Source organism: Pogoniulus pusillus, chromosome 14, assembly GCF_015220805.1.
Source record: "Pogoniulus pusillus isolate bPogPus1 chromosome 14, bPogPus1.pri, whole genome shotgun sequence".
Taxonomy (NCBI): domain Eukaryota; kingdom Metazoa; phylum Chordata; class Aves; order Piciformes; family Lybiidae; genus Pogoniulus; species Pogoniulus pusillus.
In genome coordinates, this window is record NC_087277.1 from 20,877,833 (window position 1) to 21,017,230 (window position 139,398).

The 139,398-nt window shown below is 51.6% G+C and overlaps 1 protein-coding gene and 1 long non-coding RNA gene across 16 annotated transcripts; both read left to right on the top strand.

Moving 5' to 3' along the window:
* The first annotated feature begins 6,002 nt into the window (after positions 1–6,002).
* Positions 6,003–94,974, top strand: SCRIB (scribble planar cell polarity protein). Of its 14 annotated transcripts, XM_064154528.1 has the most exons (46): positions 6,003–6,199; positions 24,370–24,487; positions 24,703–24,781; positions 26,268–26,357; positions 27,035–27,091; positions 29,350–29,413; positions 30,268–30,342; positions 30,420–30,564; positions 31,230–31,348; positions 31,868–32,067; positions 32,788–32,954; positions 33,538–33,662; positions 34,722–34,859; positions 35,361–35,585; positions 35,971–36,288; positions 38,323–38,385; positions 51,317–51,406; positions 51,888–51,965; positions 53,671–53,985; positions 54,600–54,680; positions 59,667–59,921; positions 60,164–60,274; positions 60,612–60,788; positions 61,211–61,327; positions 61,947–62,135; positions 62,625–62,744; positions 62,966–63,022; positions 64,898–64,954; positions 65,626–65,709; positions 69,905–70,309; positions 71,753–71,821; positions 73,949–73,999; positions 75,226–75,267; positions 76,037–76,162; positions 78,225–78,332; positions 79,370–79,417; positions 79,619–79,781; positions 81,149–81,317; positions 82,776–82,865; positions 83,128–83,316; positions 87,070–87,219; positions 87,882–88,021; positions 88,773–88,810; positions 89,582–89,656; positions 90,575–90,626; positions 92,738–94,974. In XM_064154528.1, the coding sequence occupies exons 1-46, from the start codon at positions 6,038–6,040 to the stop codon at positions 92,896–92,898; spliced, it is 5,952 nt and encodes a 1,983-aa protein (XP_064010598.1). In that variant the 5' UTR covers positions 6,003–6,037; the 3' UTR covers positions 92,899–94,974. The 14 variants fall into 14 exon arrangements, 13 of the variants coding, with proteins under 13 accessions (XP_064010598.1, XP_064010585.1, XP_064010592.1 ...); XM_064154515.1 differs by lacking the exon at positions 69,905–70,309; XM_064154522.1 differs by lacking the exons at positions 69,905–70,309; positions 89,582–89,656.
* A 34,733-nt stretch (positions 94,975–129,707) lies between these two features.
* On the top strand, positions 129,708–130,771 carry LOC135181081 (uncharacterized). Of its 2 annotated transcripts, none has more exons than XR_010304705.1 (2): positions 129,708–129,803; positions 129,942–130,771. It is a non-coding gene; the product is annotated as an uncharacterized LOC135181081 (long non-coding RNA). The 2 variants fall into 2 exon arrangements; XR_010304704.1 differs by having other exon boundaries at positions 130,054–130,771.
* The last annotated feature ends 8,627 nt before the right edge of the window (positions 130,772–139,398 follow it).

Here is a 139,398-nt window from a genome sequence, read left to right on the forward strand (position 1 = left end):
TTTTTGCACTCCTGCTGCCTGCCAGCTTGGATAACCTGCTTCCCACCTATTCCAAGCTAACACCAAACCTGGCCTTGGCTTGTTTTGATGGCCCCTCCTCTTCTCTGGTATCCATCAGGCGCCAGTTCTTGGCCTGGTCACTGCCCTGGCAGCCTTTCTTAGCATGTGTTATCTTGACTTTCCTTCTCTTGAATGCAGGTGACAAGACCTGCTGAACGTGCAGTGGCGTTTGTCCTGTGACCCCCCTGGCCTCCCACAGCTCAGCGTGCTGGTGACTTGTTGCCCCAGGTTCTGCTGCTTCGCTGCTCTTCATGGTGCAGGAGGACATTCCCTGTTTTCAGTCATTCCAGGGGTTTATTACTCCTAAAGAAACCCAAAACACTTCTCTCCATGGCATAGCTGGTGGGTCCCACTTCCACTTTCTGCTTTTTGCACAGATCCCTTGAGGAAACAGCACTGATGGGAAGCAGGCCCAAAGGTGCTGATTTAGAGGGTGCAGCTTCAATGGGGTGAGAAGAAAAACAATAGCACAACAGCCTGGTCCCAGCTGTGGTGGCAACCAGAACCTGGTGGGTTCTCAGGTCTTAATGGAGTCATTTTGCAGTAACAGGGAAAAGAGCTTGGGAGCTCCTGCAGCTCTGCTCTCTGCTGAGACCTCTCATGCCTGTGGCAGGGTTGTTGCAGGAGGGTTTGGCTAGATGACCTTTGAAGGTTCCTTCTGGTGGTTTTGTGATTGCATCCCTGGAAAATGAGCTTGAGATTTCACCCCAATGGACACAGCTTGAGTAAACTCAGCCAGGAGACTTCTATTTGAATTCATCTTGAACTGGTTCCAGTCCATTCCTGTATCCATGGCTCCTGTTTCTCCACACCCCAGCTCTGAAATGCATTTTCCTGAGTCCTTTGCTCAACTCCTGGGCAAAAGGGAAACCAATCTGCAGCCCAAATCCTGCAGGATCCAGCTCAGAGCTGCCTTCTGCTGCTGTCTTTCTTGGACAGGATCTCTCATTCCAGGAGCTTAAGCCACGGAGTGATGCTCTGGGTCCAGTTCTTGCTGCTGGCATAGGCTTGGGTTTAAACTGGAAATCCCATGGGCAAGGAGATACTTGGTGGGTTGGGAAGCAGCAGTCAAGAGTAAAATAGCTGCCCAGAGCCGTTGTGTGCTCTGGTGCTTGGACACGCTACTTCTCCACTCTTCACCCTGTGTTCAGCTTCCAGTGTGGATCAGGTACGGTCCTGATTTGTCAGCGTTTTCCTGTCTGTGCTTCTCGTGCTGATCTTCATCTCATGGCTGCTGGGCTCTCGGAGGTGTCTGGAGTGACAAGACCCTGTGTTGGTGGCACGGGCAGGAGATGTCTCTCAGTGTGGCTGAGAAGAGGGACCTGATAGGGACACTGAAGAGCAGCTTCAGACATCATCCTTCAGCTGAAGTAGGGGGCGCTGAAGTAACCTGGATGTACAGCTAGCGGGGGTGGTGGCTTTGCTGAGCTGGTGACCCAGACCTTCACTGGCAAGTCTGGGGAGTCCCTGCCACAGCAGCCTGTCCCTGTGTGCTTGCCTGGATCTCCTACAGGTCCTGCAGCAGAGCTTCAGTGGTACCCGTCCTGTTCCTAAGCACCTTTCGGTGGTGACACTTGCCTGCAGGGCCCTGGTGCAGCTGCTGCTGGAGAAGATGAGTCCCTGTCTCTGGTATCTGCTTTGAGCTGGAGGGGGCGCTGTCTCCACTTGGACCTCATCTAGAGTTCTGGATATTGATGCAGAAGAGCCTTCAGCTGTGGTTCTTCCCACTTTGCCCAAGCCTGCCCCATCTCAGCAGAGGTTGTGACACCCACTGTTCAGGAGCTGCCTGGAAATGGGATTTCCATAACCGGGACCCATCAGAATCCAGGTGAGTTCCACTGGAGCAGTCAAGAGGGCCTTGGTCAGAGCCCACTGCCCGCAGCTCTGCTTCTGCTGTATTTGACCCTGTTCAGCTGAAATACCCAAGAACTTCTAGAAAAGACCTTTTTCCTCTAGGCCTGTTTCAGTGAACCACTGGAGCTGCTCAAGGTGCCTCCATGGATGATGGATCTGGCCGTATTCTAAGGCTGAAGGGAGAGAACCAGCAGAAGCAGCTGCTCCAGGGCAGGAGACTGCACACAGGAAGCTTTTGGCTCAGGACATGCTCCAAGTCTGAGCTTCCCAGTGGGAGCAGCAAACAGAGTGGCTGGAGCTTCTCCAGCACAGGGCAGAGGAATGATGTTCTGCAGATGGCACCTGTTTGGCAGCAGGTGGGAGTTCAGATGTAAAGTCACTCAAACCTGCTTGTTTCAGAAGCTTAGTCCTGCGAATTGAAGCAGCATCACATGGGGAGGGGACCAAGGCTACGGTGGGACATTTCTAGTAATCTTTGGCAGTCTCCTCAGCCTGGTTTATCAGTAGTGGGATGTGTGAGTGTCAGAGCCGCCTGTGCTGGGGTGGTGATGCCTCAGCAGAGGCAGAGCTGTCTCAGTGCTGCAGCCACTGCGGAGAGCAAGAGAAGCCCAAACAGAAAATACAGCTTGCTTCTTCACCAGCTTCAGAGGAAAGGACCTCACACCCCTGAGCTGCTGTCAGGTCCATCTCTTGTTGGTTTGCCAGATGAGTGATGGTATTTGGTATTTTGGTAGTACAGGAACCAGCCTGCTGGGGTGGCTGCTCTTAAGTGGCCTCCACTGCTCACAGATGTTTTGGTTGTCACTTCACAAAGATCTGAACTTTTCAGTAGAGCCATTTTCTTCCCCTCTGGCAGAGCCCTTGAGAATGTCCATGCTGGGCAGACATGGCAGAGCTCATGGCTTTGAATGGTGAGGTTTACAGGTAGATTTTTGGCAGCTCACTGAAGATGGAAACTTGAAGTCAGCAGCTTTAGCTTTTTTGCTAACACCTTCATTTACTTTCAGTGCTTCAGCGAGTCTTTGCCCTGACCCTTGCCCCTATCCTTCCATGGAGCACATTCGTTGCCATCATCTTTGGTTTAGGTGAAGTATTTATGTGATCTCCTTCTTTGAGAGTTTTCCATCAATCTGCTGCTTCCAGTAGCTGGACAGGGACACAATTTGTCAGCTTATTTTTTTCTTGAGCTGGCTGTAAGTGACCAGCACTGGGGCATTTCAGTGTCCACCAGTACCTGGGTTACCTGGCTACAAAAATCAGTGGACACATCCAAACCCATTGTGTCCTTTCAGCTTCCTCAGAGGCACCTTTTGGGTTGCTTTCTATTCTGGGTGAACTGTTTCTATTTCTCCCACATCATCTCCAACCCATGAGCATTGTGCATAACTGAAATTCTTGTTCTTCACCTCTGACATGACCCTGCCCTGAAACCATCTTCAAAATGACCTCATTTCTGCTTCATTGTGCCACCCCTTCATTTCTGGGATGCACAGCTGGGACATTCCTCAGAGCTGGCTTTAAATATCCTCCTTCCTGATGGCTGAGTCGTCACCAGTATTGCAGTTCCTGCAGTCCCTCCTGTTTTTTGTAGGCATCTGCCCACCTTGGTGACTTCTGATGGGCTCTGCACCACAGAAATCCAAGAGAGATGCTGAGGTACTGGAATGCATCCAAAGAAGGGTGACAAAGCTGGTGAGGGGGCTGGAACACAAACCCTATGAGGAGAGGCTAAGTGCTGGGGTTTAGCCTGGAGAAGAGGAGGCTCAGGGATGACCTCATTGCTCTTTACACCTACCTGAAGGGAGGTTGTAGCCAGGTGGAGTTGGTCTCTTCTCCCAGGCAACAAGCAACAGAACAAGGGGACACAGTCTCAAGTTGTGCCAGGGGAAGTCTAGGCTGCGTGTTAGGAGGAAGTTCTTGCCAGAGAGAGTGATTGGCATTGGAATGGGCTGCTCAGGGAGGTGGTGGAGTTGCTGTTCCTGGAGGTGTTGAGGAAAACCCTGGATGAGGCACTCAGTGCCATGGTCTGGTTGATTGGACAGGGCTGGGTGCTAGGTTGGACTGGCTGAGCTTAGAGGTCCCTTCCAACCTGGTTGATTCTATGAAAAACAGCTGAAGTCACAGGGTGAGGTGGGGTGATGCCTGTTACAGAATCACACTGCAGCTGAAGTCAATGGAACAGTAACACACCCAAAGGTTTCAAAGTTCCTGCCTTCATATCTCACAACCACTGCCCTGTCCAGAGAAGAGAACAAAGCTGGGGAAGGGTATGGAGAACTTGTGAGGATCAACTGAGAGACCTGGAATTTTTCAGCTTGGAGAAAAGGAGGCTGAGAGGAGACCTTCTGTCTCTCTGCAACAACCTGAGGGGAAATTTGAGCCAGGTGTGCCTTGAGATCTCTTGGGACAAGAGATCTCAAGATCTCAGATGAGAGGAACTGGGGTCAAGTTTCCCCAAGGGAGGTTCAGGTTGGACAGGAACAATTTCTTGCCCTTGGACATTCTCCAGGCCTGGCCTAGGCTGCTTAGGGCAGTGATGGAGTCTCCATCCCTGGAGGATTTCAAAGCTGTGGAGATGTGAGGCTAAGTACCATGGTTTCTTTCCACGATCCTATGGTTCCTCACAGGGAAGCTGGAAGCAGAAGGAGGGTGGAGGCTGTGGAAGCAGCCTGGGTAGACTCTGGTGTGGGTTGGTGTCTGAGGCTCTGTCCCATGTCACAACAGTGTGCATGAAGATGCCACATTTGAACCCTAAGGGATGAACAGTTCCAAGTCTGAGAACTGGTGAGGAGGGAGAGCACAAAGGACTGGTACATAGCATCTGTCTGGAGAGGAGGTGAGCGTGATGAGACCAGGCTTTTTTCAGTGGTGCCCAGTGACAGGACAAAGGGCAATGGGTATGAACTTGAACGTAGCAAGTTTGACCTAAACATGAGAGGGAATTGACCACTGAACAGGTAGCCCATTGAGGTCATGGAGTCATTCCAAACCCACCTGAGTATGCTCCTGTGTGACCTTCTTTGAGTGAATCTCTCTTGGCAGGATGCTTGAACTCAGTGACCTAGAGGTCACTTTCACCTCCTACCATTTTGTGATGGCTGGGTGGAAAAGCAGGGCGGTGGTGAGCTGAGATAGGCAGAAATAACTGGGCAAGAAAGACACAGTGGTGAGGAGACCAGCAATGGTGAAGGCAACACAAGAGAAGAACAGGTAGGGCCTGCATTGTTTTGTGGACATCTTAGAGATCCTGAGTCTTTGGTTTTACACTTTTGTCACAAAGCATCCTAGTTGCTGCAGCCTAGGCTGTGAGGGTCATACTTTGCTCTGTGTGAGCGAGAGGGCAGCTGCTGTCTCTTTGGGTCTCCTTTCACAGCTCTCGATTGAGCTGCTGCCGTGTGTCCTCCTGCTGTGGGGCCGTGAGCTCCCGTGGAGAGCCTACTCCTGGGTGTTCTCAGCTCCTGCCCCATGCTCGGCAGGCGCCTGCAGCAGGGACCTTGGGCTCCTCCCGAGCACTGGTGGTGGCTGCAGCTGCTGTCCGTGCCCGAGCCGCTCGGGAACCACCGAGCTCCAGTGGGTCGATCTCGGGCTCGTTCTTTCCTCGGCTGTTTCCTCTGCGGGCAGAGCGGGAGCGTTCGGGGCTGGGAGTCTGTGCTCGAACGCCGCTGCAGCCGGGCTGACTTCGGAGTCGCCGCTGTCTCCGGCGCCGGACGCTGCTCCCGAGCCCCAGCTCCCTCTCAGCCCCGCCGTGGGCGTTCCGCGGGCTGCGGGCGGGGCCGGGGCGGGCGCAGGGCAGGGCGGGAGCGGACTCGGTTTCCCAGGGAGAGCTGCGGGGGGCGGTGCGGTCCTAAGCGCTGACCGGGAGCGGCGGGGCCGGGACCGGAGCACGGCGGGCAGGCCCCGGGGGCGGATACGGAAACGGCACGGAGCTGACACAGGGCGGCTCGGCTCAGGCCAGCCCTGCCCTGCCCGGCTCGGCTCAGCCCAGCCCAGCCCGTCTCGGCCCGGCCCCCGCACATCCGGGCCCTCCCTCGGGCAGGCCCTTCCCGGCGCGGCGGCGCCCGGCCGGGCCCGCCCCTGCGCGGCCGGAGCCGATCGCGGCCGAGCGCTGGCGCGGCCGGGCGCGATGCTGCGCTGCATGCCGCCGCTCTGGCGCTGCAACCGGCACGTGGAGGCGCTGGACCGGCGGCACTGCTCGCTGCAGGCCGTGCCCGAGGAGATTTACCGCTACAGCCGCTCGCTGGAGGAGCTGCTGCTGGACGCCAACCAGCTCCGGGAGCTGCCCAAGGTGAGGCCGCGCCCCGGCCCGCCCGCCCCCCGGCGCAGGCCTCGCTGTGCCGTGGCCCGGCCGGCGCGGCCCCGACCCTGGCGGCCGGCGGGCTCCTGCCTGGCTGCGCGGGAGGCCGCCCGCAGCAGCCCCGCGGCTGCCCGGGAGCGGAGCCGGCGGGCACTGCCCCGGCCTGCCCGGCCCCGCTGCGGGGAGCGGCCTCCAGCTGCCGGCCGCGGCGCCTTCCATCCCCCGTGTGCCGGTGGGGAGTGGGGCTCTGGGCGGCCCGGGCCCGGCCGCTTCCCCGTGCCGACTCGGGCTGAACAGGGGCGCGGCGGGACCGAGCGGGGCCGGCCCAGGCTGTGGGAGCGGAGCGGGTCTGCCGGGGGGGTTCCGCGTTCCCCGCGACACCGGCGGCCAGAGGAAAGACTCGTGGACAGGGGAGCCCCCGGGAGGGTCGCGGGGTGCTAGGGCTTTGCCGTCTGCCCGCTGAGAGGCCTCGGTAAGAGGGCAGCGCTTTGCTGCTGGCAGCGGCGCCCAGAGCTGCGCTCGTTGCTGAGCGAAGCGCAGCGGGGTTTGACCGCCGCTTCAGCCTGTGAAGCCTCGAACGAGTTCCCGGAGCGGTACCGGGGCTCTGCCCTTTGGCCACCCGGGTCCGCGGCCTGCGCCGGCAGCGGCTCCCGCAGCTCCGTTCAGCCGCAGAGCTCCGAGCTTGGGTACCGCGGGAGTGAGCTCCCAGCGAGCTGCCCCGCACCGCACGGAGGTGTCCCTGCTGCAGCAGAGGGGAGCTCTGCTGCGGGACTCCGGGCACCCGCACACTCCGGCCCCCGGGAGGTCGCCGGCGAACGCTTGAGCTCCAGTGCTGGGCCCTGGGCAGGAGCTGAGCCGTGGTGGTCCCGGTCTGCTGGGCAGTCTGGAGCACGGGGCACCACAGGCAGCAGCTGGAATCTAAACCTGGCTCCGGGAAAGGAGGCCCTGGGGTGGCACTGGGCATGGAATCTGCTGGAGAAAGTTCTACCACACACCTTGTGGAAATTGAAGCCTTTGTAAAGAGCGCTGGAGAGAAGTGTGGGGCTGTGGCTTGTTTGGACAGAGGCTCCTCAGTGGATGTGCATTCAGTCACCTCTTTATTAAAGACATTGAGAAATATGTAATTATGTTTTGGTTTAAAATTACTTGTTGGGTTACTGATGTGTTAGGAGGTTATGCCATGAAATCTGGAGAGAAACCCCCCATGCAAACCAAAAATTGCGTTTGAGTCAGGACAGACTGAACTGGTTCAGTGCTGTCAGGCTGTACAATTCGTCCTTCTCTACCTGAACTCATTCTGTTGTCTGGAATGGACAACTTCTTTCTCCCCTGGTGTCTCCGATGTTTTGTGTTCTCTCTTACCTGCTTGCTTGCCTCCAAACTGCCACGAGCCAGGTGGTTTAGATGTGAGACACCGCAGCAACATCTCCTCAGCTCTCTGTCCCTGCACCTCAGGATCTTGCACTCCAGGCAGGGCTGTTGGGAGGTGTGTTACAAGCGGGTCAGGATGTGTGGCGAGCATTGGTCTCCTGCAGAGGAGACTAATTGTAACCCAGCTGCAGGGAACCTGCTGGTCCTTGCTCCTGCTGCATGTTCCCTATCCTGTGCTGTGTTTGCAGTGACCCACTCGAGCTGAATAACTGCTGGGGTCTGGGTAGCTGGCAAAGAGCATCCCTGGGATGACAAACACACATTTTGCATTGGTATTTGGGTTAGTCTGTGATGAGAGAGAGTTAGTCCTGCCCACAAGAGCAGGTGCTGGGTCTCCTGAGCACCACATCTCCTCCCTCCTGTCATCCAAAGGCTTTGCGTTCGTGAGTGCTGCTGTTGAGCCTGGGCTGTTGTGTTAGTGTGGCTTGGGAGCTCTTGCCAGGACTTCACCTGTGATCATAGTTCCTCTCTGGTGTTTGAGTTCCCACACGTTGTTAGGAAAACAACAGAGAGCAAGTAGGGGAGAGTCTGGTCCTCTCCTCCTAGAAGAGATGTGGTCAAGTCAGAGGAATGGAATGATCAGACCCAATGGACAATCTTTTTTGGTTTGAAAGTAGAGCAGGGTGGATTTAGATTGGACATTAGGAAGAAGTTCTTTGCTATGAGGGTGGTGAGATGCTAGAGCAGGTTTCCCAGAGAAGTTGTGGGCAACTTCATCCCTGGAAGTGTTTCAGACCGTGCTGGATGTGGGCTTTGAGTAGGCTGGTCCAGCAGGAGGTATCCCTGCCCATGGCATTTGGGCTGGGACTAGCTGGTCTTTAGGGTCCCTTCCAACTGAAGCTATTCTATGATTTATGAGATCCCTTCTGAAAACCTTGGTGCTGTTTCCCCATCAGATGAGAGCTCTGGAGTATCACAGATGGCCTGGAGGGAATGGACAGGAGCCACTGACTGTTGCTGCTGCTTCCTGCTGAAGGACTGGGGGAGACTGAAACCAAAAAGGGCTCAGTTCCCAATAAATGAAATAATTTGTTATCCAAAATGTAGTTAAAATGGAGTGGAGGTCAGCCAGATAGGTGCTCAAAGTTGACATCCTCTCAGGAGAGAAGTAGATCAGGTCATAGAAGAGAAAGCAGCTAAAAAAGAGTGTATGTGAGGATATTATCTTCCAGCATACCCCAGGAGAGATGTGGGTAGTGTCTGGGACTTGCTGTACCCACACTGTTCCTGCCCAGTGCCTTCTGCAGCTGTCCTGGGCTTTCTTTGGTCATGACGGGTATCAGCCCTCCTCCAGCAACACCTAAGTGCCCTCTCCCTTAAGGCAAGGTGAGCATCAAAGATGTGGAACTGGGGAACGGGAGGGGATCCAGGCAGAGCACATCGAGTGTGAACTGCTCCTGGAACACACCGAGGAGCTGGTGGGTGCTGCCTCAAGGTGGTGTGCACCAGATGCACGTCAGGAAGCGGGAGCAGAAGCAGGACCCACAGTCTTTCCAGCTCCACCTAGGTTTCCTTCCGCTGGTGGCATGGATGGTGTAGAGGCAGTTGGTGAGGAGGCTGGCAGCCTGCTGAAATGAGGACACGAGGTTAGACCCACCTGGGGCTTCACCCGCTGCGTGTCCTAACAGTTTGTGCTTGTGGAACTTACCTGGCAGTGACCAGGTGGACTCGATGGTCCTGGGCATGCAGATCACATGCAGGAAGGGCATTGTTTGTGGGTGCTGCCACTGGGGGCTGTGTGGGCATCCATGAGGAGGTGAGCAGTGGAAGGCTGGCTGGCTTTTGGAAGGGCCACCTCATCCTACAGTTTGCAAGTGGCTTCCTTTGGTGATGTTGGAATTGATCTGTCTCCTCTCCTAGGCTTCTCCTGCCTGGTGCCTGCTGCCAGGACACCTCTGCTTCATGTACCCATCTGTCTGTGCCCGGCTTGTTCCAGGCATATGGGCAACCTCTGACTCTTTCTGCAGCACCATCTCCCTCCCTGCCAGAGCCTCACCTTCATGCTGCCTTGCTCTTGATCTGATTAGATGATCTGCTGGTCTCCTGGCTTTCCTGAGCACATCCCTCAGCTCCTTCTCCAAGCCTGTCGCTGTTCTGTGGTGCCAAACGCTCTCTGCCTTGCTCCTTTTGCTTTGTCCCAGGTGGAGTCTTGCCTGTTTTGATCCCAGATTCTCCATTTTGGAGGCTCTGCTGTGGCGGTTTGCAGTGATGGATGGGATCTGTGTCAGGAGCATCTGCTGCCTCGGTGTGGGGATTTGCTGCCAGGGTGACAGAGATGATTTAATGGAAAATGATCAATTCCATTTGAAAGATCCCCATGCTCTTCACTGGGGTGCTCAGCTCTGAATTCAGAGGAGGACAGCCTGACTCCTGTCCTCCCTGGTCTGGCACAAAATGACTTCTGCAGCACTCTGAGAGCAGGTCAATAGCAGGTGCTTCAGCTGAGGTGGACGTTTCAAGGGTGCAGCCTTTCACTTCAGGAGGGCTACAAGAACCACTGACTCATTTAGTCCCCTCTCAGGAGCACTTCAGAGGCACAAGTCTCACCAGAGAGGAATGAGCACAGTCTGGAATTCAGAGGAGGAATTTGGAGGTGGTGGATGGAGCCGGCCACAGGCCAGGAGCAGATCCAGAGGCTCTTGGTGTACTCTCAGGAGTGCTCAAGTTTGGAGTATGGGAAAGCAGAAGGGAGACGTTGGACGAAACTTGGGTGGAGCAGAGCTCCCAGGACCTGGTGTAGGAGGAGAGGGTGGAGCTGAGCGGGGATGAAAGTCGAGAACAAGTCATTGCGGAGGGAGGAAACCTCTCCTGTGTCAGCAGGAGTGGTGGCTGCTGAAGACCTGCTGGAAGGATCATAGAATCATAGAATCAACCAGGTTGGAAGAGACCTCCAAGATCATCCAGTCCAACCTATCACCCAGACCCATCCAGTCCTTGGGCAGGAGATATCTTGACGTTGCGGCCATGCAGGGAGGGAGAAAGGAGGAAGCTGTAGAGCTGGCTTTGATACCATGGGTTTGAGCAGCAGTGGTGCTGGAGAGGCAAGCCCTGGGGATGCCCATGGAGATGTATTTCTCTGCTGTTTCCTTACTCAGGTTGCCGTGACAGACTGGGTCCAGTGCAGAGCAGCTTTTGTCCTGCCCAGTGAGCTGTTCCTGGTTTGCATTGAGAACTGAGAGGTGGACATCTGGTTTGAGCATGAGAGGGAGTGGGCTTGTGTGCCCAGCGTGGACCCTTTTGCCCAGGCCTGTTGTTTGCCCCTTGGCCAGGCCATTTTGGCCAGCAGAAGCAGTCCAGGTTCCAGTCATTCCTCCTGTTTGGCTGCTGTGGGCTGGGGTGACAGCATCCAGTGTCCTTGTCTGCAGCCTGTATCCAGCTGCTGGAGCTGGGTGAAACCCCAGAGCAGTTTGTCACTTTCCCAAGACAAGGTGGGGCCTTGCAAAGCTAATTAAGAGCAGCTTTTAATTTCCTGGCATCTGGGGCCTGCCAGGAGCATCCTGGGCTTTAGTCACTTCATGGAGGAGCAAAGCTGTTGCTTGTAAATCTCTCCATGTGCCTGAGAGCCAGGGAGCCAGGAATCGGTGACTGGACTTCTCCAGCGTTCACCAGACTGAGCCAGCTTTGCTTCCCATGAGCTCCTGGGCGTGTGGCGGGCACCTCCTGGGCACCTTCTGCGTTCTGCCAGTGAATTCTTTGCATCGTGGGCCACGTCCAACCTGCCAGCTGCATTTGCTTAACAAAACCAGTCAGGGAACTGGTTTCACTTGCTCGCTATGGGATCTGTGTGCAGAGTTGGCAAACCTCTCCTCTCCCTCCAGGAGCTCCAGAGCAGCAGGAGTTGATGGGTACAAATGGACGTAGCTTTGCTCCTCCACAGCCAGGTGTTCTGGACGTGGTGCTGCCCACAAGATAAGTGCAGGTCATTTCACCACCTCTTTTCCTCTCTGCGTGCAGTCACCATCTGTCATCCAAACCCTGGGAGGTGGCCAGGGGTTTGTGCTGGCATGGTAGCAGCTCAGTTGTGGAGATGAGCTGCTAAAGCTTTTCTGGGCTCAAAATTCTTTGGCATGTGCCCATGAGGGTGATGAGGCACTGCAACAGCTTACCCAGAGAAGCTGTGGAGGCTGCGAGCCTGGAAGCGTTCAGAGCCAGGCTGGATGGGACCTTGAGCAACCTGGGCTAGTAGGAGGTGTCCCTGACCCTTGTAGGGGGCTTGAAACGGAATGATCTCTAAGATTCCTTCCAGCTCAAACTATTCTGTGATACAAAGATGGGAACAGGAAAGAGGAGCAGAGAAATGATTTTGTCCTTCAAGGTTTGCAAAGGAGCTGACTGTGGCTGTTCTCCCCTCTGAGCTCCAGGGCGTGCAGCCACCTTGGGTGTGGGTGTGCTGCCCTGTGTGGATCTCAGAAGGACCTCGGGTCTTGGAGAAGGTTCAAGGGAGTGTGACAGTGAGATAAAAAGACCTGCTGGGTGGTGAAGAGGTTCGTGAAGATGTGGGTGACTGTGGCCTGCATGCTGCTGCCTCTCACCTTCCGTTGTGCTGGGTTTGTGTGATGTGGGGAGGTTGCCACCTCCTCAGTCTGTCCCCTGAGTTCAGCTGACCTCGTTATGGTGACCTCTAGGTCCATCTCTGTCGTGTGGTTAGTGACATCCTCTGTGTCTTTGGGTGCACTGACTGCTGAGCTGCCTGCCTGGGAGTCAGTTGCACCTCTGGGGTTCCTCCTGTTCCTTGGTGGCAGTTTCTGTCATAGGTTCACATCCCCTCATTTGTGTTCCAGGACACTACCTAAAGCACGGTGGCCCCACACCTGACCTGCTCTGAGACCTCTCCGTATTCCCTCTGGCTACTGCCTGAGCGTCTGCCAGCAGAGACTGAGACCGTGTTTGGTTGGTGGTTAAAGGCAGGGCTAGGTGAACCTCTTTAGATCTCCTCTGCCTTTTTGTGTATGTTCCTGGGTTCCATACCCTTGTTTCACTGGCAGAAGCTGGGATGAGGTGGGGAATGGTGGTGGAGGAGTGTGGTGGATGTTGAAACAGGCTGCAGGCTGTGATGCCTGCAGAGCTCTCTCATACTACGAGGTTCTCTGTGGTTTCTGACTCCTCCTCTTTCCATTTCAGGGTGTTTAATGGTGGATGTCTGAAGGGCTCCCCTGAGAGCTGCCTTGGCACCTGCCTGCTCTTTGTGCTCTTCCTGTTCAGAGGAGTTGTTTGTCTCCTTTGTGTCTGAGAATCTCCTGCCCTCTCCTTCCACTCAGGGACACTTAACTCTTCTGGAAGAGTTTCTTCTCCCAGTTCCCAAGATGTGTTTCTGTGAGCTCCAAGTGTCCAGGCTGCTGCAGTCTGATTCACTCTCTTCCAGTTAATCAGTTTGAGCTCCTTGGTGAGTTTCAGAGCTGGAGCTCATTTGTTGGGGTTGGTTGGTTTGATGTCCCTTGGTGCTGGGGATAGAGCTGTTTGCCCACCGCTCATGGGGTCATGAGACTTCTGCCTCATGAAAACACCTGAGACAGCTGGACAAGGTTCTTGTGGAACTCGTAGTGTTTCTCCTTGCAGTTCAGATCTGTGGCATTACAGAGAAGTGAGTTCTGCTCTCTGCAATTACTGGGTGACCCTGCTTTGGTCAGAGGAAAGTCAGGCCCCTTTGTTACACTGGCAGAGGCCATTCCTGAGGTGCTGGTGTGTCAGGGCTGGGTGGGATGAGATAAATGGTGGAGTAGATAAGAGGAAAAGTCCTTGGCTAGTGCTTGGGGTGTGTTAGGTTTTGCTTCTTCACTTGTAGCCAGAACACTGTCCCATGGAATGATCTCAGCAGGCCTCCAGGTCAATGCTTTTGCAGTATTCTGATGAAAATGCTGGATGCTTCCTGACTGTGCAGGACTTGCTGATGTGTTGGTGGCACTGGATGTTGGGCTGCCCCTGCCTGCTGTGCAGGTCTGGGGTGGAGGTCCTGGTGCTCTGGCTTCAGGGAGGAGTCCCTCTGGTGCTGCCTTCATGCCTGAGATGGTGAATTGCTCCTGTCAGTAAAGGTCCCACAGCTCTTCTCTAGAGCAAGGTGTTAACTGTGCTGGTCTGCTTCTAGGGCGTTTGGACCAGAAACTCTATGCCTGCATCCCTCCTGGTCCTGGGTGTACAGCACGGTCCCGATCAGTGAGCTGTGTGCAGAGCAGCAGGTCCTGGTCCTGGTCAGTGAGCTGTGTGCAGGGCAGCAGGTCCTGGTCCTGGTCAGCGAGCTGTGTGCAGGGCAGCAGGTCTTGGTCCTGGTCAGTGAGCTGTGTGCAGGGCAGCAGGTCCTGGTCCTGGTCAGTGAGCTGTGTGCAGGGCAGCAGGTCCTGGTCCTGATCAGTGAGCTGTGTGCAGGGCAGCAGGTCATGGTCCTGGTCAGTGAGCTGTGTGCAGGGCAGCAGGTCTTGGTCCTGATCAGTGAGCTGTGTGCAGGGCAGCAGGCCCTGGTCCTGGTCAGTGAGCTGTGTGCAGGGCAGCAGGTCCTGGTCCTGGTCAGTGAGCTGTGTGCAGGGCAGCAGGTCCTGGTCCTGGTCAGTGAGCTGTGTGCAGGGCAGCAGGTCCTGGTCAGTGAGCTGTGTGCAGGGCAGCAGGTCCTGGTCAGTGAGCTGTGTGCAGTGGCTGGTTGGCCCCAAGAGGTTCTGCATTCCTCAGGCCCCACTCAGTGCCCAGGAAGAAGCAGCTGGGCAGCTGTGGTGTGGAGAGGACCTTGTCTTGGCTGGAATGTCCTCTGACCAAGTGCTCTTGCATGTCTGAGCTGCATTCCACAGGGCCTGAGACTGGGGTTAAATGGTCGGAAATCCGCAGCCTGCGTTCCAGGGCCGTGTCACAGTGCTTGCTGCCTGTGGGTCATCTCCTCCTGGCTCTGGTGTGTGTGTGGACACGTGGGGCTGTTCCTGTGTCCCCTCCTTGTCCTGGGTCTGCCTGGGGAGCCTTCTTTCTTCCTGAGGGCACTCTGCCACGGCCCAGCTGCAAGCCCCAGCTCAGCTGAAGGCTGCTGCAAACCGTCAGCTCTTGTGGTCTTCTTCCAGGTGTTGGTGGTTGTGTGCTGGTGGCCAGAAGAGCCTGGAGCCAGTTTAGTGTCTGTGGTGAGCTCTGGGAGGAGTGTGGAATGGGAGCTGCTGTGACTGGGGTCCCCTCACTTGGGATGACAGCTGCTTTGTGTCTGCTGCTCGTGGTTTTGTCCCATGCTGCCCAGGAGGGGCAGGCCGAGTCTCCAGGTGCTAGCACCAGGTGCCCAGGGGTGAGGGTCTGCTTTGGTACTGGTGCCCTTCCCATGGCATCAGGGCTGCCCCATGGAGACTTCTCTGCTGGAGCCCCAAACTGGTGTTCTCCTCTCAGCAATCAGTTCTTTGGCCTCTGCAGCCCACCTGGATGTGGTGATTCTGGGCAACCTGCTCTGGGTGACCCTGCCACAGAAGGGGGGTTGGACTGGATGACCTCCAGAGGTCCCTTCCAGCCCCCCACCATGCTGGCATTGGGTGACCACTGGCACCCTACCTGACTGGATCGTGGGGGGAGTGATTCCTCTGGAACCTGGCTGTGGTAGGAGGGCACTTGGCCTTGGTTGCTCCTGTCGGTGCAGGGAGAGGAGTGTCCTGGGTTCACTGCCAGGTGACGCAGCCTGGCTCTGCTTGAAGGTGGCTCCTGCTGCTGGCGTCCTGCCCGAGCTGCCCTGCTGCAGAGGACAGGTCTGGCTGGTTCTGTGGCCTCACCTGTGAGGTGTTGGCTTTGAGCAGAGCGACTCGGAAGAACTGAATGTAACCTCAGACCTGAGCAGTTCCCAAGTGCTCTGCTTTGCTGGTTTTGCTTCCAGCTTCTCCTGAGCCTCTCCTATGCGGGAGGACAAGGAGGGACCCCAGTGGCATTCACTCCTCTTCAGCCTGTAGGTCCCTAGGGTTGGAAGGGCCAACATGTGTTGTATGCAGGGAGCCTTGGTTGTGGAGCACACAGCAGAGCCTCTGCTTGCTCCGTGGGCAGCTCCTAGGAGGCCAAGCCCAGCTTTACCCAGGGAGCTGTGAAGGGAATGCGGCTCAGATGCGTGGTCTGGATTTGCTGTGAGCACCTGGAGCTGCTCCGACGCTGCTGATGGACACCTCCTGCCCCTGGTGGCAGAGCCCTGGGCATTCACTTTGCATGGGGACAGCCATGGAGCTCTGCAGTGTGCTGCTGGGAGCCCAGACCTTGGTGGCATGGGAAAGCAGGCCCTCCTCTTGGTCCTGAGTCACCAGGAGAGTTGTAATTATCTTCCTGCCTTTAATTAAATGTGTGCTGTCCTGCTGGAGGCAGTGCAGGGTTTGACAGCTGGACCTGAAATTCTCTTGAGTCATGAGATGTAAGGAGGATCTGTCCTCATCAGGGGCACCTCCAGGGCTGGAAAGGTTAACAGAGCCTCTGCCTTGCATCCCCTTAGCCTGTGTTGGAGCAGGAACTCTGTGGCTGTTGGTGTGCTCAGTCCTGCAGCAGAACCGCCAGGTCTGAGCACCCCTGGCTCTGGGCTGTCATCATGGAGGCAGCCTGGGTTGTTTCTGAGGAAGGGAGGTGTCTGAGACCTACTGTTGCCCAGCAGAGCTTGGGTCCTGGCTGCAGAAGCCAGAAGGTTTTGTGAGGTTCCAGAATGAGGACCATGGTCCAGGTTCAGACTCAGTTCCTGCTCTCTAGATGTGTAAATTGTCACCACCTTACTTTGGAGACGCTGCCCTGCCCCGTGAGTATCGTAGCCCTAGAGTGTGACTTGGGCTGCAGCTGTTTCACCTTGAGTAGTGCCCCATCTTGGGGGTGTTTGGTTGAAGCCTGCCGAGATCTTTTTTGCCAGAGGGGAGGAATGTCCTTACAGCCTGATGGCACTTGACAGCTGCTCTGTCTTGTCTGCTGTTTGCAGTAGGTTCCTGGTACTGGGGCAGCCCTTTGAGCTGTCTATGCTGCACAAGAGCATGGCTCCTTCTCTGGAGACTGATAGAGGAGGCTGGGCCTCTACTTGCCCTCCTGCCTCTCTCTTGGCCACTGTGGAGATGGTTCTTCTCCAGGTAGAGCAGAAGCGTGCTGGTTGGCTGTCAGAGGAGAGCAGTGAGTCAGTGCTGTGGCAAAGACCCTGATGTCCTGGTCCCCCTCTTCTGGGATGAGGCATGGTGCCTTTGGCGGGACCAAAGCTTGAAGGGAGAGATTGGACAGATACCTCTGCCAGGACATGTGGATGGCTTCACCTGTGTGTCAGTGCTGAGTTAGTGCAAGGAGCATGGAGAGCATCTCTGTGCCTAAGCACCGCCAGGTGAGGAGAGAGCTGGAGCCGAGCCTTGGGTAGGCCAGAAGGTCTTTGCTGTAGCTGCAAGAAAAGACAGGTTCAGAAGAGTCATGAAACCACCCTGGAGTTGAGCTAGAGGCAAGGAGCAGCCCGTGGGCAGGAGCGGGTGGTGTGCGAGTGCCAGGCCGCAGCACCTTTCCCTGCTCCTGCCTGAAGAGGTGGTTCTGCGCTGGGGCAGGACACCTGGGCTTGTCCTGCATCCTCCTGTGCATTGTCCATGGGCACAGGGCTCTGGCCTTTCTCAAGGATTCTGTGGCATGGTGGGTATAGGCTGGGTGCCAGCATCTGCACAGGAAGCTTGCTGGGCCTGTTCAGGCTGTGTCCCTGACCCTGCTGTGTCACCAGCTTGCCAGGGTCCTTCAGGGACAGGATCCCTTCCCTCTCTCCCAGCACGGCCACGGGCCAGTGGTCCTGGTCTCTTATGAGGAGCAGGGGATGGCTGGGGACAAGGCTTTCCTGGGGACAGGGCTTTCCTGAGGGGGATGGCTGGGGACAGGGCTTTCCTGGGGACAGGGCTTTCCTGAGGGGGATGGCTGGGGACGGGGCTTTCCTGGGGAGGGATGGCTGGGGACAGGGCTTTCCTGGGGACAGGGCTTTCCCGGGGGGGATGGCTGGGGACAGGGCTTTCCTGGGGACAGGGCTTTCCCGGGGGGGATGGCTGGGGACGGGGCTTTCCTGGGGTGGCTGGGGTGGATGCCTAGGGCCGGGCAGCTTTCCCAGGGGAGGCTGGGGACAGGGCTTTCCCGGCCTGCCCTCGGGTTCTGTTCCTGGGAAGGGGCACATCCGAGGGTAGCTCAGCAGGGCTGTGCTGATCCTTTCATCCATTGTCCCTTCTCCTCCTTTCATTTTCCATCTCTTGGTCCGCCTGAAAGAGCGAGCAGGGGGTGGAGGCCGAGGCTGGGCTCTGAGCGGAGAAAGCCAGCTCCTGGGGTGGTGGCCAGGCTGGTGGCATGGCCATCTGAGCGCAGAGCTTCTCCAGGCCAACCTCAGAGCTCCAGGAGCTGCTTTTTTGTGTCCTGGGGCGTTGCTGCAGCCCCACCGGCGCTGCTTGGAGCTTCTCAGAGGTGAGCATGGATGGTTGGAGGCAGGACTCTGGGGGATGCTGTCTCAGTTGGCATGCTGAAGGAACACAGTTTAGCTGGAGGCACACTGATTGCAGAGAGGAGGATGAAACCTCCTCCAGAGGTTTTCTGGGGCCTCTCACAGACAAGAGACCGGGCTTACAAGGGCCCTTTGTGACTTGGCTGCCTATGAATGTGCTGTGTGTGACCTTCCTGTGCCAGGTCTTTCTGCTGCTGCTCAGAGGGACCTCAGCAACTGGGAAAATTGGCCAGCAGAAGGCTGCTGCTGCCAGCTGTGCACCTGAGGAGGAACAGCCTCATCCAGCAGGACAAGCAGGGCACTGAGCGCCCCACAGGCAGCTCTGCAGGAACGCTGGGGGCCCTGGGGCCCTCAGGCTGATGAGCAGTTGGGAAGAGCATTGCCACAGAGGTCAAGGGAGGTGATCCTTCCCCTCTGTTCTGCTCTGGAGGAGCGTGTCCTGTGCAGGAGGGTGTCCAGGGAAGGGCTACAGAAATGCGTAAGAGACTGGGGCATGTGTGGTGTGGGGTGAGGCTGAGAGAGCTGGGAGCATTCAGCCTGGGGAAGAGAAGTCTTGGGGGTGGTGGTGTTCTTTGATGTGTAGCTGGTGTCAGGGAGCAAAGGAGATGGAGCTGGACCCTTCTCAGTGGTGTCCACAGGCGGGATGAGAGGTAACTGGCACAAAGTGACTCCCGGGAAATTCTGGGGTTTCTTTTCCTGGAGGGGTGGTCAGACACTGGAACATGTTGCCCAGTGAGGTTGCAGAATGTCCATCCTTGGAAGTACTCAAAACCTGAGTGGACACAGCTCTGGATAACCTGCCGTGGCTGACCCTGCTTGGAGCAGAGGCTGGACTAGCTGATGTCAAGAGGTCCCTTGCAGCCTCAGCCATTCTGTGGTTCTGCTGGGCCTGCCTCTGCGGTGCAGGTTGCCTTTTTGAGTCCACTGCTGCATGTGGGACCCTGCACCCCTCCCTTGCTCTCCTGCTGCAGTCCTTTGCTCTTTGGCTGATATTGGCTTCCTTCAGCTGGAGGTTCTGTGCTGGAGTCCACAGGCAGCGAGGTCCCTTGTGCTGAAGGAGGCTGGGGATGGAGACACTGGAAGCTGGCTCCATTCTTGCAGAAGAGGAGGTGGATGGTGAAGTCTGTTTCAGAGGTGGACACTTGGAGTTCCTAATGTAAGGAATGAGGAGATAGGGTACAGGGGACTGTTAGGCTTCTGTCTCTACTCAAGAGTCAGACAGTCCCCCCTCTTAATTTTGGGCAGTGCCACATTTAGTGGCACCCACCTACTTTGCTGGGGAACAGTTGTCCATGGTGAGAACATGAGGCCAGAGGCTCTCTCTGAAATGGGTGGGTGTTGCCTCTGCTTTTCCATATGGCATTCACCACTGACCAGAGCTGGAGCCATGAGTGGCTCTGTCTTGGACATGAACTCCATGGCCTTGTGTGCTTCCTTGTCTCACTGGGTGGGTTTCAGACCTCCTTCTGTTACCAGTAAGAAATGTGTCCGAGGTCAGGCAGGATGTGAGGCTCAGAACCTTCTCACTACTCAGGTATTTTGGTTCCTCGGCAGGAGCCAAAGGTGAACCTGCCCAGTGGAGCCCTACCAGTGTTTCTTGTTCTCATCAACTGGCTGAGCCTGCTGTTGCTGCTGTGCATAGCCTCAAATCAAACCAGCATGCTGCTGGGAGATGTTCCTTGGGTAGAACTGACCATCCTGCTGGAGATGAGAGCTGTAGGGTCAGGATGGGCAGGGTATTTCCATCAGAAGCTCACATTCCTGTCCCTTTGCAGTGAGATTTTTGACCATCATAGCAGTGATTCTGCTCTCTTAGCCTAATACTTTTTTTTTTCCTGTGAGGTGACTCCAGAAGCAGTGGTCTGAGTGCAGAGGTTCACTGATGGTTGCACTGGGGCTTCATCCTTTCTCATTTCTCCATGTATCATGGTGTGGGTGTTGAAGTGGGACTTGCAGAGCTGCTGAGCCATTGGTCATTGTTAAGACAGAAGCAAAGTCATTCCAGCCTAGCTGTGGTTAGCTGGAGCTAGCTGACTGGTGAGCATCGTGTCTTCTAACAGGAGCAGAGCAGTTCAGAGTGGTCCATGGGCTCGCTGGAGTTACTTGAGAGCTCAGCCTCTCATTGATGGCAGGTAGCTGTACCTTGTGTATGTGTAGCTTCCAAGTGACTGGTGGGGTTTACCTTGAAAGGTTTGTCATAATCAGGAGGCTCCTGAAATTCTGCTGGTCCTGTTCCATTGTTTATGTTGGTTGCACACTTCAGTGTTTGCCTGGCAGCAGCAAAAAGGGACATTTGAGGCTTTTTGTTTGGTTATGCAAATGGCCCTGAGAGCCTGACTTCATGTGGCAGGTGCTGCAGTTGGCAGTGCCCTCTGTGTGTTGTTGATGGCCTGCTCCTCTCCACTCTTCCCGTTGGATGTGGTGCTCAACTTTCATCCTTGGGTCCATGTGTTCAGAGTTCAGCTTCTCTCAGGGTCTCACCCACAGCAGGTTGTTCAGGATCTGAGTGCCCAGGTGGCTTTGGAAGCTCTCCAGAGTAGGAGACTTCACAACCTCCCTGGGCCTGCTTCAGGGCTCACAACCCTCCAAGCCAAGAGGCTGCTCCTGAAGGAACCTCCTGGGTTCCAATTTCTGACCCTTGTCCTATCTCTGGGCACCACTGTGAAGAGATTGGCTCCATCCTCTTGCCCCTCACCCTTTAGCTGAACACTGAGCAGATCCCCTCTCAGGCTTCTCTTCTCCAGGCTCAACAGCCCCAGCCTTTCCTCCTCACAGCAGTGCTCCAGGCCTCTCAGCAGCTTCCCAGCCTCCACTAGACTCTCTCCAGTAAGTAGTTCCTTGTCTCTCTTGGACTGGGAAGACCAGAACTGGATTACTGGATTCCAGATGTGGCTTCCCTTGGGCTGGGTAGATGGTGAGAACCTCCCTCAGCCTGCTGACCACGCTGCATGCATCCAAATGTTTCATCTGAACAGAGACCTTCAGTGCAGCGCTGAATTGGTGCCTTCTCTCCTGCCAGCCATGTGAAGCTGGGTTAATGATGGTTAGGGAATAATTGCTGACCTCCACAGGGACAGGGATGGAGCTTTCACTCTCACTTCCAGCAGCAGTTTGGAGATGACTTTGTTCTCTGTTTCCAGTGCCGCAGCTGAGTCTTTGGTGCAGATTTTGTTTGCCCATTGGCTGTTGGGCTTCATGAGTTGAAGTGCCCAGAGCTGAGAAGTAGAGGTTGGCTGTGGTGTTTGGAGCCCATCAGGCCTTGGCGAGGTCATGTTGCTGTGTTTTACAGATTCACAGCTTGCATGGGGTTGGAAGGGACACTCACAGGTCATCGTGTCCAGCCCTGCTGCAGTCAGCAGGGACACCTCCAACTCGATCAGGCTGCGCAGAGCCACATTGAGTAATCTTGAATGTCCCCAGAGATGAGACCTCAACTGCATCCCCGGGCAGCCTCTTTCAGTTTTTCACCACTCTCCTTGTAAACAGCTTCTTCCTTATGTCCAAGCTAAGGCTACCCTGCCCCAATTTCAGTCCACTGCCCCCCATCCTGTTGCCACAAGCCCTTCTAAACAGTCCTTCCCCAGTATTCCTGTAGGTCCCCTTCAGATAGTGAAATGTGGCTACAAGGTCTCCCTGGAGCTTTCTCTTCTCCAGGCTGAACAGGCCAAGTTCTTTCAGCCTGTCTCCATAGAAGAGGTGCTCCAGCCCTCTGATCATCTTGGTGCCCCTCCTCTAGACCCACTCCAGCAGGCTCGTGTTGAGGGGCTCAGGGTTGGGCACAGTACTCCAGATGAGGTCTCGCCAGAGCAAAGTGTCAGAGTCACTGCTCTTCACCTGCTGGCAGCACTGCTTTTGATGTAGCCCAGGATGTGCCTGGCCTTCTGGGCAGCAGGTGCAGACTGCTGGCTCACATCCAGCTTCTCATCCACTAGCACCCTCAAGTACATCATATTGACTTCAGTCCCAGTAGATGGAAGAGCAAACTTCCACTGCTTGCTGGGGTTTGAGAAGAGCTTTGCCGGTGAGAGCTGGGCTTTGGGTGCTCACACAACAAGCACTCGCAGCCCTGACCCAGCTGTGTCCTGGGCTGATCCCCAGCAGCGTGGGCAGCAGGTGCAGGGGAGGGATTCTCCCTCTCTGCTCCATGCTGCCGAGACCCCACCTGCAGTGCTGGGGCCAGCTCTCGAGTCCTCAGTACAGGAGAGATGTGGGCCTGTTGGAGCAGGGCTGGGGGAGGCCTTGCTAGGGGAGTCCAAATGCCCTGTCGATAAGGCTCCAGCTGACGTTCAGGGCAACCTGGTGGTTGCCCCACAGACTGGCAGTCATCTCCATTGTGTCACTGACCACTTCCCATGCACACTGCAGGGCAACCTGCAGCAGGAATTGACCCAGTTTGTTCTGAGTTGATTTTTTTAAGGAAGGGTCAGCACCGCTGCTGTGAGACCCTGCAGGCAGCAGTGCTGGAGGTCTGGCTGTGCGTGTTCTGTTCCCCTTGTTGTTTCCCAGCCTGCAGCCTCCAGCAGGTCAGCACAATGTCTTGCCTGGAATTTCCTTGCATTCTAAAATTAGGAGAAGGATCTAGGAAACAATAGCAGATCAACCTCCTGCTCTGGCCTGAACCTTTGTTGTCATTGAGACTTTCACCCACTTCCCTTCTTGTTAAACTGATCAGCGTTAGATAAACTGAACCCGAAGGACCGAACCTGTGCAGTGTCAAGAGGGCTCCTTCTCTGCCCCTCATTCCTTCCTCCCCTCTCTGCCTGCTTTTCCTTCCATCCTTCCTTCCTTCCTTCCATCCTTCCTTCCTTCTTCCCTCCCGTCTCCTTCCTTCCTTTTTCCTGTGCCAGCTGTTCATCTTGGTGCACTGCTCTGGAAGGACCATCTCAGCCTAGCTGGGCAGGTTTTTTTCGGTCCCTCAAACATTCCCTTGCACCCAGCAATGCTTCCAGACTGACACATCTCTGGAAGGTGGCAGAGAAATGTCTGGAGTTGTATGATTAGCCCTGCTATGAGTGACAGCTGTGGGTGTCCCACCGGCCCAACCCCCCACAGCTGTACTCCTGGGGAGGTCTGTTTTGGCAGCCTGGATTACTCTGAAAGGCAACTGAGAAAGCAGATTCAGGCCTCCAGTCCTGGTTGGATCTCCCTCATTGTGGTCGATGTGAGCAGCCCTGGCTCTCTGGAAGTGCTTCCTGATCTGTAAGCTGGGATTGTATCCTCAGCTGCTCTGTGTGACCCTCTCATGGGACAGGCAGGATGGTCACGTGGATTGGAAGTGGCTTCTGCCTGTCTCTTCATGAGCCTGAGCTCCATCGCTGTGGGCTTTTGCATCCCAGTTTGAGTTTGTTAAGGCTTGGCCAAGACTCGGGGACAGTGAGAGGAGCCTGAGGGGACCCAAACTCCTTGGCACAGGCAGCTGGCTGTACCCAGCGGCTTCTCTCTGCCTCTCTCTGCTGCCTTCTGCAAGCTGCAGGTTTTCTGCAGTGCCCACTCTTGGTTGGGTGCCATTCCCAGCTGCTCTGAAATGATGCATGGCCTCGGGTTCTATTCTGCCCAGGGGGTTAGAAGCAGCTACAGGATTTGCTTGGTGGATGATTGCAGTGGTGGTGGTCAGTAAGCTCCTTAGAGGCTGTTTGGGGTCTAGAAAGTATGAGTGGTGATAGAGGTGACTTCTGAGAAGAGTCAGGTGTGAAGGAGCTGGGTGCTGCTGGATTGGGATGTCCCTGGAGGTCCAGCCAGCATTTCAGTGACTGGGGTGGGGGGGCGTTTGGGAAGGATAAGTGGCACAAACTCATTTCCTCTTGGTGCTGGGACCTGTCACTGGTGTCCTGGCCGGAGAGGGTCTTCCAGGCATCCTGACAAAGTCAACTGTACAGCAGATGTGTGTGGTGGCAGGGACAGGCTTTCAGCCTGGAGGTCCTCTCATTTCTCCTTTGTTGGCTTCTCTGGGCCAGACACAGACACAGCAATGTCTGCTGCTCTTGTGGGTCATAGTGACCTCCTCATGGAGCTTGTGTCTGAATGCCTAAGGTGAGCTTATCTTGGGAAGCAAGGACCATCCGTTCTGTGTCCTAGCAGGGAGGCAGAGGAGCAGTGGGATGACAGAGGTGGTAAAGGAATCTTTAAGCTCATTAAATGCTTTCCTTCTTTCACCCTCATGTCTCACTGACCCTAATCAGGGTTCTCATCTCTGCAGCAACTGCACGTTGAGGCCCTCAGCAGATCAGAGGTTATGCAGGCAGGCAGTTGTCTCCATGGATGGATGCCTTGAGGTGAGAAGATGGATTTCCCACAGAGCTGACCCAGTTTTGTTCTTCTCTCATAGCCTTTCTTCAGGCTCCTGAACCTGCGCAGGCTGGGTCTGAGTGACAATGAAATCCAGAGGCTGCCCCCCGAGGTTGCCAACTTCATGCAGCTGGTGGAGCTGGACATCTCCCGTAACGGTAAGGTCAAAGCCCAGCGGGTTCCCCGCGGCCCTGCGCTGCTCTGGCCACACCTGTCCCGCACTGACTCCTGCACTGGCCTCTTGTGGGTCCAGACCCGTGAAAATATGGTGGATTTACTCTGCCAGGCTGTCACCAGTACCTGGTCTCCCATTTCCCACCTTGTAGGCTCATCTCAAGCCTCTTTTTTTTTTCTTTTCATGTATTTTTTCCAGACATTCCAGAGATTCCTGAAAGCATCAAATTCTGCAAGTCCCTGGAGATCGCAGACTTCAGTGGGAATCCTCTCTCCAGGTAGGAGGCTAGATGCAACCCTTTCGTCCAGCTGTGAGCAAAGTTCCTCATTCTCCCTGTCTTTCTCTGGTCTTCTCCTGAAGTCCAGGCCTAGAATTGCCCTCCTGCCTGCCTGTGCCAAGATCTGCAGGTGTCTGTTCTCCAAGCAGGTGGAACACTCATCCCAGGGAAGAGCTGGTGTGTCTGCTCCATTTTCTGGTGGGGCTTCTGGCTTGGAGTGATGACTTTAAGTCATATGGGTGCCACTGGTGTGAGTGGTCCTCTTGGGAGAGGCTTATTACTGCTCCCAGACCCTTCCCCTGGTGCACAAACTAGAAGGCATTTGGGCTTGTTCTACTACAGGGGAGCAGGGAAAGGCCCTCGTGATGTCCTCTGCCCACTCTGCCTTTTCTACTCTCCCTTCTTAGAGTGGCCGTCCTTTGACCTCTGTTGGGTTGACTTCCCAGATACTCTAGTGCCCAGAGCTGTGTCCAGGAACAGGGATCTCTGCTTTGTCCCTTCAGTCTCCTCTCTGCATCTCTAAATCCACAGTGTTTTGGGCATGTGGCTCCCTTGCCTTGGTGGACCAGGATTTCAGGCACTGTTGTCTTGATGTGCTGTCTACAGGTTCCCTATAGGTGCCAGTCTGGCTCCAGATGTCTCCTGCCCTTCGTGTTCCTGGGCAAGCACTACACAAGCCACAGTCTAACCAGCTTCATTCTCTGCTTCCCTCTTGTGGTGCCAGAGTCACAGAGTCGGAGTCGGCTGGGTTGGGAGGGGCCTTTAAGGTCCTCAAGTCCAACTGTTAACCCAGCACTGCCAGGGCACCACCAACCCATGGCCCTCAGCACCACAGCTCCACGGCTTTGAAACCCCTCCATGGATGGGGACTCCACTACTGTCCTGGGCAGCCCAAGCTAAACCTGGACAACTTAAAGGGCAGAAATTGTTCCTCATGTCCAACCTAAACCTTCCTCATGGCATCTTGGGGCTGTTTTCTCTTGTGCCATGAGCAAACCTTTCAGTCTGTGATTCAGATATGTCAAGAGCAGTGGGACAGGGAAGCTCCAGGAACAGCCTGTGAACAGGAAAGGATTTCTGCTCCTTTTTTTGGGTTATGTTGCACCTCGGAGCTCTTCGGATGCTACTCCTTGGCCCTAGGGAATGTTGCAGTGTCATCTGCAGAAGCACCCAGAGACAAGCATTTGGATGACTGTAGCTCTCCCTACTTCCAAATTTGAAGGATCCCATGGCATCATCTAGTCCGAGATTCGTTCCTGGGTGCTGCATATTTGAGTGTGCACACCTGGACTTGCAATGGCTTTGGTGCATCTTGGAAATGGGCATCTGCTGGGCCAGGAGCTGAGGGCCGAGTTGGTTCCTGCTCTTCCCCTTTTCTCACGTGGGCACTGATTGTGACAGGATTGGTTCTGGGGGATCTAAGGGAGGAGCTGAGGGCTTGCTCTGTGCACAGCGTTGATGGTGGTTTGTTCTGACATGCTTGCAGGCTTCCAGAGGGGTTCACGCAGCTTCGGAGCCTGGGCCATTTGGCCTTGAATGATGTGTCTCTGCAGAGCCTCCCCAATGACATTGGGAAGTGAGTATGCCATGGTTCCTTGGGGTGGGGGAGGAGGGCTGTGGTGAGAACACCAGCAGGATGTGGAGGGGCAGAGCCATCCCAGTGCAGCTTGCCACTCTGCTGAGCATGCTGCGGAGCACCTCCAAGCATTACCCTTGTGCAGGGACTTGTTTAAAAAAGTTCCTTTCCAGGTCAGCAGCTGCTGCTGCTCCTCGGATCTGTGGTGCAGGCAAGGAGTGCACCCAGGGTCCTCAAAGTCTCTTTCCTTACTTTGAGTCCCTGTTTGCCCCTTCCCAGCCAGGTGTGGCCTGCCCCATCGTGTGGGGATGGTTTGTGCTGTTAGGTGGCCAAGGCAGAGCCCCTGGGGCTTGCCTGTGGGGTGCAGGGCCTCTCCCATGGGATTTGGCTTTCTGAGGGCACTGATCACTTGGGGCAGACAGTCCTGTGTGTGATGCCACAGTCCTTGTCTTGGGCACGGTGTTGTGTCCCCATCACTGTGCCATAAGCAGTCACCTCCATCAGAAGCCATTGCAGCCCCTCCTGTGCTATGTCCTCCCCTCATCTCCATCCGTGTACCCATGCTCGCGCGCTCCTGCAGGTACCAGAGTGGTCCCAGGGGAAGGACATGAGCTCTCCTCCTATCCTTGAAGCCCTGGTCAGTGAACCTGGCTTTCTCCATCCCTTTTCTCTTGCAGTTTGGCAAACCTGGTGACTTTGGAGCTACGTGAGAACCTGCTAAAGACTCTCCCCACGTGAGTGTCTGTCTGGTGGCTTCAGGAGTCTCCTGCTGAGTGTTCTTACTGATCCTTCAGGGACTTGCTCTTTCTGTAGCACAGACTCCAGGCTTTACACAAGTTAGCTACATCTTGCTGGACTTGTGTAAATTGGGGTGAGGAGGGAGAGCGGTGGCACAGGGCTGAATGGCAGGGAAGGGTGGTCAGGGTCCTCAGCCTCTGTGTCAGGGCTGGTTTGGAATAGACAGGGTTCTCCAGGAGAGCTGCTGGAAATGGTGATAACTGCTCTTCTAGAGAGGTGGAGCAGATGAAGGATTCTTATAGAAACAGAGAAGTGTCCTGATGAGGGTATAGGAAGATCTCTGTGCAGTGCAGTTGACTGAAGAGCAGCAGAGGGTGGCTGAAGATCTTCATTGCTTCTGACATCTCTGGTTTTTGGAGTATCCCTTCTGGTTGCTCTGGCTGAGGGAATGGGTGGGATAATAGGCTTTCCTGCAGCAGACACACAATCAGACAGCCAGGGAAGGGAGAAGAGGTAAGTCTTGTTAAGTGTTCCAGAGCTCAGGGGCAGAGAGGAGTTCCTGCTGAAGGGCCTGATTGGCACAGCTGATGCTATGGTGGGGTAGATACAAGAGTGCCTTAGTCCTGGTGCCCATGGGAGCTGCCCACTGAGGTTTCTAATCCATGTCAGCTGTCAGTCAGGTTTCAGCCTGCTGCTTATTCATCCAGACTTCCTTGGATGGGTGTTGGAGTGGATTCTACTTGACTCCTCCTTGAGTGGCAGTGTTCTGGGGCCACACAAACTCCTCAGTGAACTTGTGAAGCATGCAGCTGTGGTCACCTCAGTGCCTTCTTGCTGTCCATGGAAGGTTTTCAGTTCGGCTGCCTACATTTTCCCCTGCTCTATTCAAGAGAGGGAGCAGAGAAGGCATCTGATGGTTGTGTTCAGGCAGGGTCTGAGTCTCTGAGCAGCCAGGGCTTTAATCTTTCGTCTGTGGTGGACACATCTCCTCACTGTGAGGTGTTGCTTTGACTCGGGCACATGCTCTTCCTGATGGTTATTGTCCTCTGGGACCTGCAGGTGCCTGCCAGGCTTTGTCTCTCATCACTTGTATCTGCTTGTAGAACTTCTGTGCCACTTTTGGCACAGAGGACAAGATGCTTCCACAAAGGAGCTGAAAGAGGCTGCAGAGGTCATCTCCCAGGCTTGATGTCTGGCCATGACATGATGTAGAAGCACAGGTCAGATTAGCACTGTCGCCCTGCCTCTGGTGCCAAAGATCTTCCCTGCTCAGAAGCTGGCAGTGTGAACAGCCTCTGAGAACCTGCTTTTCCTGTGCCCCCCAAGTGTTGTTCTAGCCTGGGATGGGCCTTTCAGCACTGTCTAACAGCGTCCTTGATCTGGATGGTGCTGAGATGTACGGCTCCAGCTCCGTGGAATTGGAGTCACTTCTGTGCTGGGACAGTTCCTTGTGGAGAGGCACTGCTGATGCCTCTCCCTCCCAGGGCTGAGATGGCAGTGCAGAGCGAGAAGCATCTGCCCCTGATTGGAGCGGAAGCAATTGGCGTTGGTGGGGTAGGACAGAGAGGTGAGGACATGTGAATGCCTGAGCCATGTAAGAAGAGCTGGATGCTGATGCTCTGGGGCTGCAGCCTTTTGTACCACCAGGTCATGATGCATCTGGATCCTCAGGGCACATCCTTGGACCACCAGTGTGGACAGGCTTTGGCTCCCCTGAAGGCTTCTTGCAATGTCTTGTGAGCTTCTTGTCTGTGCGTCTTGACGTCCTCTGAGACATCATGGCAGTGTTGTCTTTCCCTTTCTTCTGAGTGGGGAACCTGAGGCTGCTGAGTTTGTCCTTCCTGCCTCTCCTTGCAGCTGTGCTTCCCCTGCTCCCCCAGATGTTGTCCTCTGCTGCCCCACTCCTGTTGTCAGTCTGTGCCCATGGCCTGATCCCTGCAGGGTTCAGGTGTGGCTTGTCGTCTGTCCTGGTTTTGCTCAGGGTGTTTTATGGTGGGAGAGGGAGAAGGCAAATTGATGGGAATGGAATCTGGGGCTGCTGGTGCTACTGGACCAGATCCCCTGGCCTGGGGAAGGTAGCACTCTCCCAAACTGCTTGGCTCGGAGGGGCTGTGGGTGAAGGTCAGGATTGCCCCATCAGCTTGAGGAGTTACTAGAAATGGTTTGATTTGTGAGGTGAATGTCCCAGGTGCTAACTTTTTGTTCTTCTCTTGTTTTTCCCTCTCTTCCCCTCTCTGCTCCCTGTCTCTTGCAGCTCACTCTCCTTCCTTGTCAAGTTAGAGCAGTTGGATCTTGGTGGCAATGACCTGGAAGTACTGGTAGGTGAGGGATGGTGGGGGAGGGCCTGTGGGTGGTTGGAGGGGCAGAGCCCTGGAGCTTTGTGGAAACAAGTAGGCTTTTCACCTCAAATGCAAGGAAATGGTCCCACAGGGTGTTTGGGGAGGTTCTGATCTGCCACCACGGCTTAGTCATTGTTCCCAGCTTAATGTTCTCTCCATGTGTTGGCTCTTGTGTCTCGCTCCCTGCTGTCCTCAGGCACACCTTGCACTGCTCTGTCCGAGTGCTTTTGCTCTGGGGTGTCCACTGCTGTCAGGCTGACTCAGGACCTTCCTTTGCAGTAATTCTGGAGCATCCTTTCTCTTCTGTGCTGCTCTGCCCCGAGCTGCTGTTCCTCACTCCTGGGCCAGCTTTCTGCCTTTCTCTTTCCCATGTGCTTTCTCTGCTGCAGTGTGGGACCTTTCCATGTTCTTCTGCTCATGTGGTCACCCAGTGTGTGGTGTGTGTCCTGGCACTGGGGTGTTCCCATGGAGGCGTTGCCAATGCCAGCCTTGAGGTCCAGTTCCCCAGATGTTTCTGCTCATGTCTGAGGAGGAGGGCAACATCTCATTCCTTCAGTTTAGTTCTTGTCCTGCCAGCTCCCTGCTGCTGTTTCCCACATCCCCTGTTGGACTTTCTGCAGCCATCGAGCCAGCCCAGACACCTCCAAACGTGTGTTGCTGGATTGTGGCACACCAAGAGTTGAGCTTCCTGAACCATTTGGTGCATGGCTGCAGGAGGTGTGGGAGCAGCACCAGGGGCTGACTTTGCAGAGCCAAGGTGTGACTCATGGCCTCCTAGAGCAGCTTCTTGCCATGGCAGGGCCTGACTCTGTCCCTGTCCTCTTGTGTTGCAGCCAGACACCCTGGGAGCACTGCCCAACCTGCGTGAGCTCTGGCTGGACCGGAACCAGCTCTCGGTCCTGCCTCTGGTGAGTGCCCCTGCAAGGGCTCTGGCTTCTCCTTTGCTTCCTCTTCAGCTACTGCAATGTCTCCTCTCTGACCCTAGGAGCTGGGCAACCTCCGCCGCCTGGTCTGCCTGGATGTGTCGGAGAACAAGCTGGAGCAGCTGCCCAACGAGATCAGTGGGCTGGTGGCACTGACGGACCTGCTGCTGTCCCAGAACCTGCTGGAGTGCATTCCAGATGGGATTGGTGAGTGCTGTGGGATAGGAGAGCAGTGCAGGACTTCAGAGCAGTGCTCCTGGAAGGGGGGCTTCAGGCAGGAGGGTATGTGCCAGGGATCTAGGGCTTGTCAATACACAGTAGCTGAGTGGAGAAGCAGTAGGTGATACTGGAGAGCAGAGCTGTACAGGGCAAGTTCAGGTTCTTGATCTGCACTGTGCATGAGTGAAACCTGTGGACAAGCCTGGTGGAAACAAAGGCAGTGTCTGTATCATAGAATGTTAGGGGTTGGAAGGGACTTCCAGAGACTGCTGAGTCAAACCTCCTTGCCAAAGCAGGATCACTGAGGGCAGGCTGCACAGGAACGTGTCCAGATGGTGGTTGAAAGTCTCCAGAGAAGGAGACTCCACAACCTCTCTGGGCAGCCTTGTTCCAGTGCTCCGTCACCCTCCCCATAAATAAGTGTCTCCTCATGTTGAGGTGGATCCTCCTGTGTTCCATCTGGTACCTGTTCCTTGTCCCATCACTGGGCACTACCAAAACCAGCCTGGCATCTTCAGCTTGGCATCCATCCCTCAGATATTTACAGATGTTGATAAGATCCCTTCTTGGCCTTCTCTTCTTGGCTAGATAAACATAAAGCAGCATCATTATCTTGGTGGCACAGTTCACACCTCTCTTCTTGTCCTGGCCAGGTCAGCTGAAGCAGCTCTCCATCCTCAAGGTGGATCAGAACCGGCTGACAGAGGTGACAGAGTCAATTGGGGACTGTGAGAACCTGTCAGAGCTCATCCTGACAGAGAACATGCTGACGGTAGGTGCTCTAGCAGCCGCCAGCCTCTCCTCTGCTGTGCTTAGCCACATGCCAGGGACTTCTTTCCACCTTCTGGCCTCAGAGCCAGATATCTGAATGTGCTTGGGCTGCTCTGATCACAGTTCCACCGAGCTCACAGGCTCTGGAGAAGACCCTGCGAGACCCAGGCCTGGGGTGCAGGGCTCCATCAGAAGCTGCATTTGGCAGGTGGCCATGAGTATTTGCTCTGAAATGGCTGCTGCAGACTGCACATGATTTGATTGTCAAAACACAAGTGCTGGGAACAGGCATATGAACAGGAGAAGAATCTTGGCCAGTGTGTTCTGAATGCTGGGCTGAGGTGAGGAGTTGGCACCTCACAGCCTGTGAACCTGGGGAGAATCTGTCCCAGGGCTGTGGTGAGAACTTCAGGAGAGTGTAAGGCTGGGAAGCAGCTCTCTCCAGGCAGAGCTTTTTGCCTCTTTACCTTTATTCTGCTGCTCTTGTCCTATGCCAACCCTTGCATCCCCTCCTCCCCAGGCCCTGCCGAAGTCCCTGGGCAAGCTGGCCAAGCTAACCAACCTCAACGTGGACCGCAACCGGCTGACGTCGCTGCCGGCCGAGATCGGCGGCTGCGCCAACCTGAACGTGCTGTCCCTGCGCGACAACCGCCTGGCCCTGCTGCCGCCAGAGCTGGCCAACACCACCGAGCTCCACGTCCTGGATGTGGCTGGGAACAGGTCAGCAGGACAAGGGCCTGCTCTGAGGAGGAGTGGGCTGAGCCCTGCTGTGCTCTGGGAGATGCTGGCTCTGTGCTGCTGCCAGGTCTGGAGGAGCCCAGCCTGGCTCTGATTGCTCAGGGCTCTCTCTCAGGCATTGCTGGCAAAGCCCTTTATTTATGGTGCCCACGCACAGGGCAGAGCTGACACAGGAGTGTGGGGGTGCTTTGCCATGTGGGAAGTAAAGACCAAGACAAATCCTGGTCCACTCTTTGCCTTGCTGTAGATTTTGTAGTTTTGTGCCATCAGTCTCGTGGTGGCTCGTGGCAAAATCATGCTCGTGGCAAAATCATGCTCATGGTGTGCACGGCCCCATGGTGTGAAGGATCTGTGGTCTCAGAGACTGCAGAATTTAGCTGCAGGATTTTGGTAGCAGTTGGAAGCTGTCTGGAGCTGTTGTCTGGAACAGTCTCTGTGTACTGATCTGTGAAGGACTCATTTTTCTGTCTTTAGACCCCTCTTCAAAGCTCTCCTTTTTCCCGTGGCTGATAGGAGTTGTCCTCTGCTGAAGGGTGCTGGGGCTGAGGGTGGGTTACTGGAGTCCCCGCTGTGACAGGACCCTATGCATGCAGCACGGGTGAGAGGGGTCTGTCTTTCTGCAGTGAGTTGAAGCATCCTGGCGCTGAACTGAAGTCCTCCCATTGTCAGGTGAGTTTCATCACCAGATCTTTGCTTTTGCAGGCTGCAGAACCTGCCCTTTGCTTTGACAAACCTGAACCTGAAGGCCCTGTGGCTGGCAGAAAACCAGTCCCAGCCCATGCTGAAATTCCAGACTGAGGATGATGAGAAGACTGGAGAAAAAGTTCTGACTTGTTACCTGCTCCCTCAGCAGCCTTCTCCCAGCCTAGGTAAGAGCCTGCACTGGGAGTGCTGGGCAGTGCTGTGTCCTCTACAGAGTGCTGCAGGACAGGGCCTTGATCCTTCCCCTGCCCTTGGCTGGACTCGTGGTGGTCACTGTGACGCCCTGTGCAGACCCCAGCTCTGGAGTGGCTGGGGGCAGCTTGCCAAGGCTGAAACTGCAGTTGCTTCTCTGCCAAGTGGTAGAGAAGCTGCAGCCCAGTCCTCAGTCTTTTGCTTTGCTCCGTTGGCTGAGTAGTTCATTGTCTGCAAGGTTTGCTAACTATCTTGATGATGCTCTGGTGCCAATGCTTCAAATCAGTGCCTTCGTTCCACCTTTATCCTTAGTTCTTGGGTAAGGAGTGCTAGAGCTGAGCCCTTCGGGTCCTCCTGTAGAGGCTGCTATAGATCTCATGGGAGATGTCTCAGAGGTGGCAAGATCTGCTGACTGCATCCTTTGTCCTCAAGGCCTCTGTGGTTTGATGCCATGGGCAGACACAACAGAAGTGCCCTAGTTGAGAGCTTTCTGTCACCCAAGCATTACAGCCCTGCTTCTTCAGAAAGCAGCTCCCACTGTGTTGCTTTTCTCCCCAGAGAACCTTCTGCAGAACAGTGTGGATGAGAGCTGGACGGACACCAACTTAAACAGAGTTAGTGTCATTCAGTTCCTGGATGAGCCCAAGGGAGATGATGAAGAGGAGTCTGGAGCTGAGAGAAGGGTAAGAAGAGTAGTTCCAGGAGGCTTGCTTGCTTCCTTTGGAAACAGCAAAAACCTTCAGGTGGTGCCTTAGGTGGGGAGCTGTTGTGGTGTCCATGCTCTGCCCTGTCACACCACTGCAGACCCATGCTGGACTTCTGCAGCCTGAAGAGCATTCAGTGCCCTCAGGAAACAAGCAAGTCTGGGAGGTTTCCCATGGGAGCTTGGCTGTGACTGCTGAGCTGTCATTTGAGGAGTCCAGAGATCCCAACAGTTGGATCACCTTCGGGACTGGACTTAGGGTGAGAAAGAGCTACCCAGCCAAGCTGGAACCAGTCATTCCCCAGCTCCCCCAGCTTGGAGCCAGCTACCAGCCATGCTGTTACTGGAGCAGCTGAGTACCGTGGACAGCCTCGAACCCTGTGGAGGGTCATTTTTGGTTTGGCAGATCCAAGGGCAGGGTAAAAGTTTGTTTGCAGTGAGTACTCTTGGTGTCAGTTTCCTGCAGGTTTTGTTTGTTTTTTATTCTCTTGTGGAGAGAGACTCCTGAGGCCTGAATCCTCTGAAACCTGTCTCTGCAGTGTAGGTGTCCCTGCTGCTGGAGGTGCTGGTTGTGTGGAGTAGTTTTAACCTTGTTAGTAACTTTAGAAGGGTTTTGACTGACTCTTAGCTGGGATGGAGCTTCACAAATTTATGTGGCACAGGAGCTTGTCGGGCGTGTTCAGCAGTGCTGGAGGGATGAGAAGATACTCACCTGTATGGCCTTCAGGAGTTTCTGTGCTGACAGCTCCATGTTTCCTAAACCTGAAGCACAACTGGAAATTTCCTATCCCTAGAGTTTCTCCCAGTCCCTCTGTCAGATGCAGAGAGCAGAATAATGGCTGAGAGAGCTCCGAGAAGGGATCTCTGTCTCCATTTTCTTGCCTCAGCTGCAGGCTGCAGTGGAAAGACTGAGGTCAGGTCCTTCAGCCTGACATTTGGGTCATACCCAGCCGGGGCTCTGGCACTCCAATACAAAAGGTGTCATTTGAAGTGGTTCCATCCTGGGAGGTCTGACTGCTGCATCTCCTGCTCTCTGCAGGGCTTGCAGCGCAGGGCAACCCCTCACCCCAGTGAGCTGAAGGTGATGAAGAAGGTGATTGAAGTTCGGCGCAGCGAGGCGCACGCTGCCAAGGCTGACCCCAACCTGGCCCTTCCTAACTCGGACCTGAGAAATGGGGTAACCACAGACAACATGGGGAGGGGCTGGGGGAGGCTGGCAGAAAGAACTGACTTTTGGGAGGGATTGGAAGTTGCTGAGCCTGGATCGGCTGGATTCTAGGGGCTGGAATCTGCCTTGTAATGTCAGCTGGGGTTACTGAGGTGGAGCAAGAGATGCAAGCAGGAGACAGCACGAGGGGAATTGTGTGCACTGGCTCCGCTTCGTCACAAGACACGGAGAGGAGAAGGCTCTGTACTGGTGTTCCCAGTACAGGCTGATGGGAGCAGAGTGCTCAGGGAAGGAGTCTTGCTGCCCGAGTGTGATGGCAACAAACACAGGCGGTGGGACAGGGGTGACACACAGGCGGTGGGACAGGGGTGACCCATCGTGAGGTGCAGCAGGCTTGACAGGGAAAGCTGCTTCTGTTGGTACTGCATCGTAGCCCAGCTTGTGCCAGGCACTCAGTGTTGCTCTGCTTGCTGCTTTGGTTTGTGTCTTGACCTGAAATCCTTTCCTCAGGAGAAGAGGCTGAGCGCCACCTCGCAGCGCAGCGAGGACTCCCACTTGTCCAACAGCACAGCCTCCGCCGACCACAGGGGCGAAGAGCAGGCAGAGAGGGGCTGGCCCAACGGGCAGCTGCCCGAGGTGCACGAGCTGGAGAAGGAGGTGAAGCCCAAAGCTGAAGAGGAACATAAGGAAGCTGCTGATCAAGAGGAGGATGATGTGGAAGTGGAATACAACGAGGTAGGAGCCTAACAACGGCAGTGAGTTTGGGATAAACAGTGGAAGGAGTTGAAATTGTCCAAGAAGATGGATGTGCAGAGAGCGGTTTGGGCAGCACTGGTGGCAGGCACAGGCTCTGGAGGCTGCCTGTGGAGCGGAGTCCGTGGGAGGCCAGGGAGGGCAATGTGGAAGCCAGGTGGGGTCCACATGTCAGAGTGCTCTCAGTCCCTGGAGCTGCTGGAAGATGTCAGGGTGAAGGCATGGGGAAAGGCAGGTGTGGTGACACTTGGTCTTTTGTCTTGCACAAAAGCAGCAGTGCTGGCTCTGCCCGTGTGGGTGGGGGGACAGCAGGTGTCTGCACTGCTGCTGCCTGAGGGTCACAGCTCTCTGGGGCTCGCCCCTGCAGCCCACTGTGCACTTCGCTGAGGACACACTGATACGGAGTGAGGATGAAGATGAGGATGAAGAGCGGCCGTTCCCGGTGGAGAAACAGAGGCTGATCCGCAAGGACACTCCCCACTACAAGAAGCACTTCAAGATCACCAAGCTGCCCAAACCAGAGGCAGTGGTGGCACTTCTACAGGGGTTGAACAGTGATGGTGTCCCCAAAGAGGAAGAGGAACTGGGAGGCTGTAATAACAACACAGAGACTGAGGATCAGGAGGAAGCATGGGATGAGGATGACAGAAAGAACGGAGCTCTGTCTGCTCAGCCGTCGGTGAAGGTAAGGTCTTGTGGGGAGGGGGCACAGTCAAGGGTGCCAGACTTCCCTTCTGCTGCTTTGAGCTACCAACCAGCTTGATGTGGTACCCATGGAAACGTTGGCAGGAGGCTCCAGCACTTCAGGAGAGATGTGCTGAGGGTGGGAGAGCTGCAGTTGTTTCCGGGGCTCATGTGGCTGTCCAAGAGCTGTGCCATGCTGCCTGTGTCTTGACTCCTTGTGCTGTACCTGAGTTCCTGCACTCTCCCCACTGTGTGTGATGTGTCCTGTGCTGCAGGAGCAGCTCCTTTGTCCCACCACCGACAGGTTCTTGCATTCCTTTCAGTCACCTCTGTGCTTGCTGATCCTTGCACCTCCTTTGCACAGGGTGGGCTTTGTCCCTGGATGGATCTCACCTCAGGCTCACCGTCAGGCTGCTCAAGTTGATCTTTCTGCTTCTGGAGAGGAGTGGGCAGTGAGAGCTGACAGGAGAGAGCCTTTCCCCTTGCTCCCATCCACCCTGCTCCGGATGTACTCCCATTTAGGGAACCTGTGCTCTGGAGCTTTGCCATCCCCCTGAGGGCACTGTGGACCTTTCTGCTTATGTTGGGAGCTAGTGAAATAGGAGGTCCTGGGCTCTACTCAGCTAAAGCACCACGTTTTGCTGGGGACATGTAGAGATTCTTGCTTGAGGAAGATCCTCACGGTGGGGTAGTAAACTGCTAGTGAGAGAAAGACTGTTGACCTGTTGGTAGTGCAGTTGTGTGATGGCTCTGGGAAGTATCTTTGGCAGGCAGGGCTTAGGATGGGGCTGAATCTCCACCATGGTCTGATACCAGCAAACCTCGTGGGTGAGATGTGGATCTCTAAACTGGTGGAAGATGCTGGAGTAAAATCTGCTCCTGTTATTAGTGCATGTGCTCCAGACTGCTGGGGTCATTTCCAGCCCACACTGGAAACATGGAGATGGCTCAGGGGCAGGTTCTTGCCCCCGTATCTGCTTTGGGGCCCTGTACTGAGTGGATGCTGATGGAGCTTGTCTCTGCTCTCTGGAGATGAGGCGAGTAGTTTCCTCACTGTGAAGTTCTTCAGAGTGAAAAGGAGTTGCTGCTGCTTGTAAAGATGTGTGAAGCCATCCTGAGGCCCCTTCACCCAAGCCCTGCCATGCTTGGGAAGTGCCCTCACCCATGAAGCTCTATTTTAGTCAGGAGCTTGGAGCTCAGGACCTGTTGGCAAACCCTGTGAAGTCTGCACAGGTCTTGACACCACAGGCTTGTTGCTGTCTGAGCCTTCTGCTTGGAAATGGCAGTTTCCTCCTCCTGGGCTGGCTGGATGCCTGCTCCATGAAGGAAGCTTCACTGGCTTGCCTCCTGAGCTGCCCTTAGTAAGAAGTGGAACGTGGGGAGCAGCGGCCCAGTGCAGTGGAGCTTCCAGGAAGGTGCTGCCCACACGCTGAAGGAGGCGGCAGTACAGGGTGTGCAGGAGCCCTGCTCCTTAAGCCAGGAGGTTTTGCAGGGACATTTTGTTTTCAGGAAAAATTCCAAAGGTGCCTGCGTTTGGAAACAGGGTCCCCAGGTCCCTGGGAGGATGTCCTGTTCCAGCGGAGGCACTTCCCTTGGCAGGAGGGACCAGTGCAGTTGGATCTGGGACCGCTCCACTCCTGTGCAGCAGCTGGGTGGCACCAGCGACCCTCTGGTCTCTCCTCCTCTGTTTTCAATCCTTCCTTCTTCACTGAGGGACTCGGTGCAGAGGGGTGACCTCAGCTAATTGTGTCCAGCTCGTGAGCCTGGTGGCCACAGCCTCACAGTGCCAGCGCAGGCCAAAGGTGGCCCTGAGGTTGGGCTGCAGCTCGCCAGGCACTGGCACCCTGTCGGCTGTGCCCCGGCAGCCGCCCTGTCGCTGGCCCTGGGGAAGGTGGTGGCCAGGAGTGGTGTGAGGGGGTCTGCTCTGGTGCTGTGCCCTGTCAGTGGTGTGTGTTGGGTGGTGGTGGTCGTGGTGGCGGGTTTGGTTTATGCTCCACTAATCCGCATGCCTCTTTGCTGGTTCCTGTCCTAACAGGGGGTGTCGTTTGATCAAGCCAATAATCTGCTGATTGAACCTGCTCGCATTGAGGAGGAAGAGGTCTGTACCACTCCTGTTCTCTGCCAAAATCATGCCCTCTGCTTGATTTGCTTCCCAGGCTCGCCCCTCATTGTAGGGGAAACTGATCTCTCTGGGTCAAGTGGCTTCTGGACCTGACTGATCACAGACACCCAGTGATTGTTTCCTCCCCTGCTTTTACCTCTTTTCCCTCCTCTCCCATCTCTGAGGTGAGAATGGCTGCTGCAGACCAGGAGTGTGAGAGCCCAAAGGGGCTGAGGTGGAAAGGTCAGGTTCTGTTTGCTGTGCACTGAGAAAAGTGAGGCTGAAGGAAAATAAATGCCCACTTCTGGGAGTGGTGGGCAACTCTGAAGGAGCAGAGGCTTCAGGAACCTGCTAGGTGCTGTGTATGACCTTTTGGGAGAGAGAGGAGGATCCAGCTCAGGACACGGTGCCATAGCATGAGAAGGGTGAGATGGAGGTAATCAGTGGTGCCTTTCTTGCAGCCCACCCTCCATAGACTCTCCTCAAGTCTTCACATCCAGCACTTTGTGATGACAGAAGAGGTCAGGTGGCACTGGAGGTGGTGTCAGAAGGGGGCAGGTGGTGGCAGAGGATGTGTAATGCTCCAGGACACGTGTGGGGTTTGATGCCCAGGTGTATGATCCTGCGTCTCTCTGCTTTGACTCATCCTGTGGCTGTGATCCCCTTCTCGAGGACTGGTCCTGAGCAGGGTGGTGCTGCACTGAGGCAGGAGCTCTTGTCAGCACTGATGGCTTTCAGGAGGCTTTCTCCTGCAGGACACAGAGTGGTACCAGTCCCATGTACAACATGAGTGGCAGCTTGCTGGTCTCCGGTGAGCTGGACTCTTGCTGCTTCCTCAACAGGGCTTCTTTCTTGGGTTTGGAATAAGATTCTGGAAGGGAGGTGACATCCTTTCCACACCAGGAGAAACGTGAGCTGGCTCAGATGTGGTCCACTGTTAGCTTTGACCATCCTAGCTTTAGATCACTGACAAGTATCTCTTGCTTTTCTCTTTTGCCTTTCTTCTTCCATCACTCCAAGGCAAAGCTGTAGCCAGGGACTTCCAGATCCCACACTTGGGAAGTGGCTGCTCTCAGTCCCTCTCTCCAGGTCCTTCTCTCCTTGCTTCCCTAAATGCAGTGGCTCAGGAAATCTCAGCCCTGTGTTAAGAAACTGCTTTCCTCTTCCATAGCTCCTGTCTGAGCTCCTCCTGCATCTGGTGGAAGTGTGTGGAGCTTCTCTGTGGCAGCTGCAGAGGGAGGCAGGTTAGAGGCCCCACTCTGCTCTGATGTCCCTGCCGTGCAGATCTGTCCCTCCGTGTGAGGAGCAGTGTGGTAGTGCAGCTCCTGGTGACAAGCATAGGAGAGGTACATCAGAGCACACCAGCTTTGGGAAGCAGTGGATAGTCCTACAGCTCTGGGGGAGTGCTCAGCTCAGTGGGTGGTTGCTGGGTTCTCCAGTCAGTTGATACTGGGCTGTGCTGGTGGAATCGTGCTGGACATCTACCAGGGCTGCCGCTCCTCTGGAAGATTGGCTCCACAAGTACCGGTGGAACCAAACGGTGGTGCTGGGGCTGAGTGTGCCATCAGTGGGGTGCTGGGCAGCTGGGACACCTCGCTCGTGCTGGAGCCATGTCCTTTCCTAGCACATGGACTGTGGAAAGCAGCTGCCTCAGTGTACAGGTGGAGGACAACGGCAGAACTATTCAGGGCCTTAGAGACTTCTTAGCATCGAAGCAGAGAATTAGCTCAGGAAGTGACACCTCCCAGAAAGGACATCTGCCTGCTGTTCCAGGGTGACTTCAGGTCCTTGAGAAGAGCCTGTGACAGCTGGAGCAATGGGCTGATGGAACTGAACAAGGTCATTGTGGTGTGGAGAGCCCAGAGCCCCTTGTGCAAGCCTAGTTTAAGTTCCTTATGCTGCTGTCACATTCCTTGTGTAACTTCATGTAGTTCTTGGAGGGAAGGAGCTGCTGACTGTGCATTCCTCAAGCCTAAAGAAGAGCCTTGCCAGATGGAGACATCTGCCTAGCTTCTGCCAGCACCTCGGGGTGTGGGGAGTCTGGTACTGGTACTGCCAAGGCTCCTTCAGCTGCTGGTACCAGTGGGATTCAGCTGTAGTGTAAGATACCATGTGTTGGAGTGCACGATATCTGGTTGTGGAGACCTGGCTTCCACTGCTGGCTGTCCCATGTTCTGTCTCCCACCTCCCTGCCGAAGTGGCTGTGTCTGGGTGGTAGGGAGGCCTTTGGAGGAGAGGAGAAGCACGTTGAGCTGCTCTTTGAAGGCACACGGTTGCACCTGAGGTATTTTTTCAGGTAATTTTGGAAGAAATAGTCCAGAAAGAATTGCTTAGCAGATTGAAGGTCACCATGAAAGGAGGAGTATGTGACCAGTGCTGCTTTGTCTGCAGGAGGCTGAAGTCCTCCTTCTGTGTGTGCCCAGGATTCACCCATCCTCTGCACCTGCAGGTGTTAGAGTCGTGAGGGGCTCTGCGCTGGCAAAGCCTGTGTGGGCTGAAGAGCATCAGAGGCTTCTGCCATGGTGCTTCCTCCCAGCTGCACTGGGTGTGCTGCTGATTCTTCTCCCTAGGAGGAAGCAAGGCTGAGCTTGGATGGATGTTCAAAGCTTCTTGACTTCCATGCCCGAAGTGGAAAAGATACTGCCAGCTGCTTCTGCTCAGATGCTTGTCCTCTGGAGTCAGAGCCAGTCACATCCTCTCCATAAAGGAGCCTTGTCCTGTGGAAGCTGCTCAGGAACAGAACCATGCATGTTTGAAAGCCTCATGCATGGCACCACCCTTACTGTTGGTCGGAGACAGCTGGGTCCTGAAGGACCTCCTGTTAAGGGGTTCATCTTTGGAAGGCTTCTGCTGACTGGGTTCCGTGGGAATGTGTCACCAGCAGTCCTGCTCATCTCTGTGAGGCTGCCATAGCACTGCCTTCACATGTGGACCTCTGTGCTGTGGTGTTCTCTGGGTGAGGCCATAAACCTGGCAGTACCTTCTCAGGCTTAGAATTCTTACCTAGCAAATTGGATTGTCCCACAGGGTGACCTGAACATTCTAAACCCTGCAGAGATGAATGAACCTCTCCTGTGTAATGTCATCTGTGTGTGCTCAGCTGCCCTGGCTGACAGAGGAGGGTCCTCCCCATGTTAGCAAACACACTGCTGGGACTTCTCTCTTTACATGGTGGAAGTTCCCCTGAGCAAGACAGAAGGTGCCATGATTGCTCCTTTCTGTTCGCTGCCACAGGAATGTCTTTATGACCTCTTCCCACTGGGTTGAAGGGCGCTTGGGTGTCATAGTGCTCTGACCCTCCAACAGCTGGGAGGCAGGGGCTGGAGTCTCTCCCCTTGTACAGCTTCAGGTCTGCAGGGTGTAGTTTGAGTTCCATTCACTTACAGAGTGAGGAGATGGCTGTATGGCTGCTGCTGGTTCCTCTTCATTCATCACTGTGGGAGCTGCAGATGTGGTCTGAACTGGAGCTCTCTGGAGGAACAGGGAGTGAACTGTGGAGTGACTCCTGACACAAAAGCAGAACTGTCTGCAGAGTTTCCTTCTGCTCTAATCACAGAATCACTTGGGCTGGAAAAGACCTTTCAGATCTGAGAGTCCAACCATTGACACTCCCAAGTCCATCACCAAACCATGTGTGTCAACACATCTCCAGAGCTTTTAAACCCTTCCAGGGATGGGGACTCCATCACTGCTCTGGGCAGCCTTCTTTCAGGGCCTGACAACCCTTTCAAGGAAGAAATATTTCCACATGGCCAACCTAAACCTGCTCTGTGGCATCTTGAGGCTGTGTCCTCTTGTTCCATGGGAAAAGAGACTAACCCCCACCTGGCTCCAACCTCCTTTCAGGGAGCTGTAGCAAGCCAGAAGGTCTCCCCTTGGCCTCCTTTTCTTCAAGATTAGCAACCCCAGATCCTTGAGCTGCTTCTCACAGGATTCCTCCTGCTCTGCACCCTTCTTCAGCTTTGAGAGCCTTCTGCTCTCAGAGTAGGTCACAGTCACCTGCTTTGTAGATAGAGCAAACAGCAGCAGAGGAGAAGGCTTAACAGGCAGAGGAGATGCCATATTTGAACAAAACACTCCACTGCCATCCTGATTTTCAGTCTGATCCAAGCTCCAGCTTGGATCTGGGAAGTGAGATAAGGCATGACTGGGAAAGGTTGGCATTTCTGGAGCAGGCTTTAGTTAGTGCTCTGCTCAGTTCAGGAGCCACCAGCTCCATTCACAGGAGAGATAGCAGATCATTTGGAATGAATCCTGGAGTCAAGTCTCCTACCACCAGTGGCACCCAGATGCTCCCCAAGTCAAAGGTTTTATGAAAGTCAGGTGGTGTCCTGCTTTACTCAGTCTGTGTACTTGGATTCCTCCTGCTTGGAAAAGACAAAGGCTTCTCCAAGATTCTACTTCCTGAATGGTTAAAAAAAGTGACTTTCAAGCAGAAGTTGTGTTTAATTCAATGTTTTCATTGTGTTTTGTCTTGAAAATGTCTGCCCTTCTGCCTGACCCTCTGCTTGTCCTTGCCGTGTGGTATGGACATCAATCACAACTCCTTCCAGCCTGTGTTTTGCCAGGTTAAAGGAAGAAAAGTCTTCTGGCACCCTCTTGTGAGACAGATTTGTCCCTGCCTTTCTTGATGCCTCTTCACTCCCCTCTTCTACCTGACCTTGGTTTTGACTGCATAAAAGGAAAGTTTGTTCAGACTTTAGATCACGAAACCCTTTCACTTTAGCTGTCGTAGTTTCTCTTCATGGATGGAATTCCCCTTGGCCACTTAACTTCTGCTCTTGCATCATTGAGGACCTCGGTGTGTTTTGTCCTCCAGACTGTGGTGTGCATAAAGATGTCTGCTTGTGTGTTTTCAAATGGGTAATGCCAGGTTTGGCACGAGTATGTTCCACTGTCACCATGGACAAATCCTGCCTACAGCAGCACAAAGCTGGAACAGGTTTTAGAAGTGAAGATTTTTCCAGGCCCTTCAGTCTTGTCTTTGTGTATTAAATCATAGAATGGTCTGGGTTGGAAGGAGCATCCAAAGGTCATAGTCCCACCTCATTGCAGTCCACAGGGACATCCTCCACTAGATTGGGTTGCCCACGGCCACATCGTACCTGACCTTGAATATCTCAACTGCTTCCCTGGGCAGTGTGTTCCAGTGGTCCACCACCCTCATGGTAAAGAGCTTGTCCCTGACATCAAATTTAAATCTCCTCTAATTTCAGACCATTGTCCCTTATCCTATCCCTGCAGGCCTTTATAAACACTTCTCTGCAGTCTTCTTGTAGGCTCCCTTCAGGTAGTGGCAGCCTCCTATGTAGGTCTGCCCAGAGCCTTCTCTTCTCCAGGCTGAACAACCCCAGCTCCTTCAGCCTGTCCTTGTAGCAGCAGTGCTGCAGCCCCCTGATCATTTTCATGGCCCTCCTCTGGACCCTCTCCATCAGGTCCATGTCCTTCCTGTGTGGAGGGCTTCAGAGCTGGATGCAGTACTCTAGATGAGGTCTCACCAGAGCAAAGTGGCAGAATCATCTCTCTCCATCTGCTGGCTACGCTGCTTTTGATGCAGCCCTGGACGCGCCTGGCCTTGTGGCCTGCAAGTGCACAGTGTTGAAGTGAATCTTCAGGGCAGTAAGAAAAGATTGGGTGGAGAGGAGCCTCTGGGTGAGATTTTGTAGTGAGAAGGATGCAAAATGAGTACTTGTAGCAGTGATTTTATCACCCAGAATCAACAGGAAGACAAATTCTTTGCTGTTGGATGAAGAAAGAAGTGCAGTGTATTTGTGCTACTAATTCCAGCTGAACCCACAGGACTTCCACTTCCAGGATTTTGTCCCATTTCCAGCTCTGGCAGTAGTTTGAGTCTCTGTAGCTTTCTCCAAAGCTCATTTTGTTTATCTAAGAGGAATGTTTTCTTTTCCAGAGAGACTCTGTCCTGAGCTGTGGTGTTGACATTTTCATGCCTGTGGCACACCTGGGCACTGTCTTCTTACATCCCTGTTCCTGGAATTCTTCAATGACAGAGCTAGTCATGGAGTCATAGATTCATGGAATGGTTTGGGATGGAAGGGACTTCAGTGATCATCCAGCTCCAACCCACTAGACCAAGCTGCTCAAGGTCTCATCCAGCCTATCCCTGAACACCTCCACAGAAGGGGCATCCATGACCTCCTTGGGCAGCCTGTTCCAGTGTCTCACCACCCTTGGTGGAAAGAATTTCTTCCTAATCTCCAGTCTAAAATCTGCCTTCCTCAAGCTTCAATCCATTCCCTCTCATCCTATCCTTAGAGGTCCTTGTAAATAGTCCCTTCCTGGCTTTCTTGTAGCCCCCTTCAGGTACTATCAGGCTGTTCTGAGATCTCTCCAGAGCCTTCTCTTCTCCAGGCTGAACAGCGCCAACTCTCTCAGCCTGTCTCCATCGGGAAGGTTCTCCAGCCCTCTGCTCATCTTCCTGGCCCTGCTCCAGCAGCTCCATATACCTTTTAGGCTGGGGGCACCAGAGCTAGATGCAGTAGTGCAGGTAGGGTCTCACAAAACAGCCCAGGTTGGCAGTGAGCTCTGGAGGCCCAGCTGCTTGTGGGAGAGGAGCAGCCTGGCCAACCTCCACTGATGAGACTCCATCACATCCCCAGGGAGGTTGTTCCAGTGGATGATTGTTCTCACTGTAAACACTTTTTGCTAATACCAAGCTGAAATCAAATCTGCCAACACCCCCACATGCATATGGATGCTCAGCTATAGCTTGAGCTGTGACTCATGTCTGTGTGGTGGCTGTGTGCTCACATCTCTGATGTTCACACCGAGATGGTTTGTGTCTCAGTGAACCCAGGTTTTCAGTCATGGTTCACAAGTCACCATGTTGCATAGTTCTGCGAGTGCTTTCTTTCCTCATCCTCACATGGTGAGATGTTCACTGCTCTGGAATCTCTGGGGGAGGATCTGCAAGCCTCCACTAGTGTGTTTACCTTGTGGGTCCCTGTCCTGTCTGCTCTGGCCACTGCTGTCAGCCCTAAGTGCTTCAGGCTGCTCATGTTGGGGTCTTTGGTTGGCACTGAGCTGGGTAGGAGGTGGTCAGTAAGGAGGCAGCGAGGGGCTTGGCTCTTCCTGTCTCTTCCCTGCCACCTCTGCTCTGCAGTGTCCATTCCCTTGGTGACTCCAGTCCCACCAGACCCCAACACCCAGCAGCCTGCTCCCCTGCCAGGCCAGGACCTCTTCTCCATCTTCCCTTCTCCATAGTTGGTTTAATTTAGCTCTCACCAACTCCTGCAGGAATCTCCCACCTCATGTTGGGTCATGGATATTTTCAGCCTGTCCCCCTGTCCTCATGAGTTGCTGCTTGCTGCAGCCAGGCAGATTTAGCTCTTCTCATCTTCCCTGGTGAGTCAGTGCTTTGCTCCCCAGCTCCTATGTCTCTCTTGGATTGATGTGCTGTGGAAGTACCCCCTTCGGCTGAGACATTCCTGGGACCAGGGGCAGTCAGAGCTGGGGGTGATGTCTGTGCAAAGGTGTCTCTAATGGTGGCTGTCAGGGGCTTTCTTCAGCACTAGCAAGTATTGACTACAGCGAGATGTGGTGATCCTTTCTCTGGTACTTAGAATCATAGAAGAGACCAGGTTGGAAGACACCTCCAGTATCATCGAGACTAACCTATCACCCAGCCTTATCCAATCATCCAGGCCATGGCACTAAGTGCCTCATCCAGGCTGTTCTTGAACACCTCCAGGGACAGTGACTCCACCACCTCTCTGGGCAGCCCATTCCAATGCCAATCACTGTCTCTGGCAATAACTTCCTCCTAACATCCAGCCTAGCCCTCTCCTGGCACAACTTGAGACTCTGTTCCCTTGTTCTGTTTCTGCTTGCCTGGGAGAAGAGACCAACCCCCACCTGGCTACAACCTCCCTTCAGGTCCTTGCAGTCTGTAGTTGAGGGTTTCTGGACTGAGGTAGAAATGGAGCTGCTTTCCATGGAATTATCAGATCTCTCCAGTCCCTTTTGCACATTTTTAACTCCACAGTGTTTAGTGGTTAAGAACTCTGTCATTTACTTGAGCACTTGAGCTTTCTAGCAAAAAGCATCGTTTCAAGCCTTCTGCTGACACTTCGTTGTGTGCATCCCCAATTCCTTTGCTGTTACAAAACCATTTCCTACGGAGTTACTAATGGCATGGAAAGATGGAAGGTGTCTGTCCCTCCCCGCTCCATTTGAAGGCTCTTGGCCTCTCCTTGTGTGAACATGTGAACATTAAAACTCCAATCTGGGGTGAGATCAGGCCTGGTGCAGTCTTGGCAGGACCACGTTCTTGATTCTCCACTGTTGGCCTGTACTCGGCCTCTGCTAGGTCTTGGTTTGTAAATACCCACTTAAGCCAGCATCATCCATGCCAGTAAGGATGTCTTGTCAGAACAGATGGCATGTTTTACAAAAACATGTGTGCTGAAGCTCTACTATGACTTTGTCAGCCTCTTGTCCTCCCCTTGAGAGTTGTCCAGGCCTGGCCCAGGCTGCCCAGGGCAGTAGTGGAGTTCCCATCCCTGGAGGGGTTTCAAAGCCATGGAGATGTGATGCTGAGGGCTGTGGTTTGGTGGTGCCCTAGCAGTGGTGGGTAACAGTTGGACTCCATGAGCTCAAAAGTCTCTCCCAACCCAATCTATGATTCTGAGCGGAGTCTTATAAAGAATAAACCAGAGGTGTGTTTGGATTTTTGAGAGACCTGATGTTCATAAAAAGCACTTGCTTGGCATGAGTGCTGGTCCTCTGTGTGCCTGCTGAGAGAGGCATTCCTGCCCTTCAGTTGCTCCTGTGGTGTCAGTGTGGTGGGTTGACAAACTTCTCCCCCACACCCCTGGAATTTACCAGACCAGCTCAGAGGGCTTGGAAGTAAGATGAAGCTATATTTGCAAGCATTTAAACACAATCAATTTACCAGCACTTGCAATGATGTACAAATAAGAAATAATACAGAAATCCAAACTCCCTCCCAGACAAACAAAAGAAGCCCAGAAGAGCTCAAAGCTTCTCTCCCATACAGCAAAACTTGTCTGTGGGCCAAGGTTAGTGGAGAGGTTAGAGAGCAGTGAATAGATCCAATACTTAGGAGTGAAGAAGGCAAGAAAGGGACAAATTGTTTACATTTTGGCTTTTTATCCCTTTTAGCAAACCAATGAATGAGACAGTCTTCATCATTGTTTTCTTTTACAACCAATGATCTCCTTTCTCCCATTAGAATATTCCAGTTAGCCTCAAACCAGCAGAGTCAGTGTTGGCACCATGGGCTGATAGTTCCAGGCACCATCCTGCGTGATCTCTCGGTTGAAGTGTGCTTTTTCAGGGCATCAAGATGCCAGAATTTCATACATTGCTTGATGAGCATCATGGAGATCTCAGTCAGTTGTTAGGACTCTCCAGGCCTCTTGACTTTTGAAAGGCTTTTTCCTTATTGGTGATAAGCAGTGGACCCTTCAGCTGCTCTTGGAGTGAAGTGTGGCTCCTCGCCTCCATGAGATGTGTTTACATTGTCGTGCTTCTGTCCACAGGTCAGGAGCATGTTTGTGTCTCCTGTGTCTTTGTCTGTCCAGGTGGTATAAATTCAAGGGCTGGACAGTTGGGTGCCCCTGCATGTACAGCAAGCCATAAAAAGGTTCCTGTGCCTCCAGGCACTTGCTGCCTTCTGGAAATAAAGCCCTGAAGCCCATACTCCCCTGGGCATTCCTGTCTGGAGGAACAACTTGGTCTTTCAGCAGGTTCTGAAGTATATCAGCTCCATGCTTGAGCAGCTTGACTCCCTGCCCCTGGGTTTGCTGTGCCCCTGCCAAGAGCAGGCTGCAGAAACTCTTTGCTGGTGGGAGCAGGGGACAGCACCAAGTGCTCTTCAGGTCTGCTGGATGATGCTGAGCTAGGAAGTTGCCCTGTCTGTGTGCGCCACACCTCTGGCTTCTCCAGAGCCAGGTATGTTCACGTGGCTGTGTCACAGGGTTGATTTAATGTATTAAAAATATTGATGGGGTGGGATGAGATGGGACCAGGCCCTGCTTGAGAGCTTTCCGTGGAGACAAACAGGCAGGAACACAGCAGATGAGCGAAACAGGAGAGGAGAGGATCTTCAGCGCTTCCTTGGCTTGTGCTGTGGTGCCATTGATCACAGATGGGTTTCCCCAGGTCTCCAGTTGCAGTTCAGGGAGGTGACAGCTTTAGGCTGGAGTGACAGCTGCTTCCATTCTTTCACTTTTCTGCTTCCTCAGTGGCACTCATCTGTGAAGGACATGGATGCTTGCCTGCTTGGGAGGAGCTAAGAAGGAACTCTGAGCATGCTGACAACATCATAAATGTTTGTCCTTTTTGCAGAGGAAGGAGCCAGGATCAGGTGGGATCAGGTCACAGATCAGTTGTCACCTCTGAGCTGAGCTGCTTGTGGACCCCCAAGAAAGTCAGTGGTGGTTGCAGGGTGGGAGTTGTGCTGCACCTGTGGACAGGGCAGTCACTGTCTGTCAGTCTAGGGTGTCAAACACTGCTTTATGGTGAAGGTGACAGCGCACTGGCACAGCTGCCTGGAGAGGTTGTGGAGTCTCCTTCTCTGGAGCCATTCAGAACCCACCTGTTCCTGTGTGATCTGCTGTAGGTGATCCTGCTCCGGCAGGGGAGTTGGTCTGGATAATTTTTTGAGGTCCCTTCCAACCCCTAACGTTCTGGGAAAGAACAATCCCATGTATCAGTATAGGCTGGGGGCTGACCTGCTGGAAAGCAGTGAAGGGGAGAGGGACTTGGGAGTCCTGATGGATGGAAGGATGGTCATGAGCCAGCAGTGTGCTCTTGTGGCAAGGAAGGCCAGTGCCATTCTAGGGTGTATTAGAAGGGCTGTGGTTACTTGAAGGAGGTTCTTCTTCCTCTCTACTCTGCCCTGGTCAGGCCTCATATGAAGTACTGTGTCCCGTTCTGGGCCCCCCAGCTCAGGAAGGATAGGGAGCTGCTTGAGAGAGTCCAGTGCAGAGCCACAAAAATGATGAAGGAAGTTGGACATCTTCCTTATGAGGAGAGCCTGAGGGAGCTGGGGCTGTGCTGCTTGGAGAGGAGGAGACCAAGGGGTTACCTCATTCATGTTTACAAATAACTGCAGGGTGAGTGCCAGGAGGCTGGATCCAGCCTCTGCTTAGTGATGCCCTATGACAGGACAAGGGGCAGTGGCTGGACAGGGGCAGAAGGTGAGGCAGAGGAGCTTCCATGTGAGCCTGAGGAAGAATTTTTTCCCTGTGAGGGTGACAGAGCAAAGGAACAGGCTGCCCAGGGAGGTTGTGGAGTCTTCCTCTCTGGAGGTATTCAAGAACTGTCTGAATGCATTCCAGTGTGATCTGCTCCAGGTGATCCTGCTCTGGCAGGGGGGGCTGCACCAGCTGATCTTTCAAGGTCCCTTCCACATTCTATGATGCTGTGAATACAGAATCCTGCTGGATTACTGGATCCTGCTGGTGGAATACTCCTTCCTGGTTCCTGTTGGTGTACGACTCTCTGTTGCTGATCTGCAGGCCTAGTTTTCATTGTCTTGTGTTGAATATATCTGAAAGTCTTCAGGACATGACTGCAGTGCAGTGGGACTGGAAGCAAGCAGTAGTGTTTCTATTTAGATCCACAGCCTTCTGCTTGCAGGAGCCCACTCCTGGTGAGCTGCTGGTGGCACACGGTGCTTGCCCGGGCCTGCCAAGTTTCTGTCACCTGAACAATCTTTGTCTTTCAGTGTTTGGGTTGTACTCTGCCTCTGGTGAGCGCTAGAGGTGATGGACTTACAGTCTACCTGAGATCAGGAATTCTCTTTGAGGATCTCAGCAGCTTTCTGCCATGCTGCAGACTGCAGAGGAGATGGCCAGGACCATCACTTCAGTCCTGCATTTCCTGGAGTGTTTGGGTTTGGTTTAAACTCAGCAGATCGTGAAGGCCCTCAGCCTGTTACTCCCGTCCTTGTAAAAGAGAAAAGGAGTTTGAAAGGAGGACCCCCTGCTCCCTCTGCTGCCCACACTGGGGTCCTGCCCAGGCCAGGCAAGACCCCATGCTGAAGTCAGACACCTCTGCAGCAGCCTCTCTCTGCTCTGCATGTTGCTTCCAGAGAAGTGACATCTGGAGAACAGCAAATCTGGGTCTCTCCAGGACTCTTTATACATTTCTGTCACCTGCCTCACCAGCTGCTTGGTCCTTGGCCTTGACAGATCCCTGAGAGAGCCCTGTCTATCCCATTCCTTTCCCTGTGTCTTCCCACATGCTCCCTGTCTTCCTTCTCATGACTGGGGTGAGTGACTGGTTTGTGCTGGTGTCCTGAGTATGAGCAGTTTCAATTGAAGCCTAAGGAGATTTTGCTATTGGAAGGGGTGTGATTTGGTGTAGAGGTGGGGCCAGGAAGGAGAGGGGACTTGTGGACTGCACAGCAACAGCAGCCCTGAGCGTGCCTGTGCAGGCTAATGGCTAAAGCCTGTGCAGAGGTGAGATGAGGAAGGGGCCAGCTGGACAAAGCTTTTCTGGAGTCACACACTGATTTCCAGCAGAGCAAAGCCAAGTGCCTGTCTAGGGTGTGCTGGGGGAGTTGCCATTCCTCTTATGGACACTGCTGGGGTGCCTCTCAATCTCCGAGCATGGACTTACACCCCAAAGGGAGCCACGTGGCAGAGCTGGGCTGTGGTGTGAGCACTGTCCCTGCTCCTTCCTCCCGTCCTGTGCCACTGCTGCTCACTTCTGTGGTGGACACCTCATCACCCTGATGTGTTCCTGACAGGCAAACTGAGTCTTGGTCTCAGGCTGCGGCTCAGGACTCAGCCGTGGGAGGGGTTGGTTTGTTGTGCCTCTGTGGCTCAGCGTGGACACCACAGCTGCGGGCAGCTCCAGCCCACGCTCTCAGTTAAGTGGCCATGCCTGGCGCTCTCCTGGTCTGCGCTGACCTGTCCTCTGTGTTTGCTTCCAGCTGACACTGACAATCGTGCGGCAGACAGGGGGGCTGGGCATCAGCATCGCGGGGGGCAAGGGCTCCACCCCCTATAAGGGCGACGATGAGGTAAGACCCTGGGCTGTGCGGTTCCGAAGCCCCCTCTTGGAGGGCCTGCTTCTGTGCAGCTGCAGCTCGGGTGGCTGCAGAGATCAGCCGTGTGGCCGGGCTGGGCTCTCACAGCAAGGGGGGGCAGCCACAGTTCAGAACGGCTGCTCCTGTCCCTGCTGTCTCCTAAGAACAGGACCACAAGGCACAGACTATGAACTTGTCCCCTGCACGTGGTGACATCAACTGTGTCACATTCTCGTCCCACTGGAAAAGGCCTCCAGTGTCATTCCCTTTTCCCTTGTGCCACCACTGGGCTGGCTCTGTGGTGAACTTGATCCCCTTCCCACTTTTCATGTCATGGAGGAGTGCTGTGGCTGCTCTGCCCTCAGACCCAGGGGGTGCCACTGGTGAGGGATTTCCTCTCGGATGGGGTGAGGTGGCATCTCTGGGGGGCTGAGGAATGGGCTCCACTTCTTCCAACGAGCACTTCTGTTCCCAGGGTATCTTCATCTCCCGTGTGTCAGAAGAGGGCCCCGCAGCACGTGCAGGGGTTCGTGTTGGGGACAAGCTTCTGGAGGTAAGAACCTCGCTGCCATGAAGGAGTCCCCAGAGAAAGTAGGGAGGAGAAGCATGGTTTGGGTTGTCTGCTTTGTGCTGAAAGCAAAATGAAGCATCAGGAGCTGGGCAAGAGCAAAACAACCTCCCCCTGGCTCAAAGTTACTGTCCCACAGCCCCCCTGGCTCAGAGTTAATGTCCCTGTGAATCTGCTGCTGCTTCCATAGAACAGGGGTGGCTCCTGCGTGCACCCTGAGGTATGGTGTGACCCACGTGGGAGGAAACCCTCACCAGAGTGTGCCCACATCCCCAGTGGGGCCACCAGCAGCCTCTGCACATTTGCTTTGCTGTGTGGGGCAGAAGGTGACCTCTTAAGAAGACTTCATAACAGGGAGCCAGACATGTGCTATACTTGTCCATCTTCAAGTTATATCCAAAGTGGTTAATTGTGAAGGTGGAGATGAGCTTGAGGAAGGACTGGGTGCAGTGTGGAGGGAGTAGGTGTTGCCACAGTGCTGGTCAGAGACCTAAGTGGTTTCATTTGGGCCACTGGCCACTGTGTCTGTGTGATCATTGTGGTGTTTCTGGTATCTCTGTGTAGTGATGGAGGCCTGGGAGTTTCCCTCAGCAGATGTTGCAGTTGTTCTCACCCCTCTCCTGGTGCTGACCCTGGTAGAAGTCAGATAAAGTGCTGCATGATTCTGTAATTAGAAGTTTTTCTATGGCCTTGTGAGGGAAACACTGATTCTGGAGTTCAGGAAGTTGCCTTGTTCCCTTCTGTAGTTATCACACGGTTGCCTTCATCATTCCATGAAGTTTAAGTCCCAGAAGCAATATGCCCACTTATCTGTGCCTGCTACAGAAGTGGACATGCCCTCGTGACATACTGTCCTGTGCCTTCTAACAGGCTCTCTTATGCCCATGAGTGAGAGGTGGCTGAGGCACATCAGACCTGGGTGTCTTTGTCATTGTCTCTGAATCCTGAGGGATATCTGTACCCCTTGAGCAGGGATATGGAGCCTTGCTCAGTAGTGAAGGCCATGAAGGTTTCAGGCTGAGCACCAGACTCTTTGCTGTGTGAAAGCATGAAATGAGGTAGCTGCTGTGAAAATAAAGTTCTTCAGCTTTGTGGGCCCTTACTCTGCAGTTCCTCAGCCCTCTGAAACTGGTGAGCAAAAGTGGAGGGGGTCCTGTTGCTGTCCTGAGAGCTACAGGACCTGGTGTACTCCCTGCAAGTTCCTCACTTAGGTCTGCATGGAGGGGAAGGGAATGGATGGTTCAGGCTAGGAGGAGGTAGATGTTCTCCTTGAAGGTGTGGTGGTGTAGGGGGTGACCCAGGTTCCCTTAAGAAGACCACAGAGACAGAGTCCTCCAAAAGGATAGAGAGAGTGCAGAAGAGGTTGTGTCAGCCTGCGTCCTAACGAAGTGTGATAGGGGAGATGGTTCTGGGTGAGTGGTTGTCTGGTGGCCTGCAGGAATGACACAAGTGACAGTGGTGTTGAAGCTCCCTGTGTGGGTGCTTGGCAGGGGCAGCCTTAGCTTGGGACAGGTGGCTCGGTGGTGGGAGCCTGCTGAGCTGGGCAAATGAAGGAAGATCCCCTGTGGGCAGCCTGCAGGAGCCAGGCGTGGGGCCGAGCCGAGCCCCGCGGGCAGCGGCTGGCGCTGCGGGTGCGGCGCTGGAGGAAGCGCCGGGGGTAAGGGTCGCGGCCGGCTCCGTCTGCCCGCAGGTGAACGGCGTCGCCCTGCACTGCGCCGAGCACCACGTGGCGGTGGAAGCGCTGCGCGGCTCGGGCAGCTCGGTGTCCATGACGGTGCTGCGGGAGCGGATGGTGGAGCCGGAGAACGCCATCACCGTCACCCCGCTGCGCCCCGAGGACGACTACAGCCCCCGCGAGAGGAGAGGAGGCCTGCGCTTCCCGGAGCGGCCCGAGGGGGCGCCGCCCGCCGAGAGGTTCTCCACCTGCCTCATGCGCAACGAGAAGGGCCTGGGCTTCAGCATCGCTGGTGGCAAGGGCTCCACGCCCTACCGGGCGGGGGACACGGTCAGTAGCCATGGCCTCCGTACCCTGCTCTTGGCACTGCGGTGGGAGCAGGGTGGGGGCTTCCCAAGTGTGGGAAGTTGTGGACGCCCCTTCTCTGGAGGTGTTCAGGGTCAGGTTGGATGGGGCTCTGAGCAACCTGGTCTAGTGGAAGGTGTCCCTGCCTGTGGCAGGGGGGTTGGAACTGGGTAATCTTTAAGGTCCCCATTCAATGATTGCTCAGCCATGGGCACACCACAGTGCAGCATGGCCTGGGGCTGGTGGCCAGGAGGGCTCTGGGAGTCAGAATCTTCTCTCCAGTCAGGGAAGGGGAGAAGTTCAAAGGAGGTGGGGCTGGGACTCAGGAGCCCTGCCAGTGACATTTGATCTTGCTGCTGTCCTGACATCTGTTCTGGGCACTTGGCCACATGAGGGCTTTACTGCAGCTGGAGGCTTGCAGGTGGCTCTAGAAGCCGAAGAGGGCTTGCGTGGAGTGAGGAACAAATGGGCAGTGCCAGGGGAGGGGTCTGCAAAGGGGAGAGGTCTGAGATCTGCCTGGTGTCCAGGAGTGGCTGTGGGACGCCCAGGCCTGGTGAGGGGGAGCCTGGGTTACCCTGACCCCTCTGCCTGTGTTCCAGGGGATCTTCATCTCGCGGATCGCGGAGGGTGGTGCGGCACACCGGGACGGCATCCTGCGCGTGGGGGATCGGGTCATCTCGGTGAGTCTGGGCTCAGCGTGGGGGATCGGGTCATCTCGGTGAGTCTGGGCTCAGGGTCCGGCCTCTCCTCACACGGGGGCTCCTCAGACACTGGAGGTGCATTCTGGGGGTCCTTGGCTCAGCTCCTGAGACCCCAGGGAGAGCACTCGCTCAGGTGATTGTGCCACCACCCTGGCTGGTGGTGAGTGCAGGCAGTGCCTCCCATTTCTCCCAGCACTGCCCATGAGCAGTGTCTGCAGCTGGGCTGCACTGGGAGCAGGTGACGTGGGAGCCCTGCCCTGCTGTCTCCCAGCCATGTGGGACAGCGCTGGGGGCTCTGCTGTGGGTCAGCATGTGGACAGGGCATGCCCTTTGGGTCTCAGTGGCCCTGGCAGGGGTTGGTATGGGGGGCAGTGGAGGGAGGCAAGGAGCTGGGCAGGTGTCACCACTGTGCTTCTGCTGCTTCCACTGAGAACTCCAGCCCCACTTCCCCTCCTGTTGGTGCCACTTGTGTGGATATCTGCTGCCTCTAACCTGAGTCTCTGTGCCTAATGTGTTGCTTGCTCCCCATCTCGGGAGCCTCCTGAGCCTCTCCCTGAGCTCGCATGCTGCCTCCGAGGAAAAGCTCCTGCATCTGGTGCTGGTGGTGGGGTTCTGGTCCAGCCGCTGTGGTGAGAGCATGTGTGCCCACAGGGCTGCGTGAGTAAGCACTGATACAGCCTCGTCAGTGCTGGCTTCTGTCTGCTCTATCCCGGGCTGGGGGCTGTGCTGTATTTGCTCTGGCCCAGGGCTGACATTCGCATCTGGGCAGGAGACCTGAGCAGGGACAAGCATCTCCCCCTCCTTACTAGTGCTTTTTCCTCCTCCCCATGTCAAGCCCTGACTCAGATTGTTGCCAGATTGTCCTAATTACTTTAGTTTTGCTCATCTTTTGGTGCTCCCGGTACTGAGGCATGACTGAGAGGTGTGAGTGCAGACACACAGTCCATCTCATGTTGTACCTGTGGCAAGAAGGAGACACAAAATCCCAGAGTAGAGTCACAAGTCAGAGCTGCTCCACCCCCACTAGCAGCTCTATTTATATCTGTGGGCAGCTTGATAGGAACAGTAGATCCAGTTCCCTGGTAAGAGCTCCTGGTGCGTGGGCTCAGGCCCTGCAGAACTCTTGGCCTTTGTTGGACCTCCACCTGGGTGGAGGTCTCTGACACCCTGCTGTGATGATGAGGGTGGTGCTGCTGCACAGGCAGGACACCTGCCCATGTGTGAGCCTGGTCCTCTGCTCTCCAGGATGGCACCTGTTCTGAGGTGTGTGCAGACATAAATCGTTTGGTGCCAGGCATCAGCTGCGCCTCCACTCTTGTGCTTAGTCATGATGGAGGCAGGAACAAATCCCTGTCCTGCAGGAGAAGGCTGACCTGGGCTGGATTGTGCACAGAACCCCTTTTTGTGCCTTGCAGCAAGTGTGAGGCTGCTCCTACCCCGGCCGCTGTGCCTCCCCGGCTGGTCATACCTCTGTTCACTTTGCCACTGAGCTTCAGTTCTTTGGGACAGGGAATACAGCACAGCTGCATGCTCGTCCCCTGTGCTCGAAACCCTCCTGGCCTTCTCTGCACGGGAAGCACTGGGACAGCTCCTTTGACTTTCCTAAGGGAGCTTTGAGCACATGGATTGAGAAGCCCAGCTCAGATCTCTCTTCAGAGTTAACACCCCTCAAAACTCACTGGTGACTGACTACTAACCCTCCAGCTTTACCCATGTTCCGGTGTGCTTTGGGAGTCAGCTCAGGTGTCCTGGAAGTCATTTTGGTGCCAGAGGACATGAGGCATGGAGTTGTGAGGGGAGAATGTTGGAGAGTTTGCCTCATGGGATGGGAATCTAGCAGGGAGGGTGCAGGGCTGGAACAGTGACTGAGTGCAACTGGTTTTTGAGATAGAGCTGAGAGCAGACTGGAAAAGCTGACTCTGGGGACAGTGTGGGACAGTAGGAGCAGGCAGTGACATGTGGGGGTCCACAGTGATTGGATTCACTGATGTGCAGAAAAATGTGTGGAGCTGGGGAAGGACAGGTGAGACTTGTCCTTCCTCTGGCCACTTGGAGAACTGCACTGCTGGGGTTGGGCTGCTTCTCTTGCTGAGCAGGCACACAGCAACGGAAGCCCCTGAAAAGCAGCTGCCACAAGCTGGGGGGGCATTGTGGCTGCCAGGCAGTGAGAAGTGAGCAGGGGCTGGTACAGCTGGTACCCCTAGGACTGCAGGCTCACTGGTTTGGGGAAGTATCACTGCGTACTTCTTGTCTGACCAAGCCTGAGCATTCTTGTCAGTGGCAGAGAAATCAGAGGGGAGTGCAGGAAGCCATGAGCATGTGCAGCTGCTGCAGGGCTGTCTGTGCAGCGTGTTGGGTCTTGATCTGGTGGAAAGGACCTGAGGGTCTTGTTCTAAGGGCCATGTTTTCCAGCTAGAAATTGGTGTCTGGCAGACAGGAGGACCTGAGGGGATCCTCCCTTCCCAGTCCACCGGGTACAAGGCTGCTGCCCTTCCTCATTCCCAGGTCAGACCATTAGGAAGGCTAAGTGCAGGTTCCAAACACCACAGACATGGATGGCCACAGGTCTACACGAGTAGAAAGGGGGACAGTGCCTTGAGAGGTACAAACACACACAGCTTTGCCCTCTTCCTACCCTCTGGTTTGAGGTTTGCTGGTGGAACACACCAACTTAGCTCACACCAGTGTTCATGTTTGCAGGGTCTTCAGCCTGCAGCCCAGGGCTCATATTCTTAAGGATTTTTGGTCAGGCCATGAACCTTTTCTCCAGTTCCTGGGCCAGCTGTTAGGTCTTTCCAAGTTTGGGATTCCTACCTGCTGGCTAGTCCCACTTGAATTTTGCCAGTAGATGTTGGAGACAACTCAGGATGGAGAGCCAGCTCACACAGGAATACAACCAGAGCTTGAGGGGCAGAGCAGAGCCTGGTGGTCATCAGGCACAGGGCTTGGCTGGACAGGCGTGCTGCACACACTGCCTGTACTCAGCCTCTTGTTCTCCAGTGTCTCCCCATCTCCAGTTTCCCATGCTTGTTCTTCCCCTTTTCTCCCTGGCCACTTTCCTTTCCCACCTCTGATCCTTCTGCTCATTCCCACAATCTCCCTTCAGACTCCCTGCTGAGGCTTGTTCTTCCCTACCAGAGCTATACTGCGAGCCCATAACAATCCTGGCTCTCAGGATTGGTGACCAAAGTCTTGGTCACACTTCTTCAGCATTGCCATGAGTCTGTAATGGTCCATCCATGAGGAACCTGAGTCTTGTCTCTGTTACCTGCCTTTTGTTAAGGTTTCTGCGCTCATGGCTAATTAATGAACTTACTGCTGTGTCTCAGCAGCCATTGCTGCATATCCTCAGCTATTTCTCTTCCCTGCTTGCCCCCACCTCCTTGTGGTGTCCCTGTGGGTGGTGCCAAAGGTGTCCCTTTGGGGTCAGCCCTCTGAATTGAGGTGGTGCTGTGGGGCTGAGAGCTTCCTGGCTTGCGCAGCATTGGGCTGCTTTGCCTGTCTTCTGCCAGCACACTTGATGGGGTGAGGCAGGTGGGGTGAGGTTTGTGGAGGGTCTGGACAGAGCTTCATCGGACTGCGTGCAGTCAGCTTTGCCTAGGAGCAGCTTTTCTTGGAAGAAGCTGGGGACTGGCTGGAGTATTTCTAGGAATCACATAGGGAGGAGTCAGGCTACAGAACCCAGCTGCTGTGACTGTTCAAGTCACCTTGTAGCTGTGTAAGCTGCTCAAGCTCCACCTCAGCAGCTGCTGTGTCCTCATTCTTCACTTAGGAAAGTTTCTGCAGAAGGCAGGGATAGAGACTTCTTAGTTTGCAGCTTTAGCTCTTTCACAGCAAGTTTTGTTCCTTTGGCAGTGTCCCGACTCAGCTCTCCTTGATGTTCTGTCCCTCATATTTCCAAGGAGAGCAGTCACAACCTTTCTGGTTCTTTGAGTTTCTAGGCAAGCTGTTTGAAACCTTGGGTTCATAGGCAGGACTCTGTGTGATGCCTGTGGGAGCAGCACATCTTAAACTACACTGGCTAAGTTCTGTGTGTGTGAAGGGTAAGGACACAGCTTTTCAGATGGGTTCTCTTCAGTGCTTTGCAGGAATGACATCACTGCTTCCCTGCATGTGCTGGAAGTGCCTCCTTGAAGCGTTTTGTCTTTCACTGAGATCACAAAATGACTGCAGCAGGATTCTTGAAGTGACTCTGCAGAGCATGTTGGCTAATGTTTCCTTGTCCAAAAGAGTTCTGGTTTTCCTTTTTTGTCAGCCAGTTGGCCCCTGTGGCACAGCAGGGTCCCTTTCTTAGTCTTTTTTAGCTGGCTCAAAGAGACATTTTCCCCAGACTGCTGTGACTTTGGTCAGCGTGAGTGAATGGCATCCTGGTGGGCAGTGGCAGGTCCTGTCACACATCAGATCATGCTCCTCAGTGCCTGTGTCTGGGCTTTGAGAGCCATTGATGAGGACAAAGGCAGTTGATGCTGTGGCACATCACTGACCTGTGGCATCACCTCTGGGAACTGCTGTTCTGACTTTTTCCCAGTTTGAGGTCTTTAGAGCTTTCCTCTTGGGCTGATTTGTTATGACCTACTGGAAAGCTGGAACATAAAGTCAAGCAGGAGTGACAGGGACCCTTCTAGTAAAGAGCGAGCCACAGCTCAGCCCAGGCAGTAGCCAGTTTTATAGTGCTCCAGGAGCATCATACTTGGTCTTCCTGGGCCCCTGCAGCATCCCTGATGCTGTCAGGGCTTGGAGATGTGCAGGGAAGGTGGGGAAGGGGCTGGTGAGCTATCTAGAAGAAGGATCCTGGTCAGGTAGGAACGAGCAAGGCCTGCATCCCTTTGCCAGATAGGAAGGAGTGGGTTAAGTGCCAATGTGCTGTGAGACAGGGGCTTTTGAGAAGGGACAGAGCAGACTGGGGCCCCAGGGGTGCTGGGCTGCGTGCTGGAGCAGGGTCTGACGCTGAGTTGGTCGTTCTAGATCAATGGGGTAGACATGACAGAAGCCAGGCATGATCAGGCCGTAGCGCTGCTTACCGCGGCCTCCCCCACCATCGTGCTGCTGGTAGAGCGAGAGGGTGCAGAGCCGCCCAGCGAGGGAGACGCAGCAGGCACCCCGCGGGCACGCATGCACTCCCCGCCGCCCCCCGCCCACGGGGACAGCCCACCCGAGGAGACACCCTCACTGCAAAGGAACCACCTCCCCAAGGGCCTGGAGGACCAGTACCCCATTGAGGTGAGTCTGCTGGGCTGTGGGCTCGTGCCAGCCTGGGCATTCTTCGTCTGGAATGTCAGCAGTGCTGTGGGGGGCTGGGCTGCTGTCACTGAGGCCTTGAGAAGTAATGAGGAACCCCCTTGTCCCCTCAGCACTTGCCTCGTGCTCACTCACCCAGAACCCCCTGCCTCCATGTTTTCCAGTGTTTGTGGTCCTCACGTTAGCCCTGTCTTCCCTCTGACTCTGCTTCTTGTTCCCTCCAGGAAATTCACCTTGTCAAAGCAGGTGGTCCCCTGGGACTCAGCATCGTAGGAGGCAGTGACCATTCAAGCCATCCATTTGGCATTCACGAACCAGGTGTCTTCATTTCCAAGGTAGAGTCTTGCAGGGCAACATCTGCGTTCCTCCAGAGCTCTTGTGAGAAAGCTCTCCTGTGGTCACAGTCGTGGGCAGAGCGATGGAAAAGCTGACCCAGGTTTGGTTCAGATGGGTGTGAGAGTTTGAGAACACTTCAGATGACACTTTAGAGCAGATCTTCCTTCATTCTCTGCCGGTGTTCACTGATGCCTTACCTCCTGGGGAGCTTTGATGCAGAAGGAGATGTCAAGACAGGCCTCAGAGGCTGTGGGAGAACAGCCTGTGCAGATGAGCAGTGTCTGCAAGGGGAGGTGACATTTCCTTCTCCAGCGTAACATCAGCGGTTCTTTGTAGGTCATTCCCCGTGGGCTGGCGTCGCGCAGCGGGCTCCGCGTAGGGGACAGGATCCTGGAGGTGAACAGCATTGACCTGCGCCATGCTACCCACCAGGAAGCAGTGAATGCCCTGCTCTCCAACACCCAGGAGCTGACCATGCTGGTGAGGAGAGATCCTCCACCACCTGGCATGCAGGTAGGCTCTGAGCACGAGACGTGGGGAGTGGTGCTCTCCTTTGTGGAGGAGTCACTTCTGAAGGCAGTTTGTATCTGGCTGGAAGTCTGGGGCTAGGACACAACCAAAGCCCTGGTTGGAATTCCATTCTTGTTGGTAGAATCCAGTCTGGTTTAAGTGTGCATTCATTTGAGGGCTGTGGAGGGTCTTTGGCTGTGCTCATGGTGATGCTGTGATCAGATCAGAATGAAGACCAGATCCGAAGGGCAGAGAGAGAGGGACAGAGTCTCATTAAAAGGAATAAACTGTGCTGCATGAGTGAAGGAAGGTTCCTTGGGTCCTTTTCAGAGTATGTAGAGTCTGGCCAGTTACTAGGAGTGTTTCCTTAACAGTTCCAGTCTCATCTTGACCCAGAGACAATGAGACCTTTTCTGTGTTTCCAGGAAATATGCATTGAGAAAGCTCCAGGGGAAAAACTGGGCATCAGCATCCGGGGTGGAGCAAAAGGTCACGCTGGAAATCCGTTTGATCCTACTGATGAAGGCATCTTCATTTCTAAGGTACCAGAGACGTAGCTGTAGCTTGGTCGCATGTGAGGCCTACCAGGGGCTCCTCTGGTCCCTATGTGGTTTGTTCATTGCACTCTCTCTGCTTTTCACTGTGTGCATCAGTTCTGGAGTGTTCTCCATCCCCTGGAGGAGGCCCATCTGTTTCCTTTCATATTTCCTCCTCTACAGCATCTACAAAATTTCTCCTTTGTGACTCCAGTCTCTGCCAGACAGACAGTGAAGAGCCTTTGTGCCTCCTTCACCAATATCCACAAAAAAACATCCCTGTGCTTGCATTTCCTGAATCCTAGAGGGGAGAGCTTGCTTACTTAACCTGCCTCCCTGACAAAGCAGGGGCAGTTTCTTTTCCGTGGGACAACACTTCTCAGCTACAGACTTTTTATCTGCTTTAAGACATTTCCTGTTTTCTCTTCCACACCCTCCCTGCTCTCCCTTTTCCACCCTCTCCATAAGCACCTGCAGGTACTTTTAGATGCTCTCCCTGATGCCTCAGCTTTTTTCCCTCTTCCGTTGGTATGCTGCTCTCTCACTCCTTCCTGCTGGTCCCCGTGCTCTCTGATCCGCTCCTGCCTCTCGAGGTGGCATCTCAATTGCTCCTGCTTTGTTCTAGGTGAGCTCCTCGGGGGCTGCAGCCCGGGATGGCCGCCTGAAGGTGGGCATGAGGATCCTAGAGGTAAACCACCAGAGCCTGCTGGGAATGACCCACACGGAAGCTGTGCAGATCCTGCGCAGCGTGGGCGATGCGCTGCTTGTGCTGGTCTGTGACGGCTTCGACCCCAAGGCTGCAGCTGCCATCGAGGTGAGAGCTCGTGTGTCAGGTGCCCTCATGGTGACCAGCACCTTGAGGAGTTCACCTCTCTTTTCACAGGAGATTGCTGGATCTTTACAGCCTTTATTTTTGGGGGATTGGTTGGAGTTTTATTTGAGGTCTCAGATTCCAAAGTCTGGTTTCTCACTCTATGAACTGGAGGTGGTTGCCAGTTCTTAGAAGCAATTTTATGTCTTCTCAGCTTTCTTCTTTCAAGGCTAGACAGCTAAACTTTTTTCTACTAGCATGAGTTTCCTGTCCCTTCTTATCTTACCCCCTTTCTGTACCTGTTTCCATGTAAATTCATCTTCCTTAGACTTCAAGTTCCTTGAGTAACTGACAGCTGAAATCAGGTTTCAAGTTGTGAAAGAGTTGACTTGCCCAGGGTCATTCTGTGTGTCTGGGAGGCCAGGCTGTGGAGTTCTTTCTGTGACACACAGTAGGTGTCCTCCACATTTTGTGACTTTCTTTGTTTTGTAGATGTCCCCAGGAATTATTGCAAACCCTTTTGCTGCTGGTATTGGGCGCAAGAACAGTCTGGAAAGCATCTCTTCTATTGACCGGGATTTAAGCCCTGAAGAACTGGAGATCCTGCAGAAGGTGGGTGCTGTGGCCAGGAGGATGTTACAGAGTGGAGACACCAAGTGTCTCCCTTGGTGCATCGACTCTGCAGCATAATGGGCAGTGGACTTCCTTTCCATGGGATCAGCAGGTCCCAGCACTTTCATCAGGACAAGACTCTGAAGTCCTCAGGAGGTTATAGGTGCTCCCAGCAGAGAGAGAGCATTGGGTGAAGTGGCTCTAACTTTGATCTCTCCTAGGAGATGGAAATGGTGAGAGAAGCAACTCAGTGGGAGAGAGAAGAAATGGAGAAAGTGGTGAGAGCATTTTCGTGTAGCAGAATCTGTCCTTGGCAGAGCCCTGAGGAAAATGCCACAGATTGTCCCTGCCCAGTCAGTTCTGGGGGCTTTGGACCTTCCTTCTCCCTAGCACCGCTCGGTTGCTCCAGCTGCTCTTTGGCTTTGCGCTGCCTTCTCAGGGCCTTCTCTGGTGGTCCTCCTCTGCTGGTCACAGCTTGGTTACCTCCTGGTTCTTTCTGGCCAAGTTGCAGCTCTGAGAGTTAGCTTGGACATCCCACGCTGAATCTGCTCTGTCAAGAGCCAGGATGAGAACACAGAGGTGCCCTGAGCTGAAGAAGTGGCTCTGTTGACATCCTTCACAGTGGACATCCACATTTTTCTGATGTGTTAGAAGAATTCTTTTTGGGCACTATTTCAGCCTTTCACTGAGTCAAGCCCCTTGAGGACTTGTGTGTTCTTCTTCTCCCTCTTAAAGCTGTAGTTTAGTCAATCAGCTTCTTTCAGAAGATGAGAGCCATGAAAGTCTCCAGTGCTGTCAGCTGGGAGCCTGCCCTGGCAGACAGAAATGGGTCCCTTTTGCAGTGTTCCTCCAGGCTTCCAGCTGAGGGGCACCCAGTGTTTCTCTGAGTTCTTTTTCATTTGCCACCTCACCTGAGTGTAGTTACCCTGGGAATTCTGGACAGAGGTGATCTCTAGAATTCAGTTACCACTTCAGGTTTTGCCTGGTTTTGACCAGACAGTGGCACAGGCTGTGAGGGGACAGAGTGGTGGGCAGGAGCCTGGCCATGTGATCTGCCATGCACCTGGAGTGTCATTAAATAACCTCTGTTTGTATTTCACATTTACGTTGCCCTGCCTCTGTCAGGGCCTACAGTGTGCTCTGCAGGGCATAAATTCACAGATAACTGAGGCAGAGGGACAAAAGGGTTCAGGGTGCTGCAGCTTCCCTTTGGAAGCTTTGCTAGCCCACGGCTTCTGCTGACATCAGCACTCTCAGGAGGAAGGCAAGGGCTTTCTGTCCCAAGTGTCTGCAGGGTGCTCTGATGGTGTTTGGGATCTATGCTTACGTGGGAGTTCTTCCAGTGGAATGACTTTACAGTCATCTCCAGCCTGATGTAGCTGAAGATGTCTTTGCTCGTTGCAGGGAGGTTGGACAAGATGACTTTAAAGGTCCCTTCCAGCCTACAGAAGCTATGAAGTATAAATGCACAGAAGTAATTCTTTAGGACAAGTGGCACCTTAATACCTTTGTCCTGCAGCAGGGGAGCAGGCCTATAGCTGGGGCTGCTCACTTTAGTCACTTGGTCACTCTCACAACGTTCCTGTGACGTCTGAGAGCTGACCAGCTGGTGGAAGCCCTGAGTCTTTTGGCTGCAGTACTCCTAACAAGCATGTGATATTTTTAGGTCATTTTCCTTGGTGACAACCAGGCCCATGCTCTGTAGATCTCCTCTTCCATTCCTTTCCAGCCTCTCCAGTCTGTGCTCTCAAAATATCTCTTCCAGCAGTAAGCCATCTTCTCCTTTCCTGTCGTGGTGATGTAGCTTATGCTTGGGTGAAGCTTGAACTCCCTTGGCTTTTCCCCAGGATGGACCCTGCTGATGAGGATCTTAAGAGACTTCTCTTTTCACCTCATCTGGTGATACCCTGGCTTGTGTTGGGCAGGGTGTCTGTTCCTGTCCTGCTGATGCTCAAACTCATGTAGAGTTCAAGCTCCTTCTTCCCCAGATCCAAGCTAGATGCTGGGTTTCTGCTCACCCTCTCCTGTTGCCAGTGCTGTTCATGCTCCTCTGTCCCCTCTGGGGTTACTCCCAGCATGGTCCTGACCTCTTTCCCTCTCTCTTTGCCTGTGCTACTTGGATGCTGCTCTGACTCTGTCCTGTCTCGTGGAAGGAGTGGATGCGTAGGGAGCGGGAGGCAGCCACACAGCAGCTTGAGGAGGAGGCAGAGGTGAGGAGCATGATGGGAGGGTTGGAGAGTCGCAGAAAAGGGACACAACTGTATCTGAAGGCTGGAGAAATGTCCCCATAACTTCTGGTTTTCACTGTCCCTACCCTCTAGAAGACTTGGCATTTAGGTGTAAGAGGAGATACCAGAAATGGAGAAGCCTATGATGTGGTTGAGGAAGGGCTGGTGAAAGAGCCATGGCTAGAGTTAGAAACACAGACAAGTGCAGATGGGAAGCGAAATCAGATGTAATTAGACCCTGTGAGTCAAGACTGAGAGCAGACAGTGGAGAGGATCCACTCTCAAATGTCTCCAGGTCCAGGCTAGAAATCTTTCTGGGCGCTATTTGGAGAAGACTGGCATGTACCTCATGTTCTCCTCTGCTCCTCTCTGGAGTGAGTGTGTGCACATAGGGCAGGAGGAGTGGTGGGGGTCTGTGCACTGGTAGGTGACTGAGGGCCCACTGACGTGTTCTCTGCTCAAGCCTGGCTGCCTCATGGCTCCTCATGGTTGCTCGTTTCCAGGCTGTGGGTGCTTTCTGCGTAGTTTGGAGATGAGGACTTGGTTACTGTTGGGGATGGTTTCCTTTTAATTGCTCTTTCTGATGTAGTTGACTTCTGTGCTGATCTTTCCTGCTGTTTGTGTCTTTTTGCTCCCCACCTGGCCCTCTGCAGAACATGACCAGTGAACCTCTGAGGCTGGACTATCGGACCCTGGCTGCTTTGCCCAGCAGTGGCCTGCAGAGAGTCAATCGCAGCGTAAGTGAGGGGCTGTGCAGGTGGGGCTCACTGCCTGGGGGGGATGTGGGTGTGCTGGGATCTGCCCTCTCCTGGGCCCTGTGGTGGACTTGAACACTGTAACAGGAGATGGCCACAAAACGATTAACGAAAATGAGGAGAGCAGAGAGCCAGGCCACTTCCATTTTGGAGAGGGAAGTAACCTGTGGCTCCAGGGAGACCTTATTGTGGCCTGTCAGTACTTAGAAAGGTCTGTAAGAGTCATAAAACTGTTTTAGCTGGGAAAGACCTCTGAGATCAAGTCCAGCTGTCAACCCAACACCACTGTGGCCTTTAAACCACATCCTGAAGTACCATGTGGAGGCAGCGAAGTGGGAGATGCTCTGTCCCTGGAAGCATTCCAGGTTAAGTTGGATGGGACCCTAAGCAGTCTGTTCTAGTTGGAAGTGTCCCTGCTCAGTTCAAGCGGTTGGGCTGGATGAGCTTTAAGGGTTCCCCCTCATCCTGGTGCATGAACAGGAGCGGGCAGGGGACTTAACATGGGAGGAAGATTCCTCCTGACCTAGGGGGTGACAGCTCTGTGTGCACAGGTTAGCTGTGAACTCCTTGTGGGGTGGTGTTTAGGAAGGGGGGAGTGATGCAGAGTGCTGACACTGGAAGTATTAAAGTCGAGATGCACCCGGGACTGTAGAAGGTGTCAGTGACTGTGCCTTAGCCTGGATACAGCTCTGGCTGCTCCTGTCCCTGTGACTCTGATGTGCAGTGGTAACTCAGCCCAGAGAAAATCCAGATTTCACAAACCTGTTGGGTGTCAAAGTCCTCTGTCTCCCCTCTGGTGTCTGAAATTGCACTTCACCCCTCCATCTGTGCTTCCTTTGGTCACCTTTTATCTCCTTGCCTTGTACATGCCTATTCCAGTAGGTTTCTGCCTGTTCCTCACACATCCTCAGTCTTTCTGTCCATTCCTTTCCCCTTCTTGCAGCAAGGGCACCCTGGGCACCCTTTGCTGCCATCTTCAGCTCCTGTGTTCCCATCCTCTTGTTCCAGGGACATCTTTTTACCTGTACTATCTCCATTTTATTCCTCCTAGCCAGGTCTCCCCTCCTACTCACCTGTCCTCTCGTTGCCTTCAGGCCATCTTTTTGGGAGCCCTGCTCTGGCTTGTTTAGTTCTTCCCCATGCTCCCCAGCTTTGGGGATTTCTCTGCTGGCTCTTGCCCCGGAGGAGTCTTCTCAGGGAAAGACTGGACCTATTTTTAGGATCTCTTGGTGTAAGCTGGCAGCTGGAGGGGCAGAGAGGCCAGCCCCGTGCCGGCAGCTGTCCCTCTGCTGTTCAGCCCTGATGTGGTGGGAGCAGAGCAGTGCTGGGGCCCTCTGCAGCCCCTCTCTGGCTGGGAGTGCCTGGCGCTGGAACGCGGGGCGGGCAGGCTGGAATGCCGCCGGGATCTGCGGCTATAAATGGCCCCTTCCGGGGAAGGGCTGCTTGGTGCCCACGTTTAGCCTGTTCCAGCTGTCATTTGCCCAGCCCTGTCTCTGCTCTGGTCGAAAGGCCATCTCTGCCTGGCTGGGCAGTGCAGGAGGTGTGGGCTTCGGGGGCAGTCAGGTTCTGCTTGCCTTTAGGAGCTGCACCAGCCTGGTGGTGACAGCCTGGCAGCCCTGGGCCAGCCCAGCCAGCAGGAGAGCAGTCCCACGGTGTTCTTCTCCTTCTTCCTGACTCTACGCCTCACCACATGAGAACTTTCTCACTGGGCACATCCTGTTCTCTGCAGTGTCCAGGTATCTTTTGTTGTGGTGTAGGTCCCTGCAGGGGAGCCACAAGACCTGCTGCTCTCCACACCACTTGACCGGGAGGTTTAGTTAATTAGGAGGTATTAGGTTGGACTCGATCTCAGAGGTCTTTTCCATCCTGGTTAATTCTGTGATTCTGTAGTGCTGTGAGGTGCAAACCTCCCTCCTAGATTGCTGGTGGAATTTGTCATGAGGACGCCGAGAACTGCCCCTAAAGGAGGGGTCTGGGCTTGATCTGCACTGCTGTGTGTCTTGTGGCAGCAAGATCTAACAGAGGCTGAGGTGCCAGCCCCGTCTGAGTGTTTGCTTTTAAAACCCCAACTGAAAATTCCAGTTGAGAGCTGCACTAGAACACTGATCTTGGTGATGTCCTCCAGCTGTGCCAGCCTCTTGGCACCTTGATGTCTGCTGAGTCCCAGCAGGCTGCAGGCTTTGGACACTGCTGTCACTGTGGTCGAGCTGCTGCTCAGGGCTGTGTCCTCTGCAGAGCACAGACTTGAAGCCTGTGAATGGCTGCCTCCGGCCACAGCAAAACACTGAGGATCCAGTTTTGCTTTCTGGGCTGTGAGATGTGGAGGAGACCTGGCAGCTTTCAGTAGCTGTCACCAGGATTACTGTGCACATTCCAGTCTGCGTCTGTTTTCTCCAGTTTCTGGCCTTTGGTTCTTGCTCTGGGCTCGTTCGTTAGCTTGAGACTTAGATTTGTTTTGGTCTTGAGGGCAAAGCAATGGATTGTTTCCTCTACACTTGCCTTGGAGCATGAAGAATGAGACATGATTGTCCTGCCTACTGGAACAGGGAGTGACAGGGCAGGGCTGTGAAAGGCCAAGATCTTTGCCTGCCCAAAATAGAAGTTGCTGCTTGTCTGGTAAAAATAGCTGAGTGTGGGGCAGGGGAGCGAGGTGTCCTGCGCTGGGACGTGCCACTGCGCAGGGGCTGATGGAGCTCAGTGCCAGTCATGTCCGTGGGAGCTCAGTGCTAGTCCCCAGGGATGGTTTGGCTTTATGCAGTCTTAGTGAGATGCCGTCTCCACGGTGCCCTGAGAGCGTTGATTACTTTTGCCCTTTGTGCCAAGCAAAGCAGGCCTCAGTGGTGGGATCCACCTGGAGCCAGGGTTGGTTGGTGTTGGTGCTGCTCTGTGTGGCATGGGAAGGTGGCAGTGGTGTTGGAGAAGCTGGCTGCAGGATCCCCAAGCCCAGTTCGTGGTGTTGGGTTGCTGGCAGTGTTTTCATTGTAGCATCCCCAGAGAGCAAGTGCTGCTCCTGGAGGAATGTTCTGCCTGCCGTGACTTTGTGTCAGTGTAGCTCTTGCTGACATAGTTGGTGGCACTGGGAAGAGAGGGTTGGAATGTGGGGGTCTTTGTTGGGATTTTTTTACATTGGGAAGTCACATTCCTACAACAGCAGAATTCCTAAGGGCTCCACTGTCTGAAGAAATACGATCCAAGGCAGGGCTCTACCAACCGCTGCTTTAGGTTTGGTTGGGGTTGAGGGGTTAGGGGAGGGCCTCAGGAATTCCTGAGCCTCTCAGCTGCCTACCCAGCCCTAAGAGCTATTTTGGTGAGTGCTGCCATGACACAGGAGCTGGAGAATGTGCTCTGAGCAAAGAGGTCTTTCTGCTCCCCAGCAGGCTCTTGGATAGGAGGAGGTTTGACCATTGCTGTCTGGTTATCTCTCTTTCCCTGGAGAAGGCTTTGGCTGGGATTACAAACTCTCTTTCGCAGCATTAGAAGAGGAAGGTCAGTGGATGGGTGCAGCTGAGCCGAGGCAGAAATGGGGCTCTGCTTTAGCCCACCTTTGGCTGGAGTGCTCCAGGGGTCTGTGCTCTGTTGGCTGATGTTTGGCTGTTACTGATGGGGTGATGTGATGAGGTGGGGCCACAGGGGTATATCTGCACTTGCAAGAGTGATGGGGTTGCCTGGAGTGGGTGCTGTGGTGACAACTGGGCCTGCAAGCTGCTGCCTGGAGGGAAGGTGGGAGGTGTTCCTCTGCTGGAGCTACTTGAGAGGGTGCTGGGGTGAGAGGTGATGCTTGGCCAGGTGCTGGTGGAGCTGAATTGAGAATGTGCTGCAATGAGATGGGGGAGGACATGTGCTGGACAGTCAGTTTGCAAGAGAGCAGCAGTGTGCTGGTGAGCTCCTGGAGTGCAGCCTGGGACTTGTGTGAGAGCTGGAGAAGTGCAGGGAGTGTGCTTGTGCCTGTCAGCTGCTCTTGGATGGACTGCTTGTGGACAGCAAGGTCTTCCCTTGGAAGCAGCATTTGGGACCAGGAGAGATTGGTGGTGGAGCAGAGGGAAGGGATGGTGTTGTGGGCACTGGTTAGGGGATTTCTTCTCTGTCCTTCAGCATCAGCATCTTCTCTGTGTTTTCTCCCTCCTCTCCTCTGCTGTCTTCTCCTGATTGCTCTCTGATCCTTTTCTCTTCCTCTCAGCTTGCTCAGTGTGATAAGGTCAGCTCCAGCATGGAGGGGGACTGCACTCTGCTGGCTCTGCCCGTGGCACAGGACAGCCGGGAGCCGTGCCCAGATCCAGCCGTGGGCCCAGCCGTCAGGAACGTGCCCGGGCTGCCTCAGGACCCTACCCAGCTTGGCACCAGCAGGGCAGAAAAGCCCCAGCTGGACAAAGAGGATCCCACAGGTTGCCCCTTGCCCCAGCACCAGCTGCCAGAGACGCCTGAGCAGGAGGAGTGTTTGGTGGACTCTCAGCCCATCCTCTTCAGTGAGAACCCCTTTGTGGTGGCCAACCGCAGGGGCAAGGCAGCAGGCAAGGCGTGCCTGGGGGGCCCGCCCCTGGGCTATGGCAGGGGGGGAGTGCTGAAGACCAACCTTTACTCCAAGGCAAGCTCCCAGCATGTGTGTGTGGCATGCAGGCACCAGCTACAGCCTCCTGCCCGCTACTAACCCCTGGTCTGCTTGTAGGGCTTGTAGGGTGAGAGGGAAGGGACTGAAGCTTGAGGAGGGCATATTTAGACTGGAGACTATTAAGAAATTCTTTACAGTGGGTGATGAGCCCCTGGAACAGGTTGGCCAGGGAGGTTGTGGCTGCTCCCATATTGCAAGTCAAAGGTGTGGTTTGGACTATTATAGATGCCCAGGCTTAGAGTTCAGAAGATCAGATCAGCACTGATCACACAGCACCAACCCTTTCTGAGATGAGCTTTCATGCCAGGTCAACTACTGTGTCAGTCTGGAGGTGGGTGTCACAGGTAGCTGGAGCTAATCTTGCTCTATGTCACTGTCAGAATGGATCAGTTCTGCTGCATACATGTTCTCCCCAAAGGGAGCAGCTCTGTGTCAAGAGCAGGCATGGAGCTGAGTGAAGTCCACCAAAAGTAGTGCTGTAGAGCAGCACTCCTTGGTTGGTAAATCTGCATGTGCTGGCACAGGGGAGACTTGGGTAGCTGTAGCCAGAAGCAGAGTGGGCAGGAAGGGTGGCAGTAAGTCAGTTGGCAGTGACATGTTTTCTATCCTGGAGTGCTGGGAGAGATCAGATGTTTTCTGTGCTCCAGGGTAAGGTTTGGATCACAGCTGCTGGCTTGGTCAGTAGAGATGCAATTGCCCATGGCTGACTTGAATCCAGTTAACCAGGTTCACAAGTGCATGGGCATGGTGTTGGTAATTGTGGAACCCTGCAGTTGCTTAAACAGTTCTCTGAATCCCAAATGATTTCTCTTCATCTTTAGGCATCTAAAGTATGTTTTATATTGTGCTCCTTAATCCTCTCAAGAGGCTGCAGGTGGTGACTGAGACTCTGCTGCTGGGGCTGGCTGGTGATCTTGGGTTCCTCTGGAAGTAATGAGAGCCAGGCCTTTCCTATGCTGTGGGCCACTCCTGGAGGTCTTGCCAGAAGACCAGCTCCTGTGGGTGTGGCTAGGGATGCATCTTGTGTCCCTTGGGGGAGGCTTTTTTTCCCAGGAGGTTTGTCCAAACTGGCTCAGTCCACTGAAGACAAAAGAGACGTTGGGGAGAGGGTTCCTGGGGATGTCACACAAGGCAGAAGGCTCTAACCCAGCTGTGTTGGTCTGGCAGGACACCTGGATGTGACCTCTGTTCCAGGGTTTAATGTCCCCCTCTTGCTGTTTCCAGCACATCTGGCAAGTTTCTGCCATGGCACAGCTGCTGTTGGGCCCAGTGCTGACTGCTCCCCTGCAGTGAGGTGGCCCTTGGCTGGCTCCAGGCTGGATGTCCCTGGTGTCCTTGCCTCGTGGTGTCACTGTTAAGGGAGAGGCAGGGAAGCTGTTGCTGTGCAGTAACTGTCAAGCTTTGTCTGCTCTCTTTCAGGCTCTTGTGGGCGAGGCTGGCACAGGAAGTTCCAGGCGTGAAACCCCCTTTTCTCCTGGCACCCAGCAGGTGAGACTGGCTCCAGCATAGGCAGTGTGGGGAGAGGGAGTGTGGCATGGTGCCAGGACAGGGAGAGGAGGCTAAGAGTGAGTCCCACCTTTGAAAGAGGGTGGGCTGTCCATCACAGGGGGCAGTGTGAGAGCTGGGTGGCAGAGCTCTGCTCCTCCGAATGTCTTGGAGACACCGGAGCAGAGAGCTGGTCACAGACTGGAGGTCACTGCTCTGAGGGGTGGCTTCATCTGGAGAATGATGAGCAGCCACTGTGGAGTGGCAGTGGTCTGGCTTCCCTGAGCATGGTGTCACCAGTGCCTCATACAGAGACTCCTTCACTCTGGTCGCTCACAAGAGATGGGAAAGTCAGGACTTGGGAGCCATTTGGGGCACCTTTGCTGCTTGATTCCCCTCATTTTGCCTGAGACGTGCATCAGCTCTTCTGAAGAGAGCTGAAGTATCCTACAGCAGACAACTGTAGGTTCACCCACCCTTAGGGAATGGTTTTCTCAAAACTGGTTGGTTAGAGGCCAGCCCTCACTCTGGTGAGAAGTTCTTTATGTCTTACAGCTTTTGATTGTTCTAGCATTACCTGTTGTCACCAACTGTTTACAGCATCACCTGTTCTCATACCAGCTCTGAGCTTTTCTCTCTTGCCAGCTCTTTGGTTTCACTCTCATCCCATGGCAGTCACAAGTTAGTTGAGGCTTTTAAGGGCAAATGCTCCCAATTTTTTTTTCCAGTTGGGGAAGAGGAGATTTAGATGGGATGTTAGGAACAAGTTCTTTACCGTGAGGGTGGTGGAACACTGGGCCAGGTTGCCCAGGGAGTGAGTTGAGGCCTCATCTCTGAAGATATTCAAGGTTGGGCTTAACAAGGCTCTGAGCAACCTGATGCAGTGGAGGATGTCCCTGCTGACTGCAGGGGTTTGGACAAGATGGCCTTTGGAAGTGCCTTTCAACCCAGTCTGTGATTCTCTGTTACTGTTTTTTATATCAGGGGGCTGGAATGGCTTGCCAGTGGGACTTGTCCTCTCTCTTTAGTCACTTTGAGCCTCTTGTGTTCCTTTGAAGTGCAACATCTCCACAGCATTTCTCTTGGGTTTTCTCTCTGTTCAGAGCTGTACTAAGAGAGATTCTATCAATTCCTCAGAGATTCACAGCCCATTTCGTTACTTTATTTTAGCCTTTTAAGGTCTTCAGCAGGTTTGTTCACTGCGTTCCTTTGAGACTAGGGTCTGTAGAACCATAGAATGACTGGGGCTGGAAGGGACCACCAAAGGCCATCTAGTCCAACCCTCCTGCAGTCAGCAGGGACAGCCTCCACTAGATCAGGTTATTCAGAGTGTTATTGAGCCTGACCTTGAATATCTCCAGGGATGGGGCCTCAACTACCTCCCTGGGCAACCTGTTCCAGTGTTCCACCACCTTCATATGTTATTTTGATGGCTTTTCTTCCTTACTTGTTCCGTGGCTGTTACCAGTTAGTGACAGTGGCAGAGCTGCCCTAGAAGGTGCCTTGGTGTCTTGCTGGTGGCAAGGGTTTTCAGCCCTGCTCTCTGTACCTGAGCTTTCTATCACACTTAGATAATCTAACTCTTTTTGAAGCAGAACCTTCCACAGCTGTCTGTATCTGGCAGATTTCATTCTCTCTGGACAGCGTGACACGAAGTGAAGCAGGTCCAACAGGTCATGCTGAAGGCCACAGAGCACTCAACCAGGTGGTTACTCCAGAGTAGAGATTCCCAGGAGCTGCATTTCCTATTCTCTGCCATCTGTTTTTAGTGTAGACTCTTTGGCTTTACAGCCCAGCCAGAGTTCGTGGGCTTGTTCCAGAGAATTCCTGAGGGAAGATGGATCCTTTGTGCCGAGGCTGCTGTCAGGATAGGTCTTGCCTGACCTCGGGTTCTTCAAGCTTCTGGTGGGGGAGGAGGAAGAAGCAGGGAGGAAGGAGGTGCTCATGGAGGGTCTGTGTATGTGCCGCTGAGGGCAGAGTGGCTTCCTTCGTGGGGACAGCAGCAGCTCTGGGTGACTGCAGCCCCTGTGCTGGGAAAGGTACTTGTCTCAGCCTCTCCACGGCAAACACAGTCTCTTCCTTTTCTCTCCCACTCTCTGCACGGTCCTCCCTGGCACTGCCCCTCTCCAGATGCCGGCAGCCCCTCGGCCAGCCCCCATTCCAGGCAGGGAGACCCGCTTTGTAAGTGCCCACTGGTGTGCAGTGTGCCAGCCCCTGCTAGGCAGGGAGACCTGCTTTGGAAGTGCCCGCTGGTGTGCAGTGTGCCAGCCCCTGCCAGGCAGGGAGACCTGCTTTGGAAGTGCTCGCTGGTGTGCAGTGTGCCAGCCCCTGCCAGGCAGGGAGACCTGCTTTGGAAGTGCCCGCTGGTGTGCGGTGTGCCAGCCGCTGCCAGGCAGGGAGATCCACTTTGGAAGTGCCTGCTGCTATGTGGTGTACCAGCCCTTGCCTGGCAGGGAGACCTGCTTTAGAAGTGCCCACTGACGTGCAGTGTGCCAGCCCCTGCTGCGCATGGAGACCTGCTTTGGAAGTGCCCACTGATATATGGTGTGCCAGCCCCTGCCTGGCAGGGAGACCTGCTTTAGAAGTGCCCACTGATATATGGTGTGCCAGCCCCTGCCTGGCAGGGAGACCTGCTTTGGAAGTGCGCACTGGTGTGCAGTGTGCCAGCCCCTGCCAGGCAGGGAGACCTTGCTTTGGAAGTGTGCACTGGTGTGCAGTGTGCCAGCCCCTGCCAGGCAGGGAGACCTTCCTTTGGAAGTGCGCACTGGTGTGCAGTGTGCCAGCCCCTGCCAGGCAGGGAGACCTTCCTTTGGAAGTGCCCGCTGGTGTGCGGTGTGCCAGCCGCTGCCAGGCAGGGAAATCCACTTTGGAAGTGCCTGCTGGTGTGTGCTGCTGCTCTGCCTGCTCCTGCCTGGCACTGCTGCCTCTTGCCTCCAGCTCAGTATTCCCAGCTCTGGGGTTTGCTGGGCACCCAGGGCTTCTGCCTGGCATGGCAGGCCAGGCTCCAGAGGCTGTTCCCTGCTGAGCTGGCATCTGTGGGTGCTTCCTGGCAGAGGAGCTGTGGTGCTAATGGCTTTGCTGAAGCTCAGCAGCAAGCACAGAGGGCAGGGGAAGTGAACAAGGGCCAGGACTGGCTGAGGGGGTGCAGAGATGGGGGTGTGGGGGTCAGTGCCTGGAGATGTGCAGAGCTGTGAGTGCCTCCTCGTGTGGTTGAGGAACTGGGAGAAGCTTTCACAGGTGGGCTCTGGTCTGCTTCCCGCAGCAGAAGTTTTGGTGGGGGTCATTATGGACTGGGGGCTTCTCCCTGCACAGGACAGGGGAAGGGTTGTGAGATTTGGGCGGAGCAGGCTAAGCTGAAGGCCTCCTACTCTACAGGCTCCAGATTTCCTCTGTGTTTGTATTCTCAGGCTTCCATTAACTTCATCACATCTCAGGATGACAGTAAATCAGTGAGTACATCCACCATGCACCTCCTCATGCTGTCACTGTGCTGTCTCCAGCCTGTGTGTGCCCTCTGGGTGTGCTGACTCCCAGCCCTGCAAGTCTCCCTCTTAGCTCTGGCTCTGTCTTCTTCAGTGCCTCACTTCAGCTGACGTTCTCACAAGCACAGGGTCCTGAGTGTTGTCCATCTGAGGACCTGGTGCAAGTGTTTTGGCAGCTTCTGTTCCTCTTTATCCTTGCAGCTTTCTCTCATGTGGCTTTTGCTGACCTGCTCAGTGCCTGCTTCTGCTCTCTTTTGTGTTAGGTGTTTCATCCACTCCCACACAGCATCCAGCAGTGAGGACAGGAGCTAGATTGGATCTCAGGCTCCTTTGTCTGCTCTTCTAATTGGGCCCTGCCTGGGTCTCAGTTGATTTTTGTCCCCTGGTTTTGGCCCGTACCCTCTGTTGGATGATGTTCCCCCACTGCACCCTCCATTCCTGACTCCTTGACATGCTTGTGCCATGCTCCTGTGATGTGTTCTGGTCTCATCTGTGACCCGCTGATCCTGTCTTGAGTCATGCTTGCCTGAATCTTTGCCTGTCCAAAGTGCTTACACCAGAAGCATTGTTTGGTGTCTGCTTTGGTAGCTCTCCCTCCCTGGCTAGTAGCTGGAGTCAGCTGCTGAGGTGCATGGATTGGTCTTGTTGCATGGCAGAGCCTGCTCCTGCCCTAACTGCTGGTTTCTCTCTCCTTTCTTCTCTGCCTGTCCTCCTCTTGTGGTGCTGGCATGAGCAGACCAAGCCTGGCGTCATTCAGCCGCTCTCCCGAGTGCGACCAAATGCTGCCTCACATAGCCCGGAGGACGGGGACAGCCCCAACCCCTTCCAGCAGCCTGAGCTGTGCCTCACCAACCAGAACACTGTAAGTGGCCTACAGTTGCACCTAGCTAAGCTGTGTCTGTCTGCCCTGGGTCACCCTGGTGTCACTTTCTCTGTTGGGTAGGCTATGGAGATCCTGTAAAGATCATGTGCCTTAGCTGGGGCTGGTCTTGTTCAAGCACCAGGCTGGATAAGATGGGTAAGGGCATGAGTCATATGTTCACAGAATGGTTTAGGTTGAAAGAGACCGTGAAGACCATCTAGTTTCAACCTCCCTGCCATAAGCAGGGACACCTTCTACTAGATTAAGTTGCTCAAGGCCCCATCCAACCTGGCCATGAGTACCTGCAGGGAGGGGACATCCATGACCAACCTGGGCAGCCTGTTCCAGTGTCTCATCACCCTCACTGTAAAGAATTTCTTGCTAATCTCTGGTCTAAATCTGCCCTTCTCAAGCTTCAGCCCTTTGCCTGTCATTGAGTCACTCTTCACAAGTAGAGTCATGAGCAGCACATCCCATTCATTTTTCCAGCAGAGATGTGCCTCAGCAGCCTGCTTTGGGCCTTCACTTGCCCACTGGAGAAGTTTCTGCTGTTGGGACTGTATTGTGGCTGAAACCTCCAGAGTTGCAGTTTTGGGTCCTTATTTCTGAGTGCTGTCTCCTGCTGAGGCACAAACCTTTCATAACCTTTGTCTGTCTAGTCCTGTGTCTGGGAGCAGGAGCCAAGACCAGCTTGCCAATAAGTTTTGTGATTTGCCAAAGGATTGTTTCTGAAAGATTTCTGTGGTGCTGGTGGAGAAAGGTTCAGGTCTTCGGTGTTTGTCATGGCAGAAACAGAGCCCTTCCTTCTCTTGTCAAAGCGATGCATGAGATGGTACCACGTTAGACACAGCTGTAGACACTCCATGTCATAGAATCATAGAATGGTCTGGGTTGGAAGGGACCTCTGAAGGTCATTTAGTCCAACTCCTCCTGCAGTCAGCAGGCACATCCTCAAATAGATCAGGTTGTCCTGTCAAGCCTCACCTTGAATACCTCCAGGGGTGGGGCCCTAACGTCATGTCATTGGCCAAGATTCATGTATTAGACAATCTCTTCAGCTGGTCTTTAGCCTGGGCAGAAGAAAACCACCCCAACAGCATAATTTAGCCTCATTCCAGGACAAAGGGAAAACAACACTTGGAACTGGAGTGCAGCTGAAGAGGTTGAGGGTATGAAGCCACCAAAGGGGATTTTCCTTGTAGGAGAAAGTAAGGTGGTGGTGTACTTTCTTCCCTACTTCATTTCTGTGATAGTTTGAGCAGGGACCTTCTTCCTCCCTGAATGTGATGGAAAAGATCATGGGGAAGATAAATGAAGATGAGCAAAGACAAGTGGCAAGCAGTAGGAGGGTCCTTTTGGACCTTCTCAGGTGTTTCTGAGTAGGTGTAATTCTCTGAAGGGCAAATTTGAGTTCAAAGTCAGGTCTTCTCCCTGAACAGGTTAGCACTTTGGTTCAGGAGACTGTGACCATTAGCCTTGAAGTAGATAGGAGTCCAAAGCAGTCGTTTTATAAACAAGAGTATAGCAGCAACTGTAAATTCCAGAGGAAAGGAATAAATCCCCTGCTATGAGGAAGAACCTTTCAGTCAGAAGTGCCAGATGTGGCCAGAGCTTCAGTTTTCTAATAAGCTAAGTGTGGCTTGTTCAGCCCTAGGGAGAGGACAGAGTCAGCTGCACAGCTGTCCTGTGCTAGCACCCAGAGCCCTCTGGTTCAAGCAGGCACATGCCAGTTGAATTGGGTGGAAATCCTTAGGGAGTGGGGCAATAACGTGGCCAAAAGTTCAGTTACCAAATTGTGGTCAAGTCAGTGAGGATCTGACTGCCACTTCCAGCACCTGAAGCACCATTCCTCCACCACCTGAGAAGCTTAGTAAGGCTGTGATGTGAGTTCTGCTGCAGGTAGCACATCCACACAAGGCCCTGCTCCTGCTCATGCTGCAGGAGTTCCCTTCACATCTTCCAGCCTTCAGGCTTTACAGGCTGAGGGTCGTGCAGGGCTTCCCCCATGTTCTGGGTTTATGACATCTGTGATTATCTTCACCTTCTGCTTTTGTGCATGCAGCAAAAGCCACCTTCACCACCCTCCCCTGACGAGATCCCCATCAACGTCAAGCAAGCCTACAAGACCTTTGCAGCAGTGCCCTTGTCACAGCCTCTGCTTGGGACACAGGTAACTGCTGCTGGGGAGACGTTGAACAGACAGGGGCAGCACCACTGCAGCTGAGAGAGTGGGTGCAGGGAGGCTGCATGGTTCCTGTCCTCCGGAGGAGGCTGTCCTCAGGAAACTGCACTTCCATGATGTGTGTTCTGCTCCTTGCCACTCACAAATCACCTTCTGGTGTCAGAGTCACATGTGGCAGTGAAAATGTTAAGCAGGATTGGTCCCAAAACTGAGCTTTGAGGTCTCATGCACATCTGTGCAGTTGACAGATACACAGATTGCACTGGGTTGGAAGGGACCCTGAGAGGGTATCTTGTTCAACCCTCTGCAGTCAGCAGGGACACCTCCAGCTGGATCAGGCTGCCCAGGGCCACGTCCAGTCTGATCTTGAATGTCTCCAGCAATGGAGCTTTAACCACATCCCTGGGCAGCCTATTCCAGTGTTTCACCACTCTTATTGTAAAGAACTCCTTTCCAGTGTCCAATCTAAACCTGCCCTGCTCCAGTTTCAAACCATCCCACTTGCAACCCCCCTGACATGGGCAGGGACACCTTCCACCAGCCCAGATTGTTCAAGGCCTTATTAAACCAGGCCTTGAACACCTTCAGGAAGAGGATATTTAATATTCTGCTCTTTCTTTCTTTTTTTTTTTCCCTGGATAAGACAGATTGTTTTCTTTCCTGATGGTGTTTCCACTTCCTTAGAAGTAAATTTTGATGGTTACATCTTTGATTTAAATATGGCTTCAGTCTCCTGGATCTCATGCTGAGCCTGTGCTCCTGCTCTGCTCCTACTTCCCCATGCTCTTGAATTTCTGCCCTTGCCAAAGTTGTCACCATCATTTTTTTCAGCCCTGATTTTAATGTCAGTCCCTGTCACTCAGGATTGCCAAGCCAAATGAATTCTGGGACTGCTTTGGGAGCCAGCTCACTAGCTGATGTCCAGCATTGCTGCTCTTCCTGTGGCCTTGGTGTCACTTGGCTGGATGGCAGGAGCACTGGGAGAAAACTTGCTTTTGAATGTGCCCCTTTCTCTGTGTTCTTAGGAGCTGCCTGGCCAGACCAGCATGGAAAGTCCCAAAGCTGCCCCAGAGGTGAGTTCTGGTGGCTGAAGCTGGCAGGAGAGCCAGGACCTGCAGGCTTTTGGGGCTGTGGAGATGGGATCAAAGCATGGTGGGGCTGAGGAGCAAGAGGAGGGTGTGGAGCACATCTGGGACAGGCTGGCCAGGGGACACGTGGGGCTGGTGGGGAAAAGTTGGCTCGGTCACCTGGACAGTGACCTGTGGCTCTTGCAGGTGGCCGAGCAGAGTCCCAGTGGGCACAGCCCTGAGCAGAGGTCCTTCCGCGAGAGGCAGAAGTACTTTGAGATCGAGGTGAAGCAGCAGCAGGTGGATAAGCCTCCCAAGCGTGTGTCCTTGGTAGGAGAGGATGACTTGAAGAAGATGAAAGAAGAGGAAGGTATGTGGGGATCTGTGCCAAGACATGTGTGACCTGTGGAGTGAACCCTTTTGGCACGGTGGGCACGAGAGGGCACTGAGCAGAAATCCAGCACTTCCCAGAGCCCTGGGCCCTTGCTCCTGAAGGCTGGAAATAGCTGAAAGCAAGTGGGTGTGAAGGAATTCTGTGGATGCTCCCCTGTCCCGGTGTGCACTGGGGGAGTGCTACGGTGTCAGGGTTTCCTGCAACTGGTGAATTCAATAACTCAGCAGTGAGTGTGCAGATTCTGAGGGCTGCCCCTCTGGGGAAGGGGGCAGAAGAGTCTGCACACAACTTCAGTTTGAGGATGGAATCATGGAATCATCATAGAGTGGTTTGGGTTGGAAGTGACTTCCCAAGGTCATCTAGTCCAACCCCCCTGCAGTCAGCAGGGACATCCTCTACTACATCAGGCTGCTCAGAGCCTTGTTGAGCCTGGCCTTGAATATCTCCGGGGATGGGGACTCAACTCACTCCCTGGGCAACCTGTTGCAGTGTTCCACCACCCTTATGGTAAAGAACTTGTTCCTGACACTCAATCTAAATGTCCTCTAATTTCAGACCATTGTCCCTCATCCTATTCCTACAGGCCTCTGTAAACAGTCCCTCTGTAGCCTCCTTGTAGGCTCCCTTCAGGTACTGGCAGGCTGCTGTCAGGTGTCCCTGGAGCCTTCTCTTCTCCAGGCTGAACAACCCCAGCTCCCTCAGCCTGTCCTTGTAGCAGCAGTGCTCCAGCCCCTTGATCATCTTCATGGCCCTCCTCTGGACCCTCTCCATCAGGTCCATGTCCTTTCTGTGTTGAGGGCACCAGAGCTGGATGCAATATTCCAGGTGAGGTCTCACCAGAGCAAAGTGTCAGGATTGCCTCTCTCCATCTGCTGGCTACGCTGCTTTTGATGCAGCTCAGGATGCCATTTGCCTTCCAGGCTGCAAGTGCACACTGCTGACTCATGTTTGCTTTCTTATCCACCAGCACCCACAACTCCTTTTCTGCAGGGCTGCTCTTGAATTGTTTCATTTGGAAGAGACCTTTAAAATAACCAGGTCCAACTTTCAACCACCATGGCCATTAAGCCATGTCCTGAGTGCCAGCAGGATGAGCTGCTGGAGATCTGTTCTCTAGAGCATCCAGGAATGGAAGTTTAGTGAATAAAGGAGGGGGGACTGAGGGAAGGGTGCAGCATTTGTTGCATCTGAAGTATTAGTAGAGTGGGGGAGAAACAAAAGGTCCTTGAAGGGGGTATGGACTTGAACAATGCAGACTTGCTGGGGATGGTGAGCCTGAGGACCTGCTAGAGTGGTTTAATGAGTGGTTGGTGGTGTAAGATGAGTCTCTCTTATTTTGGCAGCTCGAAAACTGCAGCAGAAACGTACTCTGCTGTTGGAGGAAGAGGCAGAAGAGGATGAGATGGTGAAGCAGGTGCCTGAAATGAGTGCGCAGTCCAGCGTCATCATTGAAGGAGTCGAGTACAAGATTGAGAGGCTAAATGGAAGGAGCATCCAAGCTCCAGCAACTCGGTAAGAGAAGACTGGTGGCTCAATGCCATCCATGTGTTCCAGAGGCAGAGGGCTGGGAAGTATTTCTTCTTCAGCACAGAAATGGGTGGGGGTTTCCAGCCATTTCTATTCAGAAGAGTGGCTCCTTCAGCTCTGCCTTGGGTACCTAGAGATAGAGATTTTTAGAGACAACTAACTCAAAATAGAGTTAGAGCTCAAAATGGAGCTGAACCTAGGCTTGGGTTTTTTAGGCTTTTGTTTCCTGCTTCTCCTGGTCTTGTCTATGTTGTTGTCCTGGTTCTTGGGCATAGATCTAGGGAGGGATGAAAAGACTTATGAGAGTTGAGCTGAAAAGAGGGTTGCACTAGAATAGAAGCTGTCGTCATCTGACTGACTATTCTGAGTCTTTGGTACAAACATTATTCTCTTCACAGACACTTCCACTGTCAGTCTTACAGTGGCTTAAAATCCTTTTCCTGTCAGTTTTCAATCTGATTTCTCTTTGGTTTTGCTCTCTGGTCTCTGTTGAGGAGCTTCTCACATAAGGAATGCACTGAGACCTTCCTATGCTGCCAGGGCGCAGGAAGAGGAGGACAGCAGCCAAATGCAGACCAGCTTCTTGGTTTGACATGAAGGCCAGCTTATCACGAGTGGTGTCCCTGAAACGTGGGGGCTTAGAGAACGGCAGGGCTGGGCCCACGGGTCCATCAGCTGACTTCCAGTTACTCACCATTTATGCTTGAGCAAAGGCGAGGCAGTGGAACAGACTGTGTTTCTTTTTGTCACAGCAGCACAGGAACTGAAACGTAATCAAAATGAACTTGAGCAGCAGAAAGAAGAGCTCAGAGTCATGATGAACTTTCTGCCTGGGCCACAGTAACAGTTTCTAGCCTGTGAGAAACAGGCTGGTGTGACCTTCAATTGCTGACCAAACCGAGGGCATGTGTACATCTTCAGAGTGAGGAGCTAGGCTGATCTGCAGGCTGCAGGGATTTAGTTAAGGGCATAAATCTTCAGTGGGTCAGGTGCTGTGCACAGAGTGGCCATGCTGAGAACCTCTGCTCCGAGAGCACTCAAGATTTGTCCCTGGCCTGGGCATTCCTTCACCTGCAGCCTAGGAGGCTCCTCTTGTGCTAACATCTGACATCAGCAAAGAAAGAGTCTGGAAGCAGCTAGGCAGCTCCTCAGGTGCTGGCAGCTGGAAGGAGCCTGCCTAGAATTGTGTAGAACTTGTCTGCAGACATGGTGCTGTGCATTTGGAAAGTGTGTGTGTGTTAGTGAGTCATTGACCTCCACAGGAGAAAGTGAGTTCTGATGTTGGGGAGTGTGAATGACTATAAAAATCAGCAAGCAAGCAATGGAGAAGGAGCTGTCAGGGTCATATCTTCAGAATGAAGCGATTGGTGTTTCTGGGGCTTGGATCTGCTCTGGACCTTTTGTTGGTGTGTCAACATGTGGGACCTGCTTCTTTTGCTCCAGGCCCTCTGAGATCAATGAGAACAACAGCTCACAGAGGAATTCACTGGAAGAAGGCCTCAAGCCTGAACAAAGAACCAATTCTGTGTCTGGGTAAGTGGATCAGGAATGTCCTTTGCCTAGAAGCTGCCTGATGATGGAGCAGATGGCTCCTCCTCTTTAGCAGACTTAGGGCTTAAAAGGAAGGATTTTGTGGGGAAGGGGACACTGACCTGCACCAACCTCTTTCCATCTCCCATGTCCCCTGAATGGTTAACTGGAGGTGCTGGTCATCACCTTTTCTCTTGAAAATAGGCAGATAAGAGTCATGGTGGAGCAGGCCAGGCAACCTCTCACTGCTTCTCTCTCTGCCCAGGCTGAGCCCGTTGTACCTGGGAGCAGGGGATGCAGCGGCGCCCGTGCGGACGGCCAAGGCTGAGCGGCGGCAGCAGGAGCGGCTGCGCATGCAGAGTCCTGAGCTGCTGAGCGGGCAGGAGAAGGAGCTTTCTCCAGCAGAGCGTCGGGCCCTGGAGGCAGAGAAACGAGCAATGTGGAGGGCAGCACGGTGAGACAGAGGAACCTTCACTGTTCTCTAGGCTAGCTCATGAAAAGGAGACCCCCTGCATGACTGTGGGATTGTTCCGTGGTATTAAAGGCAGGAAATAAGGAAGCCCTCTTGAGCTGGGTGTCAAGGGAGTGTCTGTTCAGACAGGGCAAGGCAGCTGGCACCTGGCTGAACTCATCTGCTTCTGACAGTCACAGGAGTGAGATGTCTCTTAGTTTACACAGCCATGAAGTCAGGGGAGTTCTGTCAGAATCATAAATTCAGCACCTTTAGGTGATGGCGAATGCATTGCTTCCCCTCAGCACACAGCCTCCCCCCACCTCCTTTCTTACACATGTAGAGCTCTTTTGGAGCTGCCAGGTGACATACTCAGAATGGAAACTGGAAAGAGCACCTCACCTATCTGGTGCTGCCAGGCTGGGAAGCTTGCTGAAGCCAAGAAATGAGCAAAACAAGGGCATTCTTACCCACGCAGCTATGGAACAGTGATGCAGCATTGCTCTGGGAAGGAAAGAATCTCCTAGGTCAGAACTCAAGACCTAAAGCTGCCCCAGGCATTTGTTGTGCCGTGTAATTCCTTCAAAAATCAGTCAGGCTGCTCCCATTATTGTTGGTGGTTTCCTTACCATAACGTTCCTGTAGGAGGCATTCAAAGGGCATCTTGAAACAGCCTCTTTTGGGGGCTGAATGAGAGCTTTTAGAGGAGCAAAGCTGCTAGTGCCTCATCTTTGCCAGCCTGCTTGATCCCATCGCAGGGATGACCATGAGTTGGCAGTCCCAGTGGTTTTGTTGAGGCTTAGGGAGGCTGTAGGGATGAAGAACCACAGTGTGGAATCCTCAGTGAGAGCAGGCAAATTCTGTAGGGCTTTGAGGGTACAAAGCTTCCCATTGGTACCTGGTCAAATAACATCTTGTGGTGTATTCAGAGCTGGACTCATATTCCTAGTGCCAGGGCTTCTGCTCTTCAAGAACTTTCTTGGCAGTCTCCTGCCGTGTGCCGTGGACGAGTTCTTTGCCGGCTCTGCCTCGGCTGAGGACAGATGTGCTGCTTTAGTTTCACAGCACTGCCCTGTCGTGTCTGGAAGCTGAGCAGGCCAGTGGAAGGCCTGCTTGTTTTATGGAACATAGACTTGGAAGAGAATGTTCTGTCATCCTGTGGCAAGTTTGTTAGGCCTTTGAAGCTGGTCCTGCTTTGTGCAGCTTTGGATCAGATGACCTCCAGGGGTCCCTTCCAACCTGAGTTACTCTGAGTCTATACTTGGTAATCTCTCCTTCCTTGCTTGTGCCTGTCTGCTGGGACATGGCTGAGCCAGGATGCCACAGGGTGCTGTGACAGGATTGTTTCCACCCTGTGTTGTTGTTCCATGCCCCCACTGTGGTGGGATTCCATCTGCTGCTGATTCACTGCTGTCTGGCATCTCACACCTGTTCTGGTTGATGCTGTTCCCATGGTTTCTGTGACACAACCTTTCAGTGGCATCACATGCAGATGGGAGTTCTGTACTTTCATACTCAGCCAGGAGCAAACCTTTTGCAGAAATAGCAGTGGAGGAGGGTTTCTAAACAGCTGCCAGGAGAGACACAGCACCCTGCTGTCACAGGGCTGAGCTGTGGGGGGGTGTGCTGAGATGACCAGGACCAAATTTCTGCTCTGATGGGTGCTGCCTCATGGCGCTGGGCAGATCAGCAGGTCCCTGTGTGCTGCAGCAGCACGGGGAGAGCCTGCCAGCACTACTCTGCCTTCTAGAGAGACTCGTAGCCTTCAGTGCCTCACAAATGCTGCCAGGGTGATGCCATGGCAGCACCACAGTGTTGTCAAGAGCAGACAGAGCTGCTGCTCAGTCCTTGCACCTAAAAAAAACCCTGTAGCCTCACTGCTGTATTTGATCTAGCGAAACAAGCTGTCTGTCAGGCTTCTCCTACAATTCATCCTGACTGTGCTGGAGAGGCAGCAGAGCCTGGGCTCTCGTCCCATCCCTCCTGCCTCCACTGCCCGTGCAAGTTTCCTCACACAGGGGGGCAGGCCTTATGAGGGGGGTGCCAGCTCTGGCTCCTCCAAAGCCTAAGAGTTAGCACAGCCAGGGAGTGCTGTAACAAAAGCTTTAGGATTGGTGCAAGAAAGAGAAGCACAACCTCTGAAAACAAAGCCATTGCAAGGACCTTGCACCACGTACCTCAGGATCTGTTCTTCCATCACCTTGCTGCTGCTGCTGCTGCTGCCAGCAGGTAAATCTGAAAAACACAGGGCAGGTTGTTATTTTTCCTTCGGGGGATGCCATGGTTTGCTCCTGTAACATTTCTGTACATCTGACCACGCCTTTGAGTTAGGCAGGATTTCTCTGCGTTCCACTTTACACTGTGGAAGTGTCAGTGAATGTGGAGTGCAGGGGTTCTGTCCAGCATGGGCAGGAGGTTGACCTTCAGTTTCTTTTGAGCACGTTTTGTTCTTAGGAGATAAACTAGTGAAGAGAGACCCTCTAGAGGTGAGAATAGCTGACAGGAAGCTACTCGCAGACATCTTGTTTTCCAGTTATTGGATCCATTGTTGCTGGTTTCAAGTTCTGCAGACCAAGTCCTTGGCTCCACTGCTGCAGCTCCTGCTAGGCCTTGCTTATTTTAGCACTGTCAGGAATCAGTCACCTCAGTGTGCTTCTTTTGGTAAGACAAAGTGACTGCTCCCTGACACCACAGATCTCTTCTTAGTCTCCCCCTTCTCTCGCAGCCACAACAGGCACAGTGAGGTGATGGCAGCCAGGGCTCAGGCCTTCTTTCAGAGGCCCCCAGTCAGTACTGTGTGCTGGAGGGAGGGCTATGTGGCCCTGCAGAAGGTGCTGCAGCTGCACTAAGCTGTATGTTCTGTAAGTGCATGTCACTGGGTTTGTTACTTTCTTTCTAATCTTCTACCTTCTGCTTCTTTCCAGTTCTCTGGTCTGTGTGCTGTCACTCGTGACTCCATCAGTTTGCACCTTCTTGGGCTTTCCTTTTTCTCCCCCTGTCATCAGTGCTTTGCCAGGATGTGTGGTGTGTCCCCTTTGCCCCCACCCCAGCACGCACCCCTGTGCTCTCTTGGGACAAACACACTGGGACCTGTACTCCAAATGTGTTCTGGGCACAGCCAGCCCTGGCACTCGTGCTGTAGGAAGGGGGTGATTCAGAAAGTACAGACACATTCTGAGGGGCAGGCACCCAGACCGTGCCGGATGCCCCTCAGCAACGTTCCCACCATGCACCCACCTCAGCTGCAGGTGTGCCAGGGCTTGGGGCACACAGACCCATTTGGCTTGCCTCTCTTGTGGCCAGACAGGGGTGCCTGTGAGCAGTGGCCAGACAGATGCACACAGAAGCATAGCAAGAGACGTATGCTGGTGCCCTGCACTCCCTCAGGCTGCCCACACACACCTGCCCAGGGAGTCACCTCCTGGCCCTTCTGTTTGGCCTGCAGGGTGTGTCCACTGGATGCTGAGGTTCATGCTTCTGGGCATGCCATTCCAGCAGGCTCTCTGGAGGTTCCTGCTTCTGCAGCAGCAGTTGGTGTGGAACAGGATCTAGGAGAGGAGCCTGTTCTAATCAAGGCTGCCCCCAGATCAGACCCCTGCTACTCCTTGCCAGGGTGTGTTCCTGTATCTGTTTCTTTCTTTCTCTGTGCTTGTCTGCTGCAATGCTCATCACCATCATCTCCTCTTCCTCCTCTTTTTCCTTCTCCTCCTCCTTTTTTTTCCTTCTCCTCCTCCTCTTCCTCCTCCTCCTCCTCAGATCCTCAGCTCTTGAAGACAGTATTAAACAGTACGAGCAGGATCTGGCCAGGAAGCTGTACCAGTCCCGGCAGTGGGCACCTACTCCCGGGGCCAGGCCAGCTCAGATGTCTAGTCCAAGGCAGAGCCACGGCTCAGGAAGCCAATCCAGGTGTGCACAGCCTCCCCAACCCCACCAGCTGCATGCTCCACAGCCCCAGCTGTGTCCCTCCCTCCTCCCGCAGAGCTCCAGGTGTGGCCTGCCAGGGACAGGGAGGGGGTGGCAGTGGTGGCTGGCGTTCACTTCTCTGAGGTCCTGCTGGCCATGGTGGTTGTCTCAGTGAGAATGGGGGGAGTGCTGGGTCTGTTTGACTGGGAGAAGGGAACAGACATTTCTGAGGACCTAGGCCACATTTTCTTGGCTATGTCATCATCTGATGGCCAAAGAAGGCTAAGATGCAACACACTGAGAGCACAGAGGAGACTCAAGCTCCAAGAACTGACCCAATTCATAAAAGTCCCTGCAGTTCCCCTCCCAACCTGGGCTGCTCCCAGCATGTGTGGCACCTCTGGAAAGCCCTACAGCTCCTCAGTGTGTTGGTGCTCAGCTCCAGGCTCTGTCTGTCCAGCACATGTGCTGTTCTGTGTGTGGGGGACAGCAAACCAGCTGCTCTCCTCTGCTTTCAGTCTGTCTGTCCCTGAGCACCAAGGGTGCTCAAGCCCACCGCTGTGCCTAGCCAGCTAGGGCTGCCCTGGCTGCTGGGCACAGAAGGTGGCTTTGTTCCCCACTTGAGAGTCAAGGTCTGATGTTTTTCTTCCTCATTTCTGAGGCAGGATGAAATCACTTGAACAGGATGCTCTTAAAGCCCAAATGGTTATTGCCAAGTCCAAGGAGGGGAAGAAGCGCAGCACCCTGGAGCAGCTGGCAGAGTCACCCTCACCTGTTCCTACTCCATCACCAACACCACTGGAAGGTAATGTGCAGCTCTCTGAGGAAGAGAGTTCATCTGCTCTAGCTAAACCTGCTGCAAAGCAGAGCTGCTGAAAGCACTTGTCTCCTTCAGCCTGGACTAGAAGGTCCTTTGGGACTTAGGGCATCTGTCAGCACTGGGGATAGGCCTGATCTGGGGAAAGCTGAGAGAGCTCTGGGGCTGTTGAGCCTGGAGAAGAGCAGCTTGAGAGGGAATCTGCTCAATGGTCAGCAAGAGCTAAAGGGTGGGGGGCAAGACGATGAGGCCAGACTCTTCCCAGTGGTGCTCAGTGACAGGACAAGGGGCAAAGGGTACAAACTGGAACCCAGGAGGTTCCATCTGAACATGAAGAAAAACCTCTTTGCTGTGAGGGTGCTGGAGCTCTGGAGCAGGCTGTCTAGAGAGGCTGTGGAATCTCCTTCTCTGGAGAGCTTCTAAACCCTCCTGGACATTGGGATCCTGGGCAACCTGCTGTGGGTGATCCTGCTTTAGCAGAGGTGTTGGACTAGATGATCTCCAGAGGTCACTTCCAACTCCCACCATGCTGGGATTCTGTGAAAACATGAGAGAATGTCTGAGGGATGGTTCCAGGGATCCAGAGCAGAAAAAGAGCCAGCATCATGACTCTAGAAAAACAAGAGAGGCACTGTCCCGAGAGGGCAGTGTCCTTCTGCACACAGGCTGCCTCACTGGAAGAGGGGCCCAGGGGAGTCTCACATGGTCACTAATGGTGCTGTTCTGTCATCTTTTGCAGACTGCAGTCCCAGAAACGTCACTTCTCCAGGAAGGCTGGTAGGACATGACCTCTGCTTGCTTTTGTCATCTCCCTGTAGCCCTGGGCTCTCTCGGGTGTGGGCTGTGCACACCCATGGGCAGTGGGATCCCTGTGTCTGGCTGCGTGACACAGACCTGTGAGGGCACAATGGATGGAGCTCTGCCATACCCACTGCCAGAGGCACCCCCTTCTTCTGCCACTGTGACTAACCTCTGCTTTCTGTTTTTCTGTTTCGTTGTTTCATCCTTTTCTTGGTTCTTCACCTCCATGTTCAGAAAGCCTTGCACACCACAGGCTTTTGCCCTCTGTCTCTGCAACAGCATCAAGCTGGGATTTTAGCTGAAATCAGCATTCTTTTTCTGAGCACTGTACAAAAACAGGGGGACATTGTTAGTGAGACAAAGGCAAGGGTGGGAGCAGCTGTATAAGAGGGGTCCTGTTTGGCCCAGAGTCACACAGTACAGCCAGTTCTGCACTGAGCTTCTCACAGTGCTGCTGCCATCAGGAGTCTTGCCACCAATTTTCCCAAGCAAACCAGGTTTTCTGCCTGACTTGATGTGTGTGTGCCTCTTGGTGCAGCACGTTGTGTGCTCTCTGGAGCTTGAAACCCCTGGCTAAAAGTCCAGAGTCCCAGAGATGCCTTGTTTTCAGGCCATCTGAGCTCTGAGGATGATGCTTTGCCTTTGCTTTGTCTCTGCACAGGCCGCTCAGCTTGCTGCTGGTTCTCCATCCATTTCTCTCCCCTTACTCTCTCTTCTCTCTTTCTCCTCTTTTGCTGTCCCTTCTAGTCCCTGTCTGAAAAGAAGTTTGACTACCGGGAATTCGCTGCTATTCCTTCCTCCAAACCTGTTTACGAGATCCAGGTACAACCTGCATGCTGCGCCGCTGCTGGGGCTCGGTGTGCTGGAGGTGCCTGCATGGGAAGCCATGGCCTTCAGAGCAGGGGCTGAACCAGTTAAGGAAGTCATAGACTGCTCTGGGTTGGAAGGGACCTTGAAGATTATCTAGTTCCAGACCCCCTCTCATGGGCAGGGACACCTTCCACTAGAGAAGGTTGCTCAAGGCCTCCTCCAGCCTGGCCCTGAACACCTCTACGGAGGGGGCATCTACCACTCCATGGGCAACCTGTTCCAGTGTCTCACCACCCTAATCACATGGTAGGAGAGCACTAGGTCTTGAGGGTGGGCACCATGGTTTGAAGAGCTCCAGACAACTCTGGGCATTGGAATGGCCTTCATTTTGGAGGGCTTTAAAATCAGTAGGGACTACTGAAGTTTGGTGACAGTCACTTAGCTGTCTCTGCTGTCTGTTGGGCTGCAACTGCTTCCTACCCACCTCATTTCTCCGTACACACCCTAACTTAAAGGAGGTTGCTTTTGTGTAGAGACCTAGGCCTGAGGACAGTGCAGATGCAGAGCTAGGATCCAGGACTTCCAAAGAAATGTAGCTTCTGTCTTTGCTCTCCTTCCACATGTCTGCTTGTTTGCTACAGTCTTTATGCTTCCTGCCTTTCATGTTCCTGTCTTCTGCTCCATGCATACAAAGCCAAAGGAGAACCCTGATGGGCAGACACTTCTCATCCTGCAGTTCAGGCCATGGACTGCTTGACTTCAGCACAGAGGGTTAATGCTGTGACCACTGAGGGTCCTGCCCCAGCTGCTGTATCACCAGTACCTTTGAGGGGCCAAGGGTTCTGTGTGGTGTATTGGAAGGCTGGAGGTGGGGGATTAACTGGTGCCAGTGCTACAGATGTGGGCCTCATGTCTTCTGTTCTCTTCCAGTCACCTGATGCAGCTGATGACCTCAGATACGTAGATGACAGAAATAACTCAGGTAAGATCATGGCCAAAGGAATCCTCTTTGTACTGCTTGAGTCCCACAATGGTTCTAGAGGGTTCCCTTCTTGTGGAGTCAACCCTGAGGACCTGAACTTCTTGCCACATGAAGCAATGCCTTCTTTTGTCCATTCTAGAATGAAACCTCCAACTCTCCACTTTCAGATTTGGGTAGGACACTTGCATTGTGCTTTGGTGGTGACTAATTTGCTGACAGTCTGTAACAAGCATGCCTGGTTCTCTTCTGCTTTTGTCTTCTGGAGTAACAAGTGGTAGCAGAACATGGGTGGGAAGTTTTGGCCTCTGCCACCAGCCGTAGGTGGGTAATGTCCACTGTTCAGGGTCTACTTTGTGCCACTTTGCTAGAGCAAAAACTCTTGCTGCTTGCAGCAACAGACAAATTCATCCTGGTTTAAGACTTGAGAGCTTTAGGGTGCTCAAGGACCCAGGTGACTCTCCAAGTCTGCACTTCTGGATCTGTGTGCACAGTCGCCTAAATAACCAGCAGCTCAAGCTGTGACTGCTGTCTCCTTCAGGCTATTCCACCTGTGCTGTGTCTTTCTGTCCCCAGCTCTAAACTTGGTAAATCAGCACTGGCTGCTCCACTGCTATGTTGGATGTAAGCTGCTGGGAACACCAAGAAAAGAGCATGAAAGAAGAAATGCACAAAGTGATTTCTTCCAGAATACTGTTCTAGGCTACAGCACTCTGTGGTTGAGCACCTCCCAGGCCAGAGGACTTGATTTAGAGTCATTTCTGTCTTTCTTGAACCTGTTCACCTTTACAGCACTGTTGGGGCAATGATGTGGAGGGTGAAATTTACTGCTAAGTCCTACTTCTGTTGTTGAGTTTCATTTGACTGTCCTGGTCCACAGTGTGGTGCCACTAGCAGTTTCTCTCAGTGATGTCTTCACCAGTTCTGAACCTTCTCACTGGTTACCAAATCCTGACCCTAGCACAGGCAGCTGCTCCACGTGTGATGGCAGGCAGCACCTCCCTGCACTTCTGTGTCTTAACCACTTATTTACCCACTTAAGGGCTTCGTGTCCCTGGGCAGCTCATCTTCATTAAGAGCTTTGCTGAGGAACAACCAAACTAGTTCAGAATGCTCTGTTGAAATCAATTAACTTGCATGTTTGATGGCTCCTGTAGCAGATCTGGGTCTAAGACTTCCCTCCAGGCCACATTATTTTCCTCCCTCACCCTGCTCTCATCTGGGTGTTTGTCTGCATGTGCCCCTGCCTAGTTTGGGATTCACTCATCTGCTTATGAGTCCCAATGTCCCTTCCAGGTGTGACTTACATTCCTCTGGGTCTGAGGCCTTTTTGGACAGCAGTGGGGAATGGTTCAGGAAGGAAGGATTCTAGATCCTAACATGGGTGCTGTACCGGGGGGGACATTCCCTCAGGACATGACATCTTGGAGTGTCTCTAGATGAGCCACTGGGTACAGCTTGGCAGGCTGTGCACCTCTGACACTTCTTCACAGGGTTCTGTGGTTGAGATTCTGTGCTTTGTTCGGAGACTTCAGAGAGGCTTGCCAGGAGCCAGGTCCCACTGGAAGGGAAGAATCTGTGGCTTTGAGGAGCTTTTTGATTTTTACACCAGTATCTCACAGTACTTGCTCAAGCCAAACCAGCAAAGTGCAGGTGTCCTGGCTCTGTGTCAAAGCACAGTAGATAAGCTCTACCAGCTCCTTTGAGGAGGGTGAGGAGCCATGGTAGCAGCAGTCCTTGAGATGTAGAGCACATCCTGGAAAGCCTGAGACCAAGTTGACAGAGAGCCTGCCCTGCCGGAGGATCTTCTCTGTGGAGCTGCTTTGGTGAGGGCCCCAGTCAGTCTGTCTGAAGGGCCTTAGCATTGAGCTCTCTCACCAGCTGCCCCAGGCCATGCTTCTGTGTGGGAACAGGTGAAGCGCTTGGAACCCCTCAGCCCTTGATTTAGGGGCAGGCATCTTCTCACACGTGTGACAGTGGTCAGGACGCAGCCACAGGCCACTGACAGATTCTGGGCAGGGGTCACTGCCGCAGGCCCAGCCTGGCTGTCCCCTCAGTTGGCTCTAGCGCTGTCAGCCTCACTCCTTAACCCTGTGCTTTCCTTGTCTGCACAGCTCCCCAGGAGCAGGATGGGCAGCCAGAGGAAGAGGACATGCTACTACCACGGGATCCACCGACACCTACTTCATCAGCACTTGAAGAAATGGCCCTGTACAGCAGCAAACGCAAGCTCCGACACGGCCGCCGCAGTTTGGAGGCTGCTGTCCCTACATAGAAGATCTGCCGCACCTGGGCGATGGCGTGGCCCAGCACAGGGCTGCTGAGCTCCTGTGCTCCAGGGGCAGCGCTGGACTGCCCACACTGCTGCCTCCTGTGTGGCACCTGAGCACCCCGGGGAGCATTGTGCTCAACAGACTTCCTTTAAGGCTGTGAACTGCCCTCTTTTCTCTCCCAGCAATGCACTGGGGCACGTCCTGAAGGAGAAGGGACAACACCAGACTTATGGATGGCAAATGGAGAAGGGGTGTGAGCAGGACAGTGGGCAGCTTGTTAGCCTGTAAATATTGTGTGTGGGGAAGGGTAGGACAGGGAGAACGTGTGAGTGTGAGAGTGTGCTGGGCTCCGGCTGTTACTGCCTCAGCTTGAATTTGTTAGTGGTGGTTACTGGAGCTTCTGCTCTGGTATGAATCAGAAGGAAGGCCCCAGCCTGCCTTGGCTCCTGTTTAATTTCCAGTCTTATGCCAAAAAGCTTCTCCTTCCACCTCCCACGCCGTCACCTCACCGTCTTTTGGGAGTGTGTGGAAATAGGCAGCTTGGAGGCAAAAGCAAAACACACACAAAAAAGGAGTTTCAGCAAAGTGCCTCCCTCTGACACCGACACCTGTGTGCTCAAAGACATCTGACCATGCAGGAGCCTGTGCCAGCTGTGTGCCACCTGCCTCTGTGAGCGCAGCGAGCTCTCGGTGGGGGACGCTGCTCCTGCCGGAGCCTTGTGCTGTCCGGGAGCCAGGGCTCTGCCGGCCGCAGTGACCGCGGCGGTCTCCTGGAGCACTCCACGGCACACCCTGCTGGGTGTCAGAGGCCAGGTCGCTGCTTCTGTCGGCAGCAGGCTGGGGAGTGAGCTGGGACAGGAGGGAGCCGAGCAGCTGTAGCAGGTGTAGCCGTGTGCGTGCGGGACAGCGCTAGAGAGCAGAGTAGCCGGGGTAGGTACGGGCAGAGTAGGAGGGGGACACAGCAGATACCATAGTGGGTAGGATTCAGGAGGCGGGGAAGGGTAGGAAGTGGCAGTGCTGGGGTCAGGTTAGGAGTGCTGGGGTCTTACAGGTGGGGAGGGTCCTGGTGGGGAGCCTGCGGCGTTACGTGCTGGCTGCGAAGTGAACTGTGGCAGCAGGTGTCCAGAGGGGGGCGCTCTGGCGGAGCAGCTGCCAGGCAGCGAGCACGCTAAAGCCGGCTGGGCGCAGCCTGTGCCTTGCCATAGCTGCACAGGTCTGCTCTTCGCCAAGTGGTTGGCTCCAGGCCCCTCTCCAGGCAGAAAGGGAAAATGCAAGAGGGAAAAAAAGAGAAACTGAAAAAGGAACAGGGGAGTGGCTCCTGGTGTCCGCAAGTGGAACAAGGGCTGTGGACAGATTCAAGTGAGCTCTGCAGGTGTGGCGGAGACAGATGCTGCCCATAGCTCTGAAATCGGTCCCTGCTGCAAGTTCGGACGTGGGGGTTTTAAATGCTTCTGACAAGGAAGGGAGCAAGGTGCCACAGCTCGGCCGGGGTCTGAATCTGTCTGCCCCGATACATTGGTGCTCTCTGCCGAACCCCTCTAGCAGTAAGACCAGAGTTGGACCTTAAGCCTTTCAGTGACTCAGAGTGGCTCTGGAGTGACAGGCACTTCTGCTTGTACATTTGCTGAACGGGAGAACTGGATGCAGTTTCCTTTAGCTGAGAGCCTCCCTTCATGCCAAAATCCAGTGGATCCTTTTAACTGACTTGGTAATGTTTTAATTTTACAGAGCTTTGAAGGGAGAACTCTGAATCGGTCTCAAACTGCAGCTGTGGCTGCTTCCATCATCAGCAATTTGAGCTTTTCCTTTTTAAATCTAATTTTAGCATTTGCTTTTTAACAACAGCAATTTTGGAAACAATCCTGGATTGGTTTTGGTGACTAACTTGTGATTCTTTTTGGTTTGTTTCTCTTTCCCTTTGCGGTACCTGGTGCCAGGCTCTGGGTTCTCTCCCATTCTCTCCTGAGAGACTCTGAGGGAAAATTAGCGCATCAAGACTGTAACTAGTGAAATTTGTACAACCAAAGAAATCTATTTTGTGGTTCAAGGATAATAAAAGTTTACTTTACATTTTAGAACCTTTAGTGAGTGTGCTTTGCCCAGCGTGGAGTCTGCAGTTTCTCCGTCAGCACCTGGGTTTGCTGCTAGGCTGTCGGCTCTCAGTCAGTCAGTGGTCACCTCACTCAGTGCCAGCTGCAGGAGCGTCAGGCTGAGCAGGTGCTGCTCACCTTCCTTTGGTGGAATCATGGAATGGGTTGGGTTGGAAGGGACCTCCCAAGGTCGTCTAATCCAACTCTCCGCTGCTGTCAGCAGAGACGTCCTCCACTAGATCAGGTTGCCCAGAGGCCTTTGAGTATCACCCTGTATATCTCCAGGGGTGGGGCCTCAGCTCCCTCCCTGGGCAACCTGCTCCAGTGTTCCACCATCCTTACGGTAAAGAACTTGTTCCTAAGATCTAACCTGAATCTACTGTCCTCTGATTTCACACAGGGCTGGTCCCCGTGCTTCTGCCAGAAGCAGTTTCTCAGCAGAGTGGCCTCCTGGTCTCACCACAGTTATGTGCATAGATCTGGCATTTAGGATCCTGTGGGACTGTGGCCAAGGCCTTGCTGTGGAGGTGTCTTAGAGCAGTGCTTGATACAGCCAAGCTCTGTATGCTGGATAAACAGTCTTAACTCACACCAGAGCAGCACTTCTGTGTGTTCGAAGCTCTCAGCTGCTCTGTGCCCTTAGATTTGGCTTTATGAGCAGTCCCTGCACTCCACAATGCCCAGCTGAGAATGATTTGCTGGTACACAAAATGTGGTGTTCAGAGCCCTTGCAGGAGGCCAGCACGAACAAGTGTGGTCTGGCACAACCTCACATTCTTTTTTCATGTTAACATTTTCCCACTCTGACAGGACAGGCAGAAGCAAGCAATTCCCAGAGGAGAAACAACACTTAGAAGAGATAAAGGTGTTACATTTGTTTGGAAGTAAACAAGCAAGCAAACGTGGGGTTTAGATTTTTAGTGGATGCTGATGTTCCCAGGGCACAAGCAAGGCTACCAGCAGACTTCCCTGCTGGAATCAAAAACCTTGGACAAGCAGCAGCGTTTCCATTTATTTAGCACTGAATAAGACATATGAGGGAATGGCTCCCAAAGCCCATGGGCTCTGAAGTGGAGTTATACAGGAGCTTTCACAAAGTCACACCTACCTCCTTCCTCCTACCTGCATGTTCATGGGATAGGACTCACTGAAGTTTTTGGATGCCTGCACAAACAGCCTGGGATTCTTCAAAGCCCTTCCAAAAATTACCTCCTATGTCCACCAGGCCACTCTCTGATGCCTAAAACCATGGCTTCCTTTCTCATCTATGTCTAGCTTAGGTACCGAGAGAAGGAAAAGGCTCTAAACCAGCAGAGATCCACAGACTGGTCTGGAAGGGACCCTCACAGGTCATCTTGTCCAACACTCCTGCAGTCAGCAGGGACACCGCTAAGTAGATCAGGCTGCCCAGGACCATACTGAGTCTGATCTTGAATACCTCCAGGGATGGGACCTCAACCACATCCCTGGGCAGCCTGTTCCAGTGTTTTATGACTCCCATTGTGAGGGACTTCTTCCTCCTGTCAGGCTGCCCAGGACCATACTGAGTCTGATCTTGAATACCTCCAGGGATGGGACCTCAACCACATCCCTGGGCAGCCTGTTCCAGTGTTTTATGACTCCCATTGTGAGGGACTTCTTCCTCCTGTCCCATAAAAATCCTGCTGTGCCCTCGTCATGGAATCGAGTTGTCACATCCTACAACACATCATAAATAGAGGAGAAGTTGTGATTATGCATTTGGATATTGCTCCAATAGCTAAGGTGGGATACAGCTTTGTCCTGGTGCTGCTGGGACAGAATGCCAGTCCAGCTGTGGGCTGCAGGCCGTTAGCAGCTGTGAGTCAGCCAGGACAGCTGGCTGCAGCTGTGTCCCAGACCATGAACATCGCACTCGATGTAAAGGGGCAAGTCTGATGAGGGAGGCTTCTTGCTAGGACCTCTGACTTGGGTTCCTCCTGCTCCTGTGTCTTCTGCTCTGGAGGGCTAGCTTGCCTGTGCAGTATGGCTGCTCTGCCTGTGCTGGGGTGAGTATAACTTTGTACAGCTGTTGGGATTGGTTTGGCTGTTTTGTTCCTGGTTTTACTTCAACTTGTGGGGCATCTTTCGTTTTCCCCTGTTCCCCTTTTCTGCTAGGCAGGGGTCATTGGGTGATAGAACAACTGTCAGAATTTAGCCCCTAGATGTGGACAGCCTTCCTGCACTGCAAGGCAGTGGGAGCACTGCTCACAGGTGGCAGCCCTTATTGCACAGTGGGCATTGGAGTGCCAGGGGGAAATGTGCAGCATCTCAACGTGATGGCCTGCTGCAGGAAGCAATGCTGAGTTGATTGCATGTGTTTGGTGCTGTTCCACGATCAGGAGACTGGGGTATCTCTGCAGCCACGAAATAAATGAGCATTAAACTACCTTGCCAGCTCCCTTTAGCCTAGACTTAGAACAGTCTTAGTACAGGCTTTGGTTTTGACCAGCTCATGCACTTAGATTTGCTAAACAGATACAAATTGTTCAAGGTAAATTGCTTTTGAGGAGTAACTTGCTCAAACTTGCAGAGGGGCCGTGTACCTACTACCCTTGTAAACCCATCCATTGGGCTCTTGCCCTGAAAATAGAGCTATGTTAATGTCTCACTGTCTGCTCCAGCAACTACAGCATACACGTAGGAGGAGGGTGTTCTGCAAACCTGTGCCAACTACTGCCACTGCTGTCAAGGGAATTGCTTGTGAGTAACGATTTGCAGGATTAGGTCCTTGGTGTCAGAGCAGAGACACCAAAATCCATCAGTCTGTCCAAGAGAGGAAGGGAGGCTGGATGTGCTGGTTGCCTCTGTTCTTGGTGGTAGGCTTTAATCTTGCATCTGATCACAGGGGGAAACAGGGTAGAAAATTAAAGGAGGAAAAGGAGCTGCTTTGGGTGGAGGAGCTTGGTGCAGAGCTTGGCAGTGTCTGGCTGCCGTTGGAAGAACCCAGGCACGTATAGTGGTGCGATGGCAGCAGGTGGGGGATGTTCCATCAGCTCAGGCAACATCGAGTTCCCCTGCTCTGGAGGCAGCACAGCTTCCCATCGCTGAGTTATCTTACTGGCTACAGTTGTGCCTGGACAGTTAGGAATTAAAGCCTGCCTCAGCTGGGGCAGGGATAGTTCAGGCTCTTTGTGGAGGTTTGAAATAACTTTACTGAGTGTTTTGCTTCAGCTGTTAACAGCTGGGTAGAGCTTCAATGATTTATTTTCAGTTACACCTCCTGAGTGTGAGGTTTTATACAAGTTGTGAATGCTTTCTTCCTAGGAGTCCTGAGCTACTTCAGCTTTTATTTTTAAGCTTACGTGTTTAAAGTGAGGCACTCAGTGCCTCAGAGTACAGATCTGTGCTGTAGTGACTTCATTTTCATGTCAGCCAGCTGGCAATGTGTTGTCTCTCTCTTCCAGCCCTACATTTGCACAGCAAGCTTGCATCTGCCAGCAGGGAGTGTTAGGAGCACTGAAGTGGGTGAGAGATGAGGAGGTAGCAGCCTCTTACGTGGCTTGAAAGGGTTTTGAGCAGTGTTTCAACTGTGAAGTTGCAATGGAAGCTGAGGGGTTGTTACCTTAAGCAAATGAGATCCCACAGCTGTTCATTAACACAAAAGTTTAAAACCAAATGACTTGCTGAGATCTAAGGGGCTGGGTGCTTGGGGATCTCCCCGTGGAAGAGGAGGTTGGTGTATGCCCACATGTTGCTCTGGTACAGAGATGAGAGCTGGCTGGGTATGCACGCAGATGCTGCAAGAGGTGTTGGCTTCTGTAGCCTAAACAGAACAACAAGCAGCTTTCCACCTTCTGCTGCATGCAGTCTGCTAAGCCTGGTGCTCAAGGCCAGGCTGGATGGGACCTTGAGCAACCTGGTCTAGTGGAAGATGTCCCTGCCTATGGCAGGGGTATTGGAACTAGATGATCTTCAAGGTCCCTTGCAACCCAAACTGTTCTCTGCATCTCTGACTCTGTGTGGCATACATCATCAACACAGCTGATCTAGTACAGCAGTGGAGTGCAAGAAGAGTGATCCTCTACGGTGTCTGGAATTTAATGAGTCTTAGCCAAAGAAGGAAAGGCCAAGACTGGAATGACTCATTTTGAGTCCAGTCAAGTGTTAATGTTGCTACTGTCATCAAATCAGCTGTTGGTTTCCAGACTGTTTTGTGTGTCCTTGTGACTAAGAAGGCCAACAGCATCCTGGGGTGTATTAGGAGGGCTGTGGTCAAGAGAGGTTCTCCTTCCCCTCTATTCTGGCCTGGTGAGGCTGCTTCTGGAATATTGTGTCCAGTTCTGGGCCCCTCAGTTCAAGAAGGACCTCAGGGAACCATTGAAAGAGTCCAGCACAGAGCCACAAAGATGCTGAAGGGAGTGGGACATCTCCCTGCTGAGGAAGGGCTGAGGGAGCTGGGGCTCTTGAGCTTGGAGAAGTGGAGACTGAAAGGTGACCTCATTTGTGTTGATAAAGATGTGAAGGGCAGTGTCAGGAGGATGGAGCCAGGCTCTGCTCAGTGGTGTCCAGTGACAGGACAAGGGGCAGTGAGTGCAAGCTGGAGCAGAGGAGGTTCCATGTGAACATAAGGAAAAACCGGGAGAGGTTGTGGAGTCTCCTCTGGAGACATTCAAAACCTGCCTGGACGTGTTCCTGAGTGATCTGATCTACCGTAGGTGATCCTGCTCTGGCAGAGGAGTGGTTTTGGATGGTTTTTTGAGGTCCCTTTCAACCCCTAAGGTTCCGTGATTCTGCGACTCTGGAACAAAAGAGACACCGAATTGCATGTGTGTGCAGGAGTCAGTCTGGTTCAGCACCAGAGCATATCAGTAACTCCAGGTGCTTGAGCCCTGATGCATGGGTTGCAGCATGTGCTTTTCAGTGACTGAGTCTAAAACCAGAGTCACGGTTTCAGCCTGAGGCTGTCGTGAGCAGTACCTCAGGCTGGCACACGATGGCAGGGTGAGGGCATTTTAAGGCAGCTCTCTGTGTGCACTGTGGTAGCCATGGCAACTAGTTTGAAATGTGGCCTTTAACATATGCCTTGCAGAGGTAAATGTTTGTCATTTTTCGTTCCCAGCTGCAAATGTTGTTGCCTTTTCTTCTTTTTAGCTGGCATGAAACTCGGCTGCATCACACAGGACTGACTTAAGTTAAGGGTATCTTACAGGGAGTCCTTGCCACAGGTCATTCAATGCTTTCAGTGCGAGTCATGGAATGGCTTAGGTTGCAAGAGACCTACAAAGGTCACCTAGTTCCAACCCCCCTGCCATGGGCAGGGGCACCCTCACTGAAAGATGCAAGTCCAATTTAAAGCCAGTGCCTCTCATCCTATTGCTACAAGCTCTTCTAAACAGTCCTTCCCCAACCTTCCTGTGGGGCCTCTTCAGATAGTGAAATGTGGGTAAGAGACCCAGACCCTTCACTTCTCCAGGCTTAACAGCCCCAATTCTTTCAGCCTGTCTTCAAAAGAGAGGTGCTCCAGCCCTCTGATCCTCTGATATCCTCCCTTCCTTCTGCTCTTGCCCAGCCACACCAGCCTTCTCCACAGAGGACCGTTGTGCCAAACACTTATCCACAGGCTGGCTGCAGAAGGATGATGCATCTTGCTTTTTGATAGAAGTATCACAGTATCACAGTATCATCAGGGTTGGAAGAGACCTCACAGATCATCAAGTCCAACCCTTTACCACAGAGCTCAAGGCCAGACCATGGCACCAAGTGCCACGTCCAATCTTGCCTTGAACTGCCCCAGGGACGGCGACTCCACCACCTCCCCGGGCAGCCCATTCCAGTGTCCAATGACTCTCTCAGTTAAGAACTTTCTCCTCACCTCCAGCCTAAATCTCCCCTGGCACAGCCTGAAGCTGTGTCCTCTCGTTCTGGTGCTGACCACCTGAGAGAAGAGAGCAACCTCCTCCTGGTCACAACCACCCTTCAGGTAGTTGTAGACAGCAATAAGGTCACCCCTGAGCCTCCTCCAGGCTAACCAATCCCAGCTCCCTCAGCCTCTCCTCGTAGGGCTGTGCCCAAGGCCTCTCCCCAGCCTCGTCACCCTTCTCTGGACACGCTCAAGCATCTCAATGTCCCTCCTAAACTGGGGGCCCAGAACTGAACACAGTACTCAAGGTGAGGTCTAACCAGTGCAGAGTACAGGGGCAGAATGACCTCCCTGCTCCTGCTGGCCACACCATTCCTGATGCAGGCCAGGATGCCACTGGCTCTCTTGGCCATCTGGGCACACTGCTGGCTCATGTTCAGGTGGGTATCAATCAGCACCCCCAGATCCCTCTCTGTCTGGCTGCTCTCCAGCCACTCTGACCCCAGCCTGTATCTCTGCAGGGGGTTGTTGTGGCCAAAGTGCAGCACCCTGCACTTTGAGCTATTGAACCCCATCCCATTGGCCTCTGCCCATCTGTCCAGGCAGTCAAGGTCCCACTGCAGAGCCCTTCAGTCTTCCACTCCATATCCAAACCAGGCTGCAAGAGCAAGGTTGTTTTGAGATTGTTTAGAAGTTGACTACTCCAGGTTTTTCCACTTCAACCAAGATGCATAAACCATTTTCCATTGTTCAGATAGCAGTTTGGGTGAACAGCAGATGTGCCCTTGAGTCATAGACTTAGGTGCAGTGATACTGAAGACTTCAGCCAATGTAAAGTTTGATGCACTTTTGAGACTCCTCTCTTCTCTGTGTTTGCCATGGCAAGCTGAAGCTTTTCTTTCTCTGCCTTTCTTACATCACTTGGCCTGAAGGACTTGCTGATATCAGCTGATTAAAAAAAGCTCAGCATGGGCTGGCAACAGGAACTTGAAGCCCAGAAGGCAACCCAGTCCTGGGCTGCATCAAAAATGTGACCAGCAGGATGTGGGAGGTGATTCTCACCCTTTCCTCTTGTGAGACTCCATCTGGAGTACTGAGTCCAGTCCTTGGGCTCCCAGCATAAGAAGGACATTGAACTGCTGGAGTTGGTCCAGAGGAGTGCGACAAAGATGATCAGAGGGCTGGAGAACCTCCCCTATGGGCACGGGCTGAGAGATCTGGGACTGCTGAGCCTGGAGAAGGGAAGGTTCCAAGGAGACCTTAGAGCAGGGAGCTACAAGAAAGCCAGGCAAGGACTTTTTATATAGGACAAGAGAGAATGGATTGAAGCTTGAGGAGGACAGATTTGAACTGGAGGTTAGCAATAAATTCTTTACAGTGAGAGTGGTGAGACCCTGGAACAGGCTGCCCAGGGAGGTTGTGGGTGACCCCTCCCTGGAGGCACTCAAGGCCAGGTTGGATGAGACCTTGAGCAACTTGGTGTAGTGGAAGGTGTCCCTGCCTGGCAGGGGTTGGAACTAGATGATCTTTGAGGTCTCTTCCAACTCCATGAATCTTTGGACATCTTAAAATATCAAAATGCCTTCTCTCTGAATGATGCTGCAGACTTGGGTGTAGCATGGTCCTTTAGAAAGCCAGGCCTGTTGGGTGACCTCAGTGGTTCACACTCAGTTGGATCCTCACAGAGTGCAGTGATGTGCTGGGACTGCTGCTGAGACGTCACACGGAGACCTTGAGCTGTGGCCAAACAAGGAATAAGGTACAGAAACTATTCCAGATCAGCTCTGCCAATAACATGAGATTGTAAATAGTTTCCCTAACAAGATTTTTTCACCTGCACCTCATTTCTGCTCTTCTGTTTCTCCCCTGACCCCTCTGTCACTGTTTTTACATATTGTAGGGATGCTCAATGCTTTTTTCAGCATCTCTGTCCTCATTCTGTTCCACAGCCTCTTTTCTCTTGCTCTGTATTTCAGGAGTGCTGAGACAAAGGCTGGGACACAGCATACCACGTTCAGTCTCATCCTGGGAGAGAAATTATTCCAGGAAACCTGTTCTATTGGTCTCACCTACCTTTGTTGTTTAATGTTAAAGCACTTCTTTTGTTTAATATTAAAGCACTTAGCCAACAGCATGGATTGCAATTAATGTGAGTTATGCCACATGCCAGTTTCTGCCCTGATTGTCTCTCTTTCACATGAATGCTAAGCTGTAAGCACACTTTGCCTCCCAAACGCTTCCCAAGCTTAAAGGTAGGTGTTTTTGAAAGCCTTTGGCTGCTTTTGGTTTGGGTGCTGGGAAAGGAGTGAGTAAAGAAGAGCAGATGGAGCATTCTGGGTCACAAAGTGAAAACCTTGGTGCTACTGAGAATTTTTAGTGTAGTTTTTAATTCTGTTTTACTTCACCTGAAATTTGCCCTGAGCAATGCCAGTAGAATGTAAATGTTAGGATGTGGATCTGGTCTGACTTAGAAATTGTGCCTCTAAATGGTAGAATGCGTTGGAAGGGATCTCCAGCCACTTTAAACCCCCTGCAGTCAGCAGGGACATCCTCCACTACAGTAGGTTGCTCAGAGCTTTGTCAAGCCTGACCCTGAGCATCCCCAGGGATGGAGCCTCATCCCTCAGCAACCTGTTCTGGTGCTGCACAAACCTTGTGGTAAAGAACTTGTTCCTAGCATCCAACCTTAATCTCCTCTTCTCTAAGTTCAAACCACAAAGCTGGTGAAAGGCCTGGAACACAAATTCTATGAGAAGAGGCTGAGGGAGCTGGGGGTGTTTAACCTGGAGAAGAGGAGTCTCAGAGGGGACCTCATTGCTGTCTACAACTATCTGAAGGGAGGTTGCAGGCAGGTGGGGGTTGGTCTCTTCTCCTAGACAACAGCAGAACAAGAGAACACAGTCTCAAGTTGTGCCAGGGGAGGTCTAGGCTGGATGTTAGGAGGAAGTTGTTGGCAGAGAGAGTGATTGGCATTGGAATGGGCTGCCCAGGGAGGTGGTGGGGTCACTGTCCCTGGAGGTGTTCAAGGAAAGCCTGGCTGAGGCACTTAGTGCCATGGTCTAGTTGACTGGCTAGGGCTGGGTGCTGGGTTGGACTGGATGATCTTGGAGGTCTCTTCCAACCTGGCTGATTCTATGATTCTGTGATTCTATCACTGCAGGCCTTTGTAAACAGTCTCCCTGCAGCCTTCTTGTAGGATTCCTTCAGGTACTGGCATCCTGCTAATTAGGTCTCCATGGAGCCTTCTCTTCTCCATGCTGAACAACCCCAGCTCCTTTAGCCTGTCCTTGTAGCAGAGGTGCTGCTGCCCCCTGCTCATTTCTGTGACCTTCCACTGGACCTTCTCCATCAGGACCATGTCCTCCCTGTGTTGAGTGCTCCAGAGCTGCACTTTTGATGCCCTTTACTACCATGTGCATTACTGCACCCCCACGAAAAGCATTCTCCAAGTCATTTAAACCCAGTGTTTCAAATTCCTTTTCAAGCAGACATTTCCACAGCCTAAGGCTGGGGCAGTGTTTTCGTTTGCCTTCGGGTGGTACAGATTTTTATCTTATCCTTTCCTCTACTTGATGAAGCACCCACTGCACTTGAGAAATCTCTTATTCATTCCTGCAAAGCTGCCTGTTTGTGGGTCCCTGAAAGCATTAATGTAAGAAATGTGCTCAAGCCTGGCCCACATGGCGCTGCTGCTTTGCCTGAAGGCATCCTTCTCTCCAGGCCGTAGAGCTCTACTGCTGTGCTCTGCTCAGCCTGGCACTCATTGCCCAACACTTGAGTGTTGTATGTTGTCTGCAAAGCTTGTGCAGCTGTTGCTCTCCTTTCAGAAGAAGAGTGCTGTGAGACTCATCAAAAACATTACCCAAGGGCAGCAAAGGATGGAACTGTGCATATATTTGATAGTTTCTTTTTCTTTTAGGGCTGATGTAACTGCAGTATTTTGTAATCCTGTTCAAATATCTGTTCAGCATAATGGTTGCTATTCAGTTTTGAGCAAGAGGAAATGTAGATGGGTTACTCTTCTTTTGGCTCAGTTTTATTACAGTGCTATTAAACTAAGAACATTTTGGATTGGAGGGAGTGCAGTAATCACAGGGAATGAACACTGAAACGAACCCTGGATGCTTGGAGACATTGCTTTCTTAAAGCAGCAAGCAGTAGTAAAACTGTACCTGCCTCTATCTTTTTTTCTTCTGCTTCATCCTGAGATCCCAGAAGCTTGAAAATACAAATAGCTCATGCAAAATCTGTGTAGTCCATCTCCTTCTGCATCAGGATTATTCATCACCACATGCTTTGCCCATCTGGTGGTAGATGGCCAAAACACTGAGACCACCACCTTGCAAATTGTTCTATGGTCTAACCAGCCATGCTATTGAGAAGCTGTGCCTGCAGCTCAGCTCAAATTGTCTGCAATCATACAGCTTCCTTTTGCTCGTTATCCTGTGCAGTTTCTTCCCACCCATGTGTTTAACCTCTCTGGGATACGTTGTGGATGGCAATCAGACCCCGATGAGTCACTGCTTAGCTAAGCTGTACACATTCTGAGCTTCGTTCTCCTCCCATTTCCAGACATTTAACCATTTCCCCCCACTTCCCTGTCAAATCCTCAGCAGTCACTGAAGTCATTAGAAGAATTGCCACTGGCTGAGCATGGGAATCAGTGATGAAGAGCATGGAAATCAATGATAATTCTTACACAGATGGTCTCTCTTTAGTGCCCTGGATGTGGCTGGAGCTATGCTGTGAAGCAGTGAGGGGTTCATGGGTGATGGTGGATGAGAAGCTGGACGTGAGCAAACAAGAGCACTTACATCCCACAAGGCCAAATCTTAACCTGGGCTGCATCAAAAGAACCATGGCCAGCAGAATGAGAGAGGTGATTCTGCCATCCTGCACTGGTAAGACTTCGCCTGGAGTCTGTGTCCAGCTCTGGAGCCCTCAGCACAAGTGGACATGGACCTGAAAGAGAAGGTCTGGATGAGGGCCATGAAGATGATCAGGGAGCTGGAGCACCTCTCCTGTAAGGACAGGCTGAGGGAGCTAAGGCTGTTCAGCCTGGAGAAGAGAAGGCTCCATGGAGACCTAATAGCAGGCTGCCAGTACCTGAAGGAAGCTTACAAGAAGGCTGCAGAGGAGCTGTTTACAAAGATCTGGAGTGAGAGAACAAAGGGCAATGGTTTGAAATGAGAGAAGAGCAGATTTAGATTGGATGTTAGGAATGAGTTCTATACCATGAGGGTGGTGGAACACTGCAACAGGTTGCCCAGGAAGGTATCTGAGGCCCCATTCCTGGAGATATTCAAGGTCAGAATCAACAAGGCTCTGAGCATCCTGATGTAGTGAAGGATGTCCCTGCTGGCTGTGGGGGTGTTGGAGTGGATAACCTTTGTAGGTGCCTTCTATCCCAAACCATTCTATGCTTCCTTAATCTAGTGTTTTAGCTACAGAAAAGAGGCACCAGGCAGCTGTGCAACACTTTTGACCTCTGCTTTCTTAGTAAGCCTGGTGACCAAAAATCTGTCCACCCAGAGTTAAGCAGCTTGGAAGTCCAGGCAGGTCTCATCAACCTCCCTACCTGCTTCCCATCAGAGTTTTGTCAGGTGCCCACAGAGTGCTGATATCAAATCAAGTCAGTATTTGCAGCCAGAAAATATCTGTCAGAAGAGATTTTTAACAAGCTGAACTTTAATTCTTCAGCTGTCTGCATGGGAGGCTTGTCCTTTACAGGCAATTTTTCATTCCTCTTTCTATTAAAATGGTTTTCAGTTTAACATGCCAAAATAGCACACACAAAACAGAAAGAAAGAAAGGCAACCCCAAATTTGCAGCTACCAAATAGATGTATGAAATCACATAGTACCTTTCACTCCCAAACTCATTCTAGGGGGAGATAGAACTGTGCTTAAATGCCAAAGCAAAAGGGAGAGCTTATGGGGCAGTGCAACCTACTCTGATCTAAGCCATAAAAATGAAAGCATAGCTAAGCTATGAACTTTGAAATCTGGTGCTAGCTGACAGCTCAGTGAAGCTGTGTAAGGAGAAAGCATCAAAAATGGAAATGGCAGTGCTGCCAAGAAGGTAACTGTGGGAAGCTGTAGAGACAGCCCAGCCCCGTTATGCCTGCAAGGCAGAAGCGTCAGCTAAAGCACTTGGAGAAGGCATTAGTACAGCCTGGTATGTCTATTTCATTGGCCTGCAGTCCACAGCTCTCCCAGCTCTCAGAAAGAACTGGTGTCTTCCCTTTGGTAAGGGACTCCAGGCAAGTTTTTGCAGTCACAGATTGCATTGAGTTGGAAGGAACCCTCAGAGGGCATCTTGTCTGACCCCCTGCAGTCAGCAGGGACACCTACAACTAGACAGGATGCCCAGGGCCACATCCAGTCTGATCTTGAATGTCTCCAGGGGCAGGGTCTCAACCACTTCCCTGGGAACCCGTTCCAGTATTTCAGCACTCTCATTGTGCAGAGCTTCTTCCTTATGTCCAGCCTAACTCTACCCTCATCCATTTTCAAACCATTGCCTCTTCTCCTACCGTGATCCATACTTTTTGCTCATTTTCTGTTAGATCTGGGATCAGAGTCCTGCCCACGAGTGATTGGACTATAGGCAATTGGTGCTGCAGGAAGACAGAGGAAAGAAGGCAGTGTCCCAGTACCACAGCACCAACCCTTGTCACTGGAGGGAAGGTAAGAGAGAAATGTGTTTATGCCCTTGGTTGTGACTCAACATTATATTTTTGGTGATATGTAATGAAAGTAGTAGTAATCAAATGTTAGAACAGCAGTGTGTTTATTGACTACTTTTCACATCAAATACACTGGCTCCCACCCCCATCATCCCAGCTTAGAAATCTCTTAATTAGGGAGAGTAGCAGGCAAGACTGGAGTGCATCTGAAGGAGAGGACAGCTGTTGCTGGGCTGAAGGGCAAGGCAGGAGGATGCAGCTGTGGAAAATGACTGGATCAGGAGGCATGGAGTCGTTTCAGCTAATGCAGTGGGGGAAGCACGAGAGGACAAGGGTCAAATGGAAAGGAAGAACCAGAGGAAGCCCAAGGCTGTGGGTATCCTTCAGATGCTTGTAGAGGCTGCAGCCTAAGCTTTCCTGCAGACCACATCTTGTCACTGCTTTTGAGAGGATGGTTTTGTGTGTGTTTGGTGGAGTGGTGCCCAGCTTGGTAAAGCGACGAGAACTGATTCTGACAGAGCTGTCAGGACCGCCAGGAAATTGTCATAGAATCAGAGAATCCACCAGGTTGGAAGAGACCTCCAAGATCAGCCAGTCCAACCTAGCACCCAGCCCTAGCCAGTCAACTAGACCATGGCACTAAGTGCCTCATCCAGTCTTTTCTTGAACACCTCCAGGGACGGAGGTGTCTGCTCTAAGTTCCTCAAAAAGCCCCTTATCCCAAGGAGCAGCAGCAGTCTGAGGTGGTGAAGTCTCAGGTCTTGCTTCCATTTGTGGGTAGGAACAAAACAAGGGAGTGCTGTAGCCATCAGCTACTTAAAAATGTGAACAGGTCAACACAGAAATTATGTTTAAATCATATTCACTTTCAAAGGAATATTTCTTAGACTGGAAAACTGCCTGTGGGGGTGAATTGTTGCTCAGCCATGGTTTTTGATGACACATCCATCATCAATAAGAAGAGGTCTGGTTATGTGGAACAGTTATTGTGAAGAAAACGAGGAAATGGATGTTCTGCCTTTGACTGTTGCTTTGGTAACTGTCTGTAAGGACAATCTTACTCTGTTACTCTTTGCTTCTTTCTCCTTTGCCCTTTATTGTGGTAAACAGCAGCCTGGTGACACTGCTCCTGAGAACCACAGCTTAATTAGGTGCTGCTGGTATGATGGAAGTGGCAAAGCATGTGTGTGGTAGAATCACTGCTCCTAAAGCTGGCAGTTCATAGAATCATAGAATGGTTTGGGTTGGAAGGGACATCCAGAGGTCATCCAGTCCAACCTCCTGCCCTCAGCAAGGACATCCTCTGCTGGATCAGGTTGCTCAGAGCCTTGTGAAGCCTGACCTTGAATATTTCCAGTGATGTGGCCTCTGCTGCCTCCCTGGCCAACCTGTTCCAGTGTTTCACCACCCTCATGCTAAAGAACTTGTTCCTAACATCCAGCTTAAATCTCCTCCTCTGTAATTTCAAACCATTGCCCCTTGTTCTATCTCTACACACCTTTGTAAACAGTCCCTCTCCACCCTTCTTGCAGTCCCCTTCAGGTACTGGCAGCCTGCTATCAGGTATCCCTGGAGCCTTCTCATCTCCCTGCCGAAAAACCCCAGCCCCCTCAGCTTTTCCTCACAGGAGAGGTGTTCCAGCCAGACTAGACTCAGACGACTGGAAGTTAAGGAATGAAGCTATACTTACAGCTTAGCACAATTTACAAGCATATATATACACAACATTTGCAGTTATATGCAAGTCAAAAGCAATACAGAAATACAATCCCCTTGCCAGAAAGGCCCCAGGAGGCTCCAGACCCAAACCTCCCTCTTTCCTTCCCTTCAGAAATAACCAGATTGCTCCCTGTGCATCTCACATGATAAACCTTGAGAGATCTGAGGTGAGATGTCAAAGAGACCACAAGGAGGTTAGAGGAAAGAAAGGCTTAGGTCTGATTAAGGCAGATACAGCCACATAGACCAGCAGAAAGCAGGAACAGAAGCAAGAGCTGAGAAGTGAGTCAGAAGTGTCTTAGCTGTATTTTGACTAGTTGCATTTCTCAGCAGAAAAATGAATGATATAGGGTATTGTTTTTCTTTCTTTCTTCTCACAGCTAAGGATTTAATTCCTCTCAGTAAAATATTCCAGTTAGCCTCAAAGCAGCACAGTCTAACATACTGCATTTAGCTGTGAGTGTATGGCTTTGAGAACCGATGTGAAGATGCATTCGTTTGTTTCTCTTTGCAAAACCAACTTGCTTTCCCCTTACACTTCAAGAGCATTGTAGTTACTGAAGTCCATCTACACACTTTAAAGAGTCTGAGCCAGCCTTTTTCTCTTTTATATGTGTTCATAAAGACATGAACCCAGGCTGCATCAGGAGAAGTGTGGCCAGCAGTTTGAGGGAGGTGATTCTCCCCCCCTGCTCTGGTGAGACCCAACCTGGAGTACTGCATCCAGTTCTGGAGCTCCCCTTACAAGAGGGATATGGACATGCTGGAGCCTGTCCAGAGAAGGGCCACGAGGGTGATCAGAGAGCAGCTTACAAGAAGGCTTACAGAGAGGCTAGAGAGAAATGCAGCTCAGAGCTCCCCAAGAAGAAGAAGCGGTGCCTTATCTAGGTTTGGATTCTTCTTATACATCTCAGCAAGCCTATGAGTGAAGTAGACATCAGCATTGTTTCTCTTTCATAGCCTGTGATCTAATCCTTCTCACCAAAACATTCTAGCTAGCTTCAAACTAGCACAAGTGGGCAGGCACTGGAATGAGCTGCCCAGGGAGGTGGTGGAGTCAGCCACCCTGGATGTGCCTAAAGGTCGTTTGAATGTGGTGCTTGGGGATATGGCTTAGGATGCACCTTGTAGAGTAGGGATATCGGTTGGACTTGGTGATCCTGAGGGACTTTTCCAACCTGAATGTGATTCTGTGGTGGTATCAGTATTCCTTAAGTGAGATTCTGAATTTCATTCTCATCCCATTGCTGTGTGGCTGCAGGCTTTTTATCTCCTTATCACACAAAATAGCAGATCGCTCTGGGCAAAATTAAAGCTTGAAAGGGGTCAGCCTTCTAGAGAGAACATCAGAACTCCATAGACTTCAGAAATTGGAGGATTATTAGGAGTATGAATGATCTTAATTGGCCAGATGGTAGCAGTTACTGGGCTGGATTCATTACAGCCATCAGAATCTCTTCTATGAATTGAAGGTGTTTCTCAATGCTTCATATCTGTTTAGGCTGTTTCCATGGAAGGCTACCTGTGGCTGTGTGGGTGGCAAAGCAATACAGGTAGCTCACAGGAACACTCGTGCTCTTCCTATGCCTGCCTTGCTGAGCCACACAAGACAGCTTCCCCAGTTACAGCTAGAGCTGTGTTTTCCATGTCACTGTGATTCCAGCCCCCCTTGTCAATGTGTTGTAAAGTATTTCTGAGGTCTAAAGCTTTGCCAGAAGATGTGGGGAAAAGAGGTGGGGTACCTGTGAGTGACAACAAAGGAGCAGAGACATCATTCTGACACTACCACAGAAATAATCTTTTGTGTATTTTCAGAGTAAGGATCTGATCTCTGTCAAAGGACCAGACCCTTTCAAGCAAAGCAAAGCAGCTGGCAAGTAAATATTTTATATATTGACCATGATTTACAAAAGCCTTTGAGCTAGTTAATGTAAGCCATGGGTAATTGCACCAATCAGCCTGGCAGTAGTAAATCAGGTCATTAACAACATTGCTTAGCTGCATAGCACTGAAGTCCAGTAGGACCCCTAAAGATTTCCTTCAGTTTCTCTAAGAATGGAGAAAGAAATGGAAGCTTTTGCTTTTCGTGGCTCCTGGTTTTGCTCTTTGGAGGTGGCTTCTGGTCTTGCTCTTTGGTGGTTGATTCTGGTTTTGCTCTTTGGAGGTGGCTCCTGGTTTTGCTCTTTGGTGGTGGCTCCTGGTTTTGCTCTTTGGAGATGGCTTCTGATTTGCTCTTTGGTGGTGGCTTCTGGTTTTGCTCTTTGGAGGTGGCTTCCCGTCTTGCTCTTTGGAGGTGGCTTCTGGTTTTGCTCTTTGGAAGTGACTTCTGGTTTTGCTCTTTGGAAGTGACTTCTGGTTTTGCTCTTTGGAAGTGACTTCTGGTTTTGCTCTTTGGTGGCTGCTTCTGGTTTGCTCTTTGGAAGTGGCTCCTGGTTTTGCTCTTTGGAGGTGGCTCCTGGTTTTGGTGTTTTACTCTGTGCTTTAAAATGGAAGGGTATTGTTGCTGTGAGCAACCTGGTCTAGTGGAGGATATCCCTGCTGATTACAGGAGGGTTGGACTAGATGACCTAAGGTGCCTTCTGACCCAAACCATTCTATGATTCCATTCTATGGAAGGTACTCATAAGTTTATTCTGGGGAAATGTGGCCAAGACTATGCCTGGTAGAACTCCCAAAACAATGCATTACGTGTTCATTGTCCTGCTGGCATAAACCATCTAAATCAGAGGATAAACCCAGACTAATTAAAAGAGCTTTGAATCCTGGGCCTGATTTTCACTTTTCAACGTGTTTTGGTGAGGAGCAAAAAGATTGTGCATCTTGTATCTGGCTGAGTATACTACTGGAGTCTGTTTTGCTCAGCAGTGCTCAGCACACAAGCACCTGTAGGTAAATGCCCTTGCACATCACGCTCCCCAGGGCACAACATGCGGTCGCTCAGTGGGAATGATTCCTGGTGTGTCTGGTTGGCTCGTAGAAGCTGAGAAGGGATGAAACATGCTTGGAACAGATGGTGTCTCTGGAAACTGCCAGCATGTGACAAATCTCTGCTGATCAGGGCGAGGTTTTGTTCAAAGTCTCCTCATTTGCTCCGACTCGGATGGGCTTTCTTGGGGTTGCAAAAGGGCCAATCCCTGGCACCAGGAGGACTCTTGTCAAATGTCAGGCAAGCACTTCAATGTGCAGAGCAGCTCCATCTTTTTGGTAAACACTCACATATTGTAAAAACAAACTTCAGCAGAATGCATTTCCCCTGGTGACAGCAAGTAGCCTGAAGCAGGACCTGGAGGGAAACTTTTGAATCTGAAGAGCTATAGCAGGGAGAAAACCATCTTGGAAAAAACAGCATAGCCAACAGTGGGAGTCACCATCAACAGCATCTGTGAGCCACAAAGATGATTACTGATGCAGAACATCTCTGGGGAGACCTAATAGCAGCCTGAAGGGGGCCTTTGGGAAGGCTGCAGAGGGACTGTTTCCAAAGCCCTGCAGTGACAGGATGAGGGACAGTGGTTTGAAATTAGAGTTCTTTCCTGTGAGGGTCGTTGAATGCTGGAACAGGTTGCCCAGGTAGGGTCTTGAGGTCCCATCCCTGGAGATAATTCAAGGTCAGATTCAACAAGGCTCTGAGCAACCTGATGTAGTGAAGCATGTCCCTGCTGACTGCAGGGGGGTTGGACTAGATGACCTTTGGTAGTCCCTTCCAACTCAAACCATTCTTTGATTCTATGACCTTTCTTATGAGGAAAGGCTGAGGGATTTGGGCTTCTTTAGCTTGGAGGAGACTGAGAGGTGACCTCATTCATGTTGATAAAGATGTGAAAGGTGTCTGCTGGGAGGATGGTGCCAGGCTTTTCTCAGCATCCAGTGAGAGGACAAGGGGCAGTGGGTGGAAGCTGGAGCAGAAGAGGCTCCATGTGAACATAAAGAAAACCTTTTTCATTGCGAGGGTGACAGCACAGGAACAGAATTCCCAAAGAGGTGATGGAGTCTCCTTCTCTGGAGACATTCCAAACCTGCCTGGATGCATTCCCGTGTGACTTGCACAGGCAGAGGAGTTGTACTGGATGATTTTTGGAGGTTACTTTCAACTCCTAACATTCTGTGGTTCTGTGTGGTTCCATAACCTCTTTGAAATGTGTAGTTGTGTATTTCAATTCATCAGGAAAACAAATGCCCTTCATCTGGGAAACCATCCAAAAGACAAGAAAACAGCTGCTCAAACTGTGGATTGGCAAAACACAGATGAGGTTTACTGTTGGTTTCCCTTCCTCAACTGACTGTTTCAATTAGACATGAGATCTATGTCCAGTAGCCACAGACCAAATGGCTGAGGCTCAAACTTGCAAAATTCCTGCAAGCAGAGCATCTACGGGAGTAAAGAAGAGCAAAAAAAAACAACCCAGTTTGTGTTAAAACACCCCAAAAGGTCACTTCCATCTCATTTTCAAACTTCTTGGTTGTTCTTCACTTAAATATCAATTAGGTTCGTCTTGGAGTTGTAAACAAAGGCTACTCCAAGGAAAGGGAGTTGCTGATAGTGCCAAATCAAGGAAAGGAATGATTTTATTTAAGGAGCAATATGTCCACCATACCTACACCACCTGCAGAGCATGCTGCTTCCTAACTGAAACTGCCTCTGCCTCTGACCTCTTCAAGGTTTTCTTTTTGCTGGCTGTTGCTTACCTGACCTCTGGCAATAAAGCATTCAGTAGCATTGTTTCCATCTGTCCGCCTGGCTCAGTGCTCTAGTAACATGTTGCAGTTTTGTCACAGTTTAAATAGTGATCTGACTGTCATTAAATAATGAAGGTCCACCTGCAGCCTTCTGGTAGGCTCTCTTCGGGTACTGGCAGGCTGCTATCAGGTGACCCTGAAGCCTTCTCTTCTCCAGGCTGCACAACCCTCTCAGCCTGCCCTTGTAGCAGAGGTTCTCCAGCACCTCAATCATCTTCATGACCCTCCTCTGGGCTCTCTCCATCAGATCCATGTCCTTCCTGTGTTGAGGGCTGCAGAGCTGGATGCAATACTCCAGATGAGGCCTCACCAGGGCAGGGTCAAGTGGCAGAATCACCTCTCTTGACCTCCTGGCCATGGTTCTTTTGATGCAGCCCAGGATGAGATTTAGCCTCTGGGCTGCAAGTGCACACTGTTGGCTCATGTCCAACCTCTCACCCATCAGCACTCTCAAGTCCTTTTTCACAGGGCTGCTTCCTATCCCTTCATCCCCCAGCCTTTATGGATGGTGATGATCTATCCCATCCTTCTCCAAGGATAGCTGAGCTATCTATGGATTGTTGTCAGGCAGGACTGTGATCATGTTGCCAAAACCATCGGTGATGGAGATTCCACACGACCTGCAAGCAATCACTGCAGTGCCTCACAACTGGAAAGCTTTCCCTTATGGTTTATCTGAACCCATTGATTAATGTCCATTGGTAAATTGAAGCAATCTGAGCCCTTAGGCTACCACCATGGGTGAATGTTTTCTGTTTGCATGGGGTTTTTGGTCATTTGCATTAGTGCATTAGATAAAATATAGTCCTGATAGTAGGAGAGAGGGTTTTTTGTGGGTTTTTTTTTTTTTATCACAACTTTTGTCTTGCTAAAGGATATTTTGTTGGTAGGTTTGAGCTTTTTAACATCTGATCTGGTAAACTGTTTGCACTGCTTGTCACACAGTCAAGCAACAATTCTGAGTCCCGGGGACTAACTGGGTGCTGGTCATGTCCCACTCTTCTCTTGTCTGTGCTAAGTCTGTTTGGTGACCTGCAAAAAGCATCTCTCAAGCAAGGCAAGGTCTCAGATGCTTGTGTAGCTGATCTGATGATATCAAAAAACATCTTTTTTTCTCTTGTTCCCTTTCATCTGTTGAGGTGAGAAATTTGATTTGTTGTTTTGTCCTGAAGCAATGTATCTGATACCCAGATGGAGATGGGAAAGTGGTGCTAAATTGTCTATTTTCCACCTTCCTTCTTCAAAGTACTCTGTGGCTCTGCACCTTGCACTGCTCTGAGAAATCAAGTTCTGACACAAACCTGGAATATCAGCTTTTGGGGATAATCCTATGTGCTGAGTTAGATCAGAACTACTTATTTTCTGTGAATTCACTTTCTAGTTTAACTTCTTGTAAGTCACTGCACACTCTGGGGTTTGCTGGATGGCTTTTTGCAGTAACTGCTTACAGTAGTTGATAACAATTGATGTTTATAGCTACTATAATGGATTGGCACAAAGAAGGGCTCTTGCTTCTACTTGGTCCTGTGGGGACCAAAGCCACTGATAAATCTTGGGTGCTATATTGGGATGCACTAAGTAGGAGGACAAACCTACAGGAAGGAGCAGACAGGACAGGTGACCCTAAACAAGGGATTCCATCCCATATGTTATATTCAATATAAAGCTGAGACATCTTCAGTGGTTAGTGTCTGAGAAGGTCTCTGTCTATTTGGCCTTTCAATTCTGACCTGTGTTCCTGAATCACAGAATCACAGAATTAACCAGGTTGGAAAAGACCTCTAGGATCACTGGGCCAAACCTATCACCCTTCTAATTAACTAAACCATGGCACTAAGTGCCTCATACAGCCTCCTCTTAAACACCTCCAGAGACAGTGACTCCACCACCTCCCTGGGCAGCTCATTCCAATGCCAATCACTCTTTTAATGTAGAACTTCCTAACATCCAGCCTAAACCTGCTCTGGCACCGCTTGAGACTGTCCTCTTGGTCTGTCACTGGGTGTCTAGGAGAAGAGACCAGCCCTTGCCTGGCTACAACCTCCTTTCAGGTAGTTGTAGAGAACAATAAGGTCTCCCCTGAGCCTCCTCTTCCCCAGGCTCCAGTTCTCTAATCCAGCTCCTGGATCTGGTTCCCATTTGCTGTTGAATAAAGTCTGGGAGTTCCCTGGTGCCTCCTTATTCATCAGTTGTGGTTAGAGAAACTGGGCTCAATACTGAGTGCTGTGTCCAGGTCTGGGCTCCCCAGTTCAGAGAGAAAGGGAAATACTGGGCAGAACACAACAGAGGGCTACAAGGATGATTAGGGAACTGGAACATTTGTCTTATGAGGAAAGGCTCAGGGACTTGGGGCTGTTTAATCTGGAGAAGAGAAGACTGAGAGAACATCCTCATGTTTACAAATACCTGAAGGGTGACTCTCAAGAGGAAGGGTCCAAACTCTTCAGTGGTGCCCTGTGATAGGACAAGAGGCAGCAGACACGAGCTGGAATGGAGGAACTTCTGCTTTCACATGAGGAAAAACTTCTTTACCGTGAGTGTGGCAAAGCACTGGAGTAGGCTGCATAGAGAGGTTGTGGAGTTGTCTTCTCTGGAGACTTTCAAAACCCACCTGTGTGGCCTGCCCTAGGAGATCCTGCTTTGGCAGGGGAGTTGGACTTGATCTCCAGAGGTCTCTTCCAACCCCTACTGTTCTATGATAGCTGGCAAGTAAGGAGAGAAATGAGTCAGACAGCTTGCACTACACTGTGTGCAAATGACACCTACTATTTAAACAGCATCTGTTTGTCTGGCTTTTATAGCAGCTTTAGTGCTTAAGGGAAAAATATTTTGGAATCAAGAGTTGCCTTTTATAGGCTTAAAAAAAACCCCAACAACACAAAACCTCCAACACACAAAGCAGTGGAAGGAAGGAAGGAAGGAAGGAAGGAAGGAAGGAAGGAAGGAAGGAAGGAAGGAAGGAAGGAAGGAAGGAAGGAAGGGAGAAAGGAAAGGAGAAAGGAAGTGAGACAGTAAGGAAGGAAGAGAGAAACAAAGGAAGAAAGGAAGGAAGAAAGAAAGAGAAAGGAAAGAAGAAATAAAGGAAGAGAGCCTTGCAGAGAAAGGAAACGATTTAGTGGCTCTGACTCTAATGTTGTCACATCTCCAGCTGGGGAAGGGTGGCAGAAGTAACCTGGATCATTCTCAAAGATCAGGTGTCTTTTTGGGAAGAAGGCATAGAATAAAACACAAGAAGAGAAAGCCCACAGGCATGTGTTTGCAAGGTTTGAAACCTAACTTCTGCTTTTCTGTGCTCCTTTGGAAGAGAATTCCTTGCCTCATCTGAGATTCCTCAGGAAAAAAGGTGCAGCCAGAAAGAATCATTTTGGGGGTGCAGAGGGACTTTTGTATTTGCTGAGGCATCGTTTCTCTCTTGCCTGGGACAGCTTTGCTTGCCAGCAAAATGGAAGCTGCTGTGGTGACATGGAAGTGTGGTGGTGTCCACCTGCTTCTCAGGGAGCCTCAAGGCAAAGCAGAGCTGCTCAGCAGACTGACATGAGGTTTGTGGGTTTGCTTCATAGTGGAAGGAAAGCTCTTGCTGAACAAGACACTTCAGGCTGCCTGCCTAGCTGTTTGGCTTTACTTTTTGACTGGGAATGCTGCTGCCTTTTTCTCCAGCCAGAGTGTATAGGGTTAACACTCCTGGGGGAGTGACCCTGAACCTGACCCTAGGGGTCTTGGCCCCTCCTCAGGGGTGGGCCACACTCCAGGTGATGGTTAGCCCACTCCCCCCACTTCCTGTGGTATAAAAGACAGGAGTTCTCCTGTCTCTTCTCTCTTTCTCCCTTTTCTCCTTTACCTGCGTTCATGATCACACACACACTGATACTGCATACCAGCCACGAGGCAGAGACACCATCACACTACTCGGGTTGTATCCATCCCTGTTTGTATTTTGTTGTTTTCCCTTCCTTATCCTTTGTAAACTCCCCTACCTCCAATACCCTTTTCTAAGTTATTGTTAAACTTTTCCTTTTTAACTTCCAAATCGAGTGAGATTGATTTATTGGGGTGTCCCTACCTTTATCTCTCTCCCTGTCTTTTGGGGAAAGGAGGGGGAGGAGGGGAGGGCACTCTATAAACTCTATAAATTCTATAAATTGTCATTGGGTCTACCAAATTTATAAGAGTCTCTGGGAACTTGCATTTGAACCCAAGACACAGAGAAATTATTTTGAAGGGAGAGCTGATACTTTTGCTGCAATATTGATCTGTTTTGGTGTTCCATTGCTATGTCCAAGAGCAAACACCTTCATATTACTGGGAAGGCTTCTAGCCCCACCTATTGTCAGCATTGCTTGATAATTCCATTTATTAGAGTGCCTTCAGATGCTCACAATTTACCCAACTTTCCCCTGGGTTCAAGTTTCCAGATTGACTTTTAAATTTTCATTTCCAGCCAAAATATTTTGGATATTTTAGTGGTTTACACTGTAAGAAAAGCTGGGGGGAAAAAAGAGGTTAGTGCAAGCTGGAAGTCTTAGCCTGTCTCTGCTTAGGAACCAAGATGTAAGATTTGGCATAGCTGAAGCTACTTTGGATGTCTTCCCAGCACTCCTGTTGAGCTGCATATACAAAAAGCACAGGGATTTACTGTAGTGTGCAAAAATGATGCTTTTCTCACTTGTAATAGATGTTTAGAGATATTAAACTGTGTACCCCAAGTCAGTTGAAGACTTTCTATGTCATCTGTCACAGATTCTTGTGTTTATTAGGATGCCATAACTGGGCTAACTGGAAGAGCCTGCAGTGATGAGGGGCAATGGTTTGAAACTGGAGCAGAGTAGATTTAGGCTGGACATAAGGAAGAAGTTATTTACAGTAAGAGTGGTAAAATACTGGGACAGGCTGCCCAGGAATGTGGTTGAGGCCCCATCCCCAGAGAAAGTCAAGATCAGACTGGACGTGGCCCTGGGCAGCTTGATCTAGTTGGAGGTGTTCCTGGTGACTGCAGGGGTGCTGGACAAGATGTCCTTTGAAGATTCCTTCCAATCCAATGCAATCTGTGAGTCTGTGACTCTTCAGTGCATCCTATGAGGATATCTGGACTCATCTCTTAAGGCTTCTTTGAAAGCCCACCTGTTCTGGGAGGAGAGTGGAATGTGTTTGTAATCATTACATTCTGTAACACAGGTATGGGCACAATGGAGCAAAATGTAATCCTAGTCTTTCCTCAGCTTTCAATAACTGGATTGTTAATAATTTACTTGTTAATAAGTTAATAATATGCTTTCAGTGTATTTTCTGTATGAATTTTGTGCAAGGAAACCTAGAGCATGACAGTAGCTGTCCAAAGCATGTGCAAGGACAGCAGCAATGCCCTATAGGTCTCACATCTTAAGAAGGCCCAGGGCAGTGCAGTAACTGATGAAAAGGTGGGGAAATATCTTTATTAGGGGGAGAAAAGTGAAGCTTCAGGATATGATAGATTTTTACATCAAGGATAAATCAAATAAAATTGTCTGGTCTCAGTATCATTTCTGTAATAGTTAAATATCTTTCAATTGTGGATTAATGAGAGGAGTCATTAAACTACCAGAGAGAGAAGTTTCAGCAGCTGGCAGTGATTGCTTAGGTACAAAAGCACTGCTAATAAACCGGTGTGAGGCAGCTGCAAGATTCATTTGGGAGGTTCAAACAGGAAGGCTCGCAGTTGGTCTTGGCACCTATTCAATGAGCTCTGAAGGAGTGCTTTGCCAAAAGCAGACTGCTCTCTAGAGGATGCTGTGGCTTACTCACAGCTCCTCTCTCTGCCATCCTCTTCCTTACCAAAACTCTTAAACAGAAGCTTTGATCTATCTGCCTCATATTTATATTCAAATTGCTTTTCCTCATCAGGTTCTCATTTTGTATGAGTCAAGTTAGTAAAAATCAGAACGAAACATCTAATTTATGGTGAAATGTAATATTTTCTTTGACCCAATGTACTGCTCTGTGATTGTTACTTTGCACACAAGGTACATTATATGTGTGGATTTAGTTATTACTTTCATTTTGCTTTAGAACAGAAAGTGTTTTCTCTGCCCAGGGCACAAAATGAAACAGCTCACATTAGCAGGGCAGGAAGACTACTTTGAATTTTGAAGGTTGAGTTCAAAACTTTTATTTTTTTTGGGGTGTGTTTCAAATGGGACAAAAAGGAGTTGCCTGGGGATTATCTGAGTGCCCAGGAGGCTGAGTGTAAAGTTTGTTGCTTTGTCTGGTGTGGGAATGCAAAGTGAAGAAGGCTAATAACAGGCAGATGCTGATCTTAGTTCCCACCGGCTGCTGGCTAATTTATCTCAGGAGGGATAGATAACAGACACCTCGTTAATGAGGAAAACAAGGAGTGGTTTATGCTGGTGGAGTGGGTTGTCCTTGACTAATTATGCTAATGTGTAGGCGTGTGCCTTGTGCCCTGTATGTATTGAGAACTGAAATGACCAATCGATGTCTCTGGTATAATTCACATTGAATCCTCTGGAGTCCATGTGGCATCACCTTGATCACATTGATCTGTAGGGCCCTGACCATGTTTCCTGCAGCAAGCTAAACAGATTTCTGCAACAGTTTGGGACTAGGACAGCAACTGTGGCATGGTACTAGCAGGGGGTTGTCAAATCTCATGCTTTAAGCATGAGAGCAGAACCTGGTACGTTGCTCTACTCTATCCTTAGGACTCCACACACGTGCTGTGCAGCAGAACCAGTGTCTTGCTTGGCATGAGATGGGATGGGATGTGCCTTTGTGCCCGAGTCTGGAGGGAAAGGAGTCACAAATCACCCAAACTGATAGCTACTGATTAGTTTGGAGGCTGAAATTGAAGACTGTCCTTCCTGCTGCAATATTATCTGCTGGCTACTATTGAAGTAGAGGGATATGGTAACATGGAGAATTTACAGCAACCACTTAAGGTACTGAAAATCAGATAGCAAAGCATAGAGGAATCATTAAAACCTGTTCTCTGGGATGTTTGTTGTAACTGTATCCAATAAGAGATTCATAATTAGGGTGGGACTGGTTTCGCATTGTGACAGTATTGTAACGACCAGCCAAGAGCCACTGCCATCTAACAGCAAATGGTTATATCCAGTTACAGAAAACCAATGCTACATACAAAAGGGACCAACAAAAATGCATCCAGTTCTGCACAAAATAATTAATAAACTAACCAGGAGGTTATCATTAGGTAGACTAAATTTAGAATAAACCAAGACAATCGTCCAGGGTGAAAAAGTAAAAGATTTTGCACTTCAGCCTACTTTAAATAATAGCTGTCCATTACTCTGTTTTTCTTTCTCTTCCTGGAAGGATAGTGAATGATTTCCCCAATTAAAGACCCATCTTGTAAGAGCAGAACTTCATTGGTGAAGGTGTCCTACAAGCCTCTTCAGGTAAGAATGTTTCAGGAAGGTTTAATGGGGACACCTATCAGGAGGTTATACTCCTTGCCTGCTCTGCAGCTGTGTAGATTGAACCTTTTATCCAGGGTTAGTGTCACCTTTATGAAGGAAACCTAAAACTCAGCTGAGGAGTATATTGTTCATCTTTGGGACTGCAAAGCATTTCTGGAAATGTCAATGAATTTTCAAAGACATTAAAGAGACCTGGCAGCTCCTCGAGAAAACACTACTAAAGGCAGCAGCACAAACTGTGCCAATGCAGAGGGATAAAAGATGCAGTTAAGGGATTGGGTTAGTTAAACTGAAATCTTCATTGACATTAAGCCCAAGAAGAGAGAAAGTGGAAAGTAAATCAAATCACTAAGGCTGGATATAAAAAGACGAACTGAGCAAGCAGCAACAACATCAGGAGGCCAAAACATAAATGAAATGTAGATGTGAGGAAACATCACTGGTAACAAGAAACCCTCAGCATCTTCAATCAGTGTGGTAGAAACAAGTGGAAGATCAAAGCCCTTCTGCTAACTAAGGGACAGAAAAAGTGACTAACAAAGGACATCAAGAAAGTACACTTCAGTGGGTTTTTTTGAGCCTGTCTTCACCAAAAAGGTCAACTGTGATCTAATGAAGCTATGGAAAAGAACAAAAGGACAATGTCTCAGACTGGAATATGGAAAGAACAAATTAAGGAGTATATTGGGTAAATTAGATGTTTTCAACTCAACTGAGTCTGACAAACTTAAGATGCATGAACACCTGAAGCAAGGAAGCCTCTTGGAATCAGTGACTAATTTGATCTCTTGGGGAGAATGGATTATTTACCAGGACCTGTCTTTAGTGAAGGAAGGGAAAAAAGGATCTGAGAGATAATTTAGTAACTGTACTACAGTCAATCTAACTTCAATCCCTGGGGAAAAAAAAAACAACAAAACCAACAAAAAAACCCCCACAACAAAATGAAACAACAGCTTTGGAAAAATCACTAGGAGAGAGGTAGCAGCAGCAGACTTGGATTGCCTCTGGGCAATGATTTCAGACCAATACAATTTTGTTCTGTGGTGGTGTAGCTGGCTTATGGATAGCAGAGAGCTAAAGTAACTCAGACAGTTAGGATTCTGTAGATTCTGTATGGTGATGGCTTAAAGCTAAGGGTATCTTCTTCTGCTACAGAAGCTGACAGGCCTAGCAGATTGGTGTGTTTGTTTAGAGTTAATTTATGCACTTCTTTGAAAGCAGCCATTTGTCCCTTTGATTTTCTTGGACTTTTAGTGTTGTGCACAGAGAAAAAGAACAAGACAGAACGAACCCCAGACTATCAGTTTGAACTAATAGAAGTAGCGATCTGAAAGCTTTGGAAGGGTTTAAAGAACTAACCCCACACTTCAAAACAATTACAAGCTCCTTTTATATAGGCTGTGGAACAGGCAAAGCAGCTCAGGAAGGAGCTTGAGAAATGCTGAAAGTGTTGCCAGAATGTCCTGGAGTCCTGTATACCCCAAAATTCCTCTTCCTCCGTGGTTTGGATGGGAGAGCAAAGGTGTGAAAAACCTGTTTCCCCACTCCCTGCCCTGCAGGCGTGAAATGGGGGAGCAGAGGGTCCTTCCAGCACGGGGGTGCCCCGTGCAGATGTCTGAGCTGGAATTGGGCTGGGGATTGGCTGTGGTCTTCATGCCTAGGAAGTGCTAACTCTGCTCCTTGTCTAGGAAGGCCATAAATATTGGGGTTCTCGCCTTAGAGTTCTCCTCTGCTTGGATAGCTCCTGCAGAAGGAGTCCCATGGTGCTCTGAAGGACAAGCTCCTGAGGGACAGGACCGTCCCTGCTTTGGACGGCTACCCACCATAGGCACCCTAGGGCAAGCTAGGGAGCCTCGGATGTCCTTTGAAAGAGAGAGAGCTGAGGTGCTTCTGGACCCCCATTTCTCTCAGACAGCCTAACTCACCCATGAGTAAACTTTGGCTCAGCCTGAAGGGAGGCTGTAGCCAGGTGGGGGGTGGGCTCTTCTCCCAGGCAACCACCAATAGAACAAGGGGACACAGTCTCAAGTTGTGCCAGGGAAAGTATAGGCTGGATGTTAGGAGGAAGTTGTTGCCAGAGAGAGTGATTGGCATTGGAATGGGCTGCCCAGGGAGGTGGTGGAGGCACCATCCCTGGAGGTGTTCAAGAAAAGCCTGGCTGAGGCACTTAGTGCCATGGTCTAGTTGACTGGATAGGGCTGGATGCTAGGTTGGACTGGGTGATCTTGGAGGTCTCTTCCAACCTGGTTGATTCTATGATTCTATGATTCTATGATTAATAGTGGGAATGCTACCTTTAGTAGCTTAGCCTTTCCATCTCCTGGCTTCTAAAATAGTCAAATTTATCTATGGTATCCTTGTAAGAGTTTCTCAATCAAACTGAATCTGCTAATTAAAATTGAGTTAATTTCTGTACATACTTTTGGGGCAGGTTTCAGGAAAATAAAATAATTCTATTTTTATATGTATTCCTGACTTGGTCACATTAATTCCCTGCCTCCACAGCACAAAATTGAGGTGTAGGAAGTTCTGTGTAAACCTGAGGAGGAATTTTTTTCCCTGTGAGGGTGACAGAGCACCAGAACAGGCTGCCTAGGGGTGTTGTGGAGTCTCCTTCACTGGAGATAGTCAAGACCTGCATGGATGCATTCTGTGTGATCTGGTATAGGCGATCCTGCTCTGGCAGAGAGGTGGGACTGGATGAGCTTTCAAGGTCCTTTCCAGCCCCTAACTTTCTGTGATTCTGTGAAAATCAAATTATCTTACAGCAGGCTTTCTTACTCTATCGGGGACGAAGCTTGCACTGCTCATCAAAATAAAGAGGTAACAACAAATAGCTGTGTGCTAAAGTGTGGGGGGGCGGGTAACACCCAAACCATCACAAGCTGGTTACCAGCAAAAGCTCAGATGAAAGGGGTAATTTTTATTAGTGTAATTTTTATTAGTGTCATCGGCCAGAAAGATGTATGGACCCCAGCCTATGAGGGCTTCAAACAGCAGACAGCTAAATGTGAAGACTTTAATGAGTATGCAGCTGAACATTAAAAATGTATAAGTGCTAGTTTCTCTGAGGCAAATGAAAAAGTTAATTGCCTTTCAGACAGAACCTGAAAAATTAACTTCATTTTTCTTTCTTTTCTTTTCTATCTTTTTGTTCCCCTTACTTCTGAGGAAACAAAAGCTGCTCAGTATCCCACTTGCCTGGATTCGAGCTGCACATTTGTGCCCTTTAAGGCCATTTCCTTTCTGAAGCGTTATTGCTTGGTGTTACCATGGCTACAGATCACCAACTGAAATTGCTATGTAATACAGTTTATTTCCAGCCGTACTTGTGCTGAGGCTGTAGCAGTCAGCTCTGAGCAATTAAAGGAGACAGGCTCTGTGGTGGACTTGATGAAAGCCTTGGGAACTCTGGGTGGTAACAAGTGCTGGGATTTAAGGGCTCGTTGTTTTTGACTTCCAAGGTGCGTTTGTGTGCGCAGTGTCGTTACAGAAGCAGCCTAATGTGTAGGAAGTCTCATCAGTGCTATCAGTTTGTGGAGATTGACTTGCTGCTTGTGAAGATGAAGGGCAGAGAGTCAACTCTGTCCTTGAAACAATACCTCTAACATGCAGCACTCCCCACCCTGGTCCTAAAAAGTTAACTCTTCTGCTCCCTATTTTCTGTCTTTGTTTGGCTGGATGTGCTTAGCCTGCTTTGGCATTTGGAGAGAGTGTTTCCTGCTTCCTCAGATGTTAAAACTCACCTCCACACAGGAGATGCACCTTTCCCAGTGAATGGCACCAGGGAAATAGGGAACCTAGAAAAGAGAGGAACCAGCACCCTGGCAGCCAAGAAATGTCTTGGCTTTGTTTTTCAGTTGCAGCTCTTTCACGTTGCACAGGCAGAAGTTGTATCACTTTTATCTAGTCTACAGCAATGGAAGTAGGACCAAGTCCAATGTGAAATAGGGAAGACATTATCAATGCTGCCCAATGACTTAAAAGGCCATCATGGTTTTGTTGTTCACCTTTGCTATATTCATGAATACCCCATACAAAAGGATTCACAGCAGAGCACTTTGTGCTCTGCTCCAAAGCATAGTCAGGCTGAAATGTCTGCCTTGAGACACCAGCAAGTCAGTGACATAACTTCTGGGTAAGAAATGAGTTGCTAATCTCTTCAGACAGTGGGAGGTGCTACGTCTGATTCAGTGGCAATGTCCTGGCTGTGACTCATGTGCTTTATGTTGGAGTGTGTGGTCTGAAAGGTGTCATTGGTGTTACTGTGTTGGCAGTAGGAAGCAGAACCAGCAACCCCACTTTAGCAGGCTTCCAACAGTACTTCTCAGCACATCTACACTACTGCAGCTTTGGTTCCCATAGTGAGTAGAGAAAGCTCATGAGTTCAGTTCCCGAAAGGCAGACAGAATTCAGACCTCTGCCATACCACATTCTTCTTGGCATGGTCTTGTAAACAGATGCAATAGTGAACTTGTTATGTCGCCTTAGGGATGGGGATGCACACTGGTGCGGGTGTCTAATGTACACTAGTGTAAGCATCTAAAAGTTAGATGTCTAACCCTAGGTTAGTTCTCTTTAGAGTTCCTGAGGAGAAAAAAGTTACTTATGGAGCCACTATACCCAAGAAAGATATCTCAAGCTGAGATCTGTTAGGCAGCTGTATTAATTTACTCTCGCAGTGACACTGAGTCAGTCACTCATCTCCCCACAAGGAGCTCTCTTCTCATCCTCCATCTCTCCTGGACCCATGCTGTCATTTTGCTTTGCTGCTCTGTCTCCGACTGCCAGCAGGTGAACCTTCTGTGAGTTGCTTGAATTTGTTCACCCAGGAGTAGGTATTTACTTCTGGTTTAGTTTTCTAGCAAATTGAGTAAGTCGAAACGGCTCACGGAAAGGACTCTCAAGTGTTGATGTCAGAACAATGCAAACGATGGGAGAAGGGTAGATGTGTGAGGGGATGAGCACATGATAGGTAGATCAGTTTTGCTCCCTGAATTTTGCACAGGCAGATGTTGGGCCTATACTGAGGAGCAGATCACACTTTTTCTGTCACGCCTTCAAATTGACCCAAAGCCTCTACCAAAGTACAAGCTTGTGTGCAAAGGCTGTGAAGGTGTCAGGTAAGTTTAGGCTTTAATTTCAGTCCTGCAACTCAGAGCATAAAGATGTTATTCGCTGAGTATTTTCACTCTACCACTGACTTCAGGTCTCCTGAGAAACAAACCACCCGAGGAGGATTTATTTAACTTCTTCAAGCAGTCTTAGAACTGCTGGAAATCCAAGTTAATTTGTTTTGTTTGCCCTCTTTCTGTTCTGGAACTCCCATACCACTCACTGTCATAGGCAATCACCTCCTTTGTCCCTCTTCCCTGTGCTCACAGCAGAATTTTTCAAGTTGGCTACCAAATGCATCTGGTTTTGCATTTGCAGGCATCCTTGCTCTACAGCGTTCCTGTAGTTTTCAAAGTGTGTTTTCAAGTGCTTCCATCCTACTGGTCCCCTGCTGCAGGTCTTTCTCTTCCTAGGAGCTTTTACAAGCCTCATTTAATGACTTTGCTCTCCTGGAAAGCTACAGTGCTAGAAGATTAACAGGCTTTCTGTAGGTCCAGGGAAGAGAAAATGAACAACCCTCTTAAGTGACAGAAGCCATTCTCAACTCGCTGTTAAGAGGCCTGCAGATGGTCTATGGTAGGTTTGGAAGCTTATTGCTATCATACCTGACTGCTTACCTACCTGCCTCCTATGTCCCACTCTGCATGTAGTCAGAACTAAACGTGTTGTTTCATAGAATCATAGAACAATTTGAGTTGGAAGGGACCTCCAAAGGTCATCTGGTCCAACTCCCCTGCAGTCAGCAAGGACATCCTGCACTGATTCAGTTTGCCCAGAGCCTTGATGAGCCTGACCTTGGCGATCTCCAACGATGGGGCCTCAACTATCTCCTTGGGCAACCTGTTCCAGTGCTCCACTACCTCCATGGTAAAGATCTTTCTCCTAACATCCAACCTAAATCTCTTCTCTAGTTTAAAACCACTGCCCTTCATCCTGCCACTTCAGGCCTTTGTAAACAGTCCCTCTTCAGCCTTCTTGTTGGCCACCTTTAGGTACTGGAAGGTTACTGTTAGGTCCCTGTGGAGTCTTCTCTTCTCCAAGCTGAAATCAGAGCATGTTTCTGGCTTCTTGGTAGACATCTCTGCATAACTTGTGAACTGTTGTTCATGATGAAATGTTACAAAATCTTACTGCTGACTTCTACTGCTAACTACTGCTAACTACTACTGCTTGTTACTTATTTCAACTTGATCTCCAAAAACACCCAGCAAAAATATTTCTCTTTATCCAGTCTGTAAAAAAAATAAGCTAAACTGAGAAAGGCAAAGGCAAAGAAATACAAGGAAAACAGGACTGCCCAGACTCACAGACTACTTGCTGTGCAATTTAACGTTCAAGATGACTGCAAATAGACCATTCCATCTTCCTGTGCCCATCTCCAGCCTTTTCCTCTCCATTTCCCTCCCTTCTCCATCATATCCACCTCCTTCTCTCCTGCACAATGCATTTCCCCCTTTTTTCCCCCAAACTCATAACACCTGGGTTCTGTTGGAGTCTCCTCCCACCCCAGGTGTCACCACTTTGCCCTCCCTGCCCACTCCCCTTTTCAATCTGGATTCTATTGCAGTCTCCTCCCACCCCAGGTGTCACCACTTTGCACTCCCTGCCCACTCCCCTTTTCAATCTGGATTCTATTGCAGTCTCCTCCCACCCCAGGTGTCACCACTTTGCACTCTCTGCCCACTCCCCTTTTCAATCTGGATTCTATTGCAGTCTCCTCCCACCCCAGGTGTCACCACTTTGCACTCCCTGCCCACTCCCCTTTTCAATCTGGATTCTATTGCAGTCTCCTCCCACCCCAGGTGTCACCACTTAGCCCCCCAACCCCACCCCCCCACCCACTCCCCTTTATAAGTGGCCCCAGGAGAGGCAAGCCCCAAGCTTGCCCATTTGGGCAGAAGGATCCTCCTCGGATCATCACAGGTGAGTGCTCTGTGGTGCATCACTGGGTGGATGGTGGAGGGGATTCAAAGGCCGGGGGGCCTGGTGGGCCCCCCGGCTAGGCAGGGCTAGGCTCCTGATTGCTCTGATATCACGACGCTGGGCTAAATGCTGTCTTCCCTTACCCTCACCTAAGTCTAAGGCAGCTCTAGCAAACAGAGGACATGCTTTTGCTCTAGCTGATTGGCAGTAAAGTTCTCATCCTTTATTGAAGACAGGACACTGTGTCTGTCAAGGGTTAGGGCTGAGCCAGCCCCCAGACAAATGGCAGATGCTCTCTAGTAAACTCTGTCCATCCCAAAGGGGATGAGTAAGAGAATAAGGGGGAGAGACTGATGGATCAGCTCCACTGCTTTAATAAAACAATAACAACAACATGAACGTTGGCTGTTGAAGAACAGAGCTTAACCCTGCTAACCCCTCAGCTTGATGCCCAATACAAGATGTATTGAATGGAATCCTTTGTTGATCAGTTTAGGGTCACTTGCTCTATCTGCCCCTCCCTGCTGGCATGATCACTTACTTTTCTACACCCCAACACAGCACACAAGATTGATCAGTGACTTTGGTCTCCTCAGGAGCAATGAGAAGCAAGAACTTTTCTGCATGCCAATCCTTGGTAGAACCTATAAGCACTAGCATATTATTGCTAGAAGCATGCAAAACCCATGTGGTTAACTGCAGTCACTTAGAACAGGCTCAGCTGGAAAGTGAAATCACTGACCACAGCCAGCTCTGCTTAGCTCAAACCAGAAGAGTGTCCAAAGAACCTTTTAGAGTAGTGATGAAGGAAACAGCAAATCTTACACACTGGAGAGCTTAGTTATAGTAAAGAAGGGTCCTGCCTTTCTCACAGTAGTGTCTCAGGGTAGCTTGCCTGCCAAAATATGGAGTACAAGATGATTTGCCTGCTCCTATTTTCTTTCCCCCTATTGCAGTGTTGAAAGCTAATTACACAGAGGCAGGGGTCAAAGGCAGATCAGTAAATTTACTTTCCCGAGGTGGCTTTTGGTAGTGCTCTTTTCTGTGTTCTTCTCCAATTAAAATCATTAATATATTTGATTGCCTAAAGAGAATATGGTGGGAATGGGTGGGACTTCAAAGGTAGTTCAATGCAGAATTTGTTTTGTTCACGTAGATGGAAGGTAATTGTGGAAAAGGACTTATTTTCTAGAAGAGATCCCAGATAAGCTGCAGATAGTTGTTGTGGTAGGTCTGATAGGCCCAAAATAGGCTTATACATATCCTGCCTTCCCTAGGCATGTTTTTCTGCTCCAGGTGAGGGGCAAGGATGGGAAGAGGACACAGAAGAACCTGGAGTGGCTGAGTCTGGCCTGCCCAGGGCCCTGTGGTGAACAAGGTACACACACTTAGCTTGTGCCTGCCTAGTGCAAGGCCTGTGCTTTTCCCAAATTAGGGAAAAGTGAGCCTGTGGCTTAGCCTAATATGGTAAGGTTTGGCTAACTGCCATCCTGATTGGGTATTCTCGTGTCCAAAGGGCAGTTAATCTGGACCCACGTTGATAAAAGGAGATATGCAGGTGAACAATGTGCTTTTTCTTCACTGCTTTTGCTTCCCTGCTCTTTGCCTGCTCTCTCTGCTGTGCCCAGCCCTGCTGCTCTTGCACACTGCCTTATTGCTGCCTGCTAAACTCCACTGCCGCAAGTTACCAGAAGCAGACCCAGGATGCCTGCACGCGATCAGCCTGTGTGGCCAGAGTGACATCATGCTGAGACTGCACCACATCTGTCTCTGCACCTGAAGGTCCTGCCTAGAGTTTCTGGACATATATATGCAGATTATCCAGAAGAAGCCAGGAGACAAGGTCAGAGATTGTCTGCATCCTTTCCCCAGGAGCCAGGAAGATTCAAGCCCCAACATCCAATAATGCAAAGTCCCCTGAAAGCATTTGGACACTGTCTGGACTGTGGCCAAGCCCCACGAGTGGGTAATAATAATTTGTGAGCAAATGCTTAAATGTCTCTTTGTGATTCTCCACTGCCTTCTGCCCTAGAGCAGAAAGAGCTTGAGCTCATCTACTGGGCACGCGGCATATTGACTGCAAGTGACATTTGACCACGGGAACCTTCTCTTCCAGTTCAATTAATGTATATGTATTTTGCTGGTTATTGCTAGATCTAGATATTATCCACAGAATGTTTCCATGACCGTGTAAGAACCCAAATATTATTAAAATCAGTGGTTCTGAATAGCAAAATTAATAAACAATATTAATTTTGGAAAAATATCATCTTGCACCAATTAATTTCCCCTCCTCAACAACAGTGTATTCCTAAAAGCAATAAAGGCAGCTCTCATTCTTCCTTCTCTAGACTAAAAGTGATGTTTTGCCCTCAGGGCAATAGAACATTCCCCTTCCGTGTATAAGTGTTAACAACAGAATCACAGCTTTGTAGGATAGCTGAGTTTGGGTGGGGGTGTCTGGAGGTCATTTGTTTAACCCCAGGCTCAAAGCACTGGAATGCAGAGCACTGAACAGGCTCCCCAGGGATGTTGTGGGGTCTCCTTCTCTGGAGACTTTCAAGGCCTGTCTGGATGTGTTCCTCTGTGATCTGTGTTAGTATTGTCCTGCTGTGGCAGGGGGGTTGGACTCAATGATCTCCTTGGGTCCCTTCCAACCCCTAACATCCTGTGATCCTGTGAAAGCAGCAATAAGAGCTTTGTCCAGCAGAACTTCTAATATTCCCACACGTGGATATTCTCCACCTTTTCTGGGTTACCTGTTCCAGCACTGAACTGCTCACATGGAAAAAAAGCATTTTCCTTGCACCTAATTGGAATGACTCTTGTTGGAACCTGTGTCTGTTGCCTCTTGTGCTTTTCGTTGCTTGGCCCTGAGGAGAGTTAAGTTCATTTACTCTACAGAAAAGATGGGAGTTACCTTCATAGGACAACTAGTCCATGTCCCTGTTCTGAGGAGGACTAAGAACACTGACATTTCCCCCAGCATTGGGCTCCTGAGATGGTCTTTAAAATCTCCAGTAATGAGGATGCCGCAGGTTATGTAGCTTGCTGATGGGTATTGATCTTCGTGGTTAGGAACATGTTCCATAATATCCAAACCATATCTTGTCCCACAGAGAACTAATTATTTTCTTCCCCTCCCTGGAAATGAAAAGTCATGTATCATCACTCCTTCAACTATGCTCTCAATACTGGAATTTTTATCATTCTCCCATGCTTCTTTATTCTAAAAATAAACTGCATTACCTCTGCTCTGATGGATTGATCACATTTTCTGCAGTCCCTCAGCATTCCTGTTGCTCTCAGTGTGACTGCCTCTCTCGTAAAGTTTAGTGCCTTCAAGCTACGTGGAGACAAAAAGATTAATTGCTTCATAAGTTCTGCGGCTGACAGTCCTGTTCATTTGGAGTGATGATTCGCTTTGTTTGTAACAACATTGCATTCTCGTCCTGTCAGACCGTTTATGGTCCCCAACAGACCTCAGTGTCTTTTCTCCAAGGGAGCATTTCACTCATCTCTCCTTTTTTTGGGGTCTTTTAAGAAAGAATACATTCGTGCTGCTGCCTTTTTCTTCCCCCGAGCTGGGCTTTGCTGCTTACCGATGTTTTGTTTTGTTTTGCTATGGTTTTCAAACTCTTCCCCCCCCAGTCTCAAGTAATTATCCTGAATTCTGATGCTGTCCTCAGCGGGGTGTGCAGTCTGCTTTGTGCATTGATGCCTTGCACGCTTTGCAAGAGCCTCTGCTGCATCAACTTGCCCGTTAATCACAGCGTCCAGCGACGCTCAGGGGCGCAGGTGAGTGCCCTGTTACATCTCTGTGCCAGCTTGGTGGAACCTACTAACATTTACTCTGCCACACTTGGCTGCAAGGTCACCGTTTGACAATTTCATCTAGACTAGACCTCTTTCCTTGAAAGAAGGTTAAAGAATGTGAGCACTCAAAGCACTCTTTTGGGGAAACTGAGATGCTGCTCTCCCAAGCACCAGTTTTAAACCACTGCCTTTCCCCTAACGTCTGAGAGCCAACATTCTCTAGCAGCTACATTTTCCTGCCTTCAAACATTTCAGCTGCTTAACTGAGAGCTAGCTCATGCCTAAATTGATCCAGGACCTTGAAACTAAAGAGGGATTCTTGCTATTTGGGAGGCCTATTGAGACAGGAGCACCTCAAACGGGCCCTGCCAGAATCTCACCCCAAGGCATTTTCCTTTTTGCCAGCACAGCTATATCCTCTCCCTGTGCAGCAACAGCTTTGTCACAAACACTTCTCTTTAAGCCTTCCTGTGTCTTCACCGTGGATTTTGCCAACAGTGTCATCTCTGCAGGTGATTTTCTTACACCTCTAGACAACACTGGTAGACCAGCAAAGACCTGGCTTCAATTTCTTCAGTTCCAAACAATGTGTTTGCTTTTAAAAGCCCCCTCCCTTCCCCTAGGCACTAAATTTACACTTGTCATTTGAGTGGTGACTCATACCCTTCTGACTCAGCCACAGCTAATCAGTGGCCTATTGAAAAAAACCATTTTTCTCTGACTTTGAAGAGCCGTGTGTCAGTTTGCACATTACCCATTCATACACTAACAACCGACATGAAGAACAATCTAGACCAGACAGTCAGCCCCACATCTAGGTTCCAAATAAGCCTCTGCTCAAACTGTGTCTTTGCTCTGAGCTTCTCCACTTCAAACAGCTTTGCAGCCCTGAAGAGTTTCTTTTATCCACCAGTGGCAGCATGGGAATATTATGCTGGCATTTTTTGTTGCTGAGAGGTTCACAGGATCACAGGATGTTAGGGGTTGGAAGGGACCCAAGGAGATCATCGAGTCCAAGCCCCCTGCCACAGCAGGACCACACAATGTAGCACAGATCACAGAGGAACACATCCAGAGAGGCCTTGAAAGTCTCCAGAGAAGGAGACTCCACAACCTCCCTGGGGAGCCTGTTCCAGTGCTCTGGGACCCTGATAGTAAAGAAGTTCCCCCTTGTGTTGAGGTGGAACCTCCTGTGCTGCGATTTACACTCATTGCTCCTTGTCCTACCACAGGGAGCAGTGAGCAGAGCCTGTCCCCCTGCTCCTGGCCGACTCTCAGATACTTATAAACATTTATCAAATCCTCTCTAAGTCTTCTTTTCTTGAGACTTATCAGCCCCAGGTCCCTCAGCCTCTCCTCATAAGCCATGCCCTCCTGTCCCCTCATCATCCTCGTATGCCTCTGCCGGACCCTCTCCAGCAGATCCCTGTCTCAGTCCAGGTTTCTCTGTCCAGGCAAACAGGTTCAAAGAAGCAAGCATGGAAGAGATTGATGATCTCTTATCTACCTGTGTGCAGATGAACATTAGGTGTGTCATTTTGATTCAGATCAGGATTGGGTATTTTAAATAAATCCTCTCTTCTGCTTCCTTTGTTTTGCTTCATGTCACAGAGCATTCACAGAAGGCAGAAACTGGATTCCTTCTGGCTAGAATCAGGACAGAAGGCGTGCACGTGTATCACAACAGCTGCTAAGGGGTGTCCAGTCCAAGGGAACAAGTTAGAGGCCCCAGGAAACACATGCAGTATGAGCATCCAGTCTTGCCCTTGACAGATCCATTTATACATACTCACACTGCTTGCTAATGGTAGACAGAGGCTTTGTCATCATGCCACAGACCCCTTCCCACTCAGCTCCAAGGTTCTTAGGTGTGCCCAGCAGTGTTTCTGCTGTTTTCCTGGCAGTACATTGGTGCCTTGCAGAGTGAGTCCTTCTCAGGACAGAAATCATAGCAAAGTTTTCTCTTTAAGGAAGGTGAATTTCTGCAATCATTGTGTAACCATTACATCAAGTTTAATCTCTGTCTTGAGGTCCTCTGTGTCCCCTCCAGCTTTTTGGTCTCACATTGAACAGGTCTAGTTCCTCCTTAAGAAGGCAAATAGATCAAGTGGTGCTCCAAAAGAGCTAAATGAACTCTTCAGTCTTTGCTCTGTTGCAAACATTGTGTGTTTCCATTTGCCTTCTGAGATCTGTGCAAATGTGTCTCTCTCATATGTTTCTTCTTTAGATGAAGCCCAGGCGTTTGGAGCATCACTTCTAGAGGTTCACAGTCCCTTCTTGCTGAAGAAAAGAGGAAGTTAATGAGGAATCTTATACTGGTAGAAAAAAAAAACCCCAAACCTATCTTCTTTTTGATTTTTTGGTGTGTTCTGGAATTGGTTGTCTGTGATTTAAACCAAAATGTTCTTTTCAGCATTCTCATGTTATCCTCCCTTCCAGAGACTTACAGTTCTGCTGAGGATTTTCCTTGTGCTCATGCATTTTTACATTGAAACCCAAGTGATGACCAAGTAATCACGGAGGTTTTCTTTCAGTTAGTGTCTAAATTCCAATTACTTAGCCTTGCATAATGGAAAAATCCCTGCCATATCAGTCATTCACCTTTGGCAGCTCGTTATTCCAGGCACTGATTTTATACCGATAGACACAACTTAGCCTATGAAATACTTCAGGAGCTGAAGCATCTAACTCAGAGCAGTGGATTTCAAACCATAGGCTGCCATAGGGCAATTCATGTCACACAGGCTGCCACAGAGGCTATTCTAGGCATCAATCCAGGATGGGAGATGAAAAACTTTGAGAGCAGCCATGCAGAAAAGGACTTGAGAGGACTGGTGGGTGAGAAGCTGAACATGAGCCAGCAGTGTGTGCTTGCAGCCCAGAAGGCCAGAGCATCCTGGGCTGCACCCAAAGCAGCATGGCCAGCAGGTTGAGAGAGGTGATTCTGACACATTGCACTGGTGAGATCTCACCTGGAGCATTGCATCCAGGTTTGGAGCCCTCAACACAAGGACACGGACCTGATGGAGAAGGTCCAGAGGAGGGCCACAACAACAACCAGAGGGTTGGGACCCCTTTGCTAGGACAACAGGCTGAGGGATTTGGGGTTGTTCAGCCTGGAGAAGAGAAGGCTTCAGAGAGACCTAATAGCAGTCTGGCAGTACCTGAAGGAAGCCTACAAGGAGGCTGCAGAGGGACTGTTTACAAAAGCCTGTGGTGATAGAATGGGGAACAATGGTCTGAAATTAGAGAAGAATAGAATTAGTTTGGATGTTAGGAACAAGTTCTTTACCATGAGGGTGTTGGAACACTGGAACAGGTTGGCCAGGGAAGTGGTTGAGGCCCCATCCCTGGAGATATTCAAGATCAGGCTTGACTGGGCTCTGGGCATCCTGATGTAGTGGAGGATGTCCCTGTTGACTGCAGGGGAGTTGAACTAGATGGTCCTTTTAGGTCCCTTGCAATCCAGATCATTCTATGATTTTCTACACTCAGGAATACCTGGAAGAGAGCTAAAGTTTGACATCTGACCACTTGAATCTCTTAATAGCACTTGAAACATGAAGCTTTTCCTCTTGGGACATTAAAAGAAAGGAAAAGAACCTGTCCTTTTTCAATGCTAAATAATAACTTGAAAGGGGTTGTGCATCCTTTTTATTAGGTAGCATAACTCAAAATACCATCACAGCTTTACAAGTTGTAAATTAGCAGAAAGGAAATCACTTCATTGAAATACCTATTTCAGAGCACGTCCATTTAAAAGGCAGAAAGAGACTGTGACAGCTTTTATGCCAGCGTGGAGATCTATCACCATCACTGGAATTAATCTGAACTCTGTCCTTCATTATAGAGGCAACGGGCAGCTGCCTGTTGCCACAGTCACAATTTTCACAATGTACATTAGAGGTGCTTCAATCAGATCATCAGCTTCTACATCCAAGTGAAGAAGGTACTAAAAACTCCTATCAAGCCCAGAATGTCTAAAGCTAAACAGTAAAGCTGAGAAAATGGTGATGCTGCACAAAGGACAGTGAGACAGCACCATACTGCAGAGACACTCAGTGTGGTGCATAGCTCATGGACCATGTCCACTAACAGGGCAGGTTACTTCTGGAGAGAGGGAGGAGTGGAGGGGGAAAGAGAGAAGGGAAAAGAGAAACTTCTTTCCTCTGCCAGGCCAGGAAGAGCAGCAATTTGAGCAGAGCAGACTCACAGGTAACTGCCTTCCTCTGGTGAAGAGGTGGCTGGTGGTAGTGCAGTGGTGGTAAGGATGTGGTAGTGCAGTGGTGATAAGGATGTGGTAGTGCAGTGGTGATAAGGATGTGCAATGCAGCATGTGCTAGAGATGAAGATAACAAAGATATTGATGACTACCGTGGTGGTTGTTGTGGATTTTTTTCCACTATGTACTTTGCATTGTGAGTCACTCATGATCCTCACACTCCTTTTATTGCTGCTTATGGCACTCATAGCACTGACTGGAGTATGCCAACAGGGCGCAAATTTTGCACTTTGGCTGCATGTTAAGGTTCTGGGTGTGCAAATTATAGGATAACATGGATTGAGTATTTGAATTACTCCTCTGTACTTTACTGTTCAATAAGTATAGTTTTCTCCAAGATGAGCTAAGGTCTACAAAACAAGAGGTAAGCAGTAAAGAAGAGGAGGAGCAAAGTTCATAGATTCATAGAATGGTATGGGCTGGTTAAAGATCATCTAGTTCCAATTCCCTTGGAGGAGTTGCACCTTCCACTAGACCAGTCTGCTCAAAGCCTCATCCAACCTGACCTTGACCACCTCCGAGGAGGGGACATTCATGACCTCCTTGGGTAATATATTCCTGTCTCCTACCACCTTCACCCTAAAGAATTTCTTCCTAATCTCCAGCTAAAGCTGTTCTCCCCAAGCTTCAATCCATTCTCTCTCATCTTATCACTACAAGCCCTGGTAAAAAGTTCCTCCTCAGTTTTCTCATAGGGCTCTTTCAGGTACTGGAAGACTGCTCTAAGGTCTTCCCAGAACCTTCTTTTCTCCAGGCTGAAAAGTCCCAGCTCTCTCAGCCTGTCCACACAGGGGAGTTTCTCCAGCCTTCTGATCATTTTCGTGGCCCTCCTCTGGGCCTGCTCCAGCAATTCAATGTCCCTCTTATACTGAGGACACAGAATTGGATGCATCACAGCAGATGAGGTCTCATGAGAGCTGAGCAGAGGGGCAGAATCATCTCCCTCATCCTGCTGGTCACACTGCTTTTGCTACAGCCCAGGAGGTGCCTCACTGTGAGAATAAAAGCAGAAAAATACCATTACTGAGACTCCTAGAAACATGTGGGAAAGAAAAAACAGGGCTCTGAGTGACCTGATCTGGTTGAGGATCTGCAGGGTGGGTTGGACCAGATGGCCCTCGGAGGTCCCTTCCAACCCAGACCATTCTATGATAGAGCCCAGTGCAATAATAAGTGCCATTTTGTTTTGTATCTTTTAGACATGCTTAGCTGAGAAGTATCAGGAACCTCCATAAACATTCCTATTCTAATTTTACCTGGACTTTAAAAAGAGTCTTTGACACTTGACAGCTATCAGCATCAGCTCCCCTGTAACCTGTTGCTGTTGGGATTTTTACAAACTTCAAAAGATATTTCCTTGTCTTAAGGACTTTCTGTTGTATATTTACAGAGTGCAGTCACCCCCAAGTAAGCAGGCAGCACCACAGTACATGTAACAGAGTAAAATAATAGGATCATAGAATGGTTTGGGTACGAAGAGACCTTCAAAGGTCACCGAGTCCAACCCCCTCTTCAGTAAGCAGGGGCAGCCTCAAGTAGGTCAGGTTGCCCAGAGCCCTGGTTCTCACAACACTGATGGGAGTTAATGCAAAGCAGGCCAGGTTTAGATGGTTGAGTATGTTCCTACATAAGGGTCTCAGACACTCCTGTCAGCCTTTGTGTACGCTCTCCATTAGCTCGAGTTGTGGGTGAGCACTTGGGCGAGCCCAGTGGGTCTGCCCTGCACAGAGCAGGAGCAGGGAGCTCCACCAAAGAACCAGAAATGCTTTTGTATTCTTTCTGGGTTTCTATTTGGTCATGTCAAATAACCTCAGATAAAAATGCAACTGCTGGAGCAGGTTCAGAGTAGGTAACAGAAATGATCAGACAGCTGGAGAACCTCCCCTATGGGAACAGGCTGAGAGATCTGGGGCTGTTCAGCATGGAGAAGGATCCAGGGAGACCTTATAGCAGCTTTCCAGTAGCTGAAGGAGCCTACGAGAAAGTTATGAAGGGACTTTTTACATGGGCTTGTGGTTACAGGATGAGAGTGAGTGGATTTAAGCTTGAGGAGGGCAGGTTTAGACCGGAGATTATCAATAAATTCTTTACAGGGAGGGAGGTGAGATACTGTTGAGGAACGGAGTTTAGGGGAATTTTGGGGAATAACATGCAAGGCCAATGTATAAAAGGAAAGTTTAAATGATTTATTAATAAACACTAGAAATCCCCTTCCCCAAACTTACTTATAACTATCCCACGTAAGTTCTTGGTTCGCGGTTGCAAATTAAAATACAGAATGGCTAAAATGAAGAGAGTCTGTGATTTTAAGAGAGTTCATTTGAGTCTTGAGAGATTATTCAGTCTCTAAATAAAGAGTTTGTCAGTTACTCACTGTCCAAATGCAGTTTCTGAGAGGTTTCAGCTGGGCCCTGGCTCCTGAGGCTTGACGAGGATCGGGCGCTGCCGTGCTGGCCGTAATTCTCCATGCTGTGGTGCGAATGCCGAGCGATGCGTGTGCAGGCAGGGTATCAGTCAGAAGAGGAGCAGGAGAATGCTCTATTAAGGCAAATGCAGCATTTTTATAGTGATCAAAAGAGGTGTGTTCAGCCAGTTCAGGCGGTTTTACGTCAATTTTACAGACTGGTACAAAGTTATAATCAATTCATACAATTGGATAATTCTTACCAAAAACTACCTGTAGAACCACCCAGGGGTCAGCCCCCAACAGATGTTCATCGGGTGTGAGAACCAAGGTCTTTTACTTCAAAACATAGCCTATGTTTACCTTTTGCCCCCTCTGGGAAAGAAATCTTCCCATGGGCTGTTCAGCCCATGCAGGCAGACAGGAATATGGTTTTGGTTTTGCGATGGCTAGCCTTCATGTGAGCCACGA

Excerpts from the sequence above, each read along its gene's own strand:
- SCRIB (XM_064154528.1), top strand. The coding sequence starts at position 6,038 with ATGCTGCGCTGCATGCCGCCGCTCTGGCGCTGCAACCGGCACGTGGAG. Across the intron at positions 62,745-62,965 it reads AACTGGAGATCCTGCAGAAG|GAGATGGAAATGGTGAGAGA; the intron begins GTGGGTGCTGTG and ends GATCTCTCCTAG. Across the intron at positions 71,822-73,948 it reads TTTCTCCTGGCACCCAGCAG|ATGCCGGCAGCCCCTCGGCC; the intron begins GTGAGACTGGCT and ends GCCCCTCTCCAG.